Here is a 142742-nt window from a genome sequence, read left to right on the forward strand (position 1 = left end):
GAACAATTTATGTACCGAGTTTGGTGTCTGTAGCTATCATTATATATATATATATATATATATATATATATATATATATATATATATATATATATATATATATATATATATATATATATATATTAATAATTATATACCATTTAATGTTGATCAATATTAATTCCAAAATGTATTAATATATTATTAAATTTTAAAGTTTATCTTTTGAACATGACTATTTTTCTAACATTAAAAAGATTAATAAATGCTTTTAAAAAAAATTTTCTTTGTTAGTTCATACTATCATGGAAGAATTAACATGCTGTAAAAATATATTTTTCATTGTTAGTTCATGTTAAATAATGCATTTCCTAATGTTAAGAAATGAGACCTTATTATAAAGTGTTATCAAAACCTTTAATGATTTATAAGCATTTTTTTAAGATTTTAAAAAACAGACCCTCTCTCTCTCTTTCTCTCTCTCACCCACTGGCTCAATCCACACAGTCACTCACACAGTCACTGACAGCCCACCCCACCCCCACCCCTCACTCAGCTGCAGTGACAGGGAGCTCTCACTCAGAAGCAGCTCTGATAGTTTTTAAATTTTCTCCTAAGCATAGTGTATTGTAAATTCATGAAATTAATCACATATCCTCAGACTGTATTGTTCTGTGTATGTAATTTTTTATGAAGTGTTTGAAAGCTGCTCTTAAAAGAAAAAAAAAGAAAAATTCTCTTTTTTACTGTAACTTTAATAAATTGCCATTAAATCATCGTTCAAGATATCCTAAATCCGTCCGCAATTTAGCATCTTCAGTATTTTGGCATCATGAGAAAAAATGTTTGGTGTGATTTCCGTGTTTCTGCTTGGAGGAGTATGAATTTGTTTACAGCCTGTTTTTAAAAAAAACCCACATTAAAATAAATATAGCCGACTTCCTGTTGGTCGTAGCTAATGACTGTAAATTAGAAAGTTGTCCGGATTAATAAGAACAATTTATGTACCGAGTTTGGTGTCTGTAGCTAAAACTAACCCCCCCCATTTTTGACAAAAGGTGGCGCTATAGAGTGCCTCTTCCACGCCCGTTTATGAGCTTTTTCCAGTGTCTAACTATCATTAATACTCATATGTGTGTTGAGTTTCATGACATTCTAAACATGTTATCTGCCTCAAAATCACCAGAAACGAATTTTCAACTTTGACACGTTGCCATGGTAACATAATTTTAGATATCAATATTCCCTTCACAGTTTTACATCGGCCGTGTTTTGACATTATTCTGGTGAAGTTTGAAGCAAATCGAGTAAAAAGAAGATGCTGAATTCAAAGCATTTTGAAAACGACACACTTCCTGCAGCCAGTTGGTGGCGCTATAACTTTCAGTCATAATAGTCACATCTATCCGATCGGCATCATACAACGAACAAACCACTGAAGTTTGATCTACATCATACAATGTATGTGGACGTTATTAGGCATTTCCTGGGTCTCATTTTTCGCCATAACTTCATCGCCTCGCCACGGGCAAACCGTTCGACATATCAAAAATATCTTCGCAATTTAGCGTCCCCAATGTCTTGAGATCATGTTCACCGAGTTTGGTGGCAATCGTATGGAAATCCTCAGAGGAGTATATCAAATTCCAGAGGATGCGCTTTTTAAACAGCCCTGAATAGCCGACTTCCTGTTGGGCGGAGCCTAAGACATGCTGCGCGGAAGTTGTTCGGCTCAATGAGTTCTATATGTGTACCGAGTTTCATATGAATACGTGCAAGTATGTGTGAGCTATACATCAAGCTTTCTGACAATTTTCCAGGGGGCGCCGTAGAGCCCCTGTGCCACGCCCGGGTCCCAGCCTCAGCGGCGTCCTAATGGCCGCAGGTTCCAACGTGCATGCCAATTTTCAAGAGTTTTCGGGCACGTTAAGGCCCCCAAAACCCCCCGGATAGTTGAAATTAAAAAAAAATTCATAGGGGAACAATGATTCAATATAGCTGCAAGCAGCGATGACGGGCCCAAGCCGCCAGTGCATACGCCACCCCGGTGGCATCGAAAAACGGTGCCCAGCGAGCACACACAATACAGTAACCCTCTGGCAGTTTGGTTTTAAGGGATACGGCAATTAAAGGGTTAATCCAAACCATCAACTCTGTGAAACACAGACACACAGAACAACATATAAAACTTTAAATTCTGTCAAAATATATTTTTCATTGGTAGTTGATGTTAGTTAATGCATTTACTAATGTTAACAAATGAGAAATTATTAGTTACCAAAGCTTTTAATGATTTATAAGCATTTTTTAATGATTTATTTTTCCATTAACAAACATGAATAATTTTTACTAACACAAATAAATAAAGTAAAAAATATATTGTTAATATTTAATGTTATTTGTGAATTAACCAATGTTAAAAAACAACATTATTTAACTGTTGTTAATTTACATCATTAATAATTATATACCATTTAATGGTGATCAATATTAAAAAAATTTAAAGTTTTATCTTTTGAGCATGACTATTTTTCTAATATTAAAAATATTTTGTTCATTGTTAGTTCATTGTAAGTTCATACTATCAATGAAGAATTAACATGCTGTAAAAAATATATTTTTCATTGTTAGTTCATGTTAATTAATGCATTCCCTACTGTTAACAAATGAGACTTCATTATAAAGTGTTATCAAAACCTGTAATGCTTTATAAGCATTTTTTAAGGATTTTATTGAGAAGTTTAAACAGACTCACTCTCTCTCTCTCTCTCTCTCTCTCTCTCTCTCTCTATCTATCTCTCTCTCTCTCCCCCTCCACACTCACTGAACTCACACAGTCAGTCACCCACCCAGTCACCTACCGCACACATTAGAAGTACAGTGACAGGAGATCTCTAAGTTTTAAATTTTTCTCCTAAGCATAGTGTATTGTAAATTCATGAAATTAAGCACATATCCTTACACTGTATTGTTCTGTGTATGTAATTTTTTATGAAGTGTTTGGAAGCTGCTCTTAAAAGATAAAAAAAAAAAGTTTTCTCTTTTTTCTGTAACTTTAATAAATTGCCATTAAAACACCGTTAAAGATATCCTAAATCCGTCCGCAATTTAGCATCTTCAGTATTTTGGCATCATGAGAAAAAATGTTTGGTGTGATTTCCGTGTTTCTGTTTAGAGGAGTATGAATTTGTTTACAGCTCGTTTTTTAAAAAAAACCACATTAAAATAAATATAGCCGACTTCCTGTTGGTCGTAGCTAATGACTGTAAATTAGAAAGTTGTCCGGATTAATAAGAACAATTTATGTACCGAGTTTGGTGTCTGTAGCTATCATTTTATATATATATATATATATATATATATATATATATATATATATATATATATATAATCATTAATAATTATATACCATTTAATGTTGATCAATATTAATTCCAAAATGTGTTAATATATTATTAAATTTTAAAGTTTATCTTTTGAACATGACTATTTTTCTAACATTAAAAAGATTAATAAATGCTTTTAAAAAAAAAATTCTTTGTTAGTTCATACTATCATGGAAGAATTAACATGCTGTAAAAATATATTTTTCATTGTTAGTTCATGTTAAATAATGCATTTCCTAATGTTAAGAAATGAGACCTTATTATAAAGTGTTATCAAAATCTTTAATGATTTATAAGCATTTTTTAAAGATTTTAAAAAACAGACCCTCTCTCTCTCTTTCTCTCTCTCACCCACTGGCTCAATCCACACAGTCACTCACACAGTCACTGACAGCCCACCCCACCCCCACCCCTCACTCAGCTGCAGGCTGACAGGACCTCTCACTCAGAAGCAGCTCTGATAGTTTTAAAATTTTCTCCTCTGCATAGTGTATTGTAAATTCATGAAATTAATCACATATCGTCAGACTGTATTGTTCTGTGTATGTAATTTTTTATGAAGTGTTTGAAAGCTGCTCTTAAAAAAAAAAAAAAAAAAAAGAATTCTCTTTTTTACTGTAACTTTAATAAATTGCCATTAAATCATCGTTCAAGATATCCTAAATCCGTCCGCAATTTAGCATCTTCAGTATTTTGGCATCATGAGAAAAAATGTTTGGTGTGATTTCCGTGTTTCTGTTTGGAGGAGTATGAATTTGTTTACAGCCTGTTTTTTAAAAAAACCCACATTAAAATAAATATAGCCGACTTCCTGTTGGTCGTAGCTAATGACTGTAAATTAGAAAGTTGTCCGGATTAATAAGAACAATTTATGTACCGAGTTTGGTGTCTGTAGCTAAAACTAACCCCCCCATTTTTGACAAAAGGTGGCGCTATAGAGTGTCTCTTCCACGCCCGTTTATGAGCTTTTTCCAGTGTCTAACTATCATTAATACTGATATGTGTGTTGAGTTTCATGACATTCTAAACATGTTATCTGCCTCAAAATCACCAGAAACGAATTTTCAACTTTGACACGTTGCCATGGCAACATAATTTTAGATATCAATATTCCCTTCACAGTTTTACATCGGCCGTGTTTTGACATTATTCTGGTGAAGTTTGAAGCAAATCGAGTAAAAATAAGATGCTGAATTCAAAGCATTTTGAAAACGACACACTTCCTGCAGCCAGTTGGTGGCGCTATAACTTTCAGTCATAATAGTCACATCAGTCCGATCGGCATCATACAACGAACAAATCACTGAAGTTTGATCTACATCATACAATGTATGTGGACGTTATTAGGCATTTCCTGGGTCTCATTTTTCGCCATAACTTCATCGCCTCGCCACGGGCAAACCGTTCGACATATCAAAAATATCTTCGCAATTTAGCGTCCCCAATGTCTTGAGATCATGTTCACCGAGTTTGGTGGCAATCGTATGGAAATCCTCAGAGGAGTATATCAAATTCCAGAGCATGCGCTTTTTAAACAGCCCTGAATAGCCGACTTCCTGTTGGGCGGAGCCTAAGACATGCTGCGCGGAAGTTGTTCGGCTCAATGAGTTCTATATGTGTACCGAGTTTCATATGAATACGTGCAAGTATGTGTGAGCTATACATCGTGTTTTCTGACAATTTTCCAGGGGGCGCCGTAGAGCCCCTGTGCCACGCCCGGGTCCCAGCCTCAGCGGCGTCCTAATGGCCACAGGTTCCAATGTGCGTGCCAATTTTCGAGAGTTTTCGGGCACGTTAAGGCCCCCAAAAGTGCCCGGATGATTGAAATAAAAAATAAAAAAAAAAAAAAAAAAAAAAAAAATAATAATCCTTAGAAGAACAATAGGGCCCTGCGCCTTACTGGCTTGGGCCCTAAATATAGCTGCGAGCAGCGATGACGGGCCCAAGCCGCCAGTGCATACGCCACCCCGGTGGCATCGAAAAACGGTGCCCAGCGAGCACACACAATACAGTAACCCTCTGGCAGTTTGGTTTTAAGGGATACGGCAATTAAAGGGTTAATCCAAACCATCAACTCTGTGAAACACAGACACACAGAACAACATATAAAACTTTAAATTCTGTCAAAATATATTTTTCATTGGTAGTTGATGTTAGTTAATGCATTTACTAATGTTAACAAATGAGAAATTATTAGTTACCAAAGCTTTTAATGATTTATAAGCATTTTTTAATGATTTATTTTTCCATTAACAAACATGAATAATTTTTACTAACACAAATAAATAAAGTAAAAAATATATTGTTAATATTTAATGTTATTTGTGAATTAACCAATGTTAAAAAACAACATTATTTAACTGTTGTTAATTTACATCATTAATAATTATATACCATTTAATGGTGATCAATATTAAAAAAAATTAAAGTTTTATCTTTTGAGCATGACTATTTTTCTAATATTAAAAATATTTTGTTCATTGTTAGTTCATTGTAAGTTCATACTATCAATGAAGAATTAACATGCTGTAAAAAATATATTTTTCATTGTTAGTTCATGTTAATTAATGCATTCCCTACTGTTAACAAATGAGACTTCATTATAAAGTGTTATCAAAACCTGTAATGCTTTATAAGCATTTTTTAAGGATTTTATTGAGAAGTTTAAACAGACTCACTCTCTCTCTCTCTCTCTATCTATCTCTCTCTCTCTCCCCCTCCACACTCACTGAACTCACACAGTCAGTCACCCACCCAGTCACCTACCGCACACATTAGAAGTACAGTGACAGGAGATCTCTAAGTTTTAAATTTTTCTCCTAAGCATAGTGTATTGTAAATTCATGAAATTAAGCACATATCCTTACACTGTATTGTTCTGTGTATGTAATTTTTTATGAAGTGTTTGGAAGCTGCTCTTAAAAGATAAAAAAAAAAAGTTTTCTCTTTTTTCTGTAACTTTAATAAATTGCCATTAAAACACCGTTAAAGATATCCTAAATCCGTCCGCAATTTAGCATCTTCAGTATTTTGGCATCATGAGAAAAAATGTTTGGTGTGATTTCCGTGTTTCTGTTTGGAGGAGTATGAATTTGTTTACAGCTCGTTTTTAAAAAAAAACCACATTAAAATAAATATAGCCGACTTCCTGTTGGTCGTAGCTAATGACTGTAAATTAGAAAGTTGTCCGGATTAATAAGAACAATTTATGTACCGAGTTTGGTGTCTGTAGCTATCATTATTTATATATATATATATATATATATATATATATATATATATATATATATATATATATATATATATATATATATATATATATATAATCATTAATAATTATATACCATTTAATGTTGATCAATATTAATTCCAAAATGTGTTAATATATTATTCAATTTTAAAGTTTATCTTTTGAACATGACTATTTTTCTAACATTAAAAAGATTAATAAATGCTTTAAAAAAAAAAATTCTTTGTTAGTTCATACTATCATGGAAGAATTAACATGCTGTAAAAATATATTTTTCATTGTTAGTTCATGTTAAATAATGCATTTCCTAATGTTAAGAAATGAGACCTTATTATAAAGTGTTATCAAAATCTTTAATGATTTATAAGCATTTTTTTAAGATTTTAAAAAACAGACCCTCTCTCTCTCTTTCTCTCTCTCACCCACTGGCTCAATCCACACAGTCACTCACACAGTCACTGACAGCCCACCCCACCCCCACCCCTCACTCAGCTGCAGTGACAGGGACCTCTCACTCAGAAGCAGCTCTGATAGTTTTAAAATTTTCTCCTCTGCATAGTGTATTGTAAATTCATGAAATTAATCACATATCGTCAGACTGTATTGTTCTGTGTATGTAATTTTTTATGAAGTGTTTGGAAGCTGCTCTTAAAAAAAAAAAAAAAAAAAAAAGTATTCTCTTTTTTACTGTAACTTTAATAAATTGCCATTAAATCATCGTTCAAGATATCCTAAATCCGTCCGCAATTTAGCATCTTCAGTATTTTGGCATCATGATAAAAAATGTTTGGTGTGATTTCCGTGTTTCTGTTTGGAGGAGTATGAATTTGTTTACAGCCTGTTTTTAAAAAAACCCCACATTAAAATAAATATAGCCGACTTCCTGTTGGTCGTAGCTAATGACTGTAAATTAGAAAGTTGTCCGGATTAATAAGAACAATTTATGTACCGAGTTTGATGTCTGTAGCTAAAACTAACCCCCCCATTTTTGACAAAAGGTGGCGCTATAGAGTGCCTCTTCCACGCCCGTTTATGAGCTTTTTCCAGTGTCTAACTATCATTAATACTGATATGTGTGTTGAGTTTCATGACATTCTAAACATGTTATCTGCCTCAAAATCACCAGAAACGAATTTTCAACTTTGACACGTTGCCATGGCAACATAATTTTAGATATCAATATTCCCTTCACAGTTTTACATCGGCGGTGTTTTGACATTATTCTGGTGAAGTTTGAAGCAAATCGAGTAAAAAGAAGATGCTGAATTCAAAGCATTTTGAAAACGACACACTTCCTGCAGCCAGTTGGTGGCGCTATAACTTTCAGTCATAATAGTCACATCTATCCGATCGGCATCATACAACGAACAAACCACTGGAGTTTGATCTACATCATACAATGTATGTGGACGTTATTAGGCATTTCCTGCGTCTCATTTTTCGCCATAACTTCATCGCCTCGCCACGGGCAAACCGTTCGACATATCAAAAATATCTTCGCAATTTAGCGTCCCCAATGTCTTGAGATCATGTTCACCGAGTTTGGTGGCAATCGTATGGAAATCCTCAGAGGAGTATATCAAATTCCAGAACATGCGCTTTTTAAACAGCCCTGAATAGCCGACTTCCTGTTGGGCGGAGCCTAAGACATGCTGTGCGGAAGTTGTTCAGCTCAATGAGTTCTATATGTGTACCGAGTTTCATATGAATACGTGCAAGTATGTGTGAGCTATACATCAAGCTTTCTGACAATTTTCCAGGGGGCGCCGTAGAGCCCCTGTGCCACGCCCGGGTCCCAGCCTCAGCGGCGTCCTAATGGCCGCAGGTTCCAATGTGCGTGCCAATTTTCGAGAGTTTTCGGGCACGTTAAGGCCCCCAAAAGTGCCCGGATAGTTGAAATAAAATAAAGATTCTTAGGGGAACAATGATTCAATATAGCTGCAAGCAGCGATGACGGGCCCAAGCCGTCAGCATACGCCACCCCGGTGGCATCGATAAAACGGTGCCCAGCGAGCACACGCATCACAGTAACCCTCTGGCAGTTTGGTTTTAAGGGATACGGCAATTAAAGGGTTAATCCAAACCATCAACTCTGTGAAACACACACACACAGAATAACATATAAAACTTTAAATTCTGTGAAAATATATTTTTCATTGGTAGTTCATGTTAATGCATTTACTAATGCTAACAAATGAGAAATTATTATAGTTACCAAAGGTTTTAATGATTTATAAGCATTTTTTAATGATTTCTTTTTCCATTAACTAACATGAATAATTTTTTCTAACACAAATGAATAAAGTAAAAAATATATTGTTAATATTTAATGTTATTTGTGAATTAACCAATGTTAAAAAACAACATTATTTAACTGTTGTTAATTTACATCATTAATAAATATATACCATTTAATGTTTATCAAAATCAATTCCAAAATGTGTTAATATATTATTACATTTTAAAGTTTTATCTTTTGAACATGACTATTTTTCTAATATTAAAAATATTTTGTTCATTGTTAGTTCATTGTAAGTTCATACTATCAATGAAGAATTAACATGCTGTAAAAAATATATTTTTCATTGTTAGTTCATGTTAATTAATGCATTCCCTACTGTTAACAAATGAGACTTAATTATAAAGTGTTATCAAAACCTTTAATGCTTTATAAGCATTTTTTAAGGATTTTATTGAGATGTTTAAACAGACCCTCTCTCTCTCTCCCTCTCTCTCTCCCCCTCCACACTCACTGAACTCACACAGTCAGTCACCCACCCAGTCACCCACCGCACACATTAGAAGCACAGAGACAGGAGAACTCTGATAGTTTTTAAATTTTCTCCTCCGCATAGTGTATTGTAAATTCATGAAATTAATCACATATCCTCAGACTGTATTGTTCTGTGTATGTAATTTTTTATGAAGTGTTTGGAAGCTGCTCTTAAAAGAAAAAAAAAAAAAGAAAAGTTTTCTCTTTTTTACTGTAACTTTAATAAATTGCCATTAAATCATCGTTCAAGATATCCTAAATCCGTCCGCAATTTAGCATCTTCAGTATTTTGGCATCATAAGAAAAAATGTTTGGTGTGATTTACGTGTTTCTGTTTGGAGGAGCATGAATTTGTTTACAGCCTGTTTAAAAACAAAACCCACATTAAAATAAATATAGCCGACTTCCTGTTGGTCGTAGCTAATGACTGTAAATTAGAAAGTTGTCCGGATTAATAAGAACAATTTATGTACCGAGTTTGGTGTCTGTAGCTATCATTATATATATATAAACATTAATAATTATATACCATTTAATGTTGATCAATATTAATTCCAAAATGTGTTAATATATTATTACATTTTAAAGTTTATCTTTTGAACATGACTATTTTTCTAACATTAAAAAGATTAATAAATGCTTTAAAAAAATTGTTCTTTGTTAGTTCATACTATCATGGAAGAATTAACATGCTGTAAAAATATATTTTTCATTGTTAGTTCACGTTAATTAATGCATTTCCTAATGTTAAGAATTGAGACCTTATTTAATGATTTATAAGCATTTTTTAAAGATTTTAAAAAACAGACCCTCTCTCTCTTTCTCTCTCTCACCCAGCTCCTCAATCCACACAGTCACTCACACAGTCACTCACACCCCACCCCACCCCCACCCCTCACTCAGCTGCAGGCTGGCAGGGAGCTCTCACTCAGCAGTCTAAGAGCTCTCTGATAGTTTTTAAATTTTCTCCTAAGCATAGTGTATTGTAAATTCATGAAATTAATCACATATCCTCAGACTGTATTGTTCTGTGTATGTAATTTTTTATGAAGTGTTTGGAAGCTGCTCTTAAAAGATAAAAAAAAAAAAAAATTATCTTTTTTACTGTAACTTTAATAAATTGCCATTAAATCATCGTTCAAGATATCCTAAATCCGTCCGCAATTTAGCATCTTCAGTATTTTGGCATCATGATAAAAAATGTTTGGTGTGATTTCCGTGTTTCTGCTTGGAGGAGTATTAATTTGTTTACAGCCCGTTTTTAAAAAAAACCCACATTAAAATAAATATAGCCGACTTCCTGTTGGTCGTAGCTAATGACTGTAAATTAGAAAGTTGTCCGGATTAATTAGAACAATTTATATACCGAGTTTGGTGTCTGTAGCTAAAACTAACCCCCTCATTTTTGACAAAAGGTGGCGCTATAGAGTGTCTCTTCCACGCCCGTTTATGAGCTTTTTCCAGTGTCTAACTATCATTAATACTGATATGTGTGTTGAGTTTCATGACATTCTAAACATGTTATCTGCCTCAAAATCACCAGAAACGAATTTTCAACTTTGACACGTTGCCATGGCAACATAATTTTAGATATCAATATTCCCTTCACAGTTTTACATCGGCCGTGTTTTGACATTATTCTGGTGAAGTTTGAAGCAAATCGAGGTAAAAGAAGATGCTGAATTCAAAGCATTTTGAAAACGACACACTTCCTGCAGCCAGTTGGTGGCGCTATAACTTTCAGTCATAATAGTCACATCTATCCGATCGGCATCATACAACGAACAAATCACTGAAGTTTGATCTACATCATACAATGTATGTGGACGTTATTAGGCATTTCCTGGGTCTCATTTTTCGCCATAACTTCATCGCCTCGCCACGGGCAAACCGTTCGACATATCAAAAATATCTTCGCAATTTAGCGTCCCCAATGTCTTGAGATCATGTTCACCTAGTTTGGTGGCAATCGTATGGAAATCCTCAGAGGAGTATATCAAATTCCAGAGCATGCGCTTTTTAAACAGCCCTGAATAGCCGACTTCCTGTTGGGCGGAGCCTAAGACATGCAGCGTGAAAGTTGTTCAGCTCAATGAGTTCTATATGTGTACCGAGTTTCATATGAATACGTGCAAGTATGTGTGAGCTATACATCAAGTTTTCTGACAATTTTCCAGGGGGCGCCGTAGAGCCCCTGTGCCACGCCCGGGTCCCAGCCTCAGCGGCGTCCTAATGGCCGCAGGTTCCAATGTGCGTGCCAATTTTCGAGAGTTTTCGGGCACGTTAAGGCCCCCAAAAGTACCCGGATAGTCGAAATAAAAAATAATAAAAAAAAAAAAAAAAAAAAAAAAAAAAAAAAAAAAAAAAATAATAATCCTTAGGGGAACAATAGGGCCCTGCGCCTTACTGGCTTGGGCCCTAATTACTTTCTCATAAAACAGCAAGGCTAAAAATACACAGGAACAAAAAGCTGAATGACATGAAACAAGACAAAACCAATGAAAACAGCAGATTTTCAGTCCAATTTCCAAAGGAACACATTTGTCTAATAGAATGCTTTTTGTCAAGCAACACAGGAAGAGAATGAAAATGATTAAACACACTGAATTTTCTCTCAACAATAACAGTTCAACACATTTGTGAATGTTTCTTCATTTAGTGTGCTTATTCATGTTAATAAGTATTCTAATTCATATAAGTAGGCCTAACTCCCTCTACTCCAAATCAATATTTTTCACCTAGTAAAGAGCAACGCCTGTCATTAGCATTGACGAACAACAAAGAAAACATTGCTTATTCCAGAACTTCAAACTATTTTTCCATACTAATTAGCCAATTAATCAAATGAAAATCACAGAAGCTGACAACAACTCTGTCACCCAACGACTCTATTCGGTCCCTAAACCACGTTTTGTCATGAAAACACACGCGAATGGGTAAATGAAGACTCGAGATGCACTGAGGCTTTCCTCTGACTGTTTCGGGAAAAGATTCAAAGCTTCGAGTGTGTCGAAAACAGCACCATCTGGTGGTCAATAAAAAAAATATAGCAGCCAAAAGCCTGTGAAAGAGTGTGGAAGTATGGCAAGCCTGTTTAACATTTAATCTATAAACCGTACTATCTATTTTCATGCTACTAGTACTTATTTTTTAGATACTAGTATCTTTCCCATTAAGTACTAGTACTTATTCATCAGCTACTAGTGCTTATTCTTTAGTGCTTATTCTTTAGGTACTAGTGTCTTTTGTAAAGTTACTAGTACTTAGTTCTTATTAGGCCCTTTCGCACCGCAGGAACCTTTTCATAGTACCCGAACTAATTGTGGAACTACCCACTTTTTGGCGTGTTTGCACCATGGGAACTAGGAACTGTTTTAGTTCCCAGAACTCCGTTTTTACCACGTGATGTCGTGTCGGCCGACCGGTGTTGTGCCCATTTTCGACCCCCTGCCAAATTATTACCCCTCTCTTTGAAATCGCAATATAATTGCCTAATCTTAACCCCACCCCTAATCCTAACCCCTCCCCCACACCTATCCCCAAACCTACCAAGGGGGTAATAATAATCTGGTAGGGGTCAGAATTGGGCACAACACAGGTCCAGATATTTGGCATGCTAGATATTTGTTTGGTGTCTGCGAGGTGTCGGAGCCTCACCCCACCCCTCCACTCCCCTCCCCTCCCCTCCCCTCCCCTCCCCAACTAATGAACAGGATTGACTACTTTAGTAATTTCCATGAGTACAAATCTTAATGATTATGAAATTCTAGGGAATTTTGTGGTTTTAATTTTATAGCAACAGTTTGGACAGGACCCTTTTCTATTCTAACATGACTCAGTCAGTGTGGAATATCATTATACATTAAGATTTGAAGCCACACCCTCCAACAATGGCCCATGTGGATAGAAAAACTTGAATCTATTTATAGATTGGAATATGACTCCCCAACTCCATCTGAAAATGGACATTTTATACAAAGGTGGACACCTGTTATGTATCTGGACACATTGAAAATTAACTGATCAGTAAGGAACCTTGATTTATTGCCTGTTGTATTATTTGACAATGTTGTATGTATCTTCTTTCTATTCTTCTTATTTGTATTATTATTTTTCTTTGATTCACTGTTGCTGTCAAGGAATGTTTGTTTGTAATTTGCTTTAATGTATAAAAAATAAAGTAAAAAAAAAAAAAACTAAGATTTGTACTCATGGAAATTGCTAAAGTGGTCAAACCTGTTCATTAGAAGGGGGTGTCCCAATACGTTTGTCAATATAGTGTATATTAAAACGGGATAGTGTTGTTTTATGGCTTTTGGTCAATGTGGTGAAACAATCTGCTGGTGTACTTGTAAACATTGACAAAGTAACTTTCAGTAGTTTAAACGTTTAAATTTCTCCCAAAAAATTGATGGTTCATCCAATCAAATGTTTTCTAGAACATTTATTTTTTTTCTCAGAAGCTCAATGAAAATTACATTTCTCATTACAACTAATGTATTTATTGGTGTTACACATTTTTATTTCTGTCTCCAAATATAAGCTATTTCTTATTTCAATTTGACAATTTCTGTGCATCACTTTGTCTATACCTCCCTCTAGTGGACAATATTAAATGTTTTATTTTTATGGAGATTATGCTAATCCTGTCTGTATAATATAACTACTACAGACAAGCAATTACCATATTCAATGGGAAATAATATCTCATGATTTTCACACAGAGACCGCCATAATAGTAATAACTATAGTTTATGATGTTTCTCAGGCTAATTTGGCTCATATATCCACCAGAAGAGACTATTAATTCTGTCCATTCATAAACCTTTTTCTCCTGATGCATCCTTTGTGATCCCAACATTCACTGTAGAGAAATACTTAAATTACAATACAGCATAACATCTTGAAACAAGGAATTTTTACTTCTATAAAATAAATAACTGTGAAGGAATATATTCTGCAAGAGAAGGCTTGGCATGGAAGAGTCAATAAAAAAATCTCCAATAAGTATATACGATCTTGTTGAGGCCCATGAGAAAGTTTACATTAAGGCAAACAATCGATGCACAGGCATGTATTAAACTCTTATTACACATACACACTGGTATTAACACATTCACACACACATATGCAACAAACACTTTATACAGCCAATTGATTGGGGTTCAACTCAAACAACCTAGCATGACTTAAATAGTATACCTATTGCTTCAGCAAACATTTCCAGCTGTTAGCAAAAAATTAGTTTGCAGAAGACAAAAACAGGGAACATGTGAACTGAAAACATAGAACTGAGTTTTGACTTAAATAGGGTGACCCATAGGACAATGACAGAGCTGAGAATAGCAAAAGGTATACTAAAGACAAATGCAAGGACAGGAACAATAGTGTTTGCCCTTCATATTCCCTTTGTCACAGTCATTCGTGGTTGGTGGCATGCTCTGTTGATGAATGAGGTCCACACTGTAACTTCAGTGTCTTAGATGAGCTCATGGAATAAGAAAAGGCCTTGAGTTTTAAAGGGCTTCTCATTGGTACTGTCTATAGTCTCCGAATGATGAAGCAGGCATGGGAGCGGGTTCTTCTGCAAACTGTGGGCCTGTAGAAAAAAGATTATGTTGGTTTCTCTGTTTTGATTTAAATATTACTTATGACTATTTGCATATGTAAAAGTTTTACTCAGTTTCAGAGGATGACTTTGCACACTTACCAGTTGGGAATTGTGCTGAGGCGAACCTCGTGAGTAGAATTCCTGCACCTTCTATTAATGCAAGCAGTATACCTCCCATTGCAGCAGAGCCAACCATGGCTACTGGCCCATCTGTGATGAGACAAAAGATTAATACCACACACATAAACACAGGTTATCCTTTTTTTAAGAGAGTAAAAAAGATGAATGAACTGTTAATATTTATAAACTGGCATGATTTGGCACCTAACTCACAAGACCACGTCATTATCCACATTTCTTTGGGATTTGACTTACTTCTTGCTGCTAAAATGGCTCCTGTCATGGCTCCACTTGTGATTGAGTTCCAGGGGTCTTCTTTGCCCCTCACCTTGACTAGCCCACAATCAATCATAGAGAAGAGGCCACCCCACACAGCAAAGCTTCCTAATGATCATGAACATTTATATTTTGTAATATATTTTAAAGTAAAGCCAAGATGTGTGATGCAGACAGACAATGTAAAAAACAAAAACAATAATAATAATAATAATAAGAAAACTTTTCAAAAGTTTGGGGTCAGATTTTTAAAAGAAATTATTTTTTATACAGCAAGGATGCATGAATTTAAATATAAAATGAGTAAATACATTTAAAATGTTATGTTACAAAGATTAAAAATCAAGGTTTCAAATAAATAAATGCATCTCCATTCATCAAACAATTCTGGAAAAAATGTATCACCGTTTCTACAAAACTATTAAACAGCACAACTGTTTCCAACATTGATCAGAAGTAGAAATGTTTTTTGAGCACTAAATCAGCATATCAGAATGATTTCTGAAGGATCATGTGACACTACAAGACTAAACTAATGGCTACTGAAAATATGCAAATAAAACATTATTTTAAGATTGTAATATTTCACAGTATTACTATTTTTACTGTATTTTTGTACAAATAAATACCGGCTTTCAAAAACATCTTACTGTAATGAAAATGGCTTCTCTCTCTCCCGACAGAACGGTGTTTTCGTGTTTTTTGTCTTGTAAGTCGCAATGTTTTTGTCTGTATTTGAACGTGTTTAATGTTAACTGTATGCACCAAGGGTCTGAGAGTAACGCAATTTCAATTCTCTGTATGTATGTGGAAGAATTGACAATAAAGCAGACTTGACTTGCTGACACCAAACTTTTCAGTTTTTCCAGAGTGTATCACTCTGCATCCATGTGGCAATCATGTGATAGATAACCTTTGAACTTTACCTCCTAGTTGTGGAGCTCTGGTCTTTATGGCTGTCAAGCTACCCCTCATTCTGTGATTCATTCCCTGAAGAGAAAACAAAAAACAATGACATTATATTGGAGCCAATAAGTACTACATGCAGTCAACTTAAAACAAAACAGCATCACTGTATCATCAGCTTGGAGAATTACTCACAGAAGGAGAGTTTCTAAAGCCTTTGACGGCCTGAAAGATCCCACCACCTATGGCCCCCATGGTGAAGGCGCCCCCACAGTCGTCCACTATCCTCCAGGGGCTAAGAAACCAGAGGTCAAGATGATGAGAACGATAACAGTACATAAAGATCATCTCTCCTACTAACAACACATGCAAAAAAAAAAAAAAAAACACCAACAACATGGTATTACCACACCTCTAAAATGACTACTGATCCTAACTATAGCAATAAACGTGACAGAAATATATGTAACTTATATGCCACTTCTTTAGTGCTTATGCTTTCACTTCTTATTCCTAGCCGGTTGATCATCAGATCCCACTGAACATATGCTAATGGATATTCTATATATCTATATACATATTCTGTTTTAATAGTTTAAACAATAGATATTGTTAGTAAACAAAATCAACTGATGCCGGCAGAACAAGGTCATGTGCTTGACTGACAGCATGAAGCCTTCACTGGAGGACATCGCGTTCATCAAACCGACTCATTCGAGCATCAAACGGCCTGACAATTACTAAGACCGCATAAATAATAAAGAGTATTTTAAAGTTCAAATGTATAAAAGAATAAGTTGTTTGCGGCTGTCGGCTCACCACGGCTCCCTCGCGTACTCCTCCATTTTGTTCTTTCCCTGTTCGCGCTGACGTAATCAACCACGTGCTGTAGCTGAGGGTGACTTCAGGTTTTTCGCGTGCTCTTTTGCTGTCTCTTTCTTTGTGATCGTTGTATAGAGGCCCCTCTAGTGGCAGCATTTCTACCAACTGCTTCCATTGACAGTGAGATATTAAGCAGCGTTCCCCAAAATGTGTGAACTCCATCTGGTCCAGAGGCTATGATAGCCCCCACATTGTTTTCACCAGGGATTAAACAAATGTAGTAGGTTAATGCTGTAGGCCTAGGCTAATTGTGCTTTTAAATTTGGCAATTACTCATTTTCATAGTAGAGCTTTTTTGATGGGCCCGGAGGAGATGGAGCAACACTATAAATTAGTAGATGGCTCTGCATTAAAACATAACTCAAGAATCTCTCTCTCTCCCTCATGTCGCCTGTAAGTCATTGCTCTGAGTCCGACAGGCTGTTGGATGTTTCCATTATTAGGAGGGGGAAAGGAATGAGATGCAGACTGAGCCTGCATTGAGAAATGACCAAATATAGACATTTCAGCAGTGCCGAGACTTAGTTTGGGGCAATCAAAATATACACCAACTTGCTTCGATTCTAATCGTCTTTCAAACTCTGAAGGAGAAGTTCACTTCTAAAAGGCTCTGAAAATGATGATCAGACCTTTGCAATCCGGTAGTTACGAAGTTAATCTATGAAGTAATCTATACATTGCAATAAGCATCTGCTATAAATTTGAAGAGTATAATTCTACAAGAAAAGTTTTAAAATATGCAACCTGTGACCCAGTTGGATGTAATCTGCAATGTTACTTCACAAGTGGCCTTAATGATAAAAAAAAAGTGTGTTCCTGTGTCCTACACAGCCTTCATGTATGGTTCTTTATTCTAGTGAACAAATGAGCTAAGCAGAATTACGTGGCATCTGCAACAATGCATTAGATCACTGACTTTTCCATGCCCAAGGAACTCATTGTAGCTCTGGAAGCGTGCTACAGCCCTTTATTAGGATCTGTGTGATCATGTGAAGAGCTATTCACTAACACTGGAATCATTCATTCTATCTGTGGTTCTGATCTAGACTCTAAAACTTTTACTGCGTTTTTATGTCCTCATAAAATGACTAGGAAACAAAAAGGTTTAATTCAGTTACTTAGTATTGTTTTAGGTTGTATGACTCTGGATGACTATGGAATAGTCATAATTTATTCACTCCATGATTTACTCATTACAAAACTAGTTCTTTCATCAGTGGAGCATATCAGATATGACAAAATTGTAGTTTTTGGGTGGAGTATTGTCTTATATAAGGAGTTTGTAAACACATGTAAACACACCAGTGATAACTACAACTAAAACTAGTTTCAGGTATGAAATAAAACTTAAATAAAATAAAATTATGAAACACACATGAAGAGTTTTGATATTTTTCTGACAATGACCTGAAAATAATAAAGTAAAATCACATGAGGTGTTTGTTGGACCAATCATATCTTTATCCATCAGATTAATCCAAAACAAATTTTATTTTCTAAATAACACACATTTAATTACTCATCTTGATTTCCCACATTGCAACCTGAAATAAGATTAGTGAATTTATGTTTGATAATGCTTATGTTCATTAAACATACATGTAGCCTTCACTAGATGTGCTCTTGGAGAGACTTTCATACAAGCATGAAAATATATTGTCTTCAAAGCTCGTAAGGTACATTAACCTTTTTTGTGCAGAGATTGCTTCCATTCCCAAAGTAAAAACCTGCTGCATTTTTAAGGTTTTTTGATAAATTACAAATGGATGGTAAAAAATTACACTTGACAGTGATCAACATTTATATACTCAATGGATTACATACAATGTTAAAGGAAAACTCAGATCAAAATAAACATTGTATGTTTAGGCAGTCATATTCACATAGATCTGATTATCCATCGCTTTCTCTTAAATGCTGTAATCCTGTTCTCTTTCACACTCAATCATTCAAAAGGTATTAAAAAATCTGTAGTACCATGGAAACTATACCTTTATTAGTGATTGTTTAGAATTATTCCCTGATCAGCAAGAACTTTTACTATAGAGACTTCCAAACCCAAAATAACTAGGATAAAATCCAGACAGTTATTGTTTCTTACATAGTTAAATTCAGTCAGTTGTAAGAGAATCCAATTCTTCTGCAGAAACAAACATCTTCTCAACATCCACACATACTGTTCCAAACACACACTGGTAAATCTATCATATGAAATTATTCATTTAGTGCAAATGACAAGCAAGGAATCAACTCCGCAGTTCCATAGGCCACTGAAGCCTCTGAGCACCCATGACTGCCCAACACTTTAATTTCTTTCTATTGTCCAGTGTATTTCGTACAAAGACTCCTGGGTAGAAGCTGTGCATTCTATTATATACAAGTCCTTGCATGTCTTCCATACTATAGGGCAGCAGTAAGACTCTGTATGGAAGATTCTGAGTAATGATCTTCTCAAGGTCTGTGAGATGTCTGTCTTTTCATTCCTGTCTTTTTCTTCACCCATAACTATCTTTCTGCATTGCTGGATTATTGCAAGAGCTTTGGTAATGCAACCTGCAAAAAAAAATGAGTAATGGCGAGTTAAAATCTTCAACATTTTCTTAGGGAAAAATCTCTGAATATGAGACCCAATGAGTCATTTTTGGATAATTCCAAAAAATGTCACTTGCAATATTGCAGATTCATATATGTCTATATATATATATATATATATATATATATATATATATATATATATATATATATATAAATGATTTCCTACCTTTTTGAGCTGTTTGATATTGTTGCCTCTAATGGAAGCCAGAAGTTGGTCCCTTGAGTTTTGAGCTCCTCCTCTTCCACCACTCCTATTGTCTACCTTCCTTTGTGACACGGGCGTCAGGGAGTTCTTCAGGAAATCTCCATCTAACATTGGAGGCGGAGGCGGAGGTGGTCCTCCAGGTGGTGGTGGTGGAGGAGGTGGTCCACCACCAAGCCCACTGACCCTTTTCTTATGAGTCAACTTGGGTGACGGGGCGGGTGACGGTATGGGAGAAGGTATAGGAGACGGCCTGGGCGAAGCTCTCGGGGAACCTTTACCAAAGCCAGGTTTTGGAACTTCTAATGAGTCTTTCTTGTCTCCAGTGCCTTGGGCTTGAGCCTGCTTCTGTTCCTGCAGCCGCTTTTGCCGCTGACGGTCCATATTGCGACTCAGAATATTGGTCATGGTCATACGAGGGCCAGCTAACTCAAAGTGGTAGCCCAGTTTCAGAAGAGTTGTGTTTTCTTTCAAGATTTTGGTCATCTCCATTTCTGACTTTCCTCCAATGATGTGTCGCTGGTTGTGGAAGCGTAACTCGGTGAGTGTGGAGTTGTATTGGAGGGCATGGATCAAGGCCATAATGCCTTTACTAGTAAGAAGATTGGAGTCCAAATTGACGCTAGTGATGCTTTTGTTATTGCGCAAGGTCTCTGCAATAGCATAAGCCACATGGTCATCGGCTCGGCAGTTAGCCAAAGAAAACACTTTGATGTGTGTGTTGTTTTTTAGGGCCTCTGCGAACTGAATAAGCGTTTTGTTTTTTATGACCTCAGAATTGTTCACATTGAGGTCAGTCATGCTTGGATCGTTGCGACGAACTCTTTCCAGATCTTCATCAAACATGCTAGCCAACTCATCCTGCTCTTCCTCCTCTTTTGTCTTACTTTTTGAAATAGTGTCTGAGACACAGTTTCCAATTTTGTCTTCCTTAATGGGTTCATGAACTTCATTTACAATTTCATTTTGTTTTTCAACATCCCCTGTTCCTTTATCTATTATTGATTTTTCATTAAATTCTTGTGTCTTCCTTACAGCCTTTTCTGGTTCTTTCTCTTTATTTTCAGGAAGTCCCTTTACTTCCAACAAGGGGCTCTCTTTCACCTTTTCACTTAACCTTCTTATTTTGTTTTCTTCATTGTCCTTCTTCTCTTCTTTCACTTTATCTTCTAAAACCTGATTTTGTTTTTCCTCTAACCTGGACGAATAGCCTCTAGTTTTGTTTTCCTCCCTCTTCCTAATTTCTTCCTTTCTCTCCCTTTCCTTCTCCTCTTTCTCCTTTATCCGAGAGATCATCTCCTTTGCTCTACTTTCCCCAGATTCCCTTTTCAAACTGTCTTCCTTTTTATTTTTCTCTTTACTATCCTCCTTCTTTTCCTGAAGCTTGGATACTAATTCTCTGGTTTTGCTGCTACTACTTTCTCTCATCTCTCTTCTATCTTTGAATTTACTTCCATCATTTTGATCCTTCACCTCTACTTGCTTCTCACTCTCCTCGTCCTTCCTAGAATGGGCAGATGGGCCAAATTTGTCATCTTTGCTGCCCTCTGTGACTCTGCGGGTGTTGTCCTCCATTCTACCATCATGTTTAGAGAACGAAGAGGTGGAAGGGGTCCCCTGAAGTCCTCCATCTTTGCTATCAGATGCAGAGGTATTCCTCTCTTGGCTGAGGCCCATCTTACGCAGGTACTCTTGCTTCCGGCTCTCCTTCTTCGGTTCTCCCTGAGTATCAAACATGAATGAATTATGGACAAACAAGGTGACATGCAACAAATGTTATATATATTTTTTTGTTTTAGAGGAGCCAACTGAAGGAAATGCCAGTGGCTTAAGCCTACATATCAATATTAAAATGTTCAAATGAAGCCAGTGCATGAACACTGGATGTTTACACTATACACAGTCAGTTGTTTTACAGTGAAGATGTTAACTTGCACAGTGGCTGAGTATTTGATTTGTGAGCCACACTGTTTTGTATTGGAAAGCTCCAGCCTTGGCAGACTTATCCTTAAAAGGCAGTGAGCAAAGTGAGCAATCAACCAAGGGACTTCAACCTTGCCAACATTTCAAGAGACTTAGATATGTCTCCATTAGATGTATTTTAGGGTTATTTCTCCTGTTTGTATTATGCCTCAAAAAGTAAACATTTACATAGGCTACCCATCACCACTTTACATTTACAGTAATTTGTGAAAGCTGTAAAATGCCAAGATATAAAAAATAAGCTTACTTTTGCTGAAGATATACAAGGGTCATAAAATGATACAAATAGGCTACATCTATATATTGAAAACATTTCAACACCATAAAAATCGGAAGCCAGGTTATTTTATTGTATTTATGTATTTTGCCATGTCTTTCTAACTCCTGCTGTATTAAGCATGTTGGTTTAAACTCAAGCATTCACTCTTTTATATATGAACTTGTTAGGTAGTGAATATGTTACCTCTGTTGACAGGTTTCTCTGGAAGCGGGATTTGAAGTCATCGGTCTGGCTGCTTAGTTGTGATAACTTTTTAACTGGCGCGGTTGGTTTTAAATCCGTTTGGTCCACAACGATTATTTCACTCGGGTCTGGATCGGGAACGACGGAAACCTCTTTCTGCAGCTCCTCCATTTCTTCGGGCGACAGGTTTGACAGTAAACTGTCGAGGTCTGGGTCCTCGCTCACCTGTCGTCCGGTTTTCGTGAGTCCCCTCACTTTCCTCCGGGACATAGTTGCGTTCAGCAGTGACACAGACTGATGTAGAATCTGTCAAAGATATTCTGGTGATTTTCACTTATTTTTCCCTTTTGAAAGTTTAAAATGAAGGAGGACGAAAAGAGTCAAACAGAAGCCTTTCTGGAAACACGAGGAGCAGCGCCAGACCCGATGGAGTATCAGCTCAAGTTTGTTGTGCTCGGACATTCCTTGAAATCCATCGCGAGCTCATGCCCATATTTAGATCGGGGTACATAGTCCTTTAAAGGCAATTGGGAAGTCTATGGTTTACTAAAACTCAAAAGCATCCCAGAAACAAACTGTTACATCCTGGTCACGAAGGAAATCAGGATTCCTGGTGTACTGACAATATTTTTCCAGTGATGTTATAGAAAGTTATAGAAATAGGTTGGATACTATAATAGGCTGACGTGCTATTACAAGATGTGGTTCAATATAGCCTAGTCTATTCATAAATTTGGAGAGAGAATATTTCATTGTAGTAAATTAATGGAAGCAAGCCACACCACCAATATATGACGGTGTCATAGCGCAATTCATTGGATAATTCACATAATTTAATTTTTTATTATTCAGCCTATTTTTAATAGCCTAGCTATCATAAACTGTTCAGAAAACAGCCATTTTGTGGTATATAAAAATATTTATGATATATTACAAATTCATGCTGGGCAAAAATAAAGGCATTAAATAATGACAGTAGGCCTATGTTGATTTCAGATTTTGCAAAGTCAATTCTGTTTTTATTGTAAAAAGAGAATTATGCAATAGTCCTTCAATTAGACCTCTCTTATAGGATGATTAGTGCAAGTTCAAACACTATTAGCCTATTAATTGCCCCCCCCACCCCAAGTTGAAAATACCTGTTAATATTTCACATTGTAAAAATTCCTTTTCTTATTTGTACTTCACATTCCAAAGTGACAAATACAATAGCATATGCTGTATATAGCAAAAACAACACTGTTAACTATACATTAATTTAAATAACTAACAAGTTATTTAAACTGTGGACAAAAATCATCACAACTAATCTTACAAATGTTAGATGAGGAGGTAGCAGAAATCATTTTAAATCAAAAATCGCACCTCAAATGTACCTGGTGAATTATTTTAAGCTGATACACAATTTAATGAGAATCTAATTCTTTTAATTTACATTCTAATTTCTCACTGAAAAGTGCCATTTATGATGAACTTTGAAATTAATTTAGGATGGTTATATGAATGGGAAAAATTGGAACATTCAATATGGCGGCAATGGAAGTCCCGCTTTAATGTGCAGTCACATTAGTGAAATTTTTTCAAAAATCTGCAGGCAAACATGGCCCATTGTCTGTTATCAATAGTATTGTATGAAGCACAGCTCACACAGAAGTTGCTTTCAAACCAAGAAACTTTCCATTGGTCAACGTTGCAAATTTGCACGACCAATGAACCCAATGGGAGATCGGCATTAGAAAATCTTACGCCTGCATGAGAAATTCCTGAATGCGTGGATTCATATTGAAAATATATTGCCTGCAAAAATTTGCTAAACAATGGTAAATATGAGCACACCATTGTGACATTGCAACTATGAATTTTTCTCTGAATTCTGAGTTTACATCTTACTGTTCAGACTTTTTTTTGGACTTTGGAGGGAAAACTAAAAGGGACTTTGTTTAAACTTGTCTCACTGTATGTAAAAAACAAACAAATAACTGTGAAAGCTTTTTGAAACAAATAAAAATGCACAGACAGACCGAATGCACACATTTTTGTGATTCCCTTGACAACTGGCCTAGGTAGCCTGACATACAATTAAAGACATGCAAATCTAAGGGGTGTTTACATTACAGCTCAACCTCAAGCCAGAGCTAACGAGAGATGACAACCTTTAAATGCACAGAATGAAGTTTGGTTGGATGCTATGAAACATGAAATTCTTTCCTAATGCAAGTTCTCTCTTATTTACATACTGCATGTTAACATCTATGTTTCATGTCCACATGTTAGCTGTCTATTAGACATGAAAAGCGTACAGCATGAATTGATGATAATGATGCAAGTGACATGATTGAATTAGCGGTCAAATAAATAAATTTTGAACAAACAAACCAGGAGAGACAGCTAAGCATGTCTATTGCAGAATAAAGTGCAAATGACACACGCTTCTTATTTGGCTGAACAGAGAATGACATCCTGGATGAGTCAGAACTGGCAGTCAGTCTCTTCTGCAGGAAAGTCATATTTAACAATCCATTTCGGAGAGCCTGACAAAACATAATGGCACATTTAAAGCAGTCTTTTGAGTCTGTAAATTGCTGGATTAAAGTGGGAGGAGTCTCGCTGATTAGTAACACATAAAAGCAGTACATCGAACAAGAAAATACTCCGACGCGTGAGGCGATTCTGAGGTCAGTTCATGCTTCACTCCACAAATTAATCAAGAAATAAATAATTTTTTTAACTGTTTCTCATACAAGGGATTCCACACAACCATGGGCCCTCTTCTTCACCCATTCTATGGGTTATCTTCTCCTCGCTGAGGGACTTCAGCTCTTTCAGTGCCCTGGGTACTGGGGAGGGGAATATGGCGGAGGAGCTGAAAAGAAAAATAACAACTTAGAGAAAGTTATGTTTGTCTGTGCTATTATATGCAAGTGTAGTGTTTTATTTCCACTACAAACTCTTAAAAATTGAAGGTCCCACGAAGAATTTATAACACCCATGAAACCGTTTGTGGGAAGTCGTGGCCTAAGGGTTAGAGTCGAACTCATAATCCAAAGGTTGCGAGTTTGAGTCTCGGGCTGGCAGGAATTGTAGGTGGGGGGAGTGAATGTACAGCTTTCTCTCCACCCTCAATACCACGACTGAGGTGCCCTTGAGCAAGGCACCGAACGCCCAACTGCTCCCCAGCCGCCGCAGCATAAATGGCTGCCCACTGCTCCGGGTGTGTGTTCATAGTGTATGTGTGTTCACTGCTGTGTGTGTGCACTTTGGATGGGTTAAATGCAGAGCATGAATTCAGAGTATGGGTCACCATACTTGGCCGAATGTCACGTTACGTCATTGTTCCATTGCACAAAAGGTTCTTTAAAGGATTAGCTCAATTCCAGAATAAAAATTTCCTTATAATTTACTCACCGCCATGTCATCCAAGATGTTCATGTCTTTCTTACTTCAGTATAAAAGAAATTAAGGTTTTTGAGGAAAACATTTCAGGATTTTTCTCCATAAAGTGGACTTCAACGGGGTCCAGTGCAGCTTCAAAAGGCTCTACATGATCCCAGCCAAGGAATAAGGGTCTTAACAGAACAAACTGAGACAGACTAAATCCAGAAGAACTGTGGCAATGTCTCCAAGATGCTTCAAGAAACCTACATTGTTAAAAAAAAAAAAAAAAAGTTGAGCCAACTTAAAATTTTAGCTGGTGAAAATAATAGTGTTCTAATAATTTTGGCCACCACTGTACCTTTTTTTAAAGGGCATTTGACTTTCTTTGCACTTTTCACTGGGTCGATACTTCTGCCTATGTCACTTCGTAGGCAGAAGTACCTATGCTTATTGTCGCTTATTGTAATCCCTCAATTGTAAGTCACTTTGGATAAAAGCGTCTGCTAAATGAATAAATGTAAATGTTATGCGAGACCTTTCCAACGCAGCTACGTAATGCATGAAGTCAAGCTAGTGCAAGACAAGCCTCTGGCTTCCTCAGTTGGGGACACTTAATTTCTAGTGATTATCGTCAATTTGATTTAGCAGATACAATTTAAACTAAACTGATCAAGACAATGACATCTCTGAACTCAATGAAATGAAAATTGAGTGTTTAGTCTTATTTTTATACATTACTGACACTCTGTCCTCCAATTTGGTACTGTTAAGTGCTTTGACACAATCTGTATTGTGAAAGTGAAAAAGTGAAAGTGAAGTGACATACTTCCAAGTATGGTGACCCATACTCGGAATTCGTGCTCTGCATTTAACCCATCCATCGTGCACACACACAGCAGTGAACACACACACACCGTGAACACACACCCGGAGCAGTGGGCAGCCATTTATGCTGCGGCGCCCGGGGAGCAGTTGGGGGTTCGGTGCCTTGCTCAAGGGCACCTCAGTCGTGGTATTGAGGGTGGAGAGAGCGCTGGACATTCACTCCCCCCACCTACAATCCCTGCCGGCCGGAGACTCGAACCCACAACCTTTGGATTACGAGTCCGACTCTCTAAACATTAGGCCACGACTTCCCCTTAAAAGCGCTATATAAATAAAGGTTACTTGACAAGCATTTGTGGTTAAAAAGTATATACATTTTTTTTTTTTTAGAAAATGACCGATCGTTTCACTAGATAAGAACGTTACTCTTTGGCTGTTTGGAGCGCTTTTGAAGCTGCATTGACACTGCAATTTGGACCTTCAACCCACTTGGTCCCACTGAAGTCCACTATATTACAATCCTGGAATGTTTTCCTCAAAAACCTTAATTTCTTTTCAACTGAAGAAAGAAAGAAAGAATGAACATCTTGGATGACATGGAGGTGAGTAAATTACCAGGAAATTTTTATTCTGGAAGTTAACTAATCCTTTAATGTGGAAAAGGGTTCTTCAGATTGTTTTAATGTTCCTCACACTAAGAAAAAACGGTTAGCTGAAAGCTTCTTTGGGAAACCAAAGCTCTTCTATTGAATTACTGTAAAACCCCCTTTTGCTACCTTTGTTTTTAAGAGTGTAGTTTGTGATCTCTGACAGCGGCCATTTAAATACCTGCTTGACTGTATCCTGCGTCAGGAGGATTGGGAGGATAAGGACCCTGGGGCATCATTGGATAATGGTGGGGGACACCTGGATATTGCGGCACCATTGGATATCCAGGATAATCAGGATGTCCAATGGGTTTACCAGAAGCATCGTACATGTGCTCCACAGGATAGCTGGTCATTGGAATATGCTGGGCTAAAAAATTGAGACTCGTGTTAGTAGGTGATGATTTTTACTCTTCGTAAGAATAAGTTCATGCAAACAAGCATTTTGAACATTAGCCAGGGTATTGCAATAGAAAGCCAGTGGTTAAATAAGTAGAGCAATGCAACTTTAATACCAGAAAGAGAAATAGGAAATCAAGTCAAAATTATTTATATAATGCCTTTAACAATACACATTGTTTTGAAGCAGCTTCAAAAACATGACAATTCGTAATAACTTCATGCCTTATAGCCACATTTAGCAGATTAGAACTGGGGCAATAATATAGTTACATGATATGAACAGTAAAGCAGTTGTGATTTGCTATATAGTATATAATTTGAGTGCACTGTATGTATATGGAAAAAGTAGGACTATTCAACTTTACAGATAGAGCTGTGCTATAATATACTTTACATTTTATATATCCAACTTTTAGTATATTAGTGTTATATAATATAGGCTAGTTTACCTTTTCCGATGATACTGACAATCAAGCAGTTGAGTTTTGCTTGATATTATATCCAACTTTATGTGACTGTACTGTATATATCCAGCTAAGATTGGATGTACTTACATGCGATATCATGCAAGAACAACAACTCAACAGCAAAAATAAATACATTGAAATACATGCTAAATATTACACATAATACAGATTTTTTCTTTGTATATTTTGAATTCATTCATATGTATTTGTAGTAAATTCAGGGTGGACTGTGAAGAGAATAAAGTAATTGCATTTACCTTCATAAGGAGTTCTGCCCCGTTGCTGGCGGCGCTGGTACAGGTAACAACAGGAACACATGAAGCAACAGACCATGGTTGCTATAGCAGCCACAAAGAGCAGGATCGATGAAGCAATGCCAGCTATAGTGGAAGGGCTGAGAGAGACAGGACAGAAAACTTAACTGATCTTATCCAACACCAATTCGGAATGATCTCACTTCTCTGGGAGCAACTCACAGAAAAATCACTTTGGACAAAAGCACCTGCTAAATGAATAAATGTAAAAAAACACTTTCTGTTAAGTTTAGCAATTATCACTTTTACCATTAAGATTAGCACTTATTTTATAATACTCACACTTTTGCTCAGCTATCTTTAAAAACAAATTAGTTTTATTTAAATAGCAGTCTTAATGTAATTGTAAGGTTAATGAGGCTCTCTACACCACTAAGTGGTCAATAATCTAGAATCTTGAAAAGTGTACCTGAGATGGAACAGCATGCAGCGCTTCTGTCCCGCCTCGGTGATCATCTTGAAGCCATCCAGGCAGCAGTAACGGCGGTGACAGTTCCCACAGCAGAAGGTTATGAGCGGGCAGTCAAAGCCATTGTGCCAGGTGCCATTTTTGTCCACGTACCACAAGCAGTCCTCATTTCCGCTCACTAAAAGAAAAACAAACAAAACAAAACTAGTGGTTATAAATATCAAAATACTAACACATATTGGATATCAGATTCTGAATGCAATGCCAAATCCTATAAAACTCAGAAATTATAGTTATAATATAAAATACAATAAAATAATAATTGTAGGTAGGCCTACAAATTAACAGCATTAACATAAAAAAAAGAAAAAAAAAAAGAAAAGGTTTCAATATAAATTAATATAATATTTGAGTAACTGAAACATGTAGTAATATAATATGCATTAATAAATAAAAAACATTGTAATCTGTTATTACATAGTAAATTTAATGTTTACACACATACACATGCACATTTAAATGTTAATACTGAACATTAACAATAACCTAAATAGATAGAGGGGTAATTAATGCACTGAGCACATTAATTCATAAGTACATTAATCATTAATTAATGATTACTTACCTCCATAGGCCCTCACTTAATTAACCCAAAATAGTGACTGAAGCGCCGTGGAGAAAGTCATTTCTTACATTTATTTTGAGTAAAAACCTCTTAAAACATCTGAAAACTGTTTTTAGCAGAAATTGCATCTTTGTGTTCATCTTCAGTTGCAGTATCTTAAATGTAGGTCAGTTAACTACCTGCTTCAACTCTTGGATTACGTTTCAGTTACTGGTTCTGCAGTGAATGACCTACCTGTACAGAATGCAGAAGAACAAGCCTCACAAATCTGAGAGGTTTGAGAGCTGTTGCTATAGAAATGACATATTCTGGTTTAGCCATGTTAATTAGATGGCAGCTATGTAAATTGCATTAGATAAGAGCTGTTACATGGCATCTGCGTAATACAATGCTTTTCTCGCTGATGAGTATAACACATTATAAACAGAAGTACATTTTTGCAGCAATGAGGCCTATGAAGAAACTACAATATCGTCTTACCCTGCCAAGCAGAGAAAATAATACAAAGGACCGGTATAATGATGGCGTAGAAGGACATCCTGCTTCCAGTACACTTTTCGTTACAACAGACAAAAACGGTTACATCTGCATCCTTTGATAAAAGGCCTTAAAATGATATAATCTGCCACGTCTCGCAGATAGCGGAGCTCTGGATCAAGAGGCTGTGTGGAATGACACACCGCCCGTGACGCTACACGCCCGAACGCCAAATCTCCAGCCTCCTCATTGATGAAATAAAATCAGAGGACGTTCACTTCGCCAGGACAACGCGTAGAATGCGTGTAAACTGAGGGCAAATGATGGAATTATTCAGGAGATCGACCGCAGACGCGCGACATTCCACGAGGAAAAATGGAACCAGTGTAGCAGCTCGCCTCAGCCCCTGAATACTTCATATTTCTGGAGATAATAAATACACTGTATCTTTTCAGAAAGTATGATATAACGGTCAATGAAATGTATTCAAGTTCGCAAATTTACACACCAGTGGCGGCGTTTCACAAAACCATATGGTATGGCAGTGGCGTAAATCAAGCGCGCGCGGGAGGGGGACAACACTGCGTCGTCAGAGTTAGTAGTATGTGGGTTTATAAGACACTTGCACTTAACATTTGATGAAAATCAAGCTCAAATGGAGTATTTTGCATTATACGCTTTCATCAACATACTGCTATTGTAGCTATATGGGCACTTAGTTTTTCTTTCTGCTCATCACCAAACATAAATTGTATAAATTAAATCTACATCTCTGTTGCAACAGTTTTGGAAGCGTCTAAAACAGTGGTAAGCAACGTCGGTCCTGGAGTGCGATGTCCTGCAGAGTTTAGCACCAACCCTGAAAAAAAACCCTCACCTGCCTCAAGTCATAGTAATTCTGTAGACCCTGATTAGCTTGTTCAGGTGTGTTTGATTAGGGTTGGAGCTAACTCTACAGGACAGACTAACTCTATCCCTGGTCTAATATGACTGTACCCATCCCATATGTACATGTCATTGGTGTTTGGTGATGAGTTTTTTTGGCTCAAGGTCTGCATTTAAAGTCACACTCACACCAGAGATGTTCAGCTGAGATTAGGAAATCGCTTTCTGCAGACCAGTCCAGTTCTTCCACACTGACTGAATCATTTCTTTTTGAACCTTTCCTTATATACACAGAGGCATTGTCATGTTAGAATAGAAAAGGGCCCTGTCCAAACTGTAGCTATAGAATTAGAAGCACACAATTCCCTAGAATATCATTACATGCTTTAACATCAAGATTTGTACTCAAAGAAATTACTAAAGTAGGCCTAGTCAAACCAGTTCATTAGAAGGGGGTGTACATACATAAATAGTGTTGTGATACAGACAGGAGAGCTCTGGAAGAATTGTAGTATATTTTGTTTAATCACCTGTAACACAAAAGTTAAAATATTCCCATATTGGTCTACTACAAATCTAAGTAGTTTTAAAATACACAACTCAAATGAGTAAATGTGTATTTAAAATGTGTAAATAACACGTTATTTAAAACTTTATAATTTAAACAATTTTGAAATAAATCTGTAAATAACTGAGTAATGAAATCCGTATTTTCCTAAATCTTAATTTAGTTCTTAAATGTATTTTTTTAAAACAAAACTTGAGGCCACGTTTGTTGACAAAACAATGCTTATAGCATAATATATATCTTATATGTAATATAGAAAATTAAAATAAGCTATTTGCACGTGCATAATCAAATCAGTGAAATGTCAATGGCAATATACAGTTACTAAAAAAATAAATAAAACACTTTCAAGCAGATGTCTAAATCTCCAAAAACTTAATTTTGAATGTAGACACTTAAAATTTAGACTTTAACAGGCCTTTTATTATGAAATTCTTCTCATACCTCAATGGAGACAATGCTGCTAATAAGATTGTAGGATCACTATGGTAACACTATATTATTCTTCATGCTCACCCAACAGTGTAGCCATAAAGATCATGCTCATGAGACCACGTAATGACAAACAACATGGATAACTTTAATAAGGCTGCCAACAGTTCCAACTTCTTTTTCAAAGTGTAGATTCATCATCTGTCAGAAGTCTTTTTCCTTTCTCCACAGAAAGATTTTGTAACCATTGTGATTTAGTCAAGTGAAAAGGTACAAATGGATAGATGATATTTTTAAATCATTTCTTTACTGTTACCAGTCCCTTTGTAAACATTTTTTTTCATCATACTAGACAGGTCTATCAAAGCACAGTAGTGTTTTGACATCTGATTCAAATGCACCCACACAGTCCTGTCTGCCCCTCGTGCCCTGCTCTTATAACACCCCAGGAATCAATGTCCATTCCTTCCCTTAATAAAACAGGGAGAGGCACGTAAACCATTAAGTCCTCTTTTGGGTTGTGGATTAAGAGCGTCATCTGAAAGGCATTACGAGTCCACTTGAATGTTCAAGTTTGAAGAAAAGATGACTGAGTGGTAAAGACGGAAACAAAGGACAAGGAGCTAATGTTGGGTGGGGGATATAGGTCATATGCCGATGGACTGCAAGACTCTTCTCTCTACTTCATTCAAGTGGCTTGAAAACATGCTATAGCAAGGCTGCTGAGCAAACTGGGTAAGGAAATCTGTCAGGTACGCCTATGGAAAAAAACATGGAGACAAGAGCAGTGAAGACATGAAGTATGGTTACAGCAATACTTCAGAGACGAGCCCAAATAACTTACCTGAATGTCAATTTGATAAATGGGGTCCTTCAGAGCATCTGGATCTTCCTCATCGTCATCCTCAAAATAATCATCATCTATGGCGAAATTACAATAATTGTTATAGATTATTTGTAGTAAAGACAAGGTGGTGAATATGTGGAAAGCATTGTGCACTTCACTGTTTTACTCATGTTTTTGTCATTTTGCTTTACTAATAAATCCTAACATTTAAAGAACAGCTGTTAAAACAGTTTTGCTAATTGAAATAACGTACAAACACAAAGTAAATTAAAATGAAAACTGAAATATAAAAATAAAAATAATTCTAAATATTAATAAAAACTGCAATAGTAAACAAATAATATAAAAATAACACTGTTGACAAACTTTTTGGGCGTGTACTTTTGCACCCATTCATTTTTCCTTTTTTTTTTTTTTTTTTCCAAATATTGACTTTTCAGATTTTTGTTAATGCCTTTTTGCACCTTTAATGAAACATTTGAAAACTGCAGAAATTACTATTGAAAAAATGTTGATTTTACAAGTTTTCTTTGGCCAAATTAGAAGTAATGCTTCTCCCGCACCATGCACGGTCGCTCAAAACACAGAGTACATTGTTAGTGCTACACACGAGGCTTTATTATATGGGGTAAATATATCAAATAATTTCTCCTACTTCTCCAGATACAGATAGGCCAGAGTCAAATCACTGAGGGTGCTCTACCCTTAATGTACATCTATCTTGCCCTGTCCAGTGATATCCGCTTTAAATGCCGCATTTATATCCAGAAGTCACTCCCGAAAACCTTGTAGCATGTAAGCGGTCACATCCTCTTAGCATCATGGAAAAACAAAACTTCTGAATGGATTAGCCTCTAGCCAAGAAATATCAGAAAAGAAAGATCATAAAAATAATGAAGCCAAAGATTTTCATAAGGATACCGGTAGCCACGAGAGCAACGCGAGAGGGCACTTATAGAGTATTTACAGAGACGCTAAAAAAAAAAGCTAGAAATTATATTTAGCATTTAAATACATTAAAAAACAAGCTTTATATCATTGGAATTTTGAATAATGAAAATTATATTTAGCATTTAAATACATTAAAAAACAAGCTTTATATCATTGGAATTTTGAATAATGAAAATTAGCTTGTGTCTGCTTATTCTATTTATCAGTGTTTGAATCACAAAACAAGAAACCGCATTTTCCATATTTAATTTCTGGGTAAAAAAACAAAAATGAATTGATGCAAAAGTGCAAAGACCCTTTTAAACAACACTTAGAACAAAGGTTTGATTCCCAGGGAATGTGTGAACTAATAAAATGTGTACTTTAATGTCACTCTAGATGCCAAATGCAGATGTAACATTAGAATGGAGAAATGAAAATTTAACCCTGTTTTAGTATTATGGGTCTTCACCGTATTTGTTGGAGGCAATGAGATCAGACAGTAGCTGTCCTGCTAATCCTTCATCTTCCTCATCATCATCATCCTCTTCATCTGCCAGATCATCCCACATTCCACCAGAGTCTGCAAAACAAACGTTCTAAACATAAGAATGCTCCACACTTCAATGTCATCAATCAATAATAATACTAGGGGTAAACAGTTAAACCACACAAGTACCTTGGCTCCAATCTGCAGGATTTGCTCTATTTGCATTAGCTTCCACCACGGAAGACAGTTCATTGACGATGAGTTTAAAAATCTTTACCAGCAAAGGAATGTTGGTCCACCGCTGTGGGTCTGAGAGAAAGAGATCAGTCAGATATCGGAGACAATAACAATTATTAATCATTCATTTGGCAGTTTAGAGATTATTAATTTACTCTTGGCTGATTTGGAACGTGTACAGATTCCCTCGTCTGGATTAAAAATTTCATCTCCTTTGACGACTATATCTTGGAGGCGTTTGTCATTTGTGTTCAGACCATGCTGGAGAAGTTTACACAAGGCAACAGCACTGTGGACAGAGTGATTACGGTGTTATTTCAAATGGATGCCGTGCAATTTCTTCAAACACAATGCAGACGAGATTGGAAAGCCTCACCTGACTTTGCCTTCATACTGGCCGTAAAACAGATGTTGGCGACTCATCCACTCAGCCATGACAAACTCTAGGGCAGGTTTCCCTGTGGGACCTGGAAGACTGCATAGGAATTCCAGCAGGGGCTCCAACTGGGAATGGACCAGGTGGGCGAAAACCATGATCAGGGACTGTAAAATGAAGAGCAAGAATGTATTTCACACCTCATTTGAGCCAGCAGCTACAGAACAATTCAGACTTATCTGTCGTACAAGAAAATGAATGTTCAACATGCAAAAAGAAAAAAAAGTTATTATTATTAGCTTATTAAGTGCTATTTCTTTACCTGTGCTACATCACACATCTGCAGTAATATCTCAACATTGTGGTACCTAACATTTTGTTTTCATAGCTTACATGAAACTGAATGTTCTAACATGTCAACTACAAATCAATCGCTAATTATTGATACTGATTACTGTTATTATCTACTTGCAGTCCTAGTTTGATTTCATAATTTGCCCAATTTGCCCAAGGTGTTTATTTAGTACTTCACTTTTTTTGAAGACTGGAGGTTATGGGTATTTGTTCAAACGTATTCACGCTGATTTATGAATCATTCAGACCATTTTGTGAACTGTTTTGAACGATTTATTGAAAAGAAATGACTCAACAAAATTAGTTCAATAAATTAAACATGGCTTAACGAATAGCTAATAAAATATTTAACAAATAGTCTTGCCATGATTTTTTAATTTGCATTATGTTTCTGGTACTGGAAAACACAATTTTAAATTCCCCTTATATTTCCAAATTTTCCATGCCCATGGAAACCCTGTTTACTTTATGGCAAATGCAGAGGTCTTCAAACTTGATAACAATGACCCCCAAATATGATAGAGGACTTATTTCACATATGAAACAAAATGCAACAAAAACACAAAATACATGAAAACTGATCAAATAAATTTAAAATGTGAAACAGTAATAATACCAAAATCAGTAAATGTGTTAAAATGACTGCGTTAACCATATTTAATTGACATTTAAAGTTAAGATAAACAGTGATAGCCATAAAAATGCATTTTGTAAAAAATATTTTGGTTCTCCCAAATTTTACACAGACACCCAGCACCCCTTTATGGCCCCCAGTCCTTAGCTTAAAAAACCCCAAAGTATCAGTTTAGTATCGATCCTGTGGTACTGTACTTAGGCCAAAATACTGGTATCAATTAAACCGCACCTGCATCACACTGAGGGTCTCGGCCTGCTGCATCTTGCTGAGAATAGCACGCAGTATTTGGTCCAGCTGGTCAGCCAACTGAGTGCCAGCCCGGGCAATGAGAGTGGACACCAGGCGACCTACAAAAGCAGCGGTGAACTCAGACGTGCGGGGGTCCAGGAGCTGACTGACAACCTGCATGACATACCACAGGCCACTGTGGCCTTGCTCATCTTGCCACTGGGCAATCTGCTCCAGTGCCACAGACACATAGGCCCTCAAGCATTCACCACCATTCTAAAAAAAAAAAAAAATCAATGACGACGAGAGTTAGATATCAGATGACATGAGGACTCTGAAAAGACATTTCGCATTTATTTCTGGGAGAATGTCACCTGCATTGTGGTGTTGTCATCTGTGCGGAGGGTGCATTGGGCCACTGCAGGAAAAGCTTGGCACACAAGCATGTCAGACAACGGGGGTTTAGTATTACGAACAACCGTAGTTAGGATATCTATGGATGTCTGTAAGAACAAAAAATACGTATTACTTACAGAATACAGTAAGAAGTACAACAAACTGAGAAGTGTAACTTACAGCACAAAGGCCAGACGGGATTTTATCAGGCGGTGCGTGCATAATGCTAACAAGGGTAGGAATGAGGCGCATTTGCATGGGTCCTTGGCAGGCTTCAATCTGGGCAAGCTCCTTGAAGACGTCCTGCGCTAAAGATGCTACAACAGGATCTAACAAAAATGGAAAAGAGAACATAAGCCACAGGTAATCTAAATGCCAGAAGGTACTAGCTGTTGACTTTAAAATGATCTTACCATTACTATACTTAAGGAAGACGGCAATAGTGAGTGGGCAGATCTTGTTCTCAGCACTTGTGGTGAAAGCCGGATCTATGGTGCAAACAATACAGAGGGTCTCCATGACTAAAGTGAGAACTTCAGAGCTGAACTGAGCTGCGAGCTGCACCAGTCCTTCCAAGACACTGGGTAGGAACGGCTGCAGGACGTGAGTGCTCTCTGACAGCTTGAGTTGATCACAGTACCTGTGAAACAGATATAAAGAGAGATCACTATTTTTGTGGAAATCATGATATTGTTCTCAGGATTCTTTGATAACCAAAGAATTCAAAATAGCAGCATTAATTTGAAATAGAAATCTTTACTATACTTTAGTAAATGTCATTACTGTCATTTTAGATCAATTTAATGCATCCTTGCTTTATTATTTATAAAGGACAATGAATCACAGTTATTGAACAATTAATATAAAATTATGAAATTGTTAGTTATTCCGTTTAAAACACATATGTATTTATTTCTCATTACTTTTTTCAGGTTTTCGTCCCAAAAAGGTGTAGATTACTGCTTAGAAGTAGCCCAAGCTGCTGTATCTCATTTAAAAGTGTATAAACATGGCAAAAACATTTTTTTTTATTTAAATATTAATATTACATTATTTGATTACACTTTATTTCAAGGTGTCCTTGTTACAGTGTAATTATACATTGAAGTACTGAGTAATATTAATTATCTACATGTACTTACTGTATAGTTAGGGTTAGGATTACTTCCATGTAATTATGTATAATTTATTGTTTTTACAATAGTGAGTACATGTAACAAGGACACCTTAAAATAATGTCTTACCCATTACTTAGCTGGAGATCTGCCCCATTAAGCCGGTCTAACTAAAAAAAAATAAATAAAATAATAATAAAAAAACCTGCAAATAAAAATCATACAGTTTTGCGCAAATTATTAGACCCTGCACATTAGAAACAGGAAATAAAAGTCCTACCCCCAGATGGCTCTCACAGCAGAAATGCGGACAGAGGGTGGCTGGCTCTCATGAAGACCACTCACAGTTGCCTGAAGGAACTGCTGTATGAGTTCTGGGGACATCGCTGCAGTAAAGCGACTGGCTGCCCATAAGGCCCGACCCAAGAGGAATGGAGATGCTGCTGGGAATTGAATAACATGAGAATCAGATCCTCAGGTCTACACTCAGGCTATATACAGATGTAGGATCCAAATCAAAAACCAGAATAAGGTATACCTGGTAAATTGAGGTCAGCAAGGATGACACTGGCAAGGAATCCATGCATATCAAACTGCACACGACCGTTCTTAACATTCTCAGTGATGATGGTCTTGACTGAGCCCAGGGACAGCATGCAAGCCTCATGCACTTTCCACCTGGATACCCATGGAGAGATACTAATGTAAGTCAGGGGTTTCCTATTCTCAGCCTCAGACGTCACGGACAGATGGCTAAATGTCTGATGCATATGGCACACTTATCTGGAAACAGAAGTCTTCATCGGATTGGTTAGATTATACAGGATTTCCGGGAGACGTGTGTGTCGCGTTCTTTAATGTTCTGCCTTGATTATAAAAATGCCATTGAGCCAAACCCCCTCACGAAAGAAAAAAGCCGTTGTGTTTACAACGGTGAAGGCGAGCGCTTATCAGGTCAACTAAACGCTGGATTTTCAAAAGTATGTGAAATATTTAAAGTTCATGGCATAGAATCTTTAAAATATGTCTGAGAGTTTTGGTCTGTTATTGTGGCGACATTTCCACGCCCCTAAACATGACACGGCACAAAATGAAACGTGATTGGTTGCTTTACCTGTCAGTCATTTGGCCTCTTGGGTGGGCTTTGGCCATTCAAAGCGGCCAAAGTTCCCAGACCTTCAGCCGTCAGTCTGAAGGTCTGGCTATGCGAGACTAGGGGTTACCAAACTTTTGTCAGCTGAACCCCTTAGACATAACATATTTACTTGAAGTACCACCAGAGATAAAGTTAACACTTCAACAATATAACCACACATTTGCATGTTTATGGTGCTGATATTGGCTAATGGTCACCTGACATTGGTCAACCCTAATCAAAAACACCCGAGTAAGCTAATTAAGGTCTTCAGAATTACTAGGGCTACAGGTAGGTGAGGGTTTTTTTCAGGGTTGGAGCTAAACTCTGCAGGACATCGGCACTCCAGGACCGACGTTGCCTACCCCTGCTGTAAGCTATCCACATAAATGTTGGAAATTGTGCAAATGTGTAAAAAAAATAACTATAAGTCGGTTTCAGATTTATTTTAATTAATTGCGCAAAGACATTTGTTTATTTGAATTATTAGGTTTTCACTTACAAAGCCTCTGCAGTTCCCTCACCACTCCACATTTGGGAAACCCTGATGTAAAGCAACACACTGAAAAAGAAAATTAAATTGAGATAAAGGATGTTTTCTGTCTTTACCAGTGTTCACTGCCTGTGTTCTTGGCTTGCTCTGCCTCTTGAAGGTGCCGTGTTGCTGCCGCCGCTAAAGCAGCAGCGCTCTCGTTCTGAAACTCGGCAGCAACAGCCTGATGGATGAAAGGATGCATTAAACATTAAATAGGGAAATGATTTCAACATCTACAAACAAACTTTCTGTGCTCTCACCAGCAACAGATCCTGTGCCGATATCCGGACCGAATAAGAGAATGTATCATCATCCTCATCCTCAACAAACTGTTGCGGATTGGCTGTCCATACCTTGATCTGCGAGATGGAAGAGAATGTTATGATAAAAGCTTTATAAAAAAAAGACATATGACACACATTCACCCCACCAACAAACCTGATCCTCCGTAATCTGCATGTAGAGGATGATGTAATATATGAGCTCTGGAAGAGCTTTCTTCACAGTGCTCTTGAACTTCTTGTTCTCCAGCAGTGTGTGGACGAACTCGAAGATGCTGAAGACGAGGTTCTCAAAGCCAAGGACCTCACCTGCGACAATGACAATGAATTAACAAAGCTCAATGCTTACTAAACCACTCTGAATAACTTTGATCAATTCTAGAAAAAATCTAGTGCCACATACCATCAGAGTCAACAGGATCATCTACTTCTTCTGTGTAGTTGACCTCGGTTCTCACATAAGTACATGATTGGTTAAAAAAAATACTTCAATGTTTACTGAAAATACTGGCATTGAATTAAGAACTTAACAGTTTTAAGTTAAAAATGTCTTAATGGATTTGTTTATTAATATAAACACACAGCATTTAACTTCATAAGACGTTAATTGATGGACTGTATTCGAGTGGATCATTGTGATGTTTTTATCAGCTGTTTGGACTGTCATTCAGTGGAGTGGATTCATTGGTGTGCAAGTGATGTAATGCTCCAAATCTGTTATGATAAATATGCAAACTCATCTACATCTTCGATGCCTTGAGCATAAGTAAATTTTCATTTTTGGGTGAACTTTTCTGTTAATGGTGATAGTTTAAAACAAGTGGTAAAAGCTGTCAATGAATGGATATAAAGAGGCGCTTTCTGTCAAGGTGTTCCATACAATAGGTAAAATCTGTTGCATGGAGGACACCATGGGTTTGGGAAAATTCTTCACAAGAGCCGTCACTGCCTATGAAGGGAAAACAATTGATAATTACATTTACATCACTAGGGAAAAAAGTATTTTTCTGCACAATGCAACAGCTAGTCACCTTTAGTACTTCCATCTTCAGGCCACTATCTGAAGTGGGTCCATCTGGAATCTGCAGCGCCTGTATGAAGGCCTCGGTGAACTGCTGCACCACCGGGAAGATCAGAGTGTTGGCAGCACCCTAAAATCCAACATAAATGTTTTAAAATAAATGTAACATTTATTGTAAAGTGTTAGGTATTATGAAGTCACAAATTCCACTGCATTTATTAATTTAGGTTAACTTATACAATGTGGCATTAAAAATGTATACACTGCAGTTCAAAACCTTTGGGTTGATACATTTTTTCTCTCATGTTTTTTTTACTAACCAATGCTGCATTTATTTGATGATAAAATACAGTAATACTGAGAAATATTAATGCAATTTAAAACAACTGCTTTCTATTTCAATAAATGTAAAATTTCTGTGATGAAAAAGTTGAATTTTCAGCAGCAATTACTCCAGACTTCAGTGTCACATGATCATTCAGAAATTTTTCCAATATGCTGATTCGGTGCTCAGGAAATATTGCTTTTTATTAATGCTGAAAACAGTGCGGCTTAATATTTTTGTGCAAACCCAGATGCATTTTTGTCTGGATTCTTTTATATAAGTAACATTTTAATTGTGTGTACTGTCCAAAGTGTAACCTGTTCACCTATAAACAGAAGTACTTCACTGAAACTTTACCTTTGCTACTTCATCAATTGCACAGATGAGATTGGCACACGTGGTAAAGATCTCAACTGCTCTGGATCGAGTGCGAATACTGTAAACCTGCAACAGTAACAACACAACTGTGTTTTTGTCAATAACATACATTCCACAAGATTTTCTCAAAAGCAATGACTGTACTGTGTTTTTATTAAGCTGAGTATAATACCTCTGCCATGGTAAAAATCTTGTACATTTGAGGCAAAATGACAGGTGCAACATCTGGCATCTGTACATCCGTCACCTCTCGGGTAAATTCTATGAAACACACAATAATATGTTGCTTAGTAATGGCGAAAAACAGTGTCACTTGTTGCAACTGTGAGGAAGAGGTCTAGATGATCAGAGTGATTACCTGTGAGGACCCTCATGGCGCCGTGTACAGCGTTAACATCCCCACTGGCCAGCATGTCCATGAGGAGCTTGAAGAGCCCAGGCCAAGCTTCTGGCCAGTCCCAGTGTGCAATAGCCGACAGGGCGTAGGCCACGCTGGAGCGCACCTTACTGATGGCCTCCCGCAAGCCACTTGGCAGGAGCTCACGGATCGCAGCTTTAGCCTGAACATAAAGGGATATGGATAACAAATTACTCATTAATACGTCACATCTCGGATAATGTCACATCCAGACATAAATATTCAGTTCTTACCCATTCAGTCGTCTCTGGGGGCCTGTATTTCTCTGACTGGGCGCACCAGTGTGTCTCAACATACTGCTTCAGAATGACAGAGGCCAACTACAAAAGACATATAGCAAACAAATTAATTAAATATTACCATGAGAATCAAATACTTGTTGTTCTGTTAATTTATGCTTTGATTTCAAGTCTTACTTGACGTATAGCAAGTGCTCCGTGTGGGTCGACAGTGAGCTCTGCGAGGTGAACTCCAAACTCTAAAAAACAGGTGAAATAATATTACATAGGCCAAAAACAACCACTAGCAAATCAAAACTGTTTACATATTAATATAGGTTTAGTTTACAAGCACAACCAACAATCAATTTGACTAACAATAGCTTAACAAGCAGATACTACAAATGCATTAGAAGCCAAGTCTGATGAGCACATTCAAAACATCATTTGTAATGTATGCGTGATTCACAGCACTGCCATATCTTTCATCATCCATGGATTTAGCTCAATGAGAGGCTGGTGGCCAAAAGACAATGTTACTGCTGACACCCAACACCCTGAAAGAGAGGCCACAGCCAGCGACCCACTGGGTTACACTGACCAACTGATTTTCAAGGGCATTTCTACCTTTAAGTGGACATGTTTTCTTTCTAAACATAAAAACATATAGTGTGCGGTCGGTCCACAAATACACAACTGGTCAAAATATTTGTGGTCATTAAGATTTAAAAAAAAAAGAAATTAAGATTTTTATTCAGCAAGGATTCATTAAATTGATCAAAAGTGACAGTAAAGACATGCATAATGTTACAAAACATTTCTATTCTAAGTAAATGCTATTCTTTTGAACTTTCTAATCATCAAAGAATCTTGAAAAAATATATACTGGTTTCCACAAAAATATTAAGCATAAGCAGCAAAACTCTTTTCAACATTTACAATAATAAGAAATGCAACTTGAGCACCAAATCAGTATGTTAGAATGACTTCTGAAGGATCAAAGCCATTGATAAGCTTTACCATCACAGGAATTATATTTTAAAATATAGGAAAATAGAAAACAGTCATTTTAAATAGTAATAACACTTCACAATTTCATCATCAAGGAACTATAAATAACGCATAAAATATAACTACAACAAAATACAACAATAGCTCTGCTAAAATGATGCACCATTCACTCTCAGAAAATGAATAAAGATCATACTTCAATATGAAGAGAATATAATAAAATATAAATCATACATTGTATACAAAAATCATTTGCTTTAATTTTTGTAGTTAAATCATACGGCTTTTGCAATGACTGATTCTTAAACTTACATTATCTTTGACCAAAGGTACTGACTCACATCTAGCCACAGAAACAAGATTGTGCTCTTTTTCCTCCCAAAAGACGATGAAACAGCCACAAAACTCTAAGCAATATCTTAACTTTTTAAAAAAATACTGGGTGATGTACTGCTTGATGATAGTGGGTAGATTTCAGATGTAATATTATGGACACTGCAAGAAACCAAACCCCAATTCACAATCTCTGCAATCTCTTTGGCATTGTATTCAGAAGGCAAAATAGGATGAGGAGTTGTGTTATTATTTCATTCACAGGGCATAAATAAAGACGACAAAAAATGAATTATGTAAAAAAATGAATTTGGAGTCTCTTAAAGGGGTAGCTCATCCAAAAAGTGTCATCATTTACTCACCCTCATACTGTTCTGAACCCAAAAGTGAATAACCATGGATGCATTGAAAAGGAATAAGATTTGGAACCACATGAGCGTGAGTAAATAACAGAAAATTTTATTTCTTGGGGGGTGAACTGTCCCTGAAACTATCGCTAAAACATATTCTCACAAAGATGACGCGTATTTATGAACACTAAATTACCATCACGTTAGTGAACTTAAAAGTGAAACTGAAAACAGATTTACAGAACCGAACTTCTCACTTAGAATCGTCCCACATGACTTCAAAACTAACGTTATCAAATGAAAATGCGGGAACGTATTGGATTCGGCTGCACATGCTTTGACTCCCCAGTTCAAGCCAATGTGTTGACAAATTCACCGCGAATACAGGAATGATAAACACGGTCGACAAGCGTCATAAAACCAGCCACAGTTAATCCAAATGTCCAGGAAGGCCCGCGTGTAAAAATCTGCACTTCACAAGATGTCACGCATGTTGTGGCAGCATCTCACGTCAGCTCTTACCCTCCGTCACTTCCAATACTTTAATGCGCTCCTCCGCCGCGGCACGCACTTCTTGCACCGGCGACAGAATGGCGTTCAGCGCGTCTATAAGAGTCTCCTTCAGTCCTTTATCCACCTGGTCGAGAGTCGAAACCGGGCCGGGACCCGACGCGTTCATACCCGCCATATTTTCGCCAGTCTTGCTGAGGCTAACGGAGAGATGACCGGGGACCCGACGGAAGGATGCACAGCGCGCCAATGCACGTTTAGGGAGGGACTATGAAACGATGAAATGTTGCCGTTCGTGAATCATCTGCGCTTTCTTGACCATAATGGCTCCATCCACAGGAACGGAGGTTGAACAGCTACTCCGAACTGCCTTTTTTTACTTTGTCGCCACCTGCTGCTCAGACCCATGCGTTTGCTTTATGCAAATAAACACATATTGAGTTGCACACAAATAAAGACCAGAAAGACTCATAACAGAAGTAGATCAGTATTTATAGGTGAGAACAAACCGTTTTATTCCACAACTGAATTAACATCGGAAAGATCTGTTTTGAGTTTTAAAGAAAGCCACAGTATACATCACAAAGTATATTTCACACAGCTTTTTCTTCTGCCTGCTACATCTCATTTGTCTGACAACCTACATTAGGATTCTGTACAAACACTTCTAATGCATCAAGCAACAGATCAGAGCAGATCTCAAGCTACTGAAAAATCAGGGTAACCAGCCGAGTTATTGCTGGGATAAATAAATAATATTTTATATTATTAGACGCATGTACCAAAACAGCGGGTTCCAAAAATAACTTTAGACCATTTTGTCTAGCCCAATTAATATTATTTGGTGTAAATAGCCCAGATTGATAAATTCATGTTAGAAATTCTAAAGGTGACTGGGGAAAGAAAAAAAACAAAAACCAATAAATATGAACAAAAATACATTTAGGGAAGCTGAAGTTCCCCATTGTTTTGCATTCATGGGATGGAAACCCCTGAGGTACGTCTATGCATCACGTTCTCTAGAGAAGAAATTAAATGTTATAGAAGGAAATCTCCAAAATTACAAAACAAAAAGCAGATGAATCATACAGATTTTTGTTAACAGTCCTATGAAGAAGGCAGTAGCACCAAGGGAACAGAGGGGGCGGGATTCAGTAAGAGGATGATATCTGGTGCGTTCTTGGTGCTGTAACTTATGTGCAAAACGGGGAGCCTTTTGACTATCCTTCGAAAAACATGATTTTGGTCCTCATTCTGTCAAATCGTTTATTGCGCAGCAGGCGCAGATGTAGTCCTCATTCTCAGCCTGCTCAGCAGACACTCCCACACATATCTGGTGGAACCACTGGTTACAGCTGCCATCGCACTGGACCCAGTTTACCTGTGAGGACGAGAAAGAGCATTAATTATTCATGCAGGTAAAGAGACACACAATAACCCTGTTATACAAGCAAGAACGATGCAGATTAGAAAACAAAACCAAGCATTTCAATTATGCTAAAACTAACCTCGTTTCCTTCTGGCTGTTGACATTGCTTTGCCGAGCACACAGACCAATCCTCCTCTGAGTCATCGGAATACGATAGGTCAGAAAGAGAGTTGGAGGGGGAAGTGGTTCGTTTCTCCTCTCTTCTCCTTTCCTTGTTCATTTTAGGCTTTTTTTTCTTGGGCTTCTTTATCTTGTCTCTGTGCTGCCCTTCCATGTTCTCTTTCTCTAGACGTCGCTTACTGTTCTTCTCAAGCCTCTCGGGTTCCTTCTTGCTCTCTGGAACTCCATCCTAGATAAAATAAATTCAAATCAAAATAAGTCAAAAGCTCCGTTCTGAAACCTAGTGAGCCGTTTCGCCTGCATAAGCAGCTGCCTTCTAAGTCAGCATGTTGTGGCTGGTGTGGACTTTCTACATAGGCAGAAGTTCACATGAACAGCACTCATTGTAAGACGTATGCTGCCGCGCTATAAGTACAACACTAAGTATATAAATATACAAAACACAAATATTAGATATTTTAATTAGTATAAACTTAATTTTTTTTTTTAGTAATACTCTGATTCATTACTGAAGTGGGAAGTCGTGGCCTAATGGTTAGAGAGTCGGACTCGTAATCCAAAGGTTGCGGGTTCGAGTCTTGGGCCGGCAGGGATTGTAGGTGGGGGGAGTGAATGTACCACGACTGAGGTGCCCTTGAGCAAGGCACCGAACCCCCAACTGCTCCCGGGCGCCGCAGCATAAAATGGCTGCCCACTGCTCCGGGTGTGTGTTCACGGTGTGTGTGTGTTCACTGCTGTGTGCGTGCACGTTGGATGGGTTAAATGCAGAGCACGAATTCAGAGTATGGGTCACCATACTTGGCAGTATGTCACTTCACTTCACTGAAGATAATACAAGTTTATTTAGAATGATTTCTCTCTCCTTTTTGGACTTCTCACTTTGAACCCAAACTGGGTTTTCGGAGTTGATAAAAGCTAATAATAAAAAAAATAAATTTAGAATTAAAATGGGTAAACAGTAAAAAACAAACAAAACAAAAAAAACAAACATATGGAAGCCAATTTCTGGCACTTAAATGCTTTGATATATTATGACATGAAAAGTTGAAACTATGACAAAGTCATAATGATTAAAAAGGTAATTATATCAAGTCATAATTAAGACAAAATTTCAAACTTTTGATTAATGTCATAAATTCTGGTTTTTATTTATGGTTTAGCATCTCATAAGTCCTAATTATGACCGTCCAAATTGTAAGATAAAAAGTCAAGTGCCAATTACAAAATGTCAGTTGACAATTTTAACATTTTCTCTTATAAATGTCAATTATAACTTGTGTTATAATTATGAACTTGTGTCATCATAGCAAAGCATGATGGTTTTTCCTTTGTGGCAGTATTGGGCACCTATAAAGACTTAGTAAAATATTAAATATTTTGTTTACCTTTTTTTTTTGTTTACCATGTCATGTGACCATCAACTAACATCAAAGATCCGTAAATGTGAATGTGTTAAATTATTGAAATGAACTTCATTTAAATAAATATTAAGTAAATATTTTGTCAAAGGGGTTCAGTTAACAAAGTTTGGAAATCCCTTGGTCTAAATCAGAGGAGTTTACAATGCAACAAAACTAATGCTATTGAACGATTAGTAAACAAGTTGGGGATGTTCTCCCACCTGTCCTTTGCTTTGCGGGGGGCTCCTGTGAGGTGGACTTCTGTCTTGAGCAATGTGATATTGGTGATCGTGTTCGCTGCTTTGCAGGGAGTGCTGGGATGGTGAAAACCTGTTGAGCAGGCTGCTATAAAGTTGCTGGAGCTCAGGTAAAGTCACCTGCATCAGAAGACCTTCCACCAACAGCTCCTCCAACTCAGCACTGAGTTCTGTAACATGACACAATCCCAAATGTTTACACCTAGACATTCCCATCTACTCGGAAAGTGTGTATTAAAACAGGTGTAGTTGTCTCACCATTGAGAGGAATACATGGCTGCAGCATGTAGAAAGAGCTGTTGCTCCCTACCAGTGTCTGAGATGATGCTGTTCCAGGAATATGTCTTGCCTGCATCATATAAATAGAACAGAACATGAATATAAATAGAAAAGTGTCACATTTTAATTGATTGTCCTCTACAAACTAACTATATTCAAACATATTAAGCTCACTTTTCCATTCGGATGCTGTGTAGGAGAAACCAGCTGCACTTTGTGTTGCCAGCACACCGTTCTCTCAATCACATATCGCAGGGCATCGCCCTCTGGAAGCCGAACCCGAATCCGCTGTAAGGAAGCAAGCAGAGGAAGCACCTTATCCAGGGGTGGCTTCTCGGAGCGCTTGCAGAGTGGGCATAACCACGGTAGCCCTGTCTGGATGTCCTTGAACCCTGGCACACAGCCGCTGTGATAGGCGTCTCGACAGAGTTCACACTGTAGCATAGGGCCTGCAGGGACAGTGTGACACAAGCACACTGTGGGGGCTAAACAGCTGGGTGAAGACTGAAACTTTGACTCATTTGAGGTCCTCAACATTGACAGGCTCTCCAGCTCTTTTTGATGCACCTCACTGAGAGTGGCCATCTGTTTGGAGAAGAACATACAAGTCTGAGCAGATACCCAAATGTCCATCACAGACTTGAACAGTCAGGACTCAACATTAAGGATGGGTTATTCTATTCTAAGACGGGTTATTCTGGGGGTGGGGGGTTCATTTGAAAAGATGAGGAAGATAAAATGGGCAGCATCTACAACATATTACAATATAAATACATGAGGTAATCATTGTTAATTCATTATCAACAGTAAACCATTCAAATCGTTCAATAAGTGCACAGTATTTATATATTTTGAAATGCTCCGAAACCGCGAACCATGTATGCGCCACAACAGCTAATGTGATTATTAAATTTGAAGTTTAATCATCACATTAGACTGTATTGCAATTACGGTTTTTCCATCCCCAGATTTTTAATCTTTAAAATGATAGACTTTTGTAATACCATTTAAAGGGGACATGCACTGCATTTGTTATTTTATAATGTTCTCAGAGGTCCATTTATGTTAGCAAGATCATAAAATATTAACAAAAGCATCAATTTAGAAGGAACAGGCTATTTTCTACACTGTTTTGTAAACAATGTTTTGGTAAGTGTGCCACTTAAGTTCATCCACTCTTTCACAACGTTACACAGTGTGAGACACAACGGCCATTGCCTCATGACTAAAAGCAATGGAACCCAACAGTTTGTTTCTTAAGCATATATGAAAAATTAAAAACTATTTTGGCTGCTTGGAACCCATTATTATTAGTCTAAACTGGCTGCAACGCTGTGGTGCGACTCGACAAATCCCTGACAGTGAAGTGATGCCCTGTTCTATTTCTGTCATACTCTGAGCACTTGTGCTACTTCTGACATTAAGGAGAAATGGATTTCTGATGTGATGCGACAACAATAGTCGTGCCAGGTGTAGACAGTTAGGATGCAAAGAAAGGAAGGCAATACAAAGACTTTTTCCACTGGCAGTGCACAACATCTTGTAATCCTCAGAGCAGTCTCTATCGTTTAGTTGCTCAAGTAATCTTGTGTTTAAATCTCTATCATATTTACTCATCTAGTACTACATATGTGAATCAGTGGGTTGGGCTAAAGAGGTAATGAAGTAGTAATAGGCGTTGCTCTTCTGCAGAAGTGGTCTTTCATTGCACTATAACATCATACGGAGACCAAATATGAAACTCTTTTGGCAGTTTGGTTTCAATAAAAGCTGTTATAGTACATTGATCTCCCATATGTGAAAAGATCAAGGAAAATTTGACTTACTTCATGACCCCTTTAAGACATTTAAATGTTAAAGACAGAAATCTTGAAAATATATCAGCATTACTAACCAGAACCTGTTTGTTTTGCATTTACATTTACATTTATTCATTTAGCTGACGCTTTTATCCAAAGCGACTTACAATTGCTATATATGTCAGAGGTCGCACGCCTCTGGAGCAACTAGGGGTTAAGTGTCTTGCTCAGGGACACATTGGTGTCTCACAGTGGATTCGAACCCGGGTCTCTCACACCAAAGGCATGCGTCTTATCCACTGCGCCATCACCACCCCAATCGTTCAATCGTATCATTTATTCTAAAACCTAAACTAAAATGTGACTTACTGCTGAAACTGTATCTTTGCTTGTAGAAAGTGCCTTTTCCACATCAAAAATAGTGTCTAGTTTTACTTCAACTTTCTTGCAGGGTACAGAGACATCCTTGGCTTTTTTAGACTTTGACTTCTGTGGTCCAGTCTCACACCTAGGACACAAAACCTTAAAGACACAAACAGAACAATACATTTTACTCACACAATTCACAGAGTTATTTACTTTCTAAAAAAAGCACTGTTGTAAATAAGTATGCACCTCGAGGAGAGAATGTGATGAGTTCCTCAACAGGAATGTTTTAGCTGCACTCTCCTTCCAGGCCTGTACCTCAGATATTAAACTTTCCAGTCGAGACAGTGGTTCCAACATTACCGGAATACTTCTGGCTCTTGACACAAGTTCAGATAGGGCAGCGAGAACAGGAATTCGGCCTCCAGCCTGTAGCAATAAATGTTTAAATGGACCGAGCGTTACTTGCACAACGCTCTTGGTGTCCAATTAGAGTTATGAATAATAGAGAAATACATACCTGAAGAGCATCTGCTTCCATTATCCACTCTCTGGCCCTGCTTACGCAGTCCTTAAGTTGAAGACAGCTGGGCAGGTATGCTGGGATGCTGTCCACTTCCTGTATAGCTGCCTCAAGAGTCTCAATACTATGACGAGGCCTAAAATAAGCAAAAAAACAAACAAACAAACAAAAAAAACAAGTGACAGTTTACATTAATTTACAGGTTTAAAGGTCAAGATTAAGCAACGTCTTTCGCAAGGAACGACCATATCTAAATAGTTAAAATACTGCTTTACTTTAAAGATGCCGCATTATCCTAGATTACTAGGTCAGTATTTTTTTTTTATATTAATGTATTTTAATATAATTATACCTTTGGAATATATTGATGTTTTTATTTAGCAAGGATGCACGAGAGACTGGTGAAAATTGGTTCTTTTGAACTTTCTATTCATCAAAAAAATTATCAGTTTCCAGAAAAATATGAAGCAGCACAACCATTTTCAACACTGATAATACAGTCTTTGTGAGTATGAGACTTCTTTCAAAAACATTAAACCTTACGGTCCTCAAAACTTTGAACAGTACATTGCCCAGTGCGTCACCTACACTGTCCATTGTTCAATGTCACAATAGATCGATCCAGTTAATCTGCCAGGAAACAGCTTTAAATCAAAATGCTAACCAGGCACATTTTTATTCCCCATCAGAACTAGCTCAACCATCCACGTGTGTGTGTGTTTTACAACATGCATGTTGGGAGAGCATAAACTTTATTAACCATAAGCCATTGAAAGAAATAGGTAAAATAAAAATTTGCAAGCAAAATTTTTACCAGAACAGTTTGCAAATTATTTTGTTGCAACATGATCATGTACACAGCCAAACCTAAAGGACCAGGAGTTGCTTTCACTTCTCAGATCGTGCTGATAAAAGTGGTAAAGCGTTTGCATGGTGCCACAAAAGCTTGTCAGTGAAAATTGTCACCTTTTACTCCCCCTTGTGTCATTCTAAAACACATAAGAAATTAATTTAGTTTTAAAGCAAAAGGTGATTTTTTTTTTTTTGTCTAAATGAAAAGTTCTCTTAATGAACTTTTGAAGCATCAAAGTTTTGGTCAAAGATCACCCAGACTTGCAAAGAAGGGACAGAAATCTTTCAGGTTTCATTATTTCAAGTTTTACATAGACATGAAGGCGAGTATATGATAGAATTTTCCTTTTTGAGTGAACTATTCATTTACATTACATTAACATTTAACTTAAATACAAACCTAGCAGTGAGCATGTTATGGGCCTTTTCTTCCCAGTGTTCACAGACAGTGAGCAGCTCCTGCAGGCAGGCCATGGTTCTTTCCACACAGGCATGCGGTGTCAAGCCCACTCCTTGATCTATGAGCCTCCTCATGCAGTCTAGACTGAGGTCGGCTGGCTGATCGCTGGCTTCCTGAACGGCCTCCACCCAGCGGGCTTGCTCCAGCCTCTGCCTCAACACCACCAGCTGAGGCAACTCCACATCCAAGCCTGCACCTTCATCTAGGAGGCTTTGAAGAGCAGAGGAACCAGGCATGTCCTCTGCAAGGAGATCCGAGCTCGTTTGCTGGAACTGTTCGACACGGTTCAAAAGAGCCTGAGATGGAAGTAGAGACAGAAAATATCAGATCAACACCCAAGACATTTGGGAGAATTGCACCAAGCATGTTGTATGGTTAGATACCTTTAAGAAAGGGGCCTGTCGGATGGTACAGGGCAGGTCATACAGTTGGTTGACAAATGACCTCAGTTCCTCCACAGTGAGCTGGTTCTGAGACTTTCCCCCACCGGAGCGATATCTGTTAACACAAATACAGATTTGCATCCATTTAAAACTAGTGAACGTGCAAGAACTTCAGATAGACCAACAAACCAGAAAGAAAAAAAAAAAAAAAAAAAAAAAAAGTACCTTGTCTGTCTCTTGCCGTTGAGGAGTTGTTGGGCCATTGAGGTACACCTATCTGCATTCTGAATGACTTGACGCAGATGACTTAGCAAGTCAGTCTCAGGGTATGACTTCTTCTCTGCTTCTACTACCAATGAACGAAGCTCCTCAAAATCTAATAAGAAAGCAGAATCCCTTCCTTTAGTTAAAAAAGTGCTTTTAACTCAGAGACCCATTGTTGCAGAACTGCCACATTTGTAGAAAGCAATTAAATAACACCCAACTTTCACTAAATATGCAAATAAAATTAAACAATAACAGTTTTTGGTGGAGGATGTGCATTTTAACTGCTTCAGCTGGCTAAAGTCTTACAAAATGGCACCAGCCAGCTGAAACAATTCTTAACACTTTTAGAATAAATGAATCATGCCTTGAAAGTTTGATCATACATGAATAGTGTAATAAAATGCAACACTGGGCTTTAGGGTTCAATACAATCATATTGCAATAACAACTCACCACTTTTATTATCTTGATCCGCTTTCAAAATCTTGTTAACTTTAGATGCCCAGTCTTCATAGGACTCAGCACGGGCCGTCAAAGCCTGGAACATTGGCTTCAGTTCAGCAAGTGTATATTTATAGCTGTGCAAGTAAGAGATAAAAAGGTTAATTTAAGAAAACCTCCTAAATTAAATAAAATTTTCATTTGATCTATCATTCAGAGGTTTGTCCTATGCTTTTGCAAACACACACTTGAGCGTGTAGCTTCTAGCAGCGCAAGCGCAGAGGTCCTCGATGTGATGGAGACAGACCAGCTGGTCGGGGCTACAGGGACAGGTGATGGCAGACAGGTAACAGGTGGTCCGGCACTTAGCACACTGCCTTTCCTCATCTGGCAGTAAATCATAGTCAACCTGTTGGGAGTGCCACACGCCCTATAGAGAACAGCACAAACACAATGGGATCAATTAGTAACAGACAGACAGACCCTGAATACAAACAAAGTGAACAGAGACAACAGAGCTACAGGCTTAATTACTTCAAGTAAATAAAAATATTTTTTTTTTAAATGCATATATAAAATATTACTATTATAATATTACAGATCGATAGACAAATAACATACATATTTTGTGGTTATTCAACCAACTTGGTCATGAAGCGCAAATGACAGCATCTTAAATGGGCTAACCGCCATTAAAATAGCCACCCACCAGCTTATAGACTTTCTCACGGAGCATCTTCTCTTCCAGAATCATGGTACACATGTCCTTCTGGACAGCAGAGGCCAGTTCTAACTCCAGAGAGTCTGCCTTGGTGGCAATATTACAGGTCATCTCATCATGGGAGAAAACACAGTATCTGTTGAGGGACCGGTAATGCGCGACACACTGCCGACCAAGAGACATCTGAAATGAAAGACCGTATTTGAGTTCATTATGCTTCATAACTTACATTGCAATAATTATGCTTATCCTTCATTTAAGTCGCAATGAAACTGAAGTAGCGACAGATCACTATTGTGACATACACCCGAGTATAACATTAGCAATCCACTGGTGGTTCATTGGATTTTAAGATGTGGGTGTTGCACTAAAAAAAAATAATTGCAAGCTTGCAGTCGATTTTAAGAAACAGGAAGGGTTTGAGCAGACTAAATGACCAGAGAAAAGACACTATGATTATGATATTGATTATGCATTACAAGGTCAAAAACTTTTTAGAAATGAAATATGCATGGATGAATAGTTTACAATAGGATTAATAACACACATTTATAAAATAAACAGGGCGAATTTAATTTCATGCCAACTAGGGCTGGGCGATATGGCCAAAAACATTATCACGATAAAATGTTTAAATATTAGTCAATATCAATAATTATCATGATACATTTCAAATATTTCTTTCAAGTTTAAAAGCAGATTTCTCTGCAGTTAGTGTTACTACAGTAAATCCATGGAGAATTATGGCAATTTGGAGATTTAAAAGCCTTCTGACTGTATAGCTGTGCACAGTGTTTCTCAGCACTGTTTTATCTAGCTTTAAATTAGTTTAAATCACAGAGTCATTTGTGTTCTTTGCTGAATTCAAGCACCTCACACTGGATCTCACAGCACCGTTTAGTCCAGGGGTGCCTAAACTCAGTCCTGGAGGGCCGGTGTCCTGCGGAGTTTAGCTCCAACACCAATTAATCTAGTATGCTCTTACTAGGCATACTAGAAACTTCCCAGCAGGTGTGTTGAGGCAAGTTGGAGCTAAAGTCTGCAGGACCGAGTTTGGGCACCCCTGGTAGTCGTTGAATGACCGAGACTCATCGGCGAGTACACGCATCTGCTCTAGTAACCTCGCGCCGCACTACTGTTTCAACTTTGAGCTGAGCAGATGAATGGTTCAAATGTTTTGTTCTGCTTTTAGTGCATAAATATTATATAACTTCCGGTCTGTGTTTGTTTATCGATCTCACTAGTGGTGCCGGCTACAAACGCAGTTTGTATAGTGATGAGTAATGAAGTTGGGCTCAGGTTGTTGTGCCGTGGGATGCGTTTCCCATACATGTATTTTTTATTTATTTGTGGTGACCTGCCACGATATCAAAACTGACTGATTTTCCAAAAGGCTTCGTTGAATAAATGAGCACGTAATGCACGTTTAAAAAAAATCTAAACGAGGCACGGGTGTTTTTATATCAGTATATTTCTGAAGGAAGACTGTCTTTAGAAAATGTTCGATTTCATTTTCATTTCATCTTGCATGTTATATGCCTGATAAAGCAGCGTTTGTAAGCTCGGGGCTGCTTTGTGTACAGCCCAACAGCCGTTACCGGGGGAAACCTCTAGTTCTCCTGCGTTAATGAATGAAGAGAATGAATTTGCATTTTTAATACGTCCGTCTGATTTACACAGCAAACATATTTTGCTTATCAAAAAATAACCACCACTAGAGGGACTTAGCTGTTGTAATTGATTCTATTTGGATGTCTACCGGAAGTTAAGTTAGGGCTAAATAAAACTATGTTGTTCCCATTGAAACCGTCTATCAAACTTGTTATCGTTTATGAAGGAAAATTATATAGCAATAATTATCATTGTTTTATAGCCCAGCCCTAATGTCAACTTTAAATGCCTTTTACCCAGTCTGCAGTGCAGAAGTTGACTGCCTCAGCAAAGTTGAAGCCCTGGTTGAAACCACTGTGATAGGCCCTCGGAAAGGTAATGACAAACTCTCCAGCACACTGGTTTGTACGGTAAATCTAAAGGAAGAAAGGATGAGGTAACCTCACATGAATTACAATGACTCCATCTTATGTTATTAATGGTCTTTGTTTAGTCCGTAACTCCACTCACTGGTACTCCATGCTCCATGAGCACATTTGGGTTCATGATGGTGACCAGCTGGTGGAGCAGGTCTGGCTGAGACTCAAAGAGCTCAGGGGCCAGGCTCCTCATCACATTCTCCAACTGCTCAGCAGCGTAGCCAGGAGCGCCATACCACGTCTTTGGCTCTCCCCTGCAAATCAAAACAACAAAAGAAAATAGAAAAACAACAATCTTAGAGCATTCATTATTTTAGTCTCGGAAACTGTTAAAAATGAAGCACAAACAACTAGGGCTAGGCGATATAATCGCATGCGATTGTCATGCGCATCTCGTCAGTAAAGCCAGTTCCGTGATTAGCAGTAAATCGCCATCATCTGCTTTCAGATGGAGCGGCATTTAATACATAGAGCCGTAGTTCACTGACAAGCTACACAATTTCGCGTTCATTATCGAAGGTGATTCATCTGCGATTCATCAGCGTTCCATTTGAAAGCAGGTGATGGAGATTTACCGATAATCCCGGAACCGGCTATATATCGCCCAGCCATACAAACCCATTTAATAAGCCATGTACATGAAGAGCACATACACTCACTCAATCTACCACGTAAAATAGGTTACTTTCAATCTGGAAAGTGCGAGTGGATTACCAGTGCAGATAGTTGATGGAATAGCTCCAATGGTCCTCAATGTGCCAGCAGAATGAGGAGAAGCACATGCCCACATAAAGCCATGGGAGCTTCATCCCACAGATGTCCGCTGTGACATGAGTCAGCACAGATGCATCCAAAACTGGCATGTTGTTGAGGTTCCAGCCACTGCTCAGATAATCCTGGACAAAAAGAAATGTGATTTCATTAACCTGCATTTGTATTCTTAAGATTTAGGTTTGTGCTTTCAGCATACAGATTGCAAGAACAAAGCATTTAAGGTCATTTCTGTACCTCCTCCTCTGGTGAGACCTTAAATGTGCCGTTCTTAATAGGGAAGCCACTTCCAAAATCTTTTGAAGCAATATCAGCCCCATACTCTACAATGACATCCTCCTCAATGGTGCTAACCAGCCTCCAAAACTCCTTCTCCACCAGCTCTGTGGGAACCATCTGCCAAACAATAAGGCCGATCACTTCATATTCCACATGGCATGCAACCATGCTAGCCTCACAAATGTGTTGTTTAACAGACATACATGAACAGGCATGTTAAAGTAGTCAGACTTGAAAGAGTCAGCCATATCTCCAAAGGTGCGAAGGGTGTAGTCTCTGGAGGCCTGCTCGAACCCAAACGCCACCGGTGGCTTACCACACTCCTAAAGGGAGAAGGCCAATGATTACAAACAAAATGTAAATGACTATTAAATACAATCCAGTACTACTAAGCGACATCACATGTACTAACAGACAATAAGTAATAGGTGCAGAGAACACACACAGGAGCAGCTGTAATTTAGTTATGAAAAAAAGCTTAGAAGAATATGACTGTCTCACATGATTGTTTAGTGACCATGTAAACCTTTACTTAAATAAATACAAAGACAAAGGCGACATCAGCTTGCAAATGCAGTCGGGAGTGGCTCACCTGAGCCAGGCACTTGGGGCATCTCCAGTCACCTTTGGGGACATCGTGGAGGGGTGGGATCAGACAGAAGGTGTGATAACTGTCGTCACACCCATCACAAAGCAAGAGTCTATCTTCATCACCTCCACCCCCACATACCAAGCACATGTACTGCTCCACCTGTGGGGAAAAAAAACGTTACCATAAAAGAATGCACTGCATACTTCCTGTTGTGTGAAAATCAAATGGTCCTCTGACCTCCGCACTCACCTTTGATTTTTCACCTTCAACTTGTTGCTCAATGGGTTCTTCTTTCACCTGCACTGGAATTTTCTTTACTGGAAGAAATTTATAAAAGTACATAAGTTTGAAATGCCACACTGCATTGAGATTAAAATTTGGAAGTACACTACCATCCAAAAGTTTGGGGTTGGTAAGATTTTTCTAGTAGTAGTAGTAATTTTTATTGCCATGCCTAAGGCTATCTTCATGGCAAAAACTGAGCTGGGACAATACAAGGACTTACATAAACAAAATAAAAACCAAATACAGCAGTTAAAATTTTACAAGATTTTTTTATTAACATACGATAAAAAATCTAAAATCTTTTCTGGTAAAATCTTAAAGTCCATCAGTGAGCATACTTCATAAAAAAAAAAAAAGTTTTCTACTTGCATTTAAATCGGGACATTCCAATAAAATGTGTTTCATGGAAAGGGGGGTCTTGCAGAAGAGTTGGGTCTTCGCCTTTAAGCAAAAAGGCATGGGTCAATGACCTATACGACATCTCGTAAACACCACTTGATCAAATCTTGTTTTAAAAGATCAAAAGTCTCTTTCAGATTTCAGGAAGAATTTCACGTAATTTATTTTTAATGTTTTTAAAAGAAGTCTCTTGTGCTCACCAAGGCTGCATATATTTGATCAGAAATACAGTAAAAACATTAATAGTGAAAATTTTACAATTTAAATCATCATTTTCTATATTAATGCATTTTAAAATGTAATTTATTTCTGTGATGGCCAAGCTGAATTTTCAACAGTCATTACTTTAGTCTTCAAATGTCACTGATTTCTGAAGGATTGTTTCTAATGCTGAATTGGTGCTCAAGAAACTTAGCTTATGGAAACCATATATCGTGATTATTTTTTAGGATTTTTTGTTCATTTGAATAGAAATGTATTATAAAAAGGTAAAAGTCTTCTGAATGCATACATACACACATACATATACACACATATATATATATATATATATATATATATATATATATATATATATATATATATATATATATATATATATATATATATATATATATATATATATATATATATATATATATATATATATATATTAGGGGTGGCACGGTACACAGATGTCACGGTTCAGTACATACCTCGGTTCAGGGGTCATGGTTCGATACAGTTTCTTTTCATTTATTTTGAACAGCGAGTAGTACAGTAGCTAGTAATACTAAATATTTCACACATACTAATATATATATATATATATATATATATATATATATATATATATATATAATCTGCAGTACATATACAAACAAGTAATAAATTCTTGAAATATATTTGATTTAGTTAACAGATAAACAAGGGGGAAAAAACAGTGCGACACGTAACAGCCTATATATACTGAGTTTCAGTTCATTTTTATGACAGGCTTAATTTGTTCACAGAAAGGAAACTCAAATGGTTTTGTTTTCATTGTAAGTTCACACAAATAAAAGCAGACCTTTATACAGTGATGCATTAAGAAGATAAGTGATTAAAGTTGATTCTGCTGGTAAAAGGAAACAGTTGAAGTGATCGTGTCTAGTGATCGACCGATATTGATTTTTTTTTATAACCGATACCAATTATTTGCATGTCTATGTGCCCGATAACCGATATGCAGAACCGATATTTATTTACTGTTATAAAGTAAATAAATGACTGCGTGAAGTAAGTCCATACTTCACTTTGGTTTTTCCTCCTTTCAGTCATCTTAACAAAAAATGTTTTGAGAATTAGCAGTCTTTCATGCAGGGCTCTAGACTCATTCTTCCCACTGATCTCACATTTGCGCACGAGCACATAATTTGGTTGCAATTTGTTTTTGCTACAACATTTGATTAATCAATGCATGCTGATGAACTTTTATCATAGTTTAGTTATATCGTAACGAAAGTTTTCAACATTCAACTCGTTCTTTTTCATCTGTATTATTTGGGATTTAAATTTTGTGAACAGGAATTCCTTTTTTCGTGCGCTTTTTACTTTCAAATTTGCGATCTTGGTGTCACATTTTACAAAGAAAAGATCATTGTCTGTTTTGCTTATATCTATACACCTTTAACTTTTTAAGACTATAACAAAAGATGGATTCATTGTTATTCTTAATTAAAAAGCGCAACAACAATAAAACAGTACGTTGACAATGACAAACTCTTACATAACATTTATCAACAAAACGAATAAGACAAGGCATGGCATAGGACACACCACATGCTGTACTATATACCTAGTATATTACAGAATGTTTAGCAAACTCTGAGGAAGCAAATAAATATTAATATATATTTTTTTTTAATTAAGGAAAGCCTCCATAGCATAACCTGATGTAAACGGCAAAGATAACAAGCTTCTCAAAACGAAAACAAAAAGAAAAGTAAAACTAAACTGGCTGTAGCTGACAGGACTTTCTACAAGAATACTGTGCACGTTCACCTTCTCTGGTTTAAGAAGCGGTCTTTTACTTTAGTTTGAAAACAAATCCATCCGTTGCGCTCCATCCGCGACACGCACCTTCACGCTCGTGCTGAAAGCACCTCTCTTCACGTGATCAGTGAAATCTGACTCCTGCTATAATGTGCTGCGGCTGGCAGCGCGCGCTGTATGAAGCAGACGCTTTGGAGTAGCGCAGACCTGGCACTCCTACAAATGCGACCATGTCAAATTTTAACTCGCAAACAATTACCATTTTGGTCGCAGTCTAGAGCCCTGTCATGTTAAATTTAATCTTCGTATTACAACAATAAAAAACATTTTATTTATAAAAAGCTTTAGCAGCAACACTAATATTAGCAGTAAGCAAAATGAACATAGAAAGTCTAATGTTTTCAAATGGAGAAAATAAAGGAAAGGAGTCATATCAACTTCATTTTTAACTACAGTTTTAGTAGGTTTATAAGCCGTTTAATAGGATAAAGAGTGAAGAATAATTCACTGGATAATGTTAATTCACGGAATAATATTCTCTGGAATATTGGAATATAACAAGCATTGTATTTTATTACATTTCTCAACTGGCATGCTCTAAATTATGCTGCTGACAGCGCAGTTTATCTATGCCTTTACACAGAACTATAGGCTACTCAAACTGCGATCGATCGCGGAGATAATAAATAATTAATTTCCATAGAGTTGTATTAATTTAGATGTTTATAAACGAAATAATGGTTATATAGTAAGTGTTAATACAATTTAGGGTGCTTCAAAAAAGTGAATCTTGTTAAAAGTTACATGCGGTGGCCGTGCTGAGCATTTCTTGAGCATCAACCCGCTGAGTGAACTGCAATATGAAAGCGGCTTCACGAGACTAATGATGAGCATATAGACAACAGAGAGAATTACATTCAATGCTTTTCTTTCCAACATGCAATCATTCATGGCTGTATTATTTAATTCATGCAAAGTTACGTCTTTATTGGGAGAGGACTTGACGGATTATCTATGTGACTCCGACTTCACGAGACTAATAGACCACAGAGAGAATTAAATTCACCATGTGCTAATTCATGGCTGTGTTATTTCAGGCAAAGTTATAGCCTATCTTTACAGGGACAGGGCTTGACAGAGTATCTTATTTATCATATTTCTTAGAGCCAAGTTGCATATATTTAACTATATATCAGGGATTTATGTAATACATCTAATTTGTGCATTAATGCCTGTAATATTAAATAGTTTACTAACTACAGCAAATCAAGTACCTGCACGCCGTTGCGGTCTCGTCTCCCCTCAGATGCGCTGCAATTGCGATCCACAAGATGGCGGTGTTTATCGGGGAATCCGATATTACAAAACCGATATTCGATTATGGAAAAATGCTTAAATATCGGGAAAAATATCGGTAAATCGATATATCGGTCGATCTCTAATCGTGTCACACGCACGCACGCACGCACACACAACACAACACATCAGTTCCAGCATTGCTAAAGTTGGTACTTTATCAAAATAAAATACAAACATCAGCGCGCGTGCCTCTGTCACCGTTGGAACGCGACTTAAGTACAAAGCCTATAATTTACATAAAAAATAGTCTAGCATTCAGATACGTTACATCGCAAATATGGAAATATTATGGAATATTTGGATTTGTGCCGAATGAGAGGGGTAGGATACACGAGCACAAAGCCCCATTTCGCAAACAGTTGAGTGCACAAGCCTTTAAAGTTTACTACTTTGTCAGTCTATGTGAGAGACGCGTTCAGAATCAGCACATGGTCACTGTCTAGTGGGCTTTGTTTTCAAGCGCGCAACCTACGGCATTCGCTGTTCTTCTGCTGGCGGTTATCAAACAGCGTTGCATTACTGCGAGCGTCCCCTTCTGGATTGAGGGCGAATTGCCTGTATTCGTTGTAAAGCCTCATGCACTGAACCGAGATGCCCGTACCGTGACGGTTCGGTACGAATACATGTACCGTGCCACCCCTAATAAATATATATATATATATATATATATATATATATATATATATATATATATATATATATATATATTATTTTTTGTAGATGGATGTTGATACTACGCCATGAAGAACTTTAAAAGGAAATGTAGAAATAAAAAAAATATGGATCTGTACCTGGTTCTGGTTTTGCCACACATGAGCCCATTCTCCTCCTCAGGTTGGGTTTTTCGCAAACCTCACCCGGTTCTGATTTAAAACAGCGGCCCTATGAAAACAGGCAACATCAGTAATTAAAACATTGCTATCTGGTAGATACTACTAACTGGTCCAGGTATGAATCAGATTTCTGTATTGGTCCTTTACCTTGGTCCGTTTAGCTCTGCGGGCGATAGTACAGGTTTCTGCTGGTTGAACCGACTGACGCTGGGGCAGGTCGTGGGGTTTGTACTCCTTGTCTTTGGTGTCATTAGTCAGAGTTGGCTTCTGAGAGTTCTGTTGGAGAAAGATATTTAATGTTGACAACACGCAAGTAACAAGCCCATACATTAAGAATAAAAAACCTTACAAAGAATACAAATGCATAACTGTATTTATAACACGATTGTAAGTGTGCACATGTGGCTTCACTCTTAACCGGAGAGCCACATGACAGCAGGGTGGACATTATTAAAGCCAGTAACGGTGAGAGGCAAAGCAGATCACCCCTAGGGTATTAACCATGGGGTAAAAGCAGCAGGCGAGTGGGCCTAGAGCACAGGGCTCATTGAATGAAATCACACCCCTTTATGGGTGGGGGGGAAGGGGCCGTGGGTATAGCACTGAAAAACATGCACGTGAGAGAAAGCTGTTAACCACTGAACCCACAGGAACACCAAAACACAGACGAACAGCCAACCAGACACTACTTAAAGAGTAAAAACAAACTACAAAAAGACACCCCATAAAACATACACGGGAACACAACCTCAAGTTTGTTCACTGCACCTCATAGTTGTATGTCCTGAAGACATTTATGCAAACCACTGTGCGTGCCATCTAATCTGCACTGAATATATATGGTGAAAATAAACTGGGGCACTTATCAACAATGCTTCATAAACTGGGGCACCCTTTCTATTCAGATACAGTTGAGTTCTTTGCCAAAAAAAAAAAAAAAAAAAAAAAAAAAAAAAAAAGGACAATGGCTGTCATGTGTGCATCGTAACAAAGAACATTTATCAAGAAAAGGGATGGAAACTGAATGATATAAGGCTGAAAAGGGGAAAGGGCAAGTTATACAAGTGCTTTAGCAACCTCACCATAAGATTAGCTCCTGTCTGGAACAAATAATATGGGTAGAGAATCCTCTCATAGTGAGCACGAAGGTGAGAGCCAACTGCTTTTCCAGGAGCAAAGCCCATCTTCAGTGCGATCTGGGTCCATCTCCGCTCTTTACAGACCACATCAAAGCCTCCCTCCTCTTTGACCAGCTAGACAGAGACAGGGGGTCAAAGACATGTTTACATCCATATTTCATTTTCAAAAAGGCCACTGATAAAGTATAGGATAGAATTTTCAACTTTAGTATTCCTAAATCACCTGTCAACTGCAGAAATCATGTAATATGCTTTGAACTTTGCACATGGCCGCTAGAGATGACATAACCTCAAGTCCTACCTTATAAAGCACATACAAGTCCAGCGTTTTGCGCTCAACATGAGGAATTTTCAATGTACAACCCTGCAGTTCCCAAAACTTTGCTATCTGGTCCAGGAAGTTGAGCTTCACTCTGGTCTGGGCCTATAAAACAATACAACACAATTCAAACAAAGTCCTCATTCTTTCAAAAGCGTCTGGTTTGCAAAGGAGAAAACATCATGGCATTACATATTCAAAAGAATTTCATTTATATTAAAATTCACACTGATGTTCAAAACTCTGGGGTGAGTTAGACTTTAAACATTTATTCAGCAAAGATGCATTAAATTAATCAAAAGTGACAGTAAAATGTATAATGTTACAAAAGATTTCTATTTAAAAAAAAAAGTTTTCCCTTCTATTCATCAAAAAATCCTAAAGAATGTATTAAGAGTTTTCAAAAAATTAAGCAGCTCAATTGTTTTCAACATTGATTATTCTTGAACAAAAACAATCAGCACATTAAAATTATTTCTGAAAAATCATGTGACACTAAAGATTAAAGTAATGGCTGCTGAGAACGCAGCTTTGCCATTACAGAAATTAATTACATTTTAAAATAATAAATTAGAAAATATTTCACAATATTGTAGTTTTTAATGCATTTTTGAACAAATAAACGCAGCCTGAGACATCTTCAAAAACATTAAATAAATCTTAACGACCACAATCTTACCGACCACAAACGTGAACAGAAATGTATTTTAACCGAGAAACCAAAAGAGATGTTGACAACAATGAGGACTTTTCATTTAGCTAGTAACCCTTTCAAAGTCGAACCTAAAACCTGTGCTTTAAAGTGTGGCAGACCAAAAAGAGGTCATGCTGGTTGCATGTTTTGGTTTAGATTTAATAAGGCCACATGAACATATCCGCAAATACAAAATATCTAACGAGCAGGACTCACCTCTAACTCATTGAGCCTCTGAATGCGTGGCGTAAAATGCAGTCTGTCCACATCACAAGCAAATGGTGGCTGCCAACCCTGACATAAAGAAAAAAAACATGTTAAGCTTTTATGCTTACCATTTGCCACGAGACAAAGTCCTGTCTAACGGAACAAAATTATTTGTGCTAATATCTGCATGTGCATCTTTCTACTGAACAATGATTATGAATACAATAAGTGACATATTATTCTACATCAAGACAAAAAAATAAATAAAAAATACTGTTATATACTCAAAACAATATCATGATTGTCTTCATTTCAAGAGGTCCTGATTTGTTTTCTACTAAAATCACATTCGTTATACGTTATATAGTAGGTATCAAATTCATAGTATACATATAAAATAAAGTTTAAAAAATGGTCTAGTTGTACACTTGCATGATTCTGGAACCATTAACATTTTATTTTTTTATATTTAAGTGATAAAGCATCAGCCATAAAAGCATATTCGCAGTACAACATACTAGGATGGGTAACGTTGCAGAAGACTACAATACATGTCTTTCTTTCCACTCAGGCCGTTGTAGGGTGTTAACAATTGTGAATAAGACAAACGCAAAAATATGCATAGCTAATACAACATCTGTGTAAACGTTTAAAACGCGAGCTAAACTGAATCTCACTTCTCACTTGCGTTATTTACATCAAATTTCAGTTTCAATGGCCAAATGCAAATACACAACTAGCACAACATGGAGGACAACGGCGGAGACCAATTACACCACCTCAAACTTCAGCAATATTTCTTACAAGTTTGCTTCAAGATTCAACTTAAGCCTTGAAGTATTTGATAAACGACATAAATTTGTTGACAAATGCAGTGGTTTAACGTTATTTGCTAGTAAAAGCGGTCTTTGTTAGTCAAAACAGTCTTTCCGTAGCACCGAATAAACAGTACAAAATGCATTTGACCCACTTTTGAATAATAGACACTTTAACGCCATATTTCAATATCAGATAAGCAAATAAAATATTAGATTTAAAAGCAAATGCTTTGACGTTAAAAGGTAAAAATAGGAAGTTGCATGGATTAAAAAAAAAATTTCATCAAAAAGTCCAGATGTGCTGAACTACATGTAAAATAAAGTTATATAATACTTGGAAATTCACTATCGAGGATTGCGCTTGTTTGGGTGGATGCATCCTAGCCAACATTGATTTTGGAAGACAATAACAATCACTAACGTTACATTCTGTCCACCAACATTTTCCATCAAGCAAACATGTATCTGCAAATAATAGTATCTGCAAAAAAAAAAACACTCGTGGTGCTCAAAAGAAAGCAAGAGTACGATAAGACTCTCTTGGAAAGAAAGTAACGCTAAGTGATGTTATTGTGGAGTAAACCTCACGCATAGCTAGCAGCTGCGCGCACACGCCGTTACTAACGTTCGCAATGGCTGGAGCCGCAATCCGCCATGTTGAAAAAAACCTGTCTTCAGAAAAAGTGTTTCGGGATCTGCGATCTGCGAGTAAAAAACACCACCTAGAGCTGGCGTGCATCTGACAGTTCTGTTATATGTCGAAGAAACTTACCGGGGGAGGTCGGATCTTGCAGATGCCAGTGTTTTCTGCAATTGGACGTATTTTGTTGATGAACCCAAAAGGGTCTGCAAATTCCTCCCAACTGGGCTCAAAGACAGGGCACTCCGGTGGAGGAATAAACTCGTTGGGTCGAGAATGGGTCATTCTGGGGAACTTGATCCAAATGATGACATGTAGAAACTGCAGTAAACTGTTTGAAGTTGGAGTAAATGCTTTAATTAGTCTCGAAAAGATCCCATATTAAAGAATGATTACACCTGAACTCCGACAATTAACATCCTCATCCACTTTGGGAAACGTACACACAGACGGAGTGCCGACGTTACAGTGCTTAGTAGTCTTCCGCCTTCAAAAGTAGAGACGCTGGATTTCCTTCCCTATCCGGCTTTCTCACCAATATAGACTTTTTTTTAAAGTTTTTTAAAATGTAAAATGCACACTTTAATTTTCCATAAGGTATGGCAAGTGGAAAGAACGCATTATTCAATATCGCAACACTTATGTAACGATGAGTACTAACAAAGCTTTTGGTTTTGTAATGGTCAGCAGTGATCAACCTGATACACTAAAGCATCAACTATACGTTACTTCAATTACTTATATTATAGCAAACAAAATATAGAATTATATTCCAATTCTGACACACGGAGCTGTTTGTAGAAGTCACCCAGATTTTATTTTCAAACACGTTTATTTTTTATTTTTTTTCCTCTCCTCGCGAAGGCGTAAACATTTTAAGTAACAGACAGTACTCTCATATAATCTGTGGTCAAAAACTAAGCTTTTATATATGACAAACTCCTCAAAAACTTTCATACATTTGTGCGTTTTAACGTCTCCACTAAAGTGTTTTATAAAGGCAGAAGTAGGCTGCCATTGAATTAGAGAAGTGACTTGCGCGGATTGATACATCACAGCTTCATTGTAACCGGAATTACTTCTTTAAATGGACTCTTTCAAGTTACCCACTCGGAAGTAACAGATGTTGTCCAGGGACGATGAATTTAGCTACTCTCCACTCGATTGACATTTAAATCCACGATTAACCTCTGGAGTGGGGTGTCATCGTGCAAACAGCACACCAAAAACCATTTGAATGTATAATCCGTGGGCATTTGCAGCGTCACATGACCCGATTTCGGAATGCGGGATCCTTCAGCGGAAAATTAAATACTGTGCCAAGACAGAAAGGATCTCACCGTACTGGCGTAGCGCTTGACTTCTGTCTTTACATATCTTTGTGCAGAAGGTCCATCAACATCCACCGTAGTATTCCATGCGAGCAATATTTACGAGCACGTACCACACGTCAACTCGGAAGCTGTCGCCCCCTATAACACAGGACAGATATCCCCGGTTCCCTGATCCGCCTACCGCAGGAAACAGCCACAGCTCTCTTCCACCGAGGCTGTCTGAGGTGTGGCGGTAGAAGCCTGACCTGTTACCGACCATATAAAGGACATTGTTTTTGAAATTAATAAATCTTCTTTGCTAATTTGACTTCAGTGTTATGGCTTATTATCTCCAAATCATTTTAAAGCATAAATGTTTATTACTATTCTTGTTTACAGCAGCACACCCAGTCAGGGTGTTTAGATATAGGTGTATGTGTGTGTAATATTTATCTAAAACATATGAAAATATATATACGTTATTTTTGTTCAAATAAGATATATGATAAAACAGCATATATAGATTTAGTTTGATGTAATTAAATAGCAGACTAAATTATATATATATATATATATATATATGTGTGTGTGTGTGTATAGTATAGTATTTATATAAACCATGATTATATATACATATTATTTTGTTCAAATGTGATCCATGACAAGTACAAAACTGCACTTTGTTTGAAAATGATGTGTATGTGTCGTACATATATGTATACAGTTAAACCAAAAATTATTCAGACACCAGATACACTATAGTTCATTTATGTAAGTGAGGACAGCAAAATAAAGTAAACTGTGACATATTATACCTAAAAATTCATCATACAGTGGACTACCAGTAAAATTGATACAAATTTGAGACCAAAAATTATTCAGACACACTGACATGACCATGTTTTGCTTAATTTTTTTTTTTTAAATTGCTATTGCGACCTTTTTCCACAGACTGAACAAAATTAAGCACTGCTTGGTAATTAGTTGACCTAAATTGGTATTATTTAATTATTATTTCTTTGGGGTGATTAATGTGCTATATAGCACCACTACCATACAAAGAACCTGTTAAGCCCCTTTAAAGGTTCTTTCCAAGCCAAAGAACCATTGTTGGTGCTGTTTAGCACCATTTTTGTTTAAGAAATACAATGCAATATAGCACCTCTTATGGTTCTACATAGCGTCATTTCACAAAGGTGCTCTATAGCACCTTTAAAGATATGGTGCTATATAGCACCAAAAGTGGTTCCCCTATGATTACAAGCCAAGAACCACTTTTAGTGCTATATAGCACCATTTTTTTTAGAGTTGTTCTGACAGTTTATGAGTTTTTGTCATATATATATGACATATATGACAAAATATATGTATATATATATATATACAGTGCCCTCCATAAGTATTGGAACAGTGAAGACAAAATTGCTCTGTTGGCTGTGGAGTCAAGACATTTGCAAATATGATTAAAATATGAATATGAGACAAAACTACAGAATGTCACATTTTATTATTAGCTGTTTCAATACATACATGTTTTACCAAATAAAAAGAACAGCACTTTTAGAGTTCATCCCACTCATTGATGTGAGCATTAGTATTGGGACAGTTGAACATAAGGCAGATATAAAAGATTAAAAGCTATTATTTAGTTGTAGTTCCCTTGCACACAATCACAGCAGTGAGTTTGAGATCCATAGACATCACCAGACTCTTGGTCTCATCCTTTGAAATGCTTTTCCCAGCCTTTGATGAAGCCAATTCCAATTGTTGTTTGTTTTGGGGAGTTTCTGCCTTTACTCTCCTCTTCAGCTGGTGAAATTCATGTTCAATCGGATTTAAATCTGGAGATTGACTTGGGCAAACTACGACTTTCCATTCCCTTATAAATTCCTTGACTGAACTGGCAGGTGTTTTGGGTCATTGTCCTGATGCAATATGAAGCACTTCCCAATGAATCTGGTGGCATTTTCTTGAATATTGGTAGGCAAGATGGTATTGTACCCTTCCAAATTCATTCTGCTACTGTCATCATACATTAAGTCATCAGTAAAGTTGAGAGGGCCTGTTCCAGAGGCAGCCATGCATGCCCATGCCACAACACCACCTCCACCATGCTTTACAGATGAGGCTGTATGCTTGGGATCATTGCAGTTCCCTTTTTTTCTCCACATTTTTGCTCTCCCATCACTTAGATAAAGGTTCATCTTTGTCTCATCGGTCCATAAACACAGTTCCAAAACTCTTCTGGCTAACCTTTGTGCTTTTTTGCAAACTCTAATCTTGCCTTTCTATTTTTGGTGCTGGTCAGAGGTTTGCATCTTGCTGTGTAGCATCTGTAATTCTGTGTCAAAGTCTCCTGAGGACAGTAAATTGTCAGAGCTTCATCCCAACTTTCTGGAAGTTGTTGGTGATTTTACAGACATGTCTTTTAGGGTTCATTATCACAGCTTTTATGATTTGTCTGTCGGCAACTACTGTTGTTTTCTCAGCCGATCAGGTCATTGTTGGTTGCTGGTGTCGCTGGTGGTTTCCAAACTCTTGATTTCTCCAAGCCCTTTGTTTTTGCTATAGCTCTAACTGACTTCCTCTTTTCTGTTAGCATCCAAATTGCTTGATTTTCTCTCAAAGTCAGCTCCCTCGTCTTCATCCTGGTTTGTTTGTGTCATCATCGAATGCAAGATTCAGAATGCAGAAGTAATGGATATAACTGATACGACACATTCCCTGCTTTTAATATCTGAAGAATTAATGCAACAGGACACAGCTGATCACTTAGAAAGACCTGTGAGGCAACTTATGCTCACATCAGATAGAGGGATGAAACTCTAAAAGTGCTGAACTTCTTAGCTGGTAAAACATCTATGTGTTGAATCACCCAATAATAAAATGTGACATTCTATAGTTTTGTCTCATATTCATCTTTTAGTCATATTTGTAAATGTCTTGACTCCACAGCCAACAGAGCAATTTTGTCTTTACTGTTCCAATACTTTTGGAGGTTACTGTATATATATTTTACAATTTTCCAAACTATAGTACATAAACTGTGATAATGTGAGAAATGTGACCCTGGACCACAAAACCAGTCTTAAGTCACAGGGGTATATTTGTAGCAATAGCCATAAAAACATTGCATGGGTCAAAATTATAAATGTTTCTTTTATGCCAAAAATCATTAGGATATTAGGTAAGGATCATGTTTCATGAAGATATTTAGTAATATTCATTGCTAAGAACTTCATTTGGACAATTTAAAAGTGATTTTCTCAGTATTTTGATGTTTTTGCACCCTCAGATTCCAGATTTTCGAATAGTTGTATCTCGACCAAATATTGTCTGATCCTAACAAACCATATACATCAACGGAAAGCTTATTTATTCAGAAAATCTCACTTTCAAAAGATGGACACTTATGACCGGTTTTGTGGTCCAGGGTCACAAACGTTGATAGTGTCTGAATAAATTTTGGTTTAGACTGTATACATACAAATACATATGCGCTTTTTAAGGGACAATTTTCTACAAAAATCTACAAAAAAGCAATTTAGTTTTATTTTATTTATTTGTTTCAGTTAATATGGCAAGTGTCTGCTGAAATTGTGAAATGATCAGTGATGAATTATTGTTACATGACAAGGAATGTCTAAATCTTTTCATACACAAAAGTGACTTCATGTATTACGCATGGAGAGATAAGAAGGATGGAAAGGACTTGTGTTAAGGAATGTTTAAAAGGATAGTCTCCATTTGTTTTTGGCAGACTGATGATAGACAGGTGCAGTAGTACATGCAAGCATACAGTTTGGCAGGAATGAAACATCACAATAAAAAAACATTATACATAAACCAACCACATTTATCTGAACTCTGCCAAAAGAACAAAACATGAAAGCCATTTGTGTTATGTAGTTGAATACCATAGAATTTTCCAGACAGTGACTTCAGTACATGCTCTATTCGTGGTTCACCCTGTCCAATGCCACATAGAAGCTCTTCTTATCATCCAGACAATGCCAACCAATGGGTCCGATCTCACAATCCGCACAAATAAGGTACTTCACTTTGCCTACATCTTTTGTAAAGCCCACATTCTCAAATGTGTACATGTCATCAACCAGCCAGTGAGCTGTCAATGTGTCCCCATCCAACGTCCCGTCTGACTGACCAATGGAGGTTTTCTTTCTCATTGCAGGCAGAAACAGCTGGGAAATGGGAAGGGGTGTTGCGTAGAAAACAGAGGACACAACAGTCTTAAAATAACATTCTCATCATCATCATCAAATATAATATAAATTGTTTACATTTCAAGTCAGTCGGACAAACAGACTATAATTCTGCAAATTACTTTGTGTAAATTATATTGAACTATTATGTGATGTAACACATGAACCATAACTATATTTAAAACGCATACCTCCTTTTCTGCAAACAGTGCCATGCCTGGACAGAGCACTTTGGAGCCACATCTCTGGCACAATACTGCTTTCACATTTTTCCCATCTTCTGACACAAGAGAGGGGTCTACAGATCCCTCGGGAGAGGAGGTCTGTTTGCTGTCATCCATTTTAGTAAGCAACTTTGTTCAAACTGAAAACAAAACATACGATCAATTAGAATTGAACAATTATTACTTGAGTAAGCTCGGTCTGTCAATACATCTAATATGGAATTAATATAAATAGCTAACTGGCTAAATAAGTGACTAGTAAGGAAGAATACTCGCCTCTGAGTCAGACCATGAGGAAAACTGATCTGGTTTAAGACAGATGCATTACCCAAATATAGTCTTAGAAATGTGGAGTACAAATATGGTAATTTAGGTGTAAACACAATAATAGACACTAGTTGGAAAATACTAGCGGTCTACTGTCGGCTACTGCTAATATTTGCACAACTGCTAAAGCAGACCGGTTGCAAACAAGAGACGACTTTTACGTTCCGCTCAGAAGAACACAGACTCCATTTTCAAGCGCTGTAGTCGTTGTGTTGGGAACATCGAAGTGCAGAGAATATATCACACATGGATTATTGCATGTTTTAGATTATATTTAGATATAATTTGCCAAAAATGGGGGGGGGGGGGGGGGGGGGGGTATGCAAATGTATAATACAACAGACTTCCAGGGATTAAATTGTGAACATATCGATCTCCATTGTTGCGTGAATAATTCATCTCCTCATATAAAAACACCAAATACAAGAAACACAAAGTATGATCCATAAATATTTATTTAAACATTCACATTTCAGTTAAATGTAAATGACTTACCACCTCTACGCATAACACATGAATATATGGATAGTTTAATCTCAGTGGTAAAGCCACACTTAGCTTATTTCGTTTAAAAGGATCAAATACTACTTTTTACAAACAGCAGTTTGAGAAAGTTCATCAATAAAGGTCAAACTTTTTTTATTTGTTTACGTTATCGTTTTAATAATGTGATTGGATTGCTTGCTTAAGTAACTTAACTAGCTATGCTTGAAACTAATGAAATTTACTACACTGTAGTTTTGGCCCATCTATTTTAATCCTATTTCCAGTGGCCTAAGGCACAGGAATATTCTTATACTTTACAGGAAAGTTTATACTTTACAGACTGCACAGATATATCCATGCAGAGGCTTTAATAACAATGATATTTGATATCTGCGCTGTACGGTGCAACAGTTGACCTGTTTATGTTTTTATTTGACCTAGAAGTAAAGGTTAAAAATTCTGAGTGTTTAAAGCAGGTAGATTATACCAAAAACCCTCAAACCCTTATTTGCCCTTTGTGCATTTTCCAGTCAAACACATTGCTCTATTCATCAAAATTTTGGGCAAGACTTTGGGTGTGCATCAAATGATGTCAAGAATTGTTTGTTTACAATATGCAAAACTGAGATGCATTATATTCTGAGGGGGCAACTCTACAGCTCAATGAAAGTGCTTTTCACTACAAAAGAAAAAAGTTCAAACCCCAAGAGATTGTGCTCAAATGAAAAATTGATGATAACAAGGGTCATCATGTTCCAGCTATTGGATACTTGTCCAGCCTTCGGTGCCCTTTAACCACACAAACACTTTCATCAAATTAAAATTCATGGACTCTTTCAAACAGGAAAAAAGAATAAACGCCAAAAAACAATCAGGGAAAAAAACTCAAAGGGAAAAAAAAAAATAAACAAAATAAAATCAAGGAATGCGTAGAAATGTGTGCACTAAAAATCCTAATTGAAAAGGGATGTGTTTGTAGAGCTCTCAGAGGAGAGTGTCATCAGTGCAGCCGCCCTCAAGGCCATAGCGGAACTCCTGCAGGTTGGACACGCCATAGAAATGAATGAAGGCTGCTGCCACCACCAGCACATGGAATATCTGGTGTGAGTGGAACTAAGAAGAGAGCAAAAGTAGGTAAATACAACGTGCGTATCACTATATTTCAGAAGAAGATTAAGGAACTAATTTCTTCACTATGACAAAACAAAAACACATGATCTTACCCAAATATCGCACTTGCCCGGGAAATAGCGCTCTGGGATTCGTGCAGCATACAGCCCAGCACCTGTGATGTACATAGCACCCATTAAATAGAACCAGCCCATCTGTCCAACAGTAGTGGCCTTGACGAAACCTTCCTCGATGGTGAAATGCATGGTGGGGACGATCCCACTCAGTCCAAGACCCATGAAAACTCCTAAAGAAAACATTTTTCAAAAACAACATGCTATGAATTGATACAGTGTTATTTAGTATTACTGAGGCACTACTATAGTTTTTGTTTATTTTAAATTGTGCTGTTATTCATTTATTTGGTGTTTTTGTCATCTTTATTTAATTTTTTTCTTAAATTAAAAATATTGTCTTGGCAACTAGCTGAAATAAAATAAGTTCATATTTTAATTTATCTTTTATTTTTAAATTATCACTTTATATTTTATACATTTCATTTATTTTATTTCCAAGCAATGAAAATATATTTTTCTAGTTTTAGTTAATTATCTAATCAATTCTGAAATCCAGCCTTCATTTTTTTCTTGTTCAAGCAGTTTAACATAAAAATACAGAAGAAAAGATAACTGAAATTTCCATTTAATAACTACAGCCAAATTAAAGTTATGAAGAGCAAGATTTTAGACCAACAAAAATTTTCTGGCCAGCGCACTGCAGCAAAAACCAAACCAAGCTACAAACTTGCATGTCTTTTGAGTGGCTTCATGGCTAGAAAAATAAACAAATGGATGATATTTCTTTCATTGATTTTCATTGCATCACTTCAGGATACATTTTTCAGCACAAACTGTCACCATTTTATGGGTAATAAGCGACTGCCCACCTGCTCTGGTGGGTCTGTGGCGGGGAGTGGAGAAACGGTCCCACTGGGCAACAATAATAGCTGCAATGCCCAACACACAGACGATTGTGAGGTAGATGAGACGCGGCTGAGGAGAGCAGTAGAAGGAGTAGTAAAGCCAGGGTACAAAAGAGCCCATGATCAGCAAAGCAATGCCAGAGTAGTCTAATCTGAAAGAGAGAGAACATGAGAAACAGAGAAATTAAAGTCACTTAAAATCACTTGAAATAGAACAGTTATAATAGAACAAGTCAATAAACTTACTTGGAGAAAGTGCAAGAGACTTTCTCAGAATGGCAGTAGACAGTGTGAAAAAGCCAGGAGAAGCTGAGGCACAGCACTGCACCCAAGAAGAACATCCCGAACACCACCTTCTCCTGCAACGGGGCCATGAAGTACATATTGGGCCTTAGCATGGTAAGTGTGCCCAGGCACAAGAATAAGATTAACCCTGTGGGGAGAAAAAAACAAAACCGTAATGGGTCAATGTAATGCTTATTTTATTTTTTGACTGGATATTTAATTGATTTAAAAATACATCAGAATGCAATTCATACAAACAAATGGCTTGAATCCCCATCTTTTATGACTTCAATGTTTTTAATTTCTGAATAAAAGTTTATATTTTATTATTTTTTAGGGGATATAAAGTCAAAAATATATAATCATAAAAATATTATGAACCTTTTTCATATGAAGCAATCACAGTGTTATTTCAGTATTATTAAGTATTTATTAATAATTTGAATTATCTTTAATTCTTATATCTTGAATTTTCATTTTAGTCTAAGTTGGGGTCATTTTGTTTTGCACTTTAGTCATTTTTATTAACACACACATACATACATACATACACATATATATATATATATATAGATAGCTTTAAATAATTTTTATTTCAGTATTAATTATTTTATTACTTCAGTATAATTTAGTATTAATTCTTTAGTACTTTTAACATTCATTTCAGTTAGCAATATTTCAAGATTTTGTTTTCCTTTTCTTTATCATGGACACTTTGTCACTGACCCTATTATATATTGATGTTATTTTATTTTAATTATTTTAATCTTGAAATCTTAATGTCAAATTTCTTTTTCATTTAATAATATAAAATAGCTATTATATTTCAGCACAGGTAAAAGGTTTATCCTGATCCCACATGCTCTCAAAATTAGAGCGGTGTTTGTTCTTGTAATTGATCTGCTGCATACTTAATGCACTAAATATATGCATGAGGTGCACAATTGCCACTATTCTCTGTGACGGCTCGACACGTAACCCTAATCTTACCCAACAAATGAGTCCAGATATTCCCGGTCTCTGTGTGGATCCTGAAAATGCTCCCAAAGCAGGCACGGAACGAGGGCATGGGAGGCCGATGACCGTGCAGGAGGTAGTCGTTGTCTTTTAGCCAATCCGGCAGGACGTGAAAGGGAATGACCCTCCAGCGGCCCTCCCAGACCTGCAGAACAGAGATCCAGCATGAATTTCATTTCATTTCTGTTCAAGATTTAAAACGGTTACGCAAGACTATCACACCTTGTGCACAAACTCCTCCATCTTCTCCATTGCATGGTGAGCCTGCAGTGGTAGCGTCAGAACTTCTTCATCCTCCTCTTCATCATCAGCGATATCATTTGCTCCCTGTGGGCACAATCAGAGCTCAAAAGGAGCCTGCAACGCTGCTGGCACTGAATATGAAAGACTCTGTAATGTATTCTGATTAAAAATTACATGGCTTGCCTCTGACTGGACTCCTTTGGCTCCTATGGGGCCGTTTTCCTCCAGCAGGGGACCCAGCTCCATCAGCTCCACATCGGCTGGAACGTGGCATTCTTCCGTGACCTGGCAGTCTGCATGACTGGCAGACCTGATTTGGCCTGACATCAGTAGACTGCCCTGTGACCCGTCTCAGACCTCTGAAGCCTCCACTTCAGTTCACTGAGGGACAAAAGTAATACATTCAATCAAAACAAAACTTCACAGCCAAAGTCAAGACATGACAACATCAGTGACCCGTGACAAAAACAACAACAACAGAGACTGCTTACCTCTGACAGGAGCTTTGAACACTGGCAGGTCTAAACCTGCCTCCTGATGTTTGCCTTGCTATGAAATTGCATTCAATCTTGGGGAAAAAAAAACAAGTAGGCATCATCTCTGCTCACAATGCTACAAATTAGTTCACACTGGCAGCGTTTCAAACCTGAAAGAGCTGTTTACCACGACAGCTTCTTTGGACATCATAGGCACATTATAATTTGTGGTTTTTCAAATCATTCTCATTCGCTACCATTTACTGACTCGATTTCATCGTTCACTGAAATGTTTATAGAGTGTAAGCGTTAAGTTTCTGTAGTAAAAAAAATCTCACTTATTTTCTCCATAGAGGAACTGAGCTTTAAACAATAACTTATAAATCTTTAAAAGCAAGCCTACTGTGAGCTACAAGATCATCAGCCAACATTATTTCAAATTATTCATAAATAATTGTTTAACAGAGGACTTTCTAGTGAAAAACTACTCATGATTTTGCAAAGAAATGCCCAGCAATCAGAGAGTTGCAACAAGCAAATCATGCCAAAACACTAGCGAATTTCTCTCTGTATGATCTCAAACTATTTAAATATTTGAATAAGCATATTTTACAATGAACATAAAAAATATTTTTCTATATACATAATCAAGATCTTTAAATCAATAGTTTAATATTTAGCCATCAATTTTTATTAAACTATGTCAATGTGCAACACTTCATGGGATTTTAGATTTCCCCCCTCATTTAAAGGTGCCATAGAATGCATTTATACAATATTTTAAATTGTTCTCTGATATCTACATAGAAGGTATGTGGCTTAGGTAAGGGAAAAAATTGTCCAGAAACAGTTTTATATGTCGATTTACAACCCTAAAATTTCTCCCCAGAATGAAACAGTCTGTTATTGGCTTATTTGGAAGGGTCATGAATAATAATGTTGAGCTCTGCTCTGATTGGCGGCTCATTTCAGTAGCTCACAGGAAGGAAACATAGGGAAAATATATATATTTCAATACTTTCATGAGCCGTTATATCGTTGGGTAATTACGCTGTAAATAAAATGCGGGCATCAGGGAGCCACTATTAATATGCTGAACATTGAAACTGCTTTTGAATGCACGATCGCGTTTTACTTTGAGTTTTGCGATCGCACGTACTCTATTTATACTATGGAGTGGCAGTACTGCTGACAAGATGGCGCCGCTGATGGCAGCTATTGTGCATTGCTCTGCAGTGTTTGTACTGTTTTTGTTTGTTTTTCAAATATGATCAGTTTTACCAGGGATGACCTGCTGAACATTCAGCAGAACACACCACAAAATCTTTTACCGGATTTAGATTTTTCGGATGTTTTGCTGGACATTGTAGTTGGCGGAGCCGTAGCTCTGGTCAAACGCTACAGGAGGCGTAGGCAGCGAGCCGGCGCGCTTGTGAAGCCTTGTCAGCGCGGATTTCGAACAGCATTGCCTAGCATCCATCTGGCGAATCTCCATTCTCGTGAGTGTCTACATTCCACCGCAAGAGCACGTGAGCACAGCTTTACAGAAACTCGCTGATATGATCACAGAGAGTGAGCAACAACACCCGGACTCGGTTTTAATCATTCTCGGGGACTTTAATAAAGCAAATCTCTCCCGCGAACTGCCAAAATACAGACAGCACATCACATGTCCCACCAGAGACAGTAATATATTGGATCACTGTTACACAACAAAGGATGCATATCACTCGGTTCCACGAGCAGCTTTAGGACTCTCTGGTCACTGATCGACATGAACGAGTTTTATTGTCGTTTTGAAAAATCACCCCACACCCGCCCTGAACACTTCTCCACACAACCATTAACACCTCCAGCAACCGTCCTCTCCCCCACACCTACAATTCAAATCAGCGAAGATGATGTGTGCCAGGTCTTCAGGAAGAACAAAAGGAGGAAAGTACCAGGCCCAGACGGTGTGTCACCAGCCTGCCTAAAAATCTGTGCTGACCAGCTGGCCCCCATCTTCACACAGATCTTCAACAGATCACTGGAGCTGTGCGAAGTCCCCTCATGCTTCAAACGCTCCACCATTATCCCCGTCCCAAAGAAACCCAAAATTACTGGACTTAATGACTACAGACCTGTGGCCCTAACGTCTGTAGCCATGAAATCATTTGAAAGACTGGTTTTGGCTTATCTGAAGGACATCACCGGACCCTTATTGGACCCCCTGCAGTTTGCCTACAGAGCAAACAGGTCTGTGGATGATGCAGTCAACATGGGACTGCACTTCACCCTGCAGCATCTGGACAGACCAGGGACTTATGTGAGGATCCTGTTTGTGGACTTCAGCTCCGCTTTTAACACCATCATCACGGAAACCCTTCAGAATAAACTAACCCAGCTCTCCGTCCCCACCTCTGTCTGTCAGTGGATCACCAGCTTCCTGACAGACAGACAGCAGTTAGTAAAGCTTGGTAAATTCACATCCAGCACTCGAACCATCAGCACTGGAGCTCCTCAGGGCTGCGTTCTCTCCCCACTGCTCTTCTCCCTCTACACCAACGACTGCACATCTAAAGACCTCTCTGTCAAGCTCCTGAAGTCTGCAGACGACACCACAGTCATCGGCCTCAAACTAAAACTTCCATAATGTTTTTGTAATATACTTTTTATAACTTTTTTCACCTCTACGATAATCTGCTAAGTGTCTTCTTTAAAAAGAGACCAACCTTAAGTATCTGCTCCAAACCATGCAAAATGTATAACAATTTAAGTTGGAAATGTCATTTTTAGGCCTATACTCAAAAAGTGGACCCGACAGTTAATTTTAATTAAATGTAATTATTTTATTTATTAGCCAATTAAATCTCATTTAAATGAAAAATTCATTAAATATATAAAAAATATTTTTTATATTTAATTACTTTATTTATTAGAAAATTTAATAAGGAGGAGGAAACAATGGTGTCTGAGGCTCACTGTATGTCATTTCCATGTACATAACTCTTATTATTCAACTATGCCAAGGTAAAGACAGTTTTCCATTCTATGGCACCTTTAGTTCACTCAGAAATTAAAATTCTGTCATCATTTACTCACCTATATGTCGTTCCAATTGGAAGTCAATGGTTACCAGCAACAGTGTGGTTACCAACATTCTTCAAAATATCTTCTTTTGTGTTAAACAGAAGAAAGAATTTCATACAGGTTTGGAACAACACAAGGGTGAGTAAATGTATTGTCCTTTTGTATTTTTACCTGATTTTCAAATACTTTTTTGGTTTCAAATCAAAGTTTGTAATATTTATGACTCACAGTGTAGCTGGTTGTTTTGGGTCATGCCTTATAACTCTTAAACAAATACTTTTGTGAAATCCTAATGGAAAAAAAAATACATTTTGTTCATGTGAAAATTAATGACATAAGTTAAGATAACCATGTAGTTGTAAATGAGGACGTTCTGGGTTCTCTTATTGTTTATTATATAATGGCTGTCTTTTTTCGACAGCTTGACAAAAATAATTTCTGGCAGTTGAAAAAACGGAACTACCATAGACAAACAAATTTATGTATACAGCATAGTAAGACGAATCGGTTGAGTGATTAACTCACAGCTGTCAGCGAATCTTATTTTGTGAACGGAGTTAAAAATTCGAGTCACTGGGATGAAATCAAAAATCCTGCCCACTAATTCGAATCGAACTTTCGAACGCACATATGGTTCCAAATAAACCGTCTCGGTAGGCAGCTCAGCAGATTTCGAAATATAACCGTTATAACTAGCATTGATCTCTGTATGAAGTGGAATCACATCTCATACCTATGACTAACGGTAATTAGCCTGCTGGCTAACAACGGGCTTTAAATTTTAGGAGAGGAGCAGCCAAAACACCGGTACACGTCGTGACCAACACTTACATGATAACATAACAACAACTAAACGTTACATGATTCACAAAATTGTCGATTAAGTAGTACAACACAGAAAATCCAAAAGGGATGTAACGTAATTAGAGCAGGTTAGCATTGAGACAGAAACCGCTGCGCACCGCTAAACTACGGTGTCTAGATGCGTTTACAACAACATTACGAATCACAATTTTGCCGTTACGATTAAATAATGATGCATTTTATCGTGCAGGCGGTTACCTGATGTCCTGATCTGCTGTAAAAGAAATAGTTTCTCTTCCGGATGGCCACCAAAGAGCAGCAGGGTGGAGAGAAAGAGCTGAAAGCTGCTGTATGCCAGACGGCGAATTCGAACTGGCTCGCTGTTTGTTGTTTTTGGATTAAGGCCGCGGTGGCGCCGCCTGCTGGAGAAAGGTGGCGCTACATTTTCCAAAGCCCCCACAACGCTCTTTAGGAGCAATAACCCATTTATTTGATGGTTCTTGTGAAGGTTTCCAAATTTAGAGCAGTAATCTCCAGCAGGTGATTTATTTGATTGTAAAAGACCAGACAGTGGCAGTTGAACATCCGTCTGAGGGCTGCTCAGAAAAGCCTGAAGCGCTTTACCATGCGTTTGTGTAATGGTCACATTTGTCTAGCACGTGCTGGCAAGCTTGAGGAAGATAAACATCCTACCATCAGTCTTTCAAAATGGAGTATTTTGTTAAACCAGCTGGAACCAGAATCCCCAATCTAGTCAGTCTTTAATCTGAATGTAAATTTGAGCATCATATTATGGCCATCATGTATTGCTGGGGGAAAAGGAATTAAAAACAAGATTATGCCAGTGAAAACAATTTAATATAAACTTTGTTGCCTCTCTTTTAGTGCATTTCATATAAAACAACTGCATTGCTTTTTAAATTCAATATTGTTAACATAAGAGATAAACATACGTGGAGTGCAGCATGCATACAAAAATACTGAAAAATACAGTGAAATGCATCTCATTACATGTATAGATACATCAAACATGAATGCAAGTCACGTCTCACAGGTACATGAATTATAATATTCAGCAAGCAAGTGTTGTAACACACCGTCACCTTTTTAAGTTTTGTAGTAGTATCAGCATCTCATTGTGAGCTTTTAGGCACATCAAGCCACAATCAAGTCAATATAAAGCCTGAGGATACAGTAGACAGTCTCTGTATCGTATTATAGAATTATAGGCTTTTAATATGAAGAACCAATTACCTCTGGACAGACAAGCACTTAAGCATTTAATATATACTGTCCACAAAAAGGATATTTGCTATATATGATCAGATTTGTAATGCCATATTTATTAAATACGATTGTGTGCAATTTAGTATCTTTGGAGTGATTTGTATCTGGGCCCTGAGCTTTGAGAACGGTCTAATAGATGAAGCGTTGGCTCTGCCGATAGCCCAGTTTGTCCAGGTTGGGATTACAGGCAAACTGGATCATGGGAGGTGGGCCGCACATGAGGACCATAGAGTCATCACTGGGTGGAGGCAGGTGCTCCTGAATCATCTCAGCATTGATGAAGCCCTGACTGTACTCCCAATCTGCAAACACGTCAATGCATGTAAATGTCAAAGAAAACAATATACAGCAAAAAAAAAAAAAAAAAAACCCTAATCTAAAACATGCCCCAAAGTTCTAAGAAATGTAATGTTGGTTTTTGTTTAAAGTTTTAAAAAGTCATGTGACCAAGTAAAATGTGCCTTAAACATTGAATGCATGTGCAGTTATTTTTGTAAAATATATTAAAAAAATAATTTCACAAATATAAATTATTAAATACCATTAGTTTTTTTTATTTGAGTTGCACCACACGACAATGTACAAGCTAAACTAACCTTGCCATATAAAAAGGTCAAATTAGCTGATATTTTATTTCATCAGGACAGTTGTTACAATGACATTTTTGACTTTATGAACCAAATTAAATATCAAAATGAATTTTAATTCAGAAACGAGAAAAAATTAAAATCATAGGTACTTTAATTATTGAATACTTTTACTCAGAATGCATTAAATTGATCAAAAATTACAGTAAAGAGATTTATAATTTTTACTTCAAATTGTTTCTTCTATACTCTGCTTTGTATTCATCAAAAAAAATACTCAAAAAAAGATCACTGTTTCCACAAAAATATTAAAGCAGCACAACCGTTTTCAACATTGATAATAGTAAAGAATGTTTCTTGAGCAGCAAATCAGCATATTAGAATGATTTCTGAAGGATCATGTGATACTAAAAACTGAAGTTATGGCTGCAGAAAATTCAACTTTGCTATCTCAAGAATAAATTACATTTTAAAGTATAAATAGAAAACAGTTATTTTAAATTGTAATGCTGTTTCACAATATTAGTTTTTACTGCATTTATGATCAAATAAATGCAGCCTTAGTGAGCATACAAGATTTTCAGAAACACAGGTAGTACAGGTATCTTGTAGGTTAGGTAGGAAGTCATATACCTGCAGGAGCTCTGTCCACTGTGAACCAGAGTTTGAAGCGATCTGGATGTCTCGCCTGAATCTCCTCCAGCTCATCCTTCAGCAGAATGTCCTTCTCAGTCTGGGAGACAGACGAAACGTAAACAGATTCATTTTATACTTGCTAAGCAGTTTAATCTGTCTGAACATCATTTGTTTAATACTTTGAGAAAACCAAAAAAGGGACAGTACACACACAAAAAGTCTGTCATTAGTAAATTTGCAACAACCCCTTTTCTACTGGAACACCAACCTGGTTGGCAAACAGCAGGCTGCATGTCGTTGTGTCATTTGGGTTTCTGATGATGTCACGAATCAGCTGCAACATTGGCGTAATGCCTACAAAGGGAGGAGGACAAATGATACGGCTTCATTATGACTAGAAACGAGGAGAAAGACGCTCTACCTGTTCCTCCAGCTACAAGACCCAACGTTCTTGCAGTTTTAGTCTCAGCAGGGGCCTTCTTATCCGCCTGTATAGCGAAGCTACCTGTTGGGAGGAGATGTAAGTTTAAGGTGTGACCACTGTGTAAATACTTCCATCTAAATTCAGCAAATATTGATAGTAAATGTGCCGAGTCAGACCTTGCCCCTTGTACTCCAGCAAACCTCCTGGTCCTCTGAAGTCAATCACATCTCCGATCCTCAAACTCTCCAAGTACTGGGACATCTTTCCCCCTTCTGGGAACTTTGGGTGCACATTCTTAAAATAAATCTGCAGAAAGCAGCATGTCAGCTCTGATACTACCATTTAAAACCCCAGGAACTTTTACAAGCAATATAGGGAATCTGAACCTTCACAACGAGGTCAACGAATCCTTTGTCATCGTCGCTGGACACTGGTGTGTAAGGACGCACAATCAAATTACCATCAATCCTGGCAGACAGATAAACATGCTTGCCTTGAGAAAGAAAGACAGCGAAAGAGCACTTTACTATTAATAGTTGATACACACCCCAGTCTGTACATCAAGTACTTGTTTACACCAGGTATGAACATCTGTATCACGTGATCCCATCACAAGTGGAGACACACTACTGTTCACCTCTGATGACTTGCGGCTCAAACGGGTCTGATTTTGTGATATTCATCACTTGCTCTGTCAGTATGTTAATGCATGTTAAATGCAAAAAAGGTACAATAATGATAATTATTATAGAAATTACAATTTATAAAACTAATACATTATATATTTTTATAATTACAATTATTATTATTATTATTGATTATGCTCGCCGAGGCTATATTTATGTGATCAAAAATACAGTAAAAACAGCAATATTGTGAAATACTATTACAATATTTATTTTAACTTTATATATTCTTTAACTAACTTACTGTAAAGGCAAAGCTGAATTTTCAGAGTCAAATGATTTTTCAGAAATTATTCTAATATGCTGATTTGCTGCTCAAGAAGCATTTCATATTATTAACAGTTAATATTTTTTTTGAAACAGAGTTAGTTTTTTTCACCATTTATTTGAAATAGAAATATTTTGTAATATTATAAATGTTGGTACTTTATTAATTTAAACATTTTATTTAATCAAAAAGTTTTTTTTTTTAAATAGTGCCGATACGGATATGTACTCAACAAATACCGATTTATTTTTATTATACTTGTTTTGCATTTATTTTGCATTGATATCAGGAAATATGAGGAAAAGCATAAAACCACTAAAATTAAAGGGATAGTCCATACTTCATTCATCTTCAGAACACAAATTAAGATATTTTTGATCACATATGAGAACTTTCTGACCCTGCATAGATAACAATACACCTGAAGCTACAAGAATACAAAAACAGTCTTTGTACACAAAAAGTATTCTCGTAGCTTCCTAAAATTAATGTTGAACCACTGATGTCACATAGATTATTTTAATGCATTGCTGTCTATGCAGGGTCAGAGAGCTCTCGGATTTCATCAAAAATATCTTATTTGTCTTACAAAAAGATTAACGAAGGTCTTACCGGTTTGAAACAACACGAGGTTGAGTAATTAAAGACAGAATTGTAATTTTTAGGTGAACTATCCTTTTAAACCCTTGTTTGAGTTTAAAGGTTTATTGACAACAGGCGATCCTTCACGGTTGTCTGATATACACATCAGGACAGATCAGCATCTTTTGTTGTCCACTAACGCTGTGTCTAAACAGTGTCCAAATGTCTGTGATCAGTCTCAAGCAAATGTGCATGTTTAAACAAGCTGCTTTTCAAACCCTAAACTCATTTAGCACACAGTTCTCATCCAAAGCAGTCTACACGATAGGACAGGTGTGGGATTTCAGCTTGCTTCAGACTAAACCCTGCAAGCTTTGTATTAGCACTAGAGAAACCATGGACCCACCACCCAGTCCTCAAAGACTACTTACCAACAGGTAATCCCAAAACATGCTCTGGGCTGGGCAGGGCGAACCGAAACCTGCGGGTGTCGTGGCTTATGATCTGCAGGAAAGAAAAATGTCTTATTTTGTCAGCATCTTGTCAGTCCCACAACTATAAATTCTAGCACATGGAAATAAATAGACCAGGCACATACCTCTTTGTCTACAAGTCTGAATTTGTATTTTTCAGAGGGATCAATCAGGGTAATCTGTGGTTTCCTTTTCCTGTTAAAGTAATAATAACCCAGCAGACCTGCTGTTGAGACCAGCACCACTCCAACAGTCACTGCAACGGTAGTGAACTGAAATACAGATTAGTGCACATAAACACCGTTTAAAAGCTACTTTTAAAACATGTAACAGAACATTATCATTTATAAATAAATGCTAAACTTGCATTAATTTTAAAACAAACGACTGAATAGCTTGTCTTTAAATTAATGGCATGACTAATCAATAGTATGTGCTGATAAACAATGCTATATTAAACAAACTTGGTAGCATGCCAAAGCAGTATTTCCTCTAAATAATAGTTAATTTGCAACAATTAAAGTTTAGCGTACTTCTTTCAAGCTTTTTGACTTACCATCGCGCAACCCATGACGGCTGATGTGCGTCTACAAGGAGATTCAGTCAGAACGAATCTTCAGACTTAAATATTGGTCGGCGCACCCATGAACATGCAGATTGAGGACTCTGTGTTGGAGGAAAATAACGCTGCGCAGTTATTGCGCAGAACACAACGATTCGAACAACGCATTCCGATTTGCGTAATCCCATCCACATTGCAACGCCATCTAATGTCTGGCTGTCCCAGTGAAAGCCGGAAACCCTTAAAACTACATAAAAATAAAAGTCCTTGAATTTCCATTTGTCCAGAAATGCAACCATTTAATATATACATTCAATTTCTTGATTTCTAACACTTCATTTAAAATGAAATTTTTACAATTAAAGCGCAAATAATAAATGTCATCTGATTTCTTTTTGTTTACAAATGTAATATATTTATTTATAGATATATAAAAAAGCAATACATTTTAAAATGTAAAAATGTGGAAGTTATTAAATGCTCGGAAAATACTTTATTTATTAAAAACACAAATATAATTCACAAATTCAAAAAAAGCGTAATTCAATTTCCAGAATAATTAATACTGTTAAGTCAATACTCAAAGCCCCATAATTTTAAGAGACCCGGGTGCTTTTAAAAGCAGATCATTGCATACATAGGTTTCTCTTATATTTTCCTATTTCATTTATGCTCAAGCTATTATCTTTTTGACGTAATTGCGGACATTGAAGTGAAGCTGTTTCGAGGTGGCTGAGAAAACTTCCATTGCCAGGGTCTTTGTCTCTTCTGATCCATTCCAAAGGGCCCGATAAACCGGTAATGTGTACTTCTGTTTCCCCTGAAAGCAAAACATTCAAATCTTTTAAAACAAGGTCAACCGATCTCGATTCATACAAGCGATCTAATTATTAGTCCAAAGAGCTGAACGAATTAGAAATAAATAAATGTTAATGAATTATAAATAAATATGTACAGATTCTGACCTGGCTTGTGAGGAAATTGCGAATATGCTGGAATCCTGGTTTATGCCGGTTCTTTGCAACAATCTGGGCCCATCGCAATTTCAGCTCAGCATTGTTGGACTCAATAATATGGGAGTAGCACTCCTCCAGCTTCTTTATGTGACCTGTTAATATGGGGATATTTATATTACAATCTACTTAAACCATAAAAATAAACCATAAACACAAGGAGTTATTTGCACCATCTGGAAGTGGTGACTTCTCAAGGATCTTGTCTAAGAAGTAGACAGTTTGGTAGGTCTTCCATGGTTTTATATCAGTTTTGCAGATAGATTCCAAGTCTGGGTTATGATTAACCCACATTTCAGCTAACATCTCTGCTGGTTTCATCAGCTCTTGACCAGCAGAGAGGTCAGGAACATATGGAGGCCAACCAGGGACATTGAGCCAGCTGTCAAAATCCAGACCTAACAAAGCAACCGAGAAGAAACAAAGCTGATGGCAAAAGGCAGTCTGACCAAACAGTATGTATTTAGACTAGCTTTTGTGATTTTACAACAAAGAAATGCTACTAATGGTCTTTTTCCTCACCCTCAATTTTGTGGACATTCTTTTCTTTCAGGCCTGGAAAATACTCCAGATAAAACTCCAACGCATCTTCTGCCAACACACTTCTGAACTTGAACTTGTCCACATAAGCCTTGAAGAGACACAAGTGAAATGCTGTTTTATCATACTTGTTTACATACTTTCATTCATTCTGTCATTCAACTATTTTGGATCTGTAAGATTTTTTTAAAGAAATTATTCTTTATTATGCAAAGATGCATTAAATATATATATATATTTTTTTTTAATTATTACAAATGCTGTTCTTTACGGCTTTCTCTAAATCAAAAATGCATCACAATTTGCACAAAAATATGAAAATATCGTTAACTAAAACATTTTTGGTAATTGAAACAAAGCTGCAATAAAAGAAAGTTAATAGGAAAATAAATAACAACTAAAACTTAACCGAAAAAAAAAGAGAGAGAGAGAAAGAAACCTAAATAGTAATATTTAAAAGAACAATAATAACAATGTAACAATGACAAACACCAAACAAAACTACTACATATTGAACAAAAATTTAAATGAAGCTAATTCAAAATATTAATAAAAACAATAACACTGCACAGAGGATTGAAGTAATGGCTTCTGAAAATTCAATTTTGCCATTAGAGGAATACACTTCCTTTAAAAATATATATTTTATGTATTTTCATTTGTAATACTTAATATATTAATCTTATAATCTTAATATATATGTTTTAATATATATTAAAACAGTCTTAATATATATGTTTTTAAATAGCATTAATTAAGAGCAGTTTCTGTAAACTTATTGTTCAAGTAACCTTGAGGAATGCATCAAAGCGGGACTGTTCTCCTGCGAGGTGGGCTAGGTAGGAAACAAAACAGAAACCTTTCTCATAGGGCGTTTCGTTGTAGGTATCATCAGGATCAACACCTGCAAAGAATAGACATAGAGGCTGTTACAACCAATTCTGCAATAAAAATAACCGGTCGCTGCCTCCAGACACGTATAAGCCTCTCCTGAGAATCAAATGGCGCTTTTTTAAAATTCTTAATTAGTGAAATATTTTAATGAAGGGTCAAATAATGTATAGCATACCATACAGTTCCCTGCAAACCCTGCGCTGAGCGTACATGGTGAAGCCCTCGTTCAGCCAGAAATCACCCCAGGTGGCATTGGTGACGAGGTTTCCAAACCAGCTGTGGCAGATCTCGTGTACAATGACGTCAGCGAGAGAACGATCGCCGGCCAGCAGACAAGGTGTGACAAAGGTCAGGCAGGGGTTCTCCATCCCACCGAAAGGGAAGGATGGAGGCATGAACAGCACGTCATATCTAAACAATCGCAACAAATCAAAACACATGTCTATTGTAATATAAATCCATAACGGGTTATATAAAGTCAGATCCATCAGAATTATGAAGCTGTTAAAAAAAGGATATCCCACCTTCACCAAACGTAGGGTCCAAACAGTTTCTCTCCAACAGACAGGAACTCTTCAATCACATTATCATACTCCTGCTTGGCTGCCTGCAGTAAACAAGGCTCGGTCCAGACACGTGTCCTGAAAATGCAATTGAAAGTAATTATTGTAATAATAATACATATGGTATAAATGCTTCATTTATAATATAGTCCATGTATAATGTTAGTAAAATATCTTTCATCAAACACATATTTCAGAAGAGGAATAAAGACTTTAGACCTTGTGATATGACTTCTTTATGGTAAAAGATTTGGGATTTTTTTTACCTGGGTCCCACCTCAGCAGACTGCAGGTCCCCGACTGCCAGAGCTACCAGGTAAGCAGGAATGGGATGTTCCATGGTGAACAGGAAAGCGCTGTCTGCTTTCCTCTGTTCCCATTTACTAGCACTCATAACTGCTGTGAAGCCATCAGGAACCTGATAATAGCAGTGAGGAGCATCAAAGAAAGAAGCTGCTGTGTTTATGAGACAGTTCAAAGTGCAATGATAAGAAATAAACTCTGAGCCTTATCATGCAGACTAGAGAAAAACTGGATCTCATCTAATTCTTGTGCTCTTTCTTCTTGAGAGTCTAATATGAACCTATTGCAGACAAAATAAAAAGTAAGATTTACAGTCAAAATGAATACATTTTACACATTTTTGACCAACAGCATTTTATATTTATTTGTCCATCGCAATTATTATATATATGGTTCAACAATATGGGGTCTTTTCAACTATCAGTACAACGAATTTTAATATTCAGTATATTTTGTAACAGCAATATTGTGAAAAATAACTTTTCCATTTTAATATATTTTATAATTTAACATATTTGTTATAAATTTGATTTATTCCAGTGATGTCAAAGCTGCAATTTCTCCAGTCTTCAGTGTCACATGATCCTTCAGAAATCATTCTAATATGACCTGCTGATCAAGAAACGTTTCTTATTATTATCAATGTTGAAAACAGTCGTGTTGCTTCATTGTTTTTTATTTATTTTTTTACATTATTTACATTAGAAACATTAATATAGAAATCTTTTGTAACATACATTGTCAATTTTGATCAACTGAATGTGTCCGTGCTGAATAAAAGTGTTAATTCCTTATAACCCCAAAATATGATTTATACGACAATTATTTACAAAAAGAAACATCAGAATAATGACCAGTGTATCACTACGAACTTTTATTTTTGTACCTGTTATATACAGAAATTTTTTTGCAATTGAATCGACTCCTGATTAATACAATCCAGTCGCACTTCAAGACATCAGATTATGTATAAGATACAAACTATTATGTTTAAACACCCATATCCTCTTCATAGCTATAAATTCGACGGGCCCAATGGCCTCACCTGAACTGTTGCCGAGTAGGTGCTCTTTACTGCAGGAGTATCAAAGCAAGGGAAGAAGGAGCGGTTGAGAACAGCCTGGCCTTGAGTAAAAACATAAGGCTTGCGCTTTCCCGCAGTCTGCTCTGGTTCCAGCCAACACACCTATAAGAAGATACATGCGCTTGGTGAGACATTACCTGCACAACAGCCGAGTAAGTGCTCTTTGTCATGGGCGTAAGCCAGGAAACAGGCTGCGGTTCAGGACAGGGAACCCAGATGTGTGCAAGAATGGCAGCTTCTTCTCAGCCGTCTGCACTGGGTCCAGCCATGACATCTACAGAGAAGTGATGCATGCTTGCTTGTACAATAAATGAACGATTTTAGCATTATTAGTGCTTATTTGAAGACCACAATTAATTAAGAGGTTCAGAAAGAGAAACCAAAGATTCTTCCTTGCAAGTCTCATGACATGTGAACAGGTTTCAGTTTTGATCATAGTGAAATGCTCAGGCTGTCAATTAATAAACAAAAAATATTAAAAGCAGTTTGCATGCCTACCCCTGGTCCATCAGTAGCTGTATATTTGATTGCGAGTTGAAGTTTGTCATATGAGTTGAAAGGTTTTGTAAACTTCACGACCAGAGTTGTCCCATAACTGGTGAAGTCTCGAATCAGAAACTGTGTTGTGGTCCAGTCACGTGCATTAGGACTGAATGTGATCTCATGCACAGTGTTGGGTGAATATCCAGCTGTAAATCACTTTGACCATCCTGAATGCACTGCAGCTGTATTGTTTCGGTACCTGATATGGTTTTCTGCTCAAAGTCCACTTTAAGATCGAGATGAAAATTATCTATTTTAAACTGGCGGAAACTAGAGGAGGTAGCGACGTCTTCGGCTTTGTCTGAATACAACGTAAATGTTTTATCCATTGTATTGCTGACTAAACACTGTAACAATAGAATTGACGGGTTACAGCTACACCCGCAAACGGCGGACAATCTGTTCCTTCACAGATGAATGAGTGAGCCGCTGTTAAACAGTATTGGAGCTGGAAGACTAAGCGTTATAGCATGGGGATGGAATTTAAGCCGTACTTCTCAGCGTTATTGCAGCGCAGTGCTGTTTGTCGTGAGGAAATAACAGGTGACCAAAAAAACCTGAAACGCTACTAGTTAACAACTATCTGTGATTCATATGAGACAAATACCCGTCTTTGTCAAGTGAGCGTGCAGGGCCGAGACTCTTTTAAAGCCACATTCAAATCTCAAGACGTTTTTGTCTTATTGTAAACATTTTTATATTACAATGTAAAGTATTTTAAATATAATAAATAAATGATTGGTATCTTACATTCGAATACATATTTTTATAAACGTTAAATTCATAATTCAATAAACAGTGATAATGCAGTAACATTGACAACATTTCTTTAATTTATATATGCAAATCTATGTAATATAATAGTTAACTCTTTTAATTTCAAGTTTTGCAGTGTTATGTTTTGGCTCCAATTCATGATGTTCAAGAATGGTGCTGTGATCATATCACCAAAATCATTGTGAGGTAGTTTACTACATTTCCAAGATTTCAAAGATGATGTTTTATTACTCTAATCAGCATTTATCATCTGGAAATTTATATTTGTTCTTAGAGCAACCATTTACAAAAATCACCGTAGGCTATTTACAAGTCAGTTTAATAACTCGGAATGAACATTGATTATATACAAACTGAAGCTTTAATTATATCACTTTATTCATCTTAGTATCAACACACACTAACCAAACAAACAAACAAAAAAAACACACTTAGTAACAAATTCGATTTATTTCATCATACAAAAATGTCAATAAGTAAGTTAATCTATAAAAAATCTATAAAACATTTTTTAAACATCGTCTTTCACAGTAAAACTCATATTTTGGGACAACAAGGCATTTCATAGAAAGTGATAACTGTCTTGACATATCCCTATATTTTTTGTTCCCGATGTTAAAAAGGTCTATACTTTAATCCATCAGCTCAATAAATTATTGAATAAATAGGATTGTTGTCATCCATGGTTTCACACCTGGCTGGCAACCTCAGAGTCATCCTCATACAACCTGTCTGGAGTCCTAAGAACGACCTGTTTCTGGGATACCTGGAGGAGAAAAGCAAAGAGAAAAGAGGTCAGTCCATAGGGAAAACATTCTAGAAACTCGGGAGTGACTGCACAATCAGCAGCCATGTGGTGTTGTCTGAAGGTGTGTCATAAATCTGGGTTACACAACAGCTGTGTCTTAAATCATGGATCTCGCAGTGTATTCTTACAACCAGAAATGCAAGCAATTATGGAATGGTTTAGAGTGTAAATGCTGAATTTTCTTAACTACAGAGTCATTGCAAAAGGACAGGCAAGACCAAAGTGTCTTTCATTACGCTCAGATAATAAGATATTGGAGTAGTAGTCCTTAAGGCAAGTCCAGCTGCCTCTGCATTTGAAACACATGACTGTAAATCCTTGTATGACATGATATAGGAGGCAAATGTGTGTCTCAGGCAGTGCTGATGTTCCCACATATGATCTAAATATCTTCAAAGGGATGACCCAAGACCAAATGACTAAATTAACCACCCAAATCACGTATCTGAAAGTGGTTTTGAATTCCTGTGGTTTCTGCAAAGTTTCAAAATGAGTGAATGTGTGTCATTGCTCAACTCAAGCTCCTCATTTTACATGTATCCTGAAGGTATTCGTACTCCATCTTAAATTTATTCAGCAGAGAATTTTCAATCATTTGTTATGAGACTTGTTGGTACATGTGCACTGCATTCTCTAGGTGTCTGAGTGCATATTTTTGACTGTAGTTTAAATTACCTGACTCCCACCCAAATAATACCGGCACCCACATTCTTGCTTGAGAAACAGTTTGTGTTTGGGATTGATTTAAATCAGCAGTTCTCAAATGATTTGTCGCAACTCAAAAATATGTTGTGATAGGATCATAGACATCAGCTCTGGGGAAACAATCGTGTCTGAATATGCCTACCTCCATACTACATATGGTAGGTAAAAAAACGAACAAAGTAGTATGTTTTCAGTTGTATTACCATTGAGTCTGTTAATATTTTACATTTTGTTAGGCTTATACAGTTCTTTTTTATTTCACTGTTTAATTTAAGTTCATTGTTTAATTTCAAAAGTACTGACATAGTCTGTTGACATCAATATTCAATCTCTTTTTACTGTAATGGAGAACTTCATTTAAGTAGTACTCCAATTAGTAATGGATTACAGTAAACGGCATTGGGTCTTTGGGAATTATCCTTCTGACATCTTAACAAAGGACTTTAGTTTGAAGTGTGACACCACAGTGTATGCTCAGATTTTCTGGTGTTTTCTTGCCTCTTTAGCTACAATCAAATTCAATGCCAAGCAATAGGGAAAAAAGCAGCTAACAAAGACATCTATCGGTTTCAGCTAGGAACATGGCAGCTATTAAAATGTTGATCGAGGAGATGCTAAAGTTGGAGTAGACGTGCATTGGCCAAACAACTTATCTGGCTTTCTCTTGAGAAATAAAGGAGCTAATGGGCCGGCCGCTATCACCGTTTCCTTCCGTCCAATCAAGCTTTTGTCCCTGAGGAATGGAATGCTCACCTACATATCAAGTTCACACACTGTAGCCACAGCAAGCTTGAATGGAGATAAACAGTCAACCTTGACTGCATCTTTTCCCACTAGATTGTCGGGTTAATGGGAAAGTTCATGACCGTGAGGAATGGGGAAAAGTTTCGAGTGGAATGAAAACCTGTGTGACAATACAAATAAACTCAAAGTAAGCAAATGATCCTTCTGTGTAATCGCACTCCACTCCACAATTGTAAGTGCACCTGGTTACCGATCTACTTTAGACTTTTTCAAAACTTGTCTTTTATATCAAGATATATATAAAGTAAAATAACGTTTGGGTAGTCTAGGTACTGTTGTGAAGATGATGTGTTAGTATGATGATATAATTGTTCATTTTAAAATTCCCTGATATTCCAGTTTATCCATGACTGTGGGAAACCAGATACACATCTTTGAGGAGAGAGTGACATGTTACTCATCATTAGATTTTATTTCCTTATACTGTATGGCAGAGCATTTCATTAATTTTCTTTGTTTTTATTTTTAAAATTAATACAAGTAACTCTGTAGTAATTCATTCTCTATCATTAATTTTCATTTAACATTTGTATTTTTGATCATGTATTCCACAAAATTAAATTTCACAAATTCCATATTTATTTATTTTCGTCTGGTAATGAATAGTCAATCAGCACTGTAAAACCTAAAGTGATTTTTTTGTTAACATGCAATTGATTTATTTATTAATGTATGTAATGCTCAGAATGGAGCAGTAGCAGAGTTTCCTTTGAATATGCGAGAACACATCATTCCTCATAATTGTACGCTACCATTCAAAAGTTAATATTTTAATGCAAGGATGCATTAAATTGGCCGGAAGTGACAGTAAAGACATTTATAATGTTACAAAAGATTTATATTTCAAAGAAAACTTTCAATTAATCAAAGAATTCTGAAAAAAATAATAGTTTCCACAAAAACATAAAGCAGCACAACAAATATTTTCAACACTGACAATACGAACTGTTTCTTAAGCACCAAATTAGCAAATGATTTCTGAAGGATCATGTGACACTGAAGACCAAATAACAAAAATTCTCTGAAGTCCGAAAATTTGGCTTTGCCATCAGAAAATTTGCATTTTAAATATAAAATTTTAAGTTATAATAATATACAACAATATTTTAATTTGCATTTTTCATCAAATAAATGCAGCCTTGGTGAGCATTAGAGACTCCTATAAAAACATTTAATAAATCTTACAGTCCTCAAACGTTTGAACAGTAGTGTGCACTGATTTAAAACATTGTGTTCTAATGTCTCTGGGCAACCATAAACAACAAAATGACAATTATGATTTGTGTGCAGTTTGCTATTGTGCCATTCCCTAAACTAATTCTAATCAAAAGCTCTTTCATAGCTGAACACCACACCTAGATCCAGCACTTTGACACAACAAGAGCATCAAGCCAACAAGAGCATCAAGCCAATCCCCTGTTCCTCGGGCAGGCCTGGGCAGTGCGAAACTGATCTGCCTTTTCTGGAAATTCCTCTCCCAACAGACTGATACATGACAGAAAGGCGATACAGCTCTATTCTATTTCATAAGGAACCAAAATAGTTACATATTTGGAGATGCTTCCTTTCTCTTTGCAGGTCAATACATTTTCTGCACATTTATTCTGAGTGACTGTGAGGAAAGCCTATTTACCTGCTGTTCCTGGAACCGGTGGTGCTGGGAAAGCGAAAGCGGGGACACTTGCCCAGGCGCATTTCGGATGCGGATCCCGCCCTGCCTGTTCCGGTCCAGCGAGTGCGGGCGAGGCGGTCGGAGTTGGTTGCGCTGATGCCACGATTTGAGTTCCTCCGACACCACCTGCCGTGGCAGGCCTCTGCTAGGATGGTGCTGATACTCTCTTAGCGAAGGAGCCCGTGATAATTTCACGTGGGCGGGTAACAACCTGCAACTTCGCTGCTGGGAAGGCTCACTGTAGCAGTACTCATAGTGACCATTAGACAAATAAACAGGCGAAGGGGCCTGGTGGCTTATGTACGACGATCTGCCACTGTCCATTTCCAAGGGGTGACCCCATCCGTCCTCCATGTACCCCCTGGAAAAACTCGGTGAGGATTGGTACTGAGCGTTCTTGTAGAAGTGGGTAGGAGAGCATCTTTGTGGTATGTGGTTGTCATTGAAGCTGGTGTATTGGTATCCGTACTGGGGTTGGTAGGGCCACGGAAGTTCCCCAGGGTGCTCCTGGCGGGGCGAGCTGGCGTATGACTGCACAGAGTGCTCCGAGTTGCTGTCCTCAGAACTAGAGTAGTACAAAGGGTTTCCTACATTTAGACTTATAGGAGAGTATTCTGATGGCATCGCTGCAAAATCTGTCAACCGTCTCCTGGGGCCCCTTGAGCGCCCACGTTCCCGCTCGGGATCATAAGGGTTGGGTTCAGTGTTGGGAACTCTGTTATAATGAGAAATTAATAGATCCGTCAACATTTGAGATGGTCATACAATATTTAAAATACATGTGATGTGAACTGTACTCTACCACTCAAGATTTAGGGGTTAGTTTGATTTTGTTTTTAAATAAATATTTTTATATAGCAAGTGTGAATTAAATTGATCAAAAGTGACAGTAAAGACATTTATAATATTACAACAAATGTTTCACGGTTTACACAAAAATATTAAGCAGCACTACCGTTTTTATCATTTATGATAATAATAATTTTTTATTGAGTACAAAATCAGCATATCAGAATGATTTCTGATGGATCATGTGACCCTGAAGACATGAGTAATGGCTACTGAAAATTCAGCTCTGCCATCACAGGAATAAGCTACATTTTAAAATAAATTAAAACGGTTTGAAAGCAGTTTTTATAATTTTTATGATATTTCACAATATCACTCTTTTTATTATATTTTTGATCATAACAATGCAGCATATTACATATGAAATATAAATGGGTTATAGTTACATAAAATATATTCGTATAAAAATTTATAAAATTAATAAATAAGGGTTTGTACCAACCGCAAACTTTAGAATGGTAGTGTTTGTGAGTAAACTGATATCAAACCTAAGGGACTGTATCCTGCGCAGGTGCATCTCTGGAGTGGAGGGTGCGCTGCAGGACTGTGTGTGTTTCAGAGCAGCATGGGTGGGTATCTGCAGTGGTATCCCGGCCTCCGCAAGACAGAGCTCCAGAGGAGGCAATGTGGGGGTAACGGCAGGACTACTATGCATTGAAATACAAAAACTATTTTTTTCAACTTATGAAGACAAAACTGAAAGAGTACAGTTGCTATCACGTGCTCTACTGACAACAATACATGTGTTCCATAAATCAACGTTGAGATGTTTGACTTAATAGCCATTACAGAAAAGGGAGTGTGGTTATACCCGCCCAAAAAATTACTATGTGATGTCTTAATGACCAGGTGAGTCAAAACTGCTTTTCAAAGGTTATAGATGACATGCGTTTGACATATAGTACTTGCTGTGCACTGTAGAGAATTTTAAGAATAAAAAAGATATATGTACCTGGATTTGATGCTACTAGATTGAGATTTTTTCTTTTTCTGATAGGGCTGGTCCAAACTACTCTCCATCCAGGGAGAGTTTTGAATGGGGGCAGGGTCATGCTCTAAGATTGGACTCTGGCATGTGTGCAAATCCTCCAGGGATTGTGGCGGGGTTTGACGAACAGTGGCCTCCAGAGGACAGTAGGAGGGGACTATAGGTGTATGAGGAGGGGGGTGAGAGTTGGTTAGAGGTGGAGGGTGAAGGTCTACAGCAGGAGCAGGAGGCTCTGAAGAAAGCTGGGAAGACAGTTCCTCTGAAACATGGATGAGATTATTTAATTTAACAAAGGTTATTGACATGAATATTAACTTAATATTATAATAATTTGATAATAAAACCTGTAAATAAACTATAAAAACAATCAGTTTTCCCTTTTTTTTTAGGGACTGCAATATCTGAAAATTACTATGTATAAACATGACTTACCCTCATCCAGCACAGCTGAGTCTGACAATGAGCTATTGTCTGAAGTGCCTTGATATAAAACAGATAAAATAAGAACAAGGTGATCTTTCATAATCAAGCTGTTAACTCATTACATGGTGGAGTAAAGTGAAAAAAAAGCAAAAAGTACAAAAAACCCCCAGAAAAAGTAAGTACTCCTATAATCACTCACATTCTCTCTGCGTGATCATGCCAGGGCGTGGTGAGGATCGGCCATGTTCTAGTCGCAACCTGAACACAGCTTCCTGTAGGTCTTTGAGCTTCCTTTCCTCACGGTGGTACTGCTGGAGACGACTCCTCTTCACCGCTTTGCTGAGATGTACCTCCTGGCACAGTCGCTGGGCCGCCACGTATATCTGCTGCTGAAGAGCCAGATTAGCCTCCACAGAGCTCAGCTCAGAGTTCTGTGAATCATGTTCATCAGATTCAGACTTATTTATATGAACAGTCGATTGTTATCCATTATTTCTGTGAATACAGATTAAGTGTCATTTCTGGACTTTACCTCAGTTCTATGTAGGATGCTTGGCTCATCTAATTTAAAAGCAGCTCCGATGCGCCGGCGAATTTGAGGGGGCTTCTCTCCAGTTAACACGGGATAATCGGAGGACAAATGTCCTGTTAGCTCCTAAAACAGAACAGGGAATTGATTAAGGATGCCCTAGAATTACAATTCTGGCTCATAATGGATTTGTTCTTTGTTATTGCTGCCAAATCTATTTGAAAAAAATAAAATAAAGTAAAATAAATCTTGGGCAGTCAAGAAGATCTGTAATTTGTCAATGTAATTTGTAAGTATAATTACATTAATTACATAATCAAACAATTAAGTGAAACAGAACAAAGTCACAAGCAAGTTATCACGAACAAGCCTTTAACCAGAATTCCTGTTTCTCCAGTATGAAACCTTTCAGCGAGTCGGGACAAGTTACAGCTTTCAACCACTACATTATGCAAGCCTGTTGTTGAAAGATTCAGTTCTTGCCTAAGCCGTACCAAGAGCTCTACCTGCCAAACTAAACCAGCCATCTATCTTCTCCAAATCCATGCCAGCATACGTTTAGATACAATTCTCTTTGAGACAAAAACCTCAAGCCCACAGCTCTTTAAAAAACCACAATAGAGATGAAGCCCTTCAAAAACGGATGATACACACTGGCGTGACATCAGACTTATTGTGACATAAAGGTGTCATCAGACACTGAAGAACACCTGAACAAGCCACAGCAAGTGACTCCAACAGGAAACAATGATGCATTTCTGTGACTTAACATCTTATCAGGAGGACTAATACACCACAAAGCCTCCGAAGATGATCAACCTTGGAGACTTGCTCACTCAGTCATTGGCTTGACAGAGGTGGGAATGATGTTTTTTTTTTTTTAGATCATAAATAACCATTAAGCATCCTGCAGCATTTGACATGCCTTCTGAAGAAGTTATATTGGGCGGAAAATTAAACTTCAAAAACATGATGGAATCAGCATGCAGTGGAAGTCCCCTCTAATTCCTGTGTGAGAACTGCCTTGTCTCTCTTCAGGAGTGTTTTGGTGGAGCAATGATTGTGAACAGTTACTTACAGCCTCTCTGATGCAGAGTTTCTTGAGCTCGAGCAAGCACATCTTCAGTCTGTCCTCCAGAGCTTGCTGCTTGAGTTTCATGACCCGAGTATGAGTATTCACATCCTTCATCACTGTGGTGGGGCTGTCAGGCCCTAAAACAAATAAAACACCTTGATGAGGAGCAGCTTCAAGACAATAACAGAAAATCAGCAATTTTATAAAGAACTTGTCTTTGTTTCAATATGGGTATAATCAGTATAGATAACTAAATGTTGTTTGTTCTAAATCGTAACCAAATTATGATATAGTATCCTAACAAAATTTATAATCAGTGTTTGAGCAAGGGCATATTTCAGAAACTGATCTAGACTTTCAGGAAACAAGTACTTATCAACAACTATGATATGATCAAAAATGAAAATGAAGGCTATGACTGTTGGTTTCATAGCCTTCTCTGAAAATGGCTAAATGAGTGACAACAAAGGATTTATTTCTTCTGTATCCGGTGACTGGAAGCAAACGCCTCTGGCATGTCTGGAGAGCTTATCTACTGAATTCTTCAACATACATTTCAATCAACCTTGTGACAGCACACAAAGAGATAACTGAGCAATGACCAAAAAAGAAATGTATGAATGCACAGGAAAAATGCGTTTATTAGGTATACATTATATCCCTTGCATTATGTTAGAAATAGACTGACTTGTTCTAGTTTAAGAGGGCTTTTTAAAAACCTGCTATAGTGTGGCTGCTTCCGATTCAACCGTTACACCATTACAGGTGTAATGTACATAATCTTCCTTTTCAGAATTGAAAACCAACTACTAAACATGCATTTGTAAATGTATGTAAAAATTACACTACTGTTCAAAAGTTTAGTCAGTATTATTTTTTTTCATGTTTAACTAATTCTCATGCTTATCAAGGCCGCATTTATTTGATCAAAAATACAGTAAAAACAAAAATAAGGTGAACTATTCTTACAATTGTAAAACATTTTAAGATTTCAAAACAATTGTTATATTATTTAAAAATTGTCATATTTTGAAATATAGGCCTAATTTATTCCTGAGATGGCAAAACTGAATTTTCAGCAGCTGTTATTCCAGTGTCACATGATCTTTCAGACATAATTCTAATATGCTAATATGATGCTCAAGAAACATTTGTTTATTTTTTATTATTAATGTTAAAAAAGTTTTTAATTTTTCAACATTTTCGTGGAAATTGTGATGCATTTTTACAGGCATCAGAAAAAGACATACTGACCCCAAATATTTTGAACAGTGACTGTATATATAAAATCATTTATACATGTCTATTATAAATATAATTTTATTTATGTGTTATGACAAAGTTTTGCTTCCCAAGAGTGATTTAAGAGCATTTTAAACAATTTTAGCTTCTAATCTTTTCACTGAACTATACAGAAGAAAAAACAACACGAGGCTGAGTAAATAATGACAGAAATTTCATTTTTGGGTGAACTAAGCCTTCAAGCTCACAACCACATGCTATATGGCATAACATATATCATTGTATAGGCAATGTCTAACAGGCTGAACCTACCAGAATGCAGAATAACCCCACTGTCAGTATCACTGATCTCCTCTTTGCCTTCCATGACAGCTGGGTCAAGTGGTCTTCGAAGTGAAAGCCTCGGTTTTCTCTTACTTCACGAGTTCCTAAAAACCAAACACAACTTTTATCACACTCATCAGAGACCAATTTAGCTGTTGAAGCCAAAGTGAACAAAAACTAGTCTCGTGGAACCACTCAGCCCCTCAGCTGTGACGGGTGTCCTGACCTTGAGCCACAGGGGTCAGAGCGGATTCCAGGAGACTGCTCTGGCAAACAATAGTTTTCACAGGGCCACTAAAAATCACAGTCTAACTACGCCTCTCGGCTATGCGCCGTCAGCAGGAGCCCAGGGTGAGCTTTAACTAAGAGGTCATTCAAGTAAATACTCTTCCTTTAAACATCCATCTGTATCTGAAAAATGTCCATTTTCCGGGAGGAACAAGGCCGTGCTGTGCTTAGATTACAACACTGGAATGCTCCCAACAGAAGAGGTTAATGAAGAGGGCTGCTATGCCTCATTGCACTCACTTGTAATTATTTAACCTCGATTCACTTCTACAACAGTTTCTTAGACCACTTACAGTTAAAAGGAATTGCAATTAGCTGACTGGTTTTCACGTCTCTTACATTAACATTAATGGCAAATTCCTTTATTTATATATACAAACACACATGAATATATATATATATATATATAATACTTGTAGCCTTTGTAATAACATAAATTAACATCTAAATTAACTATAAAAAAGTCCAGACCACTACCAGCTTGTGACACATATGTTCTACGGTGTATGACTCACTTCCTGTCAGTGTGTCAAAATGTTATTCTACGTCATGATGACAATCCCCTGAGTAAGCTGTGAATATCTACAGTTGGAACAACGATTAACAGATGCTAGATATATAATCGGCCAGCTGTGATTTTATTACTTTGAAACTGCAGATGCACTCTAACTCTAAGTCACTAACAGTGCAACCAGACATTCTCGATATCACAATCTTTAACACAAAAAATAGCCTCATGTTTATAAGGTTGTATTATAATTATTGTTAACTGTTCTACCAGTAATGAATGAAATATGAAAGCCTAACCAATAGTAGTAATTTTTACATTGGAAATCAATTTTTAATTACAATTTTATTTCTGGCTTTTATTTTCAGTAATATTATTAAAACAATAAAATTACTGCAAAGTTGTTTTATTTTTGTCTTTGTTTTAGGCTATAACTTTTAAGTTAACATTTCTAAGTTGGTGTTATTTATCAGTGAACTCATTATTAAAGAACTCATAACTGATCAAGCAAAAAAAAAAAAATCCGATGTTTAGAAAAAGCAGAATTAAAACACATTAAACTAACTGCAAAAATTGTTACTTGTTATAATTACAACTATCATATAACACAACCAGTGAGAGCATTCTCTAAAAAAAAGAAACGAAAAAGAAGGCTCTAAGCATTTAGCTGTGCTTGTATGATAATTTATATGATAAACTACAGTCATTATCACATTAAAGTACTCACATATTGTAAAACTCTGATCCCTCTTAAAGTATAAGTGTATCCGGCAAACAAAATCAGTTGATTTCCGAGAGAGGTCTAGCTCCACACTGCACTCCAACTCTGGATGAGCACCGGTAGGAGCTCGTACTGTGAAATGAACCTGGGCGCGTCTTGCACATACCTCTGTGTTTGTGTGTGTGAGAGAGATGTCACAGTGTCACACCTCTTGTACACACTTGACGAAGGCTATAATAACTCCCACTGTTATCGTTGTTATCAGCATGTGCACAAACAATTATGAAGAAAGTGATGAAATCACACCATAAAAGTGTAAACAAGGTGTCTAAGTCAAGACCACAATGAAAATCTTAAACTCAAAATGTAATTCAAACTTGGAAATAAACAATAGGCTTTTCACATTTTAAATAGTTAACCCTGGGTTATCTTGCTTGACGTAAGAGTGGACAGAATGGACTTTTCGGACTACAAATGTAAGAATGAAATGGTCCCTTCTTTTCTCCAATTCATGTATTTTCCGTTACTGATATTTTTTCCACTTAAATGCAGAAACGACTGTTTATATAACAAAATAGCAGTGTTTCATAACCCCAGGTAAAACGTGGTGCTAACCCCACTTCTTAATTACAAGTGTGAAATGTTCATTTACCCAGGGGTTAAAATCAGCATTTAGAACAAAGATAATCCAGGGTTAAGGGCAATGTGAAAAGCTCTAATACACGTTTTGGAAGTTTTAAAACAAAATAAATGTTTAGGAAATACACAAATAAGAAATATTTTAAATTTAACTATATTTTTGGGTCACTAATCAAATAAGCAAAGTTGTGACATTGATCATGTGAGCTCCTTTGTACAGACAGCCAGATGTTCATCCATCAAGAGATCTTGTTTGGATCTTCTAAAATCATGCTTTAAAGCTGCAGTCCGTAAATTTTGCCTCTTTGTCGCCATCTCTGTTTAAAAACCTGGAATTGCAGTTGGAACTCCAGCGCAGATGAATCTAATGTTTTGAGGTGCATGTGTGGCACCGATGTGGATATTTACTGTACTTTGTAATCACAGATTAGTCTACGCCTTGGAATATATGACCTAAATAAGAATTTTCACTGGATATTGTCATCTAAAAAAAGCATTACAATAAATCGTGCTACATATGATTAAATCTAACGATCGGTTAGCTCATATCACATCAAACCGTGCAAATTATTATTATTGTTATACTTTATTCTCAAATTAACAACATCAGCATTGCGTGACTATGAGTATAGTGTGTATTAGCGTGTAGATTTCAATTTCTGTAGTTTAATCTAATTGTCATACCATTCGAATTTCATAATAAGAAATTATTTTAACTCAAAAAGCAAACTATGCTCCCTTCGAACTGGTTTTCTTTAAAATACAAATCTTGTGTAAACTCAGGCTATCTGTAATCAGAAGCACATTTAAAACTGGAATATCATTTAATTTCATTCACATGTGTTTCATAAACACATAATCCTTTCTGGATTACAATCCGCCATCAAAATTATAAATTTAATTATTCCAGCTGCTGTGAGAAAAGGCTATAAACGATGCGCCACCTGCAGGATCCTCACGTGCAATAGCCTAGTAGCCGGAACAACTTCTTTGTTTACAGATGTGACGTAATGATGCAGTGCCATGCTCGATTTACCCGCAAAAACCTACCCGTACCACTCAAATAGAAAACATTATTATAAATGAACTGTTGTGAATCGAGCTAAGGTAAGGCAATAGTTTTGAACACTGGCTGGTTATGTGCTTGCTCAAATATTGATTTCGGATCATTTTTAACCAAAAAAAGTTATGGACTGCAGCTTTAAGAATATGATCATCAAGTTTTTATACAAACTTGAGGAGTTTATGCAGTTCAAATGTTGCAAAAGGGTGAAAAAACACGAGCATTTTGACATGCATTTAATTTTTTGGGGTTAGCTTTTCACTTAAATTGGTTTGACGATAAAATGATTTGCAATGGAAAAGTGTATTAAATAAAAAAATAAAATAAAATGCAAAACAAGAATTTTTGCCAGCGGTCTCAGAATTTCAGTCTCTGCATTGGCCTTCACAGATCAGTGTTTTATGAGATCCTGCTGCCCCCTAATGGTGATACTTAGCCCAAAACCATTTTCAAACCATTAGCCTATTTACAAAAACTCTAGATTTTTTTTTCTGCAGTCAACTTTTCTCAGAGTACTGGTGTCCCAGATTACCTCAATTCACCATTTGTATCTAAGACAACCAATTGATGCAAAGTTATAATACCACACAAAAAAAATCCTTGTTCAATGACATTCTTTTAACAGTACTTCAATGCAAATGCTATTGTCATGCATACAGCTACCTCAGTGAGGCATTGTGTAGACAATCATTCCACTCCAACATTCTGACCCAATAGGAGACCAACCCACACACAGATGTCAGAGGAAGGCTTCTCCAGAGTACTGTGGGAGACGCTACACCTGCTGCTCTCATGCATCGTTCACATACATTCAGGATCCTTGTTCTCACACTGGCTCTCCAAGAATGCCAGTTAAACGCCTATAGGAGCCACAACGGCTGCCAGACGGGATAGTATCCTATCACCCAAGGAAACACGACTGCTGGAGCATACCAGTATTTGGTCTCACAACTAGTCTACACCATTACTCTGTGTCGAGAAAAAAAAAAAAAACAACAAAAAATATGAAACAAAAAGGCTAGGAATGGGATGGTCACTTTGCATATTTGAGTACTCAAAAGTAAATGAACTAAGCCTTGGTCATTATTATTTTTATAATAAATCACCAACATTAGGCCTTTTTCAGCTCGTTTGTTTCATTTTTGCTTATAGTCGCTGAGTTTTGATCAGTAGCTATATTTACATGCATCCAAATTATGTTTATAATAATGATTCATTGTTTAATTGGACTGAAATGCCTTCACGTAAACACATTAAACAATCCAATTTAGCCTGAGCCAAATGAAACTTTGATCAGATTGAAAGGGGTGGTGCAGACCTAAAATTATCCGATCAATAAGAAAAAATAAAGCATGTAAACATTTGAATTTGACTACTTCCTCAATTTCATTAAAAAATTGTGCACATGACAAGTGCCGTGATTCACATACGTTTTCATCACACAAACTTTCTCATGTCTTACAAACTGCTCAGTGAACGAGATAAATGTGAGCTTTCTATTCTTTTTAGATTTCTAATCAAGACAAAATGACAATTATAAATTAGAAAAAATTCTGAAGGATCTGACCCAACAACTGACTAAAATTCTGCCAATATCTTAGTACCTAATTTGTATATCTTGACATCAAAAAAAGATAAAACAATAGGGTTAAATTATGATCATGTCAGGTTTTTAAAAGTTTTCAGCCTTCAAAAACTACACAAAACATCATTAAAGTATCATAAAGATTCATAAGATGCAGTATACATCAGGCATATATCAGGTTCACATACAAATTAGAAATAAAGTCACATGGGTTTAGAACAACATAAGGGTTAAAAAAAATTGCTGGTAGAATGCAGAAATCAGTACTTGTCTTTGCCTAACATAACCATGGGCTGGGCTCCACAAACACTGAATTGAACACTGACCTCTGAACTGACCAGATTTAGCCACAAGACTTATGTGGGAAGTAATTGAGTTTTCTGGATCATATAATTTGTGTCAAACCCTTCTCCAAAGGGACTTCCCTGCTAAGAGATACTGTAGGCATAAGTATGCAATTTTAGACAAATAAGGCGAACACAGCTTTAGTTGGGAAATTTCCGAGAACTGCTTTTAAGCAGTAAACGCACAATGAACGATTAAGAAAACAACGACAGATCATTAGTGTTGTTTTATCTGGCACTAGATGATTCTAGGATTGTTTTTATCTTCCTGCTGTCACAACTCGTAGGAGCAAAGAACGAGGAGGCGTAGGAACTTCTTCCAACATACACTTTTTAGCCAAACACTTAGGGACATCTGGAGACACGGAAGGACCATCAAGACCAGACACAGAGACAGAGAGGCAGAGGGTTTATAAACACAGGGGAAACTAAATAATTAATAACACAAGGCTGGGGACTAATAAACTAATGAGGAGACCTAAACTAGAACAGGAAACAGACCAAATATGGGCACGAGAGGAGGGGAAACACGAGACACAGGAAGACAGGACTGACACCTGCAGCTTTATACTACAGCCTGCTATTAAGAGAGCTAGTACGAGTCCTTTGCTGTAAAATGGGTTTCTTGGGTCATGTCAAATGTGCATGTGAATGTTATGTAGCAGTAAAGTCTGCATAGCATCAATGGGTCACAAATCTTTAAACTAGCACACTGAACAAGACAGTTGTGATAGAATATATATATTGTTTATTTAGTGCAACATCCACTGGATTTCCATAGGATTAGCAGTCTAAAAGTTAAAGCTGATATTGTATGGAAGCCTGTAGATTCATATCTTGCCTCCTCCCGGGGATGTGGGATATGTTGGATTAGCACGTATGGGAGCCGGAGAGGGTTTTATTATTGTGGGGATCTCCCCCATCCTGCTCATTCAGACAGAGAGCTCAGGCACGCTGGGAACACCAGTGAACTGTGACGGCTGCATATTAACCTTTACTCAGGACCTGTCTACACCAGGCACAAAAAAGAAAAAAAAAAGGATGAGAAGAAAAAGGTCTATAATGTCGAGTTTTACTTGATTTACATTTAGATTCAGAAAAAAACAAAACATACTGAATTTTGCCATTATATAAAAGGGAATGCAGATTGTCAAAACATTACACACATACACTGTTTCAAAGTTTTAAATGTTTCTTACGCTCACTAAAGCTACATTTATTTGATCAAAAATAAAGTAAAACAGTAATACTGTGAAATATTATTACAATTAAAAAAAAAAAGTTTTCTATTTTAATATATTTAAAAAAAATGTAATTTACTCTTGTGGTGGCAATGTAACATGTCTGTGTCTTCCCTTGTGACCTAGTTTTCCCCGTGTTGTCTAATTAGTCATTGTGTTCACCTGTCGGTCCTCATTATCTACCCTTTATAAGTTCCTGCATTTGAGTTTTAGTTTGTCGGTTATTATTTCATGTTTTCGTGTTTGTACTGTTGCTTCGCGGCGCTTGTATTTCTTCCTGGATTGTATATTAAAAAGACTGTTTAATTGTTCCTGCTCCTCGTCGTGCTCCCTATCCTGCACTACACGTAACAGGCAAAGCCGAATTACTCCAGGCTGCAGTGTCACATGATCCTTCAGAAATCATTCTAATATGTTGATTTGTTGCTCAAGAAACATTTCTTAGTATGATCAATGTTGAAAACAGTAGTACTGTTTAATATTTTTGTAACAATGTAAAATCTTTCTTTTCACATTTAATCAATAATGCATTCTTGCTGAACAAAACTTTTAAACGGTAGTGTAATGCATAGATTACACTGATAAGTCATAGGCTATATAATATCAGGTTACGACTACATAAAAAAATCTATATTTAGGCATTAATCTCACTGATGTTATGTATAATATGTAAAAAGTGGAATATGGAGCTATTTTTAAAATGATCTGACCCTACTTTCATTAAAAAAGTCAAGTTGATTCAGTCATTTTAAATAATACCACTATAATACATTAGACTTGAATAAAGCACATTTTTAGTTTAGTAGACAAAACATTTTGTACAGTTTAAAGTGTCAGCATAAAAACAATGACTATAAGGCTAAACTAAATAGCAGTCTAACAGCTGCACTGTACAAAATTACAATGGAGGTATCTGATAGTGTAGCACAGCAACCTAAAGCCTAGCGTGTGAACAGAAAAGGGATGTTACACTTAAGACGACAGATTAGGACAGATAGTTATAGAAAAGAAGAAAATGGAGTTGTCAAAACATTCCACAAACCATTTTGTGACACTGAAAAAACATTGCTATCTTTAAGCATGAGGAAATGTTACATTTAGCCTTAATAGGAATAGGAAGGGCATCAAACTTGGTCCTAAATATACACTCTGTGGGTCAATGTCAGTAATTATTGACTTGTAATTACTCCAAACTCCAAAAAAGCATCCATAGTATAGATACTGCATAATTAATGCTTTGGCATGTGAGACTGGGAAGGAATAAGGATTTTGAGGCCTGTGAACACCAACACCGCACCCTGGCATTTGGTACTTGTGTGGCTGCAGGGCCCCTTTTGGCAGAAATTGGATGTAAAGTGTAAATTGGTTTCAAATGAGCCAAAGCACAGATGGATTCTCTGATGTGGACTGACGTGCCCTGCGCTGTACCACCAGCACTGCAGAGCAGCACGGATCCCTCAGGCTGCAAACCCCAGGAGTACTTTCCCTCCATATATTCATTACAACTGCGGCAAGACTGAGCAAATGAAACGGACCACACAGATCCTGGCTTAACTCACACTGCTTCACTGGGCGATGTGTCTGCTAGTGGAAAATGTTTGTGGCTAGTTCACCCGGGACATAGCACACATTTGAATATAATCATTATAACAGGCAAATAGCAAAAATAGAAAAAAAAACACATTAAAGGGAAATTCTGGCTTTAATCAACACCGCTTGTGGCACTATGTTGATTACTAAATTTTTGACTTGCCCTCCTCTTTTCTTTAAATAAAAAAAGAAAGAAAAAAGAAGCAGCAGCAAAAATCAGTTTAACAATGAGGCACTTACAATGGAAATGAGTGGGGCCCAAAAAAAGTATTTTCAGTGTAACGACAACTTTGTTGCCACGACAATGCAATGACTAAAATCCTAACAAAGAAATAGTGACGGGAACAAGTTTACAGTTCAAATAATGCTTAAGTTTTAACTGAATAATTATTAGAAGTGCATGCTTTTATAAAATTATATGCTTCACGTTTGTTTTTAAATTCAGCAAAAAATTGCCCCATTTCTTCTCATTGCAAATGCTTCACTATATAACCTTGATAATTAACTGTCTGTAACCAAAATTAACTGTCATGGCAATCAATATTATGCTGCCGATTGAGCTGAACTTATTGTTATTTATTTCTTTACATGTAAATTATATTCTGCATGTACACAGTGGAATATTTCTGTCAGGAATAAACATGGCAGCATTGCACTGACGTTCTTTTATCTATTACTCATGAATACAATATCTTGTTTTAATCGTCCTTTCTTTATCCAAGAGGAAGTGCAGTGCTTCTTTGAAATCAGAGTGTTGTGGTTACATATGGCTTTGGTTCCTGTTTAGTCTTTGTGTCATTGCACAGGACAGTAGATAATATATGTGTAACAGTAATGCAGTTTAATGAAAACTTTAATTAATTTCTGACTAATTCCTTCAGGTTTACAAGACTTGAATGATGCTGGATGTCTTAGTTTATAAGAAAGGACACCACTCAATCACTTTTCTATACTGACTGTTTTGATTTGTATTACTGATATCATACAGTACCATGTATTTTATGGCTTATTTTGTTTACTAGGATGAGAGTTGCTGAAATCGCGTTTGGTCTCGTACTGTATCGTGTATCTTGTCAGTGTGTGCACTTGCTTGGCCATTTGTAGTTGATAAACAGGAAAGTGGGTCCAGCTGAATTGAAATGATCATTTGTTAGATTGGTATAATAAAGGTTATTATACCGCGGCAGCGGTCGCGGCAGTCGTCGTGTGAAGCCCTCTTAGTGTGAAGACCAAAGAGTGTAAAGACCATCGACTCTACCGTGCGACTCCACCGGGCAGGGACACCGGCAAGGGATAGTAGTAGCTTTTTATTTAATTTTTTCATTGATATGTTTATTATTGAAATGTTGTTGTTATATGCATGTGTTAATTTTATTTAATTTCTTTATTTTCTTAAATATGTGGGTAGATAGTATTTATAGAGTTGTAACTTTTTAGTTTTTAGTTACTTTTTCTTATTTGTAAGTCGCTTTGGACAAAAGCGTCTGCTAAATGACAAAAGTAAAAGTAAGTAAGTAAGTATTTTGTATGGGAAGGAAGGTATAGTCATCGCTCTATGTTGAAATATGAGCGCGGAAGAATTTAGAATAAAATAACACATTAAAAACAACAGATTTGTGAAAGTCAAATCCAATATACTGTGCTGTGCTATACTGTGTACAAGCGGACGAAATAGAAACATCACTACAGCGCCTGTCATTGTATTAGGCCACATCCAGAGGTGCTAATGAGAGCCTCAAAACTGAGCTGTCGGCAGCAAACAATACACACACACTGCTTGGCTCCGGTTTGGCCGACCCTGGCTATGAACCAACAAAGCCACAGATTCCAGGGCTATTCACGTTCAGTGGTCTACACACCTCCCTCTGATGCCGGCCCACTCAAATCACCCTTGATGCTCTGAATCACACTGATCACTGGATTCCAAAGCATTACACAAGGACACATTGTTCAGTTGTCTTTCTTACACAAGGAACAACATCTGAACAATTACATTAGACTACACAGCACTGACTTTATTACTTAAACGCTAAACTTGTAGTTCTGACCTCTTTTGAGACTGACTGATCTAGTTCATGTGTCTTTATAAGCATTCAACCAAACACTGTTGCAGAAATGAGTGTTCCCAGCTGAATAGATGAATGGCGTGTAAAATAATATCCACCTTTAGACAATGAAACAATATAAGCATGTGATTCTCACGCCACAGCTAAAATACCTGTGCAGGGTTTTTTTTCCTCTTTGGCTTCTAAACAAAGCTTTACAACTTCTCTACACTGTCCACACAATATTAGACTTAAATATACACAATAATCACAAGAGCTTGCTAACATCACACTGTTATAATTAGTATAACATCCTTGTTCTCATCCTTCTGCATTTCACAGTACAATATAATTTTGTCATTTCTTTATAACTTTAGGGGTTGCTAGAGATTTTCTGAGTTACTAGTTAAATTTGAAGAGGTCAAAAAGCGAAAAGGATGTATCACTGCAGGTTGTATGATGGCATCGCTTTGATTTTACTTAAAAGTTTAAGGCAGCAACTGAACTTCAACACAATATGGACTAGGAAACTGTCTTCTAGTTATTTAAAATGATTTCACAACTAGTTAAGAGTTTACATTTAATTTACCATTTAGGGTATCACTAAACCACTACATTTAAAATAAGCATGTACAAATTAAAGAACTTTTGCAGTAATATTTTCAACATAAAGCCTGGATTTGCTATTGCTACAAAATCTGAAGGAATGTATTTTGCTGTATTTTCTAGAATTATCGAAATAGGAGAATGTCGGGTTAGTGCCACTTTGTTCAGTACACCATGCTTTGAAACTACGCAGAAGTAAATATATAGTTATACTCTTCTGTATAGATGTCCAAATTTGAATAGTTATATAGAGTTTGAATACTTGCTAAACTTTGGTTGAAGTGGCTGTGCTGAATAAGCTCGATTTTCATCTGGTGCGCGGCGTTAGTTAAGGCTATGTGTAGATATTATCGATTAAAGAAAGTATTACCATACCTTTTGTCGTCATAACAGGAAAACCTACGCAGAGTCGTCAAATCTTAACGCAATGCATTATCATGGGATATTATTTATCCACGCTTTCTCCAGCGCCGCATTCCAAATAGATGTAAGCGAGACGCTAAAGAATGGACGATACCACACCACGCGAACTAAAGGTGTTGCGTCTCACGGAGATTCTCGTTGATGGTTCTGACAATAGAAATAAAATTTAAAAGAAATTCGTAATGCAGCAAAGTTAACACGAGACGTCTGAAGAAATGCGAGACCTGTTTATTTATTCTATGTGCTTTACGACGGCACTTTTATGGAAACTTAAAACCATACCCCCCACCCCCCTTGTCCCAATGGTACGCCCCTCACCCCTCCAGACTCTTTTTTCACATCTCTGACTGAACTAGAGAAGATGGGAAGTCCGACTCATTTCCCCCAATCGGTTCTTTTGAACAACTCGTTTCAAAGAACTAGTTAAAAAACGATTCTATACCGCTAAAATAATTGCAGTTTATTACTACATTAACAATAATTATATTATATTATTAACATTTTAATAACAAGTGTGATAATTATTATGTCAATTCTGTTTGATGCAACCACAATAAAGTAATTTTTAGCTATTAACTAGGATCATTACAAATCTGACTGTTCTGAAAAATAAGTTTTTTTCTTTTAACAATCATTTGAACTGTTGACTCGTGAGCGAATTGTTCAGACCGATTTGGTGATCCAGTTCAAAAGATTTATTCACAAATCGGACACACATGCTGAGCAGCATAGTTAGATCCTGTTTTATTAATGGCTTAAATCATTTGCAAACGACACGTCGGTATTGAATAGGAAATGAGGGCTTTTGTCATTTCTATAAAATGAGACATTGAGCTGCATGCAGTCGGATCTTTTGAAAGGCAGAGAAGGTAGAATGTAATGTGCCATTATGGGACTGCAGGGTGCTGGTGCCTTCTATTAACATATGAAAGGTTTCACCTTGAAAAGGAGACTGTCTCACAGTAAATGCATGCGCTCCAGTCACAGAAAAGAGAGAAATGCTCATTGATTTGACGAAGCGTGGTTGAACATAGAATAACTTTCCACTGTTTTCTTGTTTCAAAGGTAAGAGCCGAATACCTAAAGTGTCATATAAAATTGAAGTTAACCATGCGTACACAGTGGTTATCTTGTTGCGTGTTTCATACTTGTTTAGTAAATCGGGTTTCGAATATTTAAACAAGAACGTTAACGCAGGATGTTCTTATTTAAATATTCGACGGTGTCAACAACATTGATTGGACAAGAGAGCAGTGTGCAACCTGCCAACAACAGCTTCATGGTGTCCCTCTGGGCAAATGTCACCACGTGCATGCTTCGGTTGTCTTGTGATTTCTGAAAAACAAAAACGGTTTCCGTCGGACATGACTGGATACAGCCTCTGTAAAGTTTCTGTGCAACGCTATGAATATTCAATGAGGTAAGCACTGAAGCAGGTTATGATTGGGTGGCTTTTGCTCAACAACTCTCTGATTAGGCCTAGAGTATAAAAAACGGCCTGTAGCTACCGCTTATTTATAACAACATGACAGGCTGAAATGCAAAAAGTTAATAAAATATTAAGTAATGCTAAAGTCACCTAATACTGCAGTCATATAATAATAGTATTAATAATTACCTATGATTGATAATTGACAAACATGTGTGATGTTTATAACTTGCAAAGCACACAACGTGCTTCCACAAACCTACAGCTAGATGTCAGCAGCGAGCTGAGGTTTATTTTTCAGTGTTTTGTAGTAGTTTGACAAAATGATTGTAATAAAAGATAAACATTTTTTTTTTCGCTTATATAAAAGTATAAACAGAATATCTAATTTAGGGTTGTCTTACTAACTTTACAAAGTAATATTGCTTACTACTAACTTACAAGGTAATGTGGGGCCCAAATGAGGCAATTCAATTCAGTCTGTATTGCAGGAAAAAATAATTTGTACTAAGAACATAATGTAGCCTACATTTAAAATCACTTTAGATTTTTTTTTATCAGTGGAGTAACAGTTCTGTGTAATTGACATGGGTTTGTTAGTATTTTTCCTGGAGTGCTTTGTGGTTTCCCGTAAGAGGAACAAACAAACATTTACTTTGCAAGTGACTGAACTTAGTTCTTTCGATCTATGTGATCTAGTCAAAACATGCATTAAACTTGGATTGCATTCTACTATGATAATTCACAGATTAGCTACATGGATTCTGGCAGAAAAGTATATGAAGGTGCAAATCATGAAGTAGAATTTAAATTTTTATTTTCCCAAACAGGCTCCACAGATAATCTGATTACCACTGTGTGTGTGTGGTCCTGTTATTCCCTACATCATGGGGGCCAAATGTCTAATACACAGACACACACACACTTATAATAACTTCTAACTTTTTTCTGAATAACCATACGCTTACGTGCTATACGGAGCTGTTTTGCCAGCACATTAACCACAGTGAGTAAATGGTGTGATCACCTAAACCTTGTCAACACTTGTGAAAACGTGTTTCCTGAGTGGAGTACATTTTTGAGTTTCTGTGGACACAAATGAATGACGTTGTCTAGACTTAGACCAAAGCATCATGTAACCGAACTGCTGCAAGAAAGTGGCTTTACAACTTAACACATTTTTTTCTTATTTCTATGATCTTATCTATGACTCTTTCTGCAATTTTTCCATATATTAAACACACAGCTGTGAAAAATGTAAAAAAATTAAAAATAAAAATAACAAAAAACTAAACTTTGAGAAAGTAATAATTTGTTTTCAATTTAGAATGAAGTACTAGGTTGCATTAAATGCATATCAAAAATAATATATATTAGCCTTTTGTAAACGTTTTAACCATTGGAAGTGTGCCATTTTCAATAACCAATGAGCCTGTTTTTGTTTATAAATGAATACATTAAAAAAGTTATTATTTCATACCGTATGTCAGAGTTTAAGTTACTAACACATTCCCTTTGTTGCGTTTTCGTATTGGCGGACAGAGTCGAGTGAACGCAGACTCAAAACGAGAATAGCTTATCGTCGTTCAGACTGCAACGCAGTGGAAAGACGCTCATGATAATGTTTGTGAAAAAACCATTCTCACCGGGGTTCTTTTCAAGTTGAACTGTGGTTGGTGAGGGCAATTGTACAACGTGAACATAAAAGCAAAGCATCATAACATAAGGTGGTAATGTGGCAGCTGTTTTTGTTGACGGCAAATAAAACAACTTAAAGTTAATGAAGCCAGGGGGCTGTTCCATAAACCAAGATTAGAGTATAAGCCAGGCTTAATTCGGTTAGTCAGACTTATTTTTGATAGATTCGGTTTCATAAATCAAACTTAAAAAAGTTCAAACTCAGTTACCCCGGCAACTTATGCTGGCAAACTAACCTGGTCCGGAGCAGGCTAACTGTCAGGCTAAGCTGAGCTCCTCTAACACTGACCAATAGGAACGCATCCATATTACCACTGACTCTCTCACATACAGTCAGTTTAATTTATTATCGGTCCAAAAATAAAAGTATACAGAAAATACACCTTAAATAATCAAATAAATAAAAAATAGGCTACAACCAACTGTATTTAATGTATTGTGCCCAAAATGTAGGCGAATGACATTTTAACATAGTTGCTACTTGTGCATTCAGTTGATCAGAAGTTTCTAGCCATGCAGCCTTTCTCTCTGAATTTATGACAGCTGTACCTTTTATGGTTATTAGAACATTAAAACATTACAATCTAAAATGTCTCTTTAAAGCATTAAAGCATAAAAACACAATCAAAAGTTAAAATCACTGAATTAAAAATGTAAATTTATAATAGAAATCAGAGTACATTTTAACTGATAAGAGGAACACACATTTAACTCATTTGAGCTAGTGATTAACAGTTGCTGCTATCATAAAAATACACTATGTAGTAAAATTCTATGTGTCACATTTAATGTCCAACAACAAATATTTGAGCAGAATGTATATTTTATTCAGAATTCTTGCGCTAGTATTCTATTCTGCTCTGTCTGTGTAGCGCGCATGCGCGCCGCAGCGCTCGTTCTCTCGCATTAAGCCTCGCCCACTCCTGACAGCTAAATGGATATATTTGCATGGCTTTCTGACATTTACAGATGTAAAAAATATACCTGTGACGTATCAGTTATGCACTGAGGAAAACACAATGTTTCAAATGCGTTAAACAGCACAAATATTCGCTGTTTGCTATGGTGGATCGATTTGATCCATGATCGACATTAAGGGCTGCTTCAGAATAAGTGTGTACGTCACATTATCCTGACTCACTGAACCTGGATAGCATTAGTCAGATTGCGTGAACTTGAATTGTCGTTTATGGAACCGCTTTAGTCCCGATTGATTTGTTAGGTTATTTCAAGTCAGGTTTTGGACTTTAATCCCCGCTTTTCTTAGCGTCTTTTATGGAACAGCCCCCAGGTCAGATAATTCTTCTATTAAGTTGAACTGAGGCTGGACAACATGTTTAGAGTGCATTTGTTTCAATTGATTATTTAGTTTTGAAAAGGAAGCAACAAAATACAGATCTGAAAAATACATCAATGAACTGGTGCTTGATTTTATTTTGTGTTTTCAATATGATTTGTATTTCAAGATTTTTCTATGCAGATGTACAGCTTTAGCAGGTGCGGCGCCAGAGAGTTTTGAACGCAGGTGCTGAGTGCTAGATCAATGACAGGGGGAGCTGGGCAATTAATAGTAAACAGGTTGTTATTAGGCCTATTGTTATTTCTTTATATGAATAATAAAATCGCTATCTAGGCGCATTTCAAAAGTTTATGAAGAATCGCGCTTATAGGCTACATGTGGGCGCGCACGCAATCATTAATATTTATTTATTTTTCCTGCGGAAAGGGCTGATACTCCCGTCATTTTTGGATGTGCTTTCTCCGTGAATGGAGCGCGTCACGACAATGAACCAGCTCACAGACATAAGAAATAAATCTGCAGAAAGCTTATTGTCTGCCATTGGATTATTGTGCCAGTGCCACCCTGACATTTTTACTGGCCCCTTTCGGCCACCCCATGAAAAAAATCCTGGAGGCGCCACTGTTGGCACAAGGAACCGATCCATTTTTTAAATAAAATGCTGACATTACGTGCGACTGCAAATCACGTTGTATTGCATTGCAGTATTTATCCATGTGTAATGAGTCAATTGTTTTTATTTTATTTTATTTTTTATGGGAGTGCTTTGGTTTTTCTTGGGGGTGCTACACCTGCTAGCCCCTCCTACTTGCCCTAGCCCATGAGCTCGTGACTGCGACTTTCAGTAACTTCAAATCTGATGACTTATTTAAATACTTACTAAAAAGAAAACAATGAGCCATTGAACTTTCAGAAACATCCTACTCAGTCCCTAAATGAATAAGGAGGCTGGCGCTAATCTCTTTTAATGCCTGGCCAACTCCTACATTTCCTTTTCATTTTTGATTAGTTGAAAAAACATTTATATTCATTTAAAAAAAAAAAAAAAAAAAAAAATTAATAATTTATTTTGCTGTGGAAGGCAACACACGGAAATAGATTTTTATATTTTTTTGTAGCTGGTAGATTTTCTTCCACTAACAGTGTTTTTTTGTGTGTGTGTTTTTTTTTTCACACCGTTTCAAAAACAGTATTCTCTAATTTTTTCAAAGATGAAACTTGTGACCTAGGTTTACCTTTTGAGCGGTGGCACGCGAGAACCATTTTGTTTCAAAACTTGCTGTGCGATTCATTTAGAAAGGGAACTGTGATGCCACCGACTGTGAACCATTGAACTCTCAAGTTTCAAAGCACCAGCCCACATATTTCTCATGAGAAAATTATTCTATAATAAAATGAAACTTTGTTCTAAAGCCGTGTGCCATCCTCGTTTGTTCAGTGATTGTAGTGATGATGACTGATCAGTGCCATGATTTTGAAGTGGGACGCTAAATCATGAAACACTCCGAAAAATGGTAGGCGATTTTGCTGTATAATAAGAGATAAAAGCCAGTAATATATTTCTCAAAACTATTAGAATTTAAGAGTTTGCATAGAATGACTTACGTCTTTTGTTTATGCTACAATATTCTTAATAAATGGAAAGAGACTTTGATAACTGTAAGAAATTTTATTACATAGCATACATATACAAGCAAATATAAGAAATAAACCATTTATTTGAAATCTGTATCTAGGAATAGTATGAACAAAATAAATTGTGAATATTCATGATTGTCACTAAATTACTATATAATGACAATAGATGATACTTTCGAGAATACTGTCAAAATATGTAAGCCTATAAATGCTTTCATTGCTTGCAATTCATTTTAATTAATCTTGTACACTAAGTAATATGTTCACCAATACACAATATATTTTTACGTGGGAAATTAAATATAGAAATGTAGACCGTTGCTCAAAAAATGATAGAAAATAAATCTGCATCTAGGAAGAGTACAAACTTAATAAATTTGTTAATATTCACGATTGTCACTAAATTGTTATACAGTCGCCAAGTAGATTAATGATGTTTTCTAGATGATCAAATATTACTGTGCACATAACTAAATTAATCTTGTACACTAAGTGATGTTCACCCATACATAATCTATTTTTATGTAGTAAATTAAATACACAAATGCATACTCAAAAAGGTAAAAATATATGCAATATTCATATTAAATGTTTGAAGTAATTAATATCTCATTTTAGCAAATGCTTAAAACTAAAGATCTTAATATCTGCTTTTTTTATAATTTCACTGACCAAGAAAGAGAGCATTATGAAAAAAGCAAACTGAAAAGCAGGTTTCACTCCTTTAGAGAAAGAGAGAAAAGTCGCCCACGGGTTGATGTGCCGGTAGGCCTATTTCCAGAATAAGTCTCAGATGTGCCATTAGAGAGTGAATTAGAGGAGATGTAGCTCTGGTGCACGTCTCCCTGACCCAGGCAGCTCAGACACATGATCGAAGCTCTGCGCCTGAAATGCTGATCCAAAAAGAAGTAGATGGCTGGATTTACACAACTATTGAGAAATGCCAGGCAGCAGGACAGCATGAGTCCATTAACTATGACCACCTTTGTTTCCCCGCTAAGATCTCCCGTGCTCATCAGTAAGATGACCTCCATGGTCTTGAACAAATTAAAAGGTAGCCAAGAGATCAGAAAAGCTGCAATTATGGCAAACACGATCTTGAGTGAATGTCGGCGTCTGGCTTCTGCACGTGAGTTTGCGGCGGTGTGACAGTGACGCCGCAGGTTAACCAAAATCGACCCATAACAGAGGCAGAGAATCAGTACAGGGAGGAGGAAGGTTAGAAATATGGTCAGGAGATTCATTCCTTGGACAAAAGAGGATTTCGAATCCTCTGAACACAACATATCGCCTGTCAGTCGACGATACACCAATGATGGGATTCCCAGGAAGAAAGAAATGATCCACACGACGCCACAGGTGATCTGCGCACAGTTGCTTCTTCGCAGAAACTGAGAGTCCATCAGACGCACCACAGCCAGGTATCGGTCTACACTCATGCAGGTGAGGAAGAAGATGTTGGAAAAGCGGTTGACTGCAATGATGAAGCTGCTCATCTTGCACATGGCCTCACCGAAGGGCCACTCACCAAAACTGGCTGAAATCGCCCACAGTGGCAACGTGAAGACAAACACAAGGTCGGCTAATGCCAGGTTTATCACAAAGGTGTCCACAAGACGTCCGTTTTTCTTGCGCCGCTTGCCGATGACCACAATGACAAACAGGTTCCCCAAGAAGCCGGTGAGGAACATGATGAAGTACAGCACAGAAATGTAGATACTGTACATGGGCAGTACTGAATCGCCCTGGACAGGGGTGTAGTAGTCGTAGTCATCTGTGGAATTCATTGAAAGGAAATGAGTATAGTCATCGGTTGTGGAGCTCACTATAACATCAGAGAGTGCCATCTCTGCTTCTTGCCATCTGTGCACAAGTGATGGGCAAAATAGAGAAAACCTAGCATGTCACATGCTTAGAAACCACAAACTGCAATAACAGGCTCTCTCTCTCTCTCCGTTTCCTTTAAACATTTAAATTTATCACAAAGAGGCACTTTTTTTTTTAAACTTCCAGCTCTGAAATGTGAATTACTGAGTTTTTATTTACATCATGTCAGTATAGATAGAGGGACTTGCTTTATTGCTAACTGGGTCATGAGTGTACTTACTTTCTAAAAAGCTGTTTTTCCTCAACAACTGATGTGAGAATCTTAACACAAATGTTTGTCATGAGATTTTTTGTCATGGGAATAAATAATGTTTAAGCAATTTTCTCATAAACCCACAATCAGTTTCTCTTAGCAAGATTAAGAGAAACAAGCAAAATGCACACAGTTAAGGGGAAGGGGAAAGGGAAGTGGTGTGTGGCCAAGTATGGTGACCCATACTTGGAATTTTGCTCTGCATTTAACCCATCCAAGTGTACACACAGTAGTGAACATACACCTGGAGCAGTGGGCAGCCAATGCTGCGGCGCCTGGGAAGTAAAAAAAATGTTGTACCACTAGGTTGGTAAGATTGATTGTAATTCAACTGTGCAACCACCCGAAGAATAAGGGTTTGAAAGGTGCAGAACTTATTTGAGAAGTCTTCTAAGCTGCTGTGGTTTCCTGGTGTTTACAGGGCTACCACACATTTTGTTTTATTAAATTAACTTTTTTCCTCTAACAGATATAAGAACAAGACAGGATAAGAATGGTCTACTTTTATAGCATCTGTCACAACAAATGTAATAGAAATAAATACTGTAAAATGGTGCGGTAACAGGACATTTGGAGGTAAACTGTGTTGTGAGGAATGAACACAGCTCACAGGACAGTCTGTTTGGTCAACACGGTGAATCCATGTGGCCAACCTGAACTCTTTGTGAAATCTGCATAAGGAAAACTTTCACCTAAGTGTAATTCCACATCATGTAGATCGCTTTCAGAATTTTCGCCCACAAAACAACGGTAAATGTAATCGCACCTTAAGGCAGGTGAATGAACAGAAACATGAACACATCATTTCAAAGTGAACTCCAGTGTTTCAGGTGTGTACTAACAAATCGTTGCATATGTAATTAGAAATGATCAATTTGATTTTTCGGTTTCAGATTCTTTTAAAATATTTTTTAGGATATATTTTACTCAAGACATCTGTTTGCATGTGTACAGCCATTGTACTTTTTTTTCCAGAATATTTTTGAAAGGACTAGCTATTGATGTGGTTCCAGTTTTACCTTGTAATGTTTATCACACACTTGCATGGTTCAGAGGCGGCTACATAGTGGTTAGAGATGTTGGCAGTAACCTGAAGGGTCGAAGATTTCCTGTGCTGATCAGTGTTCAAGTCAGCAGAAAGTCCCTTCTATCCAAGTACTGCAAGACACAATAAAGACTACACTAATGCAATTAAAATTCAATTTTAAATTAAATTAAACATAAAATTTTTAATCATGACAAAATATAAAGACCAACTGCCTACCTCAAATTCGTAAAAACTCCGTATACAAACAATGCGGTGCTGTCCTTGTGAAAATGATGTTTATACAACACAATTTTTTTTTTTTACCTTTTACCAATTTTTTGGTCAACAAATATTTTGTCATCAGCAAAAGGCAAACTGTTGCCTCTAAAATAAATTTTAGCTTTCATTAGCATTTCTGATTAATATATTTAGTTTTGGACTTAGTGAATGTGTTCTATAGAAAATCTATCAAGAAAAAAAAAACATTTTTTTAAAACCAAAATTAATTTACTGTATGTTAAAGGCAGGACTAATTATCAATATAGTAATTATTAATTATAGATTGTAAATTCTGTCTTTAATAGGTCTCTAATATGGGTTGTCATTCTCTAATTATAATTTTGTGCAAACTTCAACACATCACGACTGTCCTAACTGTCAAATCACTTTATATTTAGCAACTTTAAAAATGAATGGCAATTCTGTAAAACAGATGGTGTATATGACCTTTACATACAGATATTTTGAATTATGAGCCTTGAAGGTTAACTTTGCATTTAGAGGCTGACCGTATTGTCAAATTTGACATTTTTACTTCCAGCAATGGAAACTTCATGACCTATTTTTGATGTGCAGAAACATCATTTTGATGCAGTCTATACAAAACTTTCTGCATTATGTAGATACACAATTAATAATATATTTGTAAAAAAATATATATACATTTTAAACACTTTCTACTTTTTAAGTACTACTTTCATCTAATACTTTTCACCCTTTGGGAAACTGGGTATACATCTATACATACAGTTGGGCAAAAAAGTATTTAGTCAGCCACCAATTGTGCAAGTTCTCCCACTTAAAAAGATGAGAGGCATGTAATTTTCATCATAGGTACACTTCAACTATGAGAGACAGAATGGGGGGAAAGAATCCAGGAAATCACATTGTCTGATTTTGAAAATTTATTTGCAAATTATGGTGGAAAATAAGTATTTGGTCAATAACAAAAGTTAATCTCAATACTTTGTTATATACCCTTTGTTGGCAATGACAGAGGTCAAACGGTTTCTGTAAGTCTTCACAAGGTTTTCACACACTGTTGCTGGTATTTTGGCCCATTCCTCCATGCAGATCTCCTCTAGAGCAGTGATGTTTTGGGGTTGTCGCTGGGCAACACGGACTTTCAACTCCCTCCAAAGATTTTCTATGGAGTTGAGATCTGGAGACTGGCTAGGCCACTCCAGGACCTTGAAATGCTTCTTACGAAGCCACTGCTTCGTTGCCCGGGTGGTGTGTTTGGGATCATTGTCATGCTGAAAGACCCAGCCACGTTTCATCTTCAATGCCCTTGCTGATGGAAGGAGGTTTTCACTCAAAATCTCACGATACACGGCCCCATTCATTCTTTCCTTTACACGGATCAGTCGTCCTGGTCCCTTTGCAGAAAAACAGCCCCAAAGCATGATGCTTCCACCCCCATGCTTCACAGTAGGTATGGTGTTCTTTGGATGCAACTCAGCATTATTTCTCCTCCAAACACAACGAGTTGAAACCAAAATAGAACATCTGACCATATGACATTCTCCCAGTCCTCTTCTGGATCATCCAAATGCTCTCTAGCAAACTTCAGACGGGCCCGGACATGTACTGGCTTAAGCAGGGGGACACGTCTGGCACTGCAGGATTTGAGTCCCTGGCGGCGTAGTGTGTTACTGATGGTAGCCTTTGTTACTTTGGTCCCAGCTCTCTGCAGGTCATTCACTAGGTCCCCCCGTGTGGTTCTGGGATTTTTGCTCCCCGTTTTTGTGATCATTTTGACCCCACGGGGTGAGATCTTGCGTGGAGCCCCAGATCGAGGGAGATTATCAGTGGTCTTGTATGTCTTCCATTTTGTAATAATTGCTCCCACAGTTGATTTCTTCACACCAAGCTGCTTGCCTATTGCAGATTCAGTCATCCCAGCCTGGTGGAGGTCTACAATTTTGTTTCTGGTGTCCTTCGACAGCTCTTTGGTCTTGGCCATAGTGGAGTTTGGAGTGTGACTGTTTGAGGTTGTGGACAGGTGTCTTTTATACTGATAACGAGTTCAAACAGGTGCCATTAATACAGGTAACGAGTGGAGGACAGAGGAGCCTCTTAAAGAAGAAGTTACAGGTCTGTGAGAGCCAGAAATCTTGCTTGTTTGTAGGTGACCAAATACTTATTTTACTGAGGAATTTACCAATTAATTCATTAAAAATCCTACAATGTGATTTCCTGGATTCTTTCCCCCCATTCTGTCTCTCATAGTTGAAGTGTACCTATGATGAAAATTACAGGCCTCTCATCTTTTTAAGTGGGAGAACTTGCACAATTGGTGGTTGACTAAATACTTTTTTGCCCAACTGTATGAAAGTGACATAAATGTCTGAGTCTTGACTGTGACTCGGAAATGAGTCATATCCATTTATGCTGCGGTGTCTGGGGAGCTGTTGGGGTTTCGGTGCCTTAATGGAATTGAGGGTGGAGAGAGCGCTGTATATTCACTCCCCCAAAACGGCCCGAGACTCGAACTCGCAACCTTTGGATTATGAGTCCGACTCTCTAACCATTAGGCTCTAACCATTACTTTCTACTAGTGTAGCAAGCAAGTCACTGTGAGGTTGCATTTCCTCAGGCGGTCACTTCTGTGTAGAATAATCAGGTAATGAGCACAGAGAAAGTGAGTTGTCTATTGTCAGCTCAAACGATAGGAAGTGCAGAAAATACCCATTTGACCATCTTTCTGATGATCTTTCTCACACTTATCTCTGTTCTCTTGCAGTGATGAGTTGTTTACCCATAATCTGCTGCTAGTCTCAAAGAGAGAGTCGCTGTAAATGTTAAATCCACCTTTTGCGTTCAGAAGTGATTATCTGTATACTAATAGCCATTTAAACAGCAGTACTTGAACTTACATGCATTGTGGTACATAAGTAGAGTTGCAGAAAACGGTCAGAATTTAAGTAATGTTGATCTCTGGTGGTGGGATGTGAACATAACATTTGTGGTAGTAAGTTTTAAATGCAATTCAGTGTTTTTTTGTTTTTTTTTCAATGCAATTGTATTACAAATATCTACATTTTCAAACATGAAAAATATGACCATTAATTTATCAGTTTGAAGCCTGTATTTACATATTTTTTTATTTTAAGTTCAATTTGTTTTAAATAATTTGACAATTAATTTTATTTTTGTGGCCTATCATTTATATACCGTTATAGTTTTTGATCATATTTTGAATGAAATGTTATTTTTCATATTTTATTTTAATTTTAGTAATAGTTTTGGTAATTTTGTTGCACATTTTTTCATTTCATTATTTATTTTAAAATGTTTTTATTAAGTTATTTTAGTACTTCGTTAAATTAAATGAAAATGTGAAATAAAATAAAATAAATCATAAAATAATTTTTATGTTTTTTTTTCTTTTTTAACAGATAAATGGAATTAGATACTAGATTTTAATTTTAATTTTAGCTAATGACAACAGTGCCACTCCAACCCTTCAATACTGGAAAGGATGGCACATAACTTCTGGTTTGAGAAAATTACTCCAAGTGGTAATCATGAGCAGATATGATCGTGTATTGACCAGCACACCATATAAACTGCAATAATTTAGATACCATGTTTTCTTATCCAGGCCCTGAGGTTCACAAAATCAGCTGAATCTGCACAAAGAGCGTGAAGTTCATATGCACTCACGCAGATACCATCTGTGTTCACATCAAACTTCTGAGTAGAATGTTCCAAAAACATGGTTATTAATATTAAATGTTTATATGTGTACTGTTTTGTATTCAATTCTGATAATATTTAAAATTGTTTAATGGACACTTATCATAGCATTTTCAAGGGATTTGGTTTTATGAATATGTTAAGATGTTTTGTTTGCTTATATTTGAAAACATGGATTGTTTAAAACCACTTAATGTTCACAGTAGTGAACATACACCTGGAGCAGTGGGCAGCCAATGCTGCGGCGCCTGGGAAGTAAAAAAAATGTTGTACCACTAGGTTGGTGAGATTGATTGTAATTCAACTGTGCAACCACCCGAAGAATAAGGGTGTGAAAGGTGCAGAACTTATTTGAGAAGTCTTCTAAGCTGCTGTGGTTTCCTGGTGTTTACAGGGCTACCACACATTTTGTTTTATTAAATTAACTTTTTTCCTCTAACAGATATAAGAACAAGACAGGATAAGAATGGTCTACTTTTATAGCATCTGTCACAACAAATGTAATAGAAATAAATACTGTAAAATGGTGCGGTAACAGGACATTTGGAGGTAAACTGTGTTGTGAGGAATGAACACAGCTCACAGGACAGTCTGTTTGGTCAACACGGTGAATCCATGTGGCCAACCTGAACTCTTTGTGAAATCTGCATAAGGAAAACTTTCACCTAAGTGTAATTCCACATCATGTAGATCGCTTTCAGAATTTTCGCCCACAAAACAACGGTAAATGTAATCGCACCTTAAGGCAGGTGAATGAACAGAAACATGAACACATCATTTCAAAGTGAACTCCAGTGTTTCAGGTGTGTACTAACAAATCGTTGCATATGTAATTAGTATATATGTATTAAATGCATAGTATCTCATTCAGGTCTTTCTGGTCCTCGTAGGCCGTGTGGAAGGTGACGACTCACTTGATTCCTCTCTAGTTTGGTAATGTGGTGATTGTAATTACATACTTATGAGCTTAGTGGATTGTTCGACTAGAATACAAAGCAAAATGTAGGCTGTGTTTAAAATGTAAAATTTTGTCATGTAAACACTAATGTCTTTCTCAACCTCCTTTTATCTGTTTCAGCAGCTCACAACAAAACGTTCTTTCCTGTGAAGGACTGGGTGAGTGTTTCTACAGGCAGATTTACTGCACCACTGAGCGCCATTTATTAGTTTACAGCCAGTGTACTGTATATGTACAATTTCAGCAGTGACATTTTCATTTCACTTTTTGATGTAATAACTTCTTTCCTTTATGCTTCCATTTTAAAATGGTTCTTTAAGCCAACACAATTGTTCAAATATTTACAATAAATATATAAGAAAAAATACTGCAGTTTGTGTTTGGTTTAATCATATATGGCATTACACGACTTCTCCCAACTATTAAAGAATATCTGTCTATAAAACAAAATGCATTTTTGGTTATAATATTCATGTTTTCTTTTAATGTGTACTGATCATATTTATTACACTTGGAGTGAAATGTTTCTTAAGAAATACATTAATTTAGAAATGATAGGCTGGATTAATTATGTTGAAAAATATTAAAGCTATTATTACATAATGGCATTGAATATTGATAAATATTATATATAATTTGATTCTGATACAGTACACTACTGTTAAAAAGTTTGGGGTTGGTAAGATTTTTAATGTATTCGAAAGAATATTATTTAAACAAAACTACAGTAAAAACAATATTGTGAAATATTATTACTATTTAAAATAAGCTTTCTTTCAGATCATGTGACAAAATATGCTTATTTGGTGCTTTTCATTTTATAATTGTCAATGTTGAAAACTTTGTGCTGCTTTTTTCATAATTCTTTTTCAGTTTCACAAGTCGGCTGGCTTGACTAATAAAGTTACCCGCAACCAAACCAAACCCAATCTTTCTTTTCTTTTTTTTAAAGTGAGAAAGCACTTAAGAAAAGCTCTCCTCAACCTGTAATTGAACAATCTGGCATCACTGGCTTTAACATCTTCATTCAAACATAATTAGCAGAATGAATCTTATCTGCTAACATGCTGACTAAGAGCTTGTAGCGCTGATCCCTCTCACATCTATTGAGGCCATTTGTCCAATTTGGTCTCAGTTTTCAAAAATGTAGCGCATTTGAAAAGGAGCCCCTTATTGATTATAAATTTTCATATGCACATTAAAACTCTCATTCAAAATGTGCCCTAATTGATATTTTAACCCTTTCATGAATTACAAAGTAATATTTTTTAAATGTTTTTTAAACTTTTTTAAGTTTGTGTAATTTTTATTTTTATTTATATATTGGTCAACTGTAGTGGACACAATGCATCAACGGTATTAAAAGTGATTCAATAGAACTCATTGACTGGTCTGAAAAAAATGTTTTTAAAACATTTACTAAGAGCAAGTGGTATGGATACACATAAGAAGGCTTAAGAAGTTCGCCTTTTTGAATATATGATGCAATTTCTCAAAACAAAAAATAGATACAAAGACAATAATTAAATGGAATAGTAGACAGCGCTTTGGGGGTTCACCACTTGATGGTCGGGACATGATGCTACAACCTAAATGGTTCAAAATGGCTTCCAAATATCTGTCCACTTTAGTGGACACCATGCATGAAGGGGTTAAATTAAATGCATTTACAGTAAAAGTAACCTTTTCACTGGGTGAAAAACACATCACGCCAGATTTAAAGGTTATTGATGGTGCCCATGACATGAAACAAAACTATGCTACAAATAATCACAGCTTTCTTGTTTGTAATGAAACTAAGAAAAAGAAAGGGGGGAAAAAAACGGCAGACATACAGTCTAACCACAAAGTTGTTCAGAGATTACTATCAGGAAGAAAACATCAGTCCCATGCCAGGGTGCAAGGGGTGACGAGAGGCCCAAGGCCATCTCAAACAAGATGGAGGCAGTACTGATGTTTCTGTTGTTTTAGATTATTTTTATTCACAGCCTCCTAAACTGATAACACTGGATTTAGTGCATGCACTATATAAGTAAACTAGGAATTTTATCAGAGGCTGGGACCTTTGGGATTTCAGAAACAAGTAACAATTTTGATTGTTCTGTAGGCAGACAGTCTGAATTAAGGAGTCTGCTGATCCCACAACAAACACTCAATACATATTCAGACTCGGTATTGTCTGTGGTGTTATGTATTTCGCTTGATGATTGCGATCATTTATTAAAATCTGACTGGACATAAATGGTTTCTTTGGCCTAATAATACTGCAGAGTTTAAGGACACTCTTACAGTACATTTGACTTACTTTACTTACTTTAGTTAGGATAGAAATGTGTAGGTTATGTTTATTTTATTTTCTGCCCCCAAAACAGGAAGAGGAACTCCTGTATGCACTTCACTACCTGATGCTGCATGCTAATGCTGTGCACCTCCTAGTGGTACTATTTGTTGATAAAGCAACATCAGCATTTAAAGCTGTTGAAGTAAATTATATTCATCCTATAAATCCTGTAAGTTGTCAAAACTTTGTAAACCTGTTGTATACAATATACCACCTGCCTTCTGTCATATGACTGATCATTTATCTTTTTTTTAAATTTTTTTATTCTTTTTTTTTTTTTTAGCAAAAGGCCTTAAAATGTTCCCCTCCAGTTTGTGGTACACATCTTTTTGCAGTGAAATCTGTGCTGATTTTTATAAATGTAAGAATAACTTTTATATTGTTAGTAATATTTCAAGATGAACACTTACAACTTATGCTTACTTAAATATCCATACATCACTGATTACTTGATACTTGATTATACTCTTTTTATTATTTAAAAAAAAAATTAAATTGTGTTAAAATCCATCAGATATGAAGCATCAGACTTTTGAGGAATGTTTATTTCTGTATCTCTCAAGCATCACTGTATTGCACTGCATTATATGCTTTATTCATAAAACAAAGCATTTTTACTAAGACGTATTATTGGGAGATATAGAGTGACAACTGATATTTATATATATACTTACTTTGTAAGTAGTCTGCTATATTGTTTTAAAGAATTTCAGAATTTAATTTGACTTTATGTCCATATAAATATCAGCAGCTGCATATTTTGCTCAGCTTGGTTGTTTTTTCGTATTGTTACTATTGCACTATATAAGCCTGATTTACCAAATATGTATACATATGAATAAAAGGTTCAAACTTTTTTTAGATTTAGATTTTCCTGACTATTATTTAACATAACGTGTCAGGTTTTATAGGTTTAAGAACATTAATGTTGCATAAAAATGTCCAGTTCTTGATTTCTGAGTCAGTGACCTTTTGCCTATTTTCAATTTCAGTCATCAATTTGCATAGAGCATATTGCATTACAGACCAAGAGAGCCACAAACTAACCATTATCTATGGTTGTTTCAACATGTTCCCATACTTTGACTGATCACTGTGAATGATCCTCATGTATTTCATTCTCCTTGCACTGAAACAGTGCCTTCAGCGAAACGCTTCATGGTTTACACTAGACTGAAATGTGAGTCAGTGATGGGAAATTGTCTAGTGTTATGCAACAGACTGAATGTGAGCCGTGCTGTTCGTCTAAAGAAAAAAAGCTGAAAAAGAATGAAAAGGGCAAGAACATCAGTAAATACTCTCTTTACTGTCTAACTGGGCTATTGAGTCATTTCCGTGCCTTTCAAAGCATATTTACTCTGCGGCTGACCTATCCTATCCATTTATTCCAGTGAATGTTTGGAAACTTGTAGAAATAGACTATATATATATATATATATACAGTACATGTTTAAGGGTAAATCACAAATGTGAGTCATACATGAATACTAAAATACTATTTGGTCTTTAGTAGTTCTGTGTTTTACCAGAAAAGGAGCTGGAGGTAATCCAGCTCTCCAGAGAAAGAGCCACTCCAGATGTTTTAGGCTCCTCCTCTCGCTCTGCTCTTTCTCTAAAAATTCCAGCCAACTCGGTTCCTCTGCATGAGGGCTTTTCCACTCCGCCTGTCATACGCACATAAGCAAACACTCAGTTTTTCTAATCGTTCTCCTCCGGTCTTTAAGATGAGAGCCCTGCAGCTCCTCGTCCTCGTTCTCTCAGGCCTGGTGGGGGCACAGCAGCAGGCCCTTATGGACTACTTGGAGAGAAGACTCCTTGCTATTGAGGTAAGTACAACAATGCTCTCCCATTCAGACCCTGGCCTCCAGATACAGGCTGGCATGAAGTATTAAGAAGAGTGTAGCTAAGAAAACAACAGACTAAGTTTTGTATGAACTGTGGATTTAATTGTATGGTGCAATTACTTGTTATATCTGTGAAACATAGTCGGTTAAGTTCTGTTAGGTTCTCTATAGGAGTAAAGCCACACAGAATTGTTGAGAGAAGAGTACAAGTAGTAGAAGCTAAAATGTAATGTAATTATCAAACACACATGCACACACACACACACACACACACACACGCATTTACACTGCTGTTCTAAGGTTTGGGGTCAGTAAGATAATAAAAAAAAGTTTTGTTCAACAAGGATGGATTAGATTGATCAAAAGTGACATTAAAAACATTTCGAATGGAAAGGACTTCTATTTCAAATGCATGCTGATTTTTGAACCTTCTATTCATCACAAATCAGGGTTTTCACAAAAATATTAAGCAGTTTAACTGTTTTCAACATTAATAAAAATAAGAAATGTTTCTTGAGCATCAACTCACCATATTAGAATAATATGTGAAGGATCATGTGACACTGAAGACTGGAGTAATGGCTGCTGGAAATTCAGATTTGCCATCACAGGAATAAATTACATTTTAATACGTATTTTAAAAAGCATTAGACAGTAAAAAATTAAATTTTAAGAGACTTTGTAAGAGACTTCTTTTGAAAAATATTACTGACTCCAAACGTTTGAATGGTAGCAATTTACGTGTATATATTCATTTATCATATTCTTTGAGCATGAGTAAAAGTAAATGGTACAGACGTTGATGTCATGTCAATATAAAGGGCAGCTAGAGGGCCCTTTTAGTCCAAGTGCTGGGTAAAAAGGCTCACGGAGGTACTATAGTGATATTTATAGTAAAATTTGTCATTATATATGCATATGTTTTTTTGCATATGCCATGATAGCACAAACTTGCTCAAAATGATAACTGTACCCAATGAATGTCTGACAAACACACTGACATAAGAAGCAGATGAACATGCACACAATCTTGCTTCCTTTCTGTTTTCGCTCCATTCCCAGGATTCTTTCTCCTTGAGTTGGTCACCCGATCTCCCTCTGTGTCTTGGATTCGGCCACATGAAGGAAATTTTCTCTCCCTGTTTTCTCTCTGTGCTGACTCTGCATGTACAGTTCTTCTCAGACAAGTCATTTTGTGTGATTATGCTAAAACGCACTTTGCTTCTTCTTTCTTTCCACTGAGTCACAAATTCAAAAAAGAACATTTGCTGCCAAAGGTTTATCCATCTGCAGCACAAATGATGCTGTTCCAATGCCAAAGTGCTCATGAATTCCTGCAGCTGTCAAGGGAGGGTTATATTTGAATAATTTACACTCATGAGGCTGTCTGACTCGGTATTTAACATGCTCGAGTTCACGGTTTAAAATGTATGGTTGCTTAGAACATTCATGTGCTTAAAAGCCATCTGAAATCTGCATGCATGATCAGGTCAAATTTATTTATATAACACTTTTCACAATACACAGTTTCAAAGCAACTTTGCAGAAAACCATGATGTTTATAATATCTTAAGATCATATTTAGCAGATTAGAGAATATATTTTACATTTTGCAACAATACAAGCAATCAACCATACTTATACCATACTTATAACAGGACATACTTATAACATACTTTTGACATACTTATAACTTTATTTAAAGTAATTATAGTTTGTGACATTATAAAAAAATCAAGCAGCTGAGATTTGATATACAGTATATATGGGTTTTTATGAGTATCCTATATGCATGCAGATAAAATTGGACACTCACTCACACACACACATGTTGGTTTTTGTGGTTTATGGGGACTCTCCATAGGCGTAATGGTTTTTATACTGAACAAACTGTGTGTGCTATTGTCCTACACCTAAACTTACCCCTCACAGGAGACTTTGTGCATTTTTAGATTTTCAAAAAAACTCCATTTAGTATGTTTTTTAAGCCTTTTGAATTACGGGGACATAGGCAGTGTCCTCATAAACCACCTTCATATTGTAATACCTCTGTCATACCCATGTCATTATACAAATTTGTGTCCTCATAAACCACATAAACATGCGCACACACACACACACGCACGCACACACACACAGAATATATCCAATTACATACAGAGCTGCATAGTAATACATTCACATTTTGTGACAATGTCAACAATTGTGCAGCCAAGATTTGCTAAATAGTAAGTATTGCTTCACATAAGAATACTGTACAGTATGTATGAAGCTGTATAGTATGAGGGGCTGTACAAGCCATAATTCATTCTGGTGCATATTTATTTGTCCCACTGTATATATTTTCTTTAGACATACATGCATTTTCTTCTTACACACATTTATTTTTTATAATATTAAATGTATACTTTGAATACATTTGCACAAGAGCAAAATGTATAAATGTATGCATAAAATATATGAATATAAGAGGTAAATATATGAATGTGAGCGTTAAAAATATGTGACTATGAGAGCAAAAATTTATGAATGTGAAAGGAGAATGTAAGTGTGTGAGAATAGAAATATATGCATGTGAAAGGAGAATGTAAGTGTGTGAGAATAGAAATAAGTGCATGTGAAAGGAGAACGTAAGTGTGTGAGAATAGAAATAAGTGCATGTAAAAGGAGAACGTAAGTGTGTGAGAATAGAAATATATGTATGTGAAAAGAGAACGTAAGTGTGTGAGAATAGAAATAAGTGCATGTAAAAGGAGAACGTAAGTGTGTGAGAATAGAAATATATGTATGTGAAAAGAGAACGTAAGTGTGTGAGAATAGAAATATATGCATGTGAAAGGAGAACGTAAGTGTGTGAGAATAGAAATATATGCATGTGAAAGGAGAACGTAAGTGTGTGAGAATAGAAATATATGCATGTGAAAGGAGAACGTAAGTGTGTGAGAATAGAAATATATGCATGTGAAAGGAGAACGTAAGTGTGTGAGAATAGAAATATATGCATGTGAAAGGAGAATGTAAGTGTGTGAGAATAGAAATATATGCATGTGAAAGGAGAATGTAAGTGTGTGAGAATAGAAATATATGCATGTGAAAGGAGAATGTAAGTGTGTGAGAATAGAAATATATGCATGTAAAAGGAGAACGTAAGTGTGTGAGAATAGAAATATATGTATGTGAAAAGAGAACGTAAGTGTGTGAGAATAGAAATATATGCATGTGAAAGGAGAACGTAAGTGTGTGAGAATAGAAATATATGCATGTGAAAGGAGAATGTAAGTGTGTGAGAATAGAAATATATGCATGTGAAAGGAGAATGTAAGTGTGTGAGAATAGAAATATATGTATGTAAAAGGAGAACGTAAGTGTGTGAGAATAGAAATATATGCATGTGAAAGGAGAATGTAAGTGTGTGAGAATAGAAATATATGCATGTGAAAGGAGAATGTAAGTGTGTGAGAATAGAAATATATGCATGTAAAAGGAGAATGTAAGTGTGTGAGAATAGAAATATATGCATGTGAAAGGAGAATGTAAGTGTGTGAGAATAGAAATATATGCATGTAAAAGGAGAATGTAAGTGTGTGAGAATAGAAATATATGCATGTGAAAGGAGAATGTAAGTGTGTGAGAGCACCAGAATGAATTATGGCTTGTACAGCCCATCATACATGCATATATATTCTATTTCTATTTTATATGCTTGTCACTATCACTATCATTCCGTATTCTTTTTCTATTCTATCAACATGTTTTCTTTTTGTTTTTTAAAAAAACTCTATCACTTAAGACCCTCTAACACTTTCACTCTCTGTTCTATTTCTATTCTAACTACTTGTTTTCTTTTTAGTTTAAAAAAGACCCTATTTTATTTAAAAACAATAGTGTTCATTCTTTTTCTCTTTTCAACTGTTTTCTTTTTATTATAAAAATGACACTCTATTACTACCATTGTCTATTCTTATTCTATTCTATATACTTTTTTCTTTTTATTTATTACAAAAATAAAACATTTACATGTACTGTGTTAGACTAACCTAGACTTGTCACTTACATATTATTGCTCTTTTGCTGGTTTTGATTGCCTCTATTGTCCTCATTTATGTCACTTTGGAAAAAAACATCTGCTAAATGACTACATGCAAATGTAATGTGACTGTAAAGTATACTTAACCGTGTATCAACACCCATTTCACCCTAGCATTACGGTGATAACTTTTAACCAGCAGAACCACTCACATTTGTTTGAAAGCTAATTGCTAGCCTTCACTTTATCTAATCATATGAAAGATGCCCATTTCACAGACATGTTTAGAGATGACTAATTCAAATCTCTTTTACTGAGGCTCTCGAGACTTGTTTTTGTTTATTTCTCCATTGGCAGGATCGTATCTCCTTGTGGCATGAGCAGACCAGCCGTTACGCCTCAGAGCTGCGCGAGTTCAAGCAGCAGATGGTGGCACAGCTAGAGGGCCTGGACAAGAGCAAGGAGGCGCTGCGGAGCGAGTTGGACACAGTGGGTACACGCGTAGACCGTGTGGAGAGAGAGATGGACTACCTCGAAACACAGAATGGAGCGCAGCCTTGCGTGGACGTGGATGACAAGCTGGTGGAGCAGCAGGTGACGGTTGTCAAGGAGAGGAATAAAGCCAAGTACGCCAAGCTCACAGGTAAAGAGCTTTAGGTAACATTCCAAAGGCTTAGATACGAGTAATGTTTGTCTCACATCATGTCTCGCCATAGCTGGCTCATTCAACAAATTCAGCACTCTGAAGTACTAGAGGCACAAATTCCATGTTTTTGTTGTGGTATCGAATATGTTATAATTATAATTTTCACTTTATAATATCACTTACTAAACCATTCCAATAAGAGATTAAATAAGGCACTGAAATAGACTCCATCTGAAACAAAACTCTCATTTTCTTATTGTTTTTTGACTTGGATGGCGAAAGGCACTGTTTTCCAACAAATGTTTTACAAAGATCCACTGAGTGACATGAGATTGGAAAAGAAAGACCTCTAAAAAGCATGAGAACTCCATGTGGCACTGCATCAGCAACAATTGCAAACTCTTTCGGACTAACAGGAACATGCTTAGGAAATTTATTAGACCAATATGTAAGCTTATCATCCAATTTGTTAAAAAAAATATTATCCAAAGAATTATTGTACCCATATATATTTCCGAGAATTACAGTTTGTTGGTTAAGTGAAATGACTAATAAATGAAAATGACCTAAGCTATCCGATTCTGACCCTAATATATCCCCACCAAATTTGTTTCTCAAAATGCTTACACCAGCTGTTTGGTGCCATGTGAACTCCAAATATCGTTACCCCACTGAGATTTCCACCATTTGTAATTGAAATCAGATTTGTGTTTTTTAGCAAACAAAAAGAGCTTTTCATTTGACACTATCCCTGAGACCCCTGGCATTAAAGGATATTAAAGACAATGACATGAACCACGAACAATATAGAAAAGAAACAAGAAAAGAAAAGAAAGTTTGAGTGAACCAAAAGAGTACACTCGTTCAATCACTATCCTCCAAAAAGAGCAACAACCACAACAACAGCTCAACCGGGAATAAGATGTTCAGAGAATAACAAAGACTACGCTTAAACGTCAGCTTTCGAATAAAGATTTAAGAGCCCAAAGTAAAGTAAATAATTAACAATAAAAAAATATATAAGTATAAATAAATAAAGAAAAAATTATAAATGAAAAATTATAATAACTCATGAGTATATAAAAAAACAAACAAACAAAGAAAAAACTTACCATCCTAAAGGTGTCTGAACATGAGGTATTGTCCCAGATGAGATCATCAGGTGAAAGGTCATCATGTGGATAATTTAATTTACAGCTAAACTATTATTAATTCATTTTTACTAATAGTTAGATTGGGCAGGCCTTCACAAAAGGGCGTTTAATTACAAAAAAAATAAAATAAAAAAAATTGCATCGACAAATGGCACTTTGGGCATCAAGGGGAAAAGGAGCTGGTGCTCAAGCACCCACCGCACCCCCCTCTGCACGTGCCTGGTGCATAAAGAACTTATGTCTGTCTTACGAACATACTGGAAATGCTTTAAAGAACGCTGAAGGCGAACAGAAATGAGACAGCTTTCTGCGTGTAGCGCGTCAGTCACGCTCGTCAGGAAAGTGAGTGAAACACACATTTTTTATCAAATAATATGACATTAATAGCGGTTCACTTCCGTCATTTGGTACGATTGCGTTCACATAAGCAGCGAACCGTACCCCAGACCAACCTTTTTAAGCGGACTCGGGCACGGTTCGCGGGCGCGCACCCGAGTTCATAAGACAGCGTTCACATCATCCAAACAAACCGAACTCTGACATCAGTCGAACCCGGGTGCGCGCCAACAGTGCTAGTGTGAATATGCAACATCCGCATTTGCGCATTATGGAAACAAATTAGGTATAGTGTATGTACGGTAATTTGATCAGGTTTGTCTCACAAATATTACATTCGTGTTGAGAGAGTAATTACGAACAATAAAAGTTATTTTAACCCTTTTTAAATATACTTTATTTGAATTGTTTGCTTAATTTCAATTACTGGAAAGAATCATTTATTTGAGTGTATACTTTCTGACTGATCAAATATTAACAAAAATAAAAAAATATATAATATAAATTATATTTAATTAATGTTATTTTAGTATTATTTATATACTATTATGGTATTTATTAATATTTTGAATTGGCTTTTATTTTAATATTTTCAGTTTTTATATTTATTTTTTACATTTACATTTAACTTTCATTTAGTTGTTCATTTAGTAGTTCAATTTCAGTTTTAGTCATTTTATTTTCAACTTACACATATTATTTCAGTTAGTTGCCAAGGTAACTTTTAAAAAAAAGTTTTTATGTTTAGGTTTTTCATTTAATCTTTATATTTTCTTTTGATTCAGTTTTATTTCAGTTCTCTAAAATGACTGTAATAGGTTTAGTTTTAGTTAATAATAACAACAACACTGTCACAGGGTGGAAAAGCATTCTAGAAAATGAATAGGAAGAATATGTGTTGAAAGTGTACACTTCATAGATTCTGTTTTAAGAAGCTCATAATGAAGCAAAGCTTCTGTGGTAAGTGGCTCGAGAATGACAGGCAACCAAGTTCAATCACATGAAGCTCTAAGCTATTATAACTTGACAGAGTTTAATACATAATGCATTAAATAGTGGGTCTAATCTTCCTGAAGTCCTCATTTAGAAAAGCATGATGTATTATTATTCCATCATTGAGAGAGACAGTAATTATACTGCTGGAGGATAAATCATGATGCTTTCCGAACATCGTCTCTACACTTCAGCAGCTTCATATTGCCTTTTCATAGCAAAACGCCTCCAATCTGATTAACCCAGACTGTCATTAGTCTACTGTGCATTCCCGTAAGGGTTTAGTCTTAAATCAGACTTTATTGGAAAGCACATAGTAAGTAATATCATGAGGAAGGGATGCACTTTGGAACTTAAATGAAGAGGGCAAATATTGATATTCTAATTCCAGAAAAAAAATTCTAATTGATGATTAACATAACGATGGAAAGTAAGGAATAATTTACAATATTTACAGGCACATTTTAGGCAAAAATGATATACAATTTTTCTTTATGCTTAGATTGTAGTGACATGATCTCCAGCATCAAAGCCATGAAGATCCTCAAACGAGTGGGGGGCGCTAAGGGAATGTGGACCAAGGACATGGGAAGCGCCACCGGGAAGGTGTACATCTTAAATGGGACAGAGGATGATACCATGTATGAATTTGGTACAGTTCGTGAATTCACTTCCTCCCAAGGCACTTCTGCGGCCACCAGCGTCCAGCTCCCTTCAGCTTGGCGCGGTATGGGTCATGCCATCTACAATAACCACCTGTACTATCTGAAGCAGGGTGAGGAGATGAAACTAATAAAGTTTGATCTTCACAAGAACATAGTTGTGGACAGTGCCGTGTTTCCAGCTAAAAACCAGCTCCCCGTATACGGCCTGAATCCTGAGACCTTCATCGATTTAGCAGTAGATGAAGAGGGTCTTTGGGCCATCTATGCCACTCAGGAGAACGAAAGGCACATCTCTTTGGCCAAGATAAACCCTAAAACTCTAGACATCGAGCAGATGTGGGACACCCCTTGTGTGAGGGAGAACGCAGAGGCGGCGTTTGTCATCTGCGGTACCATCTATGTGGTCTACAACTCCAAACTACCCAGCCGCTCTCGAATTCAGTGCGTGTTCGATGTCAGTGACATGGTCACAAACGACGACGCTCCAAATGTATACTTTCCCAAACGATATGGCACTCATGCCAGCCTCAAATACAGCCCTGTGGAGCAGCTGCTCTACGCTTGGGACGATGGCTATCAAATCCTCTACAAACTCCAAATGAAAAAGAAGCTGGATGTGTAGAAGGTGTACTGAAGACTGAAGAAAGCAGAGTTGGAGAGGAAATGCCCATGTTATTGGCTTGCTTTATCTAATGCAATACGGCTGGGTCACACATTGATACGTTGAGCTTTGTAGTTAGACAGAGAGCACAATATATGATTGATTGGACACATTTGTTAGGTTCAGCTGTTTACTAGAAATCAATGTGCAAAGCTCAAGAAGACCCATTTTAACTTTGTTTGCCTGGAGCAGAACTAATAAAATGATTTTATATATTATGTTGACATGAAATGTGCAGTTAATAAATAATTGTACAAACACTACAATAATTTCTACTGTTAATGTATATTATATATATATATATATATATATATATAGCTTATAATGTCATAATCTACCCAGTTAAAATTAAAATTGAGTTAGAATTATTTCAACACCTTACCTGTATGACCTTAAAGCTTCTGCTAAAAGAAAAAAAAGGTCCACTTTGATTGTACAGAATTCTATCAACAAGACGAACTCTGCAGCAATATTACATATTAATACTGAACATTGCGTTGGCGACGTTGAAATTTCTGACAGGATGGTGCGATTGTCAAATCAGAATCAAGCTTTGCATAGAGTCGCGTGCCGTTCACACAGAACACCGCTCGCATCTCGCGCATGACATGGTGTTCTGAAATAAGTGTCCCTTAAGTTTAAAATAAGTTCATGTTTCTCGAGAATATTTGTTTTTGTTTTCCATTCCACCATTATGTCTTGCATTTACGAAGCTATGAAAATTATTTGTGTTCACAAAAAAAAAAAAAAAAAACTTTTTTCAACAATTCTTTGCTACCCTAGCACCATTATGGAGAGTCTTACGACGCATGCTGTCCTCTTCCAATAAACAAGGTGCAGCGCAAGCGTGTTCTACATCAGCAGCACCACGCATACATCGTGATACTCTCTATAATGGTGCAAGGGTGGCGCAGAAGAATTGTTGAATAAAGTCGTTATTTTTGTTTTCTTTGCACACTAAAATTATTCTCATAGCTTGGTAAAATTATGGTTGAACCACTGATGTCACATGAACTATTTTAAGATGTCCTTACAATCTTTCTGTTCCTTGACTGTGGTAGTACCCTTGCTATCTATGGATGGTCAGAAAGCTCTCAAATGTTATCAAAAAATATCTTAATTTGTGTTCTGAAGATGAACGAGGGTCTTACAGGTTTGGATCGACACAATGAATGACAGAATTTTAATTTTTGGGTGAACTATCCCTTTAACAAGGAATGAAATAAAAACAAAACCAATAGAAGCGAGGAAGTTTAATCACACCTTTCAAGTACAAGGGGATGTTCTGAAACAGTAACTGTACATTACAAATACAAAGTCTCAATATAAAATTGAAAAGTGGCTCTGAATTAGGCATTTCATACAGAAACACCAATTCCAGTGATTATTGATACAATGAGTTCCAGCCAGGCCAGCCAACAAAATACATCATGTTATCTGAAGAGAAAACACCTCAAAGGTAACAGGAAAAATACAGAAAAGTAAACGTTTATCACACTTTATGTAAAATACAAAATTGGTCTTTGTAAAACAGTGCTTCTAATTTAGATAATGATATTATTTCAAGTCTTGTTAGAAGGCCAAGGATTTTTTTGCATCTTTTAGATCAGACACACAACCCTTGGTATTCATTATGGTTTTACTTTGGAAGCTGCAATTACTGCATGGTGAAATTATGATCATTTTAGCCAGCTGTACATTATGGATGTGCATGGCTGCATTTAACTGAACTCAACTTGATCGAAGAAAATTATGACAAATGATTCTAAGTACTCATAGAACGATCAGCAAATTAAATGTTTAAATACGGACAAAGCAAAAATTCTACACTTTACACTGATGATGGGATATTTGTAGACAGGATACAAATTATTCTTGGCATTGGCGTTTTTGGTGGCACAACAGTTTCACTTCTTCACAAACAAAAGGAAGATCAATGGAATATCTCTGCTCTGTAAACAATATACAGTTTGGCTAATATCTCAATAGGTTGAACATATTGAGGACTTCACATATCTCTTCAATAATAAAAATCTCTTAACACATTTATTTTATATTCAAAGAAGACAAAAAAGAACAAGAAGGAAGTTAAGGCTAAATATATAATAAACTATATCTTCATACTATTATGTCAATTAAAATATAATATACATCTACCAATTATACACTATTCATCAACAAATACACCCTTTTACTCTTCTGAGTTGCTTAAATTCATCTCGAAGTGTATCGTTCAACCTCTTCGGGTAGTGGCTTGTGAATTTACCCAATGTAAGAAAGCAACACTTCAATCCAAAGGCAAAAAAGCTAAAACTCGGCTAGGTTTACTTGCACTTGGAAAGGTTTGGACAGCACCCTCTTTTTTCTTGCTCCATCATACATGTCTGCACAGGCATAAGCTGTGTCACACATTGTCTAAGGACATATCTTGGATCTCACCATCAGTCCCTGGGAGATACTTGGCTTAAAGACGTAGAGAGAGGTCATCCCTTCCTTATGGACTGGAGGGGAGTCTAGGAGATGGGCATGAGCCCTGGCTGTCAAAGCTTGCGGTACGAGTCTTCCACTGAAAAAGAGACAGAAAACGGAATGAAAATGGAAATATTGAAATGAAAATGTACTTTTCCACTCTGGAAAGGATAGACATTCACCTCCTTCTCAGACTTCTTGGGCTCTACTAGCGGGTGCCAGTGAGCGATAGGCTTTCGAGGGTAAGCAAGCATCTCATTCCAGTGGTCTCTCCCAAGCCCCTCGGCATGGATCCCTACACGACAGACTCCAATGATCTCATTGTGTCCCACTCTATACACCAGGAGAATGAAGAATAGACTGTGAAGAACATACACAACATAATATTTGTAGAGTGAAAATATCACACTCACAGATCATAGTCCATAACTGATATATGTAGGCTGACTTGATCCATATTCTCTGGGGGAATGTCAAAGATAATCGCCTCATTATATGTTGGATTCAGTGTGTTCTTTTTTATGGAAGTTTTCTTCTTTTTCAAGCGTCTCCCGTCACAAATCAGTGACACCTTCACATACGGATCTGCCAACAGAGCAGAAAGGTGTGACATGAATTTCTCAACGTATCTTTCTCCTTGTCTTTCAGGGTCTAAATATGTCTGACTAAAGTACTTGTAATGTGCTTGCTGACAATGATAAATGTGACTGTCCAAATGTATACACAGGAAGATGGAGCCGAGCAGACAGATGCAAGAAAATAAAGACAGACAAATAAAGGACAGCAGCATACCTGAATAACCGGTAATATCCATGGCTTTGAGGTTCCTACATTTGATGACAGTAAGTGTGAGTCTCCCTGCAGTTGGCAAGTAGCAGAGAGAGAACATTATCTCTCCCAAATCCACACTCTCCTGTAAGTCAAATAGAGACACTCAAAATCGAATGCATCATGCTGGCATTACAAATAAATGGCAATGTTTACAAATATAGTTATGTTAGTATTTCAATGATGCAAGGGTAAGAAAACGACATAATCTTAATTCAGTATACTACCATTCAAAAGTTTGAGGTTTTATATTATTATTTAACAAGGATGCATTAAATTGAATAAAACCGACAGTAAAGACATTTATAATGTTACAAAATATTTCTACAACCCGAAATCCGGAAATGTTGGGACGTTTTTAAAAATTGAATAAAATGAAAACTAAAAGACTTTCAAATCACATGAGCCAATATTTTATTCGCAATAGAACATAGAGAACACAAATGTTTAAACTGAGAAATTTTACACTTTTATCCACTAAAGGGAAGGGAAGGGGGAAGTGATGTGTGGCCAAGTATGGTGACCCATACTCGGAATTTGTGCCCTGCATTTAACCTATCCAAGTGTACACACAGTAGTGAACACACACCCGGAGCTCATTTCTAAATGAGCTGACAGTAAATGAGCTCATTTAAAATTTGATGCCTGCTACAGGTCTCAAAAAAGTTGGCACGGGGGCAACAAAGGGCTGAAAAAGCA

General features: G+C 36.8%; 12 protein-coding genes and 1 pseudogene across 18 annotated transcripts in view; 1 reads left to right on the forward strand and 12 right to left on the reverse strand.

Moving 5' to 3' along the window:
• Positions 1–13809: 13809 nt before the first annotated feature.
• LOC306855275 (mitochondrial import inner membrane translocase subunit Tim17-A-like) lies at positions 13810–17195 on the reverse strand. 2 transcript variants are annotated; one of them, XM_079393842.1, is made up of 6 exons: positions 17121–17195; positions 16497–16596; positions 16322–16385; positions 15375–15503; positions 15099–15209; positions 13810–14987 (listed from the first exon to the last, which is right to left on the reverse strand). In XM_079393842.1, exons 1-6 carry the CDS (start codon positions 17144–17146, stop codon positions 14917–14919), a joined length of 501 nt encoding a protein of 166 aa, XP_079249968.1. In that variant the 5' UTR covers positions 17147–17195; the 3' UTR covers positions 13810–14916. The 2 variants fall into 2 exon arrangements, with proteins under 2 accessions (XP_079249968.1, XP_079249967.1); XM_079393841.1 differs by having other exon boundaries at positions 13824–14987; positions 16497–16657; positions 17121–17172.
• Positions 17196–18624: 1429 nt separating this feature from the next.
• Positions 18625–22882, reverse strand: LOC306855301 (uncharacterized protein). The gene is made up of 3 exons (XM_079393879.1): positions 22427–22882; positions 19945–21702; positions 18625–19736 (listed from the first exon to the last, which is right to left on the reverse strand). Exons 1-3 carry the CDS (start codon positions 22694–22696, stop codon positions 19710–19712), a joined length of 2055 nt encoding a protein of 684 aa, XP_079250005.1. The 5' UTR covers positions 22697–22882; the 3' UTR covers positions 18625–19709.
• A 532-nt stretch (positions 22883–23414) lies between these two features.
• Positions 23415–30529, reverse strand: LOC306854679 (protein shisa-4-like). Its single transcript, XM_079392885.1, has 5 exons — positions 29971–30529; positions 28866–29043; positions 28400–28536; positions 27455–27643; positions 23415–25289 (listed from the first exon to the last, which is right to left on the reverse strand). Exons 1-5 carry the CDS (start codon positions 30026–30028, stop codon positions 25249–25251), a joined length of 603 nt encoding a protein of 200 aa, XP_079249011.1. The 5' UTR covers positions 30029–30529; the 3' UTR covers positions 23415–25248.
• An 831-nt stretch (positions 30530–31360) lies between these two features.
• Positions 31361–44345, reverse strand: LOC306855040 (importin-9-like). Of its 2 annotated transcripts, none has more exons than XM_079393438.1 (24): positions 43990–44345; positions 41972–42033; positions 41789–41875; positions 41496–41697; positions 41310–41398; positions 41117–41203; positions 40445–40564; positions 40262–40362; positions 39817–39875; positions 39571–39722; positions 39393–39491; positions 39207–39313; positions 38001–38140; positions 37743–37902; positions 36761–36987; positions 36528–36676; positions 36326–36454; positions 35952–36227; positions 34733–34899; positions 34512–34645; positions 34309–34428; positions 34102–34212; positions 32697–32773; positions 31361–32610 (listed from the first exon to the last, which is right to left on the reverse strand). In XM_079393438.1, exons 1-24 carry the CDS (start codon positions 44153–44155, stop codon positions 32500–32502), a joined length of 3132 nt encoding a protein of 1043 aa, XP_079249564.1. In that variant the 5' UTR covers positions 44156–44345; the 3' UTR covers positions 31361–32499. The 2 variants fall into 2 exon arrangements, with proteins under 2 accessions (XP_079249564.1, XP_079249563.1); XM_079393437.1 differs by having other exon boundaries at positions 37743–37905; positions 43990–44283.
• A 104-nt stretch (positions 44346–44449) lies between these two features.
• LOC306855078 (lysine-specific demethylase 5B-like) lies at positions 44450–67212 on the reverse strand. 2 transcript variants are annotated; one of them, XM_079393516.1, is made up of 29 exons: positions 66993–67212; positions 65785–65983; positions 64204–64281; positions 63276–63398; positions 62918–63088; positions 61983–62111; positions 61794–61884; positions 57601–57672; positions 57196–57263; positions 56947–57105; positions 56558–56677; positions 56313–56471; positions 56019–56200; positions 55396–55558; positions 55182–55301; positions 53263–53457; positions 52802–52983; positions 52566–52690; positions 52071–52221; positions 51846–51960; positions 51403–51758; positions 50148–50286; positions 49877–50056; positions 49631–49783; positions 47637–48047; positions 47442–47532; positions 47148–47353; positions 45486–45755; positions 44450–45358 (listed from the first exon to the last, which is right to left on the reverse strand). In XM_079393516.1, exons 2-29 carry the CDS (start codon positions 65935–65937, stop codon positions 45227–45229), a joined length of 4494 nt encoding a protein of 1497 aa, XP_079249642.1. In that variant the 5' UTR covers positions 65938–65983; positions 66993–67212; the 3' UTR covers positions 44450–45226. The 2 variants fall into 2 exon arrangements, with proteins under 2 accessions (XP_079249642.1, XP_079249643.1); XM_079393517.1 differs by lacking the exons at positions 63276–63398; positions 64204–64281; positions 65785–65983; positions 66993–67212 and adding an exon at positions 63198–63265.
• Positions 67213–70321: 3109 nt separating this feature from the next.
• LOC306854931 (guanine nucleotide exchange factor MSS4-like) lies at positions 70322–71871 on the reverse strand. Its single transcript, XM_079393252.1, has 3 exons — positions 71689–71871; positions 71380–71552; positions 70322–71167 (listed from the first exon to the last, which is right to left on the reverse strand). Exons 2-3 carry the CDS (start codon positions 71527–71529, stop codon positions 70919–70921), a joined length of 399 nt encoding a protein of 132 aa, XP_079249378.1. The 5' UTR covers positions 71530–71552; positions 71689–71871; the 3' UTR covers positions 70322–70918.
• Positions 71872–72176: 305 nt separating this feature from the next.
• On the reverse strand, positions 72177–80588 carry LOC306855351 (adiponectin receptor protein 1-like). Of its 2 annotated transcripts, none has more exons than XM_079393976.1 (9): positions 80473–80588; positions 76354–76430; positions 76046–76243; positions 75842–75946; positions 75593–75764; positions 74564–74750; positions 74282–74469; positions 73449–73642; positions 72177–73338 (listed from the first exon to the last, which is right to left on the reverse strand). In XM_079393976.1, the coding sequence occupies exons 3-9, from the start codon at positions 76187–76189 to the stop codon at positions 73210–73212; spliced, it is 1119 nt and encodes a 372-aa protein (XP_079250102.1). In that variant the 5' UTR covers positions 76190–76243; positions 76354–76430; positions 80473–80588; the 3' UTR covers positions 72177–73209. The 2 variants fall into 2 exon arrangements, with proteins under 2 accessions (XP_079250102.1, XP_079250101.1); XM_079393975.1 differs by having other exon boundaries at positions 76037–76243.
• A 336-nt stretch (positions 80589–80924) lies between these two features.
• Positions 80925–85945, reverse strand: LOC306855352 (NADH-cytochrome b5 reductase 3-like). The gene is made up of 9 exons (XM_079393977.1): positions 85714–85945; positions 85283–85429; positions 85116–85188; positions 83535–83641; positions 83325–83454; positions 83146–83229; positions 82993–83078; positions 82722–82821; positions 80925–81803 (listed from the first exon to the last, which is right to left on the reverse strand). The coding sequence occupies exons 1-9, from the start codon at positions 85726–85728 to the stop codon at positions 81631–81633; spliced, it is 915 nt and encodes a 304-aa protein (XP_079250103.1). The 5' UTR covers positions 85729–85945; the 3' UTR covers positions 80925–81630.
• A 389-nt stretch (positions 85946–86334) lies between these two features.
• LOC306854939 (aminopeptidase B-like) lies at positions 86335–90988 on the reverse strand (annotated as a pseudogene). The gene is made up of 10 exons: positions 90615–90988; positions 90078–90218; positions 88996–89147; positions 88691–88807; positions 88342–88577; positions 88064–88176; positions 87255–87363; positions 86906–87130; positions 86685–86827; positions 86335–86539 (listed from the first exon to the last, which is right to left on the reverse strand). The product of its transcript is annotated as an aminopeptidase B-like (transcript).
• Positions 90989–91791: 803 nt separating this feature from the next.
• Positions 91792–112220, reverse strand: LOC306855020 (innate immunity activator protein-like). 2 transcript variants are annotated; one of them, XM_079393395.1, is made up of 10 exons: positions 111861–112220; positions 100844–100959; positions 99293–99426; positions 98218–98340; positions 97885–98116; positions 97695–97742; positions 97227–97521; positions 96763–96921; positions 95387–96140; positions 91792–92202 (listed from the first exon to the last, which is right to left on the reverse strand). In XM_079393395.1, the coding sequence occupies exons 2-10, from the start codon at positions 100896–100898 to the stop codon at positions 92125–92127; spliced, it is 1878 nt and encodes a 625-aa protein (XP_079249521.1). In that variant the 5' UTR covers positions 100899–100959; positions 111861–112220; the 3' UTR covers positions 91792–92124. The 2 variants fall into 2 exon arrangements, with proteins under 2 accessions (XP_079249521.1, XP_079249522.1); XM_079393396.1 differs by lacking the exon at positions 111861–112220 and adding an exon at positions 102379–102556.
• A 6469-nt stretch (positions 112221–118689) lies between these two features.
• On the reverse strand, positions 118690–119820 carry LOC306854779 (putative G-protein coupled receptor 25; the record flags this gene model as incomplete). The annotated part of the gene is made up of 1 exon (XM_079393012.1): positions 118690–119820. The coding sequence occupies one exon, from the start codon at positions 119818–119820 to the stop codon at positions 118690–118692; it is 1131 nt and encodes a 376-aa protein (XP_079249138.1).
• A 10204-nt stretch (positions 119821–130024) lies between these two features.
• LOC306854996 (olfactomedin-like protein 3A) lies at positions 130025–139010 on the forward strand. The gene is made up of 3 exons (XM_079393366.1): positions 130025–130246; positions 134649–134934; positions 137923–139010. The coding sequence occupies exons 1-3, from the start codon at positions 130064–130066 to the stop codon at positions 138705–138707; spliced, it is 1254 nt and encodes a 417-aa protein (XP_079249492.1). The 5' UTR covers positions 130025–130063; the 3' UTR covers positions 138708–139010.
• A 2230-nt stretch (positions 139011–141240) lies between these two features.
• The window catches only part of LOC306854905 (synaptotagmin-6-like), a gene marked incomplete at its 3' end in the record, with an annotated part of 6950 nt that continues 5448 nt past the window's right edge, over positions 141241–142742 (reverse strand). The window contains exons 3-6 of the mRNA XM_079393214.1: positions 142008–142128; positions 141629–141800; positions 141398–141548; positions 141241–141312 (exon numbers count right to left, since the gene is read on the reverse strand). Of these exons, the coding sequence (XP_079249340.1) occupies positions 141241–141312; positions 141398–141548; positions 141629–141800; positions 142008–142128 (516 nt within the window). The remainder of the gene's footprint in view (positions 141313–141397; positions 141549–141628; positions 141801–142007; positions 142129–142742) is intronic.

This window comes from Barbus barbus (genome assembly GCF_936440315.1).
Source record: "Barbus barbus genome assembly, chromosome: 35".
In the NCBI taxonomy this organism is placed as follows: Eukaryota; Metazoa; Chordata; class Actinopteri; order Cypriniformes; family Cyprinidae; genus Barbus; species Barbus barbus.

Excerpts from the sequence above, each read along its gene's own strand:
- LOC306854996 (XM_079393366.1), top strand. The coding sequence starts at position 130,064 with ATGAGGGCTTTTCCACTCCGCCTGTCATACGCACATAAGCAAACACTC. Across the intron at positions 130,247-134,648 it reads GAAGACTCCTTGCTATTGAG|GATCGTATCTCCTTGTGGCA; the intron begins GTAAGTACAACA and ends CTCCATTGGCAG. Across the intron at positions 134,935-137,922 it reads CAAGTACGCCAAGCTCACAG|ATTGTAGTGACATGATCTCC; the intron begins GTAAAGAGCTTT and ends CTTTATGCTTAG.
- LOC306855040 (XM_079393437.1), bottom strand. The coding sequence starts at position 44,155 with ATGGCGGGTATGAACGCGTCGGGTCCCGGCCCGGTTTCGACTCTCGAC. Across the intron at positions 39,492-39,570 it reads TGCAGATTACGGAGGATCAG|ATCAAGGTATGGACAGCCAA; the intron begins GTTTGTTGGTGG and ends TCCATCTCGCAG. Across the intron at positions 34,213-34,308 it reads TCCTGCAGATTGGAGCCAAG|ACTCTGGTGGAATGTGGGAT; the intron begins GTACTTGTGTGG and ends TTTGTTTTGCAG.
- LOC306855352 (XM_079393977.1), bottom strand. Across the intron at positions 83,230-83,324 it reads GCTGGAGTACAAGGGGCAAG|GTAGCTTCGCTATACAGGCG; the intron begins GTCTGACTCGGC and ends TCCTCCCAACAG. Across the intron at positions 82,822-82,992 it reads GCCTGCTGTTTGCCAACCAG|ACTGAGAAGGACATTCTGCT; the intron begins GTTGGTGTTCCA and ends TCTGTCTCCCAG.
- LOC306854931 (XM_079393252.1), bottom strand. The coding sequence starts at position 71,529 with ATGGATGACAGCAAACAGACCTCCTCTCCCGAGGGATCTGTAGACCCC. Across the intron at positions 71,168-71,379 it reads CACTGTTTGCAGAAAAGGAG|CTGTTTCTGCCTGCAATGAG; the intron begins GTATGCGTTTTA and ends CCCATTTCCCAG.
- LOC306855351 (XM_079393975.1), bottom strand. The coding sequence starts at position 76,189 with ATGTCAGGCCAAATCAGGTCTGCCAGTCATGCAGACTGCCAGGTCACG. Across the intron at positions 74,751-75,592 it reads TATCTGGACTCATTTGTTGG|GGTTAATCTTATTCTTGTGC; the intron begins GTAAGATTAGGG and ends TTCTCCCCACAG. Across the intron at positions 73,643-74,281 it reads CCACAGACCCACCAGAGCAG|GAGTTTTCATGGGTCTTGGA; the intron begins GTGGGCAGTCGC and ends TGTTTTCTTTAG.
- LOC306855078 (XM_079393516.1), bottom strand. The coding sequence starts at position 65,937 with ATGACCCATTCTCGACCCAACGAGTTTATTCCTCCACCGGAGTGCCCT. Across the intron at positions 61,885-61,982 it reads GCAGAGCTAAACGGACCAAG|GGCCGCTGTTTTAAATCAGA; the intron begins GTAAAGGACCAA and ends CTGTTTTCATAG. Across the intron at positions 47,354-47,441 it reads GCCATGTATTCCTCTCAATG|AACTCAGTGCTGAGTTGGAG; the intron begins GTGAGACAACTA and ends GTCATGTTACAG.
- LOC306855020 (XM_079393395.1), bottom strand. The coding sequence starts at position 100,898 with ATGGAAGGCAAAGAGGAGATCAGTGATACTGACAGTGGGGTTATTCTG. Across the intron at positions 99,427-100,843 it reads TGGGGTTATTCTGCATTCTG|GGCCTGACAGCCCCACCACA; the intron begins GTAGGTTCAGCC and ends TATTTGTTTTAG. Across the intron at positions 98,117-98,217 it reads GCATCCTACATAGAACTGAG|AACTCTGAGCTGAGCTCTGT; the intron begins GTAAAGTCCAGA and ends CATGATTCACAG.
- LOC306855301 (XM_079393879.1), bottom strand. The coding sequence starts at position 22,696 with ATGTCCCGGAGGAAAGTGAGGGGACTCACGAAAACCGGACGACAGGTG. Across the intron at positions 21,703-22,426 it reads AGAGAAACCTGTCAACAGAG|GGAGAACCGAAGAAGGAGAG; the intron begins GTAACATATTCA and ends TTTGATACTCAG. Across the intron at positions 19,737-19,944 it reads ATATCAAACAGCTCAAAAAG|GTTGCATTACCAAAGCTCTT; the intron begins GTAGGAAATCAT and ends TTTTTTTTGCAG.
- LOC306854679 (XM_079392885.1), bottom strand. The coding sequence starts at position 30,028 with ATGTCCTTCTACGCCATCATTATACCGGTCCTTTGTATTATTTTCTCT. Across the intron at positions 28,537-28,865 it reads TGCATGCTGTTCCATCTCAG|CCCTTCCACTATAGCTGGCA; the intron begins GTACACTTTTCA and ends TGTCTCTCTCAG. Across the intron at positions 27,644-28,399 it reads GGGCAGAACTCCTTATGAAG|CCCAGCATATTCCAATGACC; the intron begins GTAAATGCAATT and ends TCAATTTTTTAG.
- LOC306855275 (XM_079393841.1), bottom strand. The coding sequence starts at position 16,649 with ATGATCTTTATGTACTGTTATCGTTCTCATCATCTTGACCTCTGGTTT. Across the intron at positions 16,386-16,496 it reads GCTTTAGAAACTCTCCTTCT|GGAATGAATCACAGAATGAG; the intron begins GTGAGTAATTCT and ends TTTTCTCTTCAG. Across the intron at positions 14,988-15,098 it reads CTCAGCACAATTCCCAACTG|GCCCACAGTTTGCAGAAGAA; the intron begins GTAAGTGTGCAA and ends TTTTTTCTACAG.